This window comes from Magnolia sinica, chromosome 3 (genome assembly GCF_029962835.1).
Source record: "Magnolia sinica isolate HGM2019 chromosome 3, MsV1, whole genome shotgun sequence".
NCBI classification, from domain to species: Eukaryota; Viridiplantae; Streptophyta; class Magnoliopsida; order Magnoliales; family Magnoliaceae; genus Magnolia; species Magnolia sinica.
The window spans coordinates 90,861,757-91,001,592 of NC_080575.1; the positions used below are offsets into that span (position 1 = coordinate 90,861,757).

At 40.6% G+C, this 139,836-nt stretch overlaps 2 protein-coding genes across 2 annotated transcripts; one reads left to right on the plus strand and one right to left on the minus strand.

Annotated features, from left to right (window-relative positions):
- Nucleotides 1-33,156: 33,156 nt before the first annotated feature.
- Nucleotides 33,157-35,435, plus strand: LOC131240218 (small ribosomal subunit protein mS80 (rPPR6)). Its single transcript, XM_058238343.1, has one exon. The coding sequence runs from the start codon at nt 33,218-33,220 to the stop codon at nt 35,210-35,212; it is 1,995 nt and encodes a 664-aa protein (XP_058094326.1). The 5' UTR covers nt 33,157-33,217; the 3' UTR covers nt 35,213-35,435.
- Nucleotides 35,436-40,670: 5,235 nt separating this feature from the next.
- On the minus strand, nt 40,671-97,194 carry LOC131240219 (uncharacterized). Its single transcript, XM_058238344.1, has 5 exons — nt 96,778-97,194; nt 75,080-75,181; nt 73,831-73,975; nt 73,695-73,741; nt 40,671-41,630 (listed from the first exon to the last, which is right to left on the minus strand). Exons 1-5 carry the CDS (start codon nt 96,862-96,864, stop codon nt 41,409-41,411), a joined length of 603 nt encoding a protein of 200 aa, XP_058094327.1. The 5' UTR covers nt 96,865-97,194; the 3' UTR covers nt 40,671-41,408.
- Nucleotides 97,195-139,836: the final 42,642 nt, after the last annotated feature.

Sequence of the window (139,836 nt, forward strand, 5' to 3'; positions counted from 1 at the left end):
TTACAGTGAGCCTATGATTTTAATGGTGGACACAATCACTATTGTTTTCCTATGGTGTGGTCCACCTGAGATTTAGATATGCCTGATCTTCCTAAAATTATGGACGACGTGGATAAAACGTATGCATGTGGCTCACAAAACACTGACCACTAGCCAAACCGCCTCTCTCTGTTGCAGGAATGTGAAATTCTTCATTCGAACTGTTTGGGCCCACCGATGATTTTTATATAACATACACACCGTGAATCTGGTGAGCGTCCTCATATCCACCGCACATCTCAAGAAGAATTCCGAACCAAAGCTCTGTTAGGAAACACAGCAGGGAGAAATGTGCAATCGAACCTAAAACGCATGTATTCACTTGGTTTGGCCCCACGTGAGTTTTGAAATTGCCTGCGTCCCTTTATCCTGGCAGGGCGCACCTGATGACTTGGGTTTGTGGCGTATACAGCCACATGGTGGGCCCACATTTCATTAGAAATTTTCCACGGTGAGGTTTTCCTTACACGTGAAGTTCCTGCGCAAGGGTACTGGGTGGGGGCACTGAGATGTTTGTGAAAAATCCACTCTGTCCATCCATTTTGGATCAATATGATATTTATTACTCCTCTTCATCCAAGTATGTGCGAACTTGTGAACAGATTGGATGGGAAAAAAACATCACGGTAAACACTACAAATATTTTGACGATGAGAATCATTATCCCATTGCTATTTGTGGTGTGGTCTACTCAAGCTTTGGATATGACTCAATTTTGTGATCATGCTCTAAAATGAACTCACCAATTGGATGAATAGTGTGGATATAATAAATACATCATTGTGGGCCCATGTAACTTTGATTTCCTTTTGGGCCATTCATACAACTAGGACCTCGAGGACCATTAATGCTCGTCTTGGCATGACATGTACCCACACCAACCAGGCAAGTGGTGTGTGGTATACCAGCAAATCTGCTTCTCTAAATTTTGGAATCTTTGCTAAAATGCAAAGCCGCAACCAATAGAAGCAGATTGGCTATTGTACTTGTAAACACCCCGCCCTAAGCCAATAAATTGATTGAGTTTGAACTGATGGACGAACAACCAAACCCCAATCTTAAACTCTAACCCTAAAAGCCTAAACAATCTCTGGGAACCCCAATCATAAACTCCAGCCATAAACTCTAAACCCAGCTTATTCAACCCAATCAACCTAACTCCGAACCTTAGAAACTTAAAACCCTAGAGCCTCAAGCTAGCTCGGCGAGTCAACTCACCCGATCAGCCTACTAAATCCAACAACATAGTCAACACAGTTAACTCACCTAGTTAAACCAAAAACTAAGCCCGAACACAAGCCCAATAGGAGAAATGGGTGAAACCTTCACAGTAGAGCTTCCACACACTTGGACGATGCCGCCTGCCAAAGCAAGGAATCCAGGTGAGGACCGACGGCAGCCAGGTTGTCGCCGGTCATATGACACTCCCCCTCTTTTAGGCAACGTCCCTCAAGCATGTGGAACTCTCCTTTTTCAAACCCCAAGTGTGTGGTTTAAGTTTATTAACTATGATGTTAATCTCCTCACCCAAAAGTATACTTTTACCACATTCTTCAACCCATGAGATGATGCCATGCGACAATATCTAATCCTGACCCTTCAACCACCTTTTGCCCCTATGATCAATAGGAATTACAAAGAAATTGGGTTGGGAGACTATAAATAGCCCCCTCCCCTTCACATTTCAACAATCCATTCTCATCAGAAAACACTTGCTCCCATCCAATACACCCATAAGAGATCTCCTAGCCTTAGCCTTAACCATTTAGCCATCATTCCACCAAGGAGAGTGAAAGTGAGAGAGGCCAATCCTGGTTTAGCCTAGCATAACCAGAGTCCAAGCCTCCCGAGCCACCTAAGTTCAAATCTGAGCCAGTCAATCTAGCATTGCGACACTACCATTCATTTAGTCATTTAAGCTTCAATCAATTTCATTAACTCGGAGCATTAACATCGTGCAACATTTTTTCCCTTCTCAACCCCATTGCTCCTCACACACATCAGCATCACAGTGCATTTCATCATTTTGTCGTATATAACTGGTAGGAGTATGCTCTAAGGCCTATCAATATAATCGAAGTATGTCCATCAAAACCTTAGGCAGTTAGCCGTCGTTTTAGCATATACATTGCATTCCATCGTTTTATTGTATTTGACTAGCGGGCGTATGCATTGAGGCATACCAATATGATCGGAACAAGTCTATCAAAATCCTTATCCAGTTGGTCGTCGTTTTATCATAAGTATTCATACAACATCAAGCATCCTATACATACATACTTTGCACCCTGCACTTGATCGTTTCGAACGTATGTTATATGGCTTGCTGATATAGTTGGATCATGCCCATCAGAAATTTGAATCGGTCAATCATCACATTACATTTTCTGTATGTGAGAACCAACCTTATTCATCGAAATTTAGTCAAATATTACAAAATAAAGATCGTACATCCGTACTGGCAGAGTATGTGCATAACACCTTCCTTCTTTGTAATTGTGGTTCCTTACTTAGAATTTTTAGAATGTAAACTCATGGGTTATCTTAGGGTTAAGAATCTTTGGGTCACCAATCTTAACTATAGGGTCGAACCGACTATAGGATCGTAATAATTGGTTAGTGGCGACTCTGGCAAAAGCCCTCGAGCAAGACAACTAGTGGAAAAAGTGAGAATCGATCTCCCATCCCCTTGGGAAATCCACCCTCTAGCGTCCACAATACCACTCACCCCGACTTGGCTTGTGTGTGTGCGTATCGTATAAAGACTAGTGTTAAGGCTCCTCAAACTCCAAGTTATATGAACAATTCAAAGGAGATTAAAGTTACATGGGGTCCACAATGATGTGTTTATTATATCCACACTGTTCATCCATTTGGCCAGATTGTTTTGGAACACGAGCCCAAAAATGAGTCATGTCCAAAGCTCTAGTGGACCACACCACAAATAGATGTGGGACAATGATCCTCACCATTAAAACATTCATAGGGCCCACCATACCGTTTATTTTTCATCCAATCTGTTCATAAGGTCACACAGACCTGGATGAAGAGGAAAAACAAATATCACACCGATCCAAAACTTTTGTGACCCCGAAAGGGTTTTAACGGTAAACGTTCAATCGCCCACTGCTTGTTGCAATGTGATCCACTTGAATTGTGGATTTGTTTTTTTTTTTTTTTTATCAAACCTTAGAGGAGCTAGTCAAATGGTTGGACGGTTTGGATATAACACATACCTCATGGTGGGACCCACAAAACTTGGTGACGTCAACACACCACCCAGGTCGGTGGTGTGTGGTACACTAGCCAATCCGCTTCTGCAGCTAATGGATAGGTTGGATGCTACTCACACATCACTGAGGGCCCACACAATTTAACTATTGTACACTCGAGCTTACGTAATCATTCCATTGCTGCTCTAGCTTTTGGGGGATCTGGCTTGATTGGCGTCATAATTGGGAGCGGATTATGCATTGGTCAAGTAAGACATTGGTAGGTGTTACCCTAACCATGGGTCCACTTTGTTATATGTGTATATCCACCTTGTTCATCAATTTTTTGAGTCATGCTCTATTTTAGGGCACGGTCCAAATCTCAGGTAAACCCAACCATATGAGTCATTGGTGATTGAACGCCTTTGTTAAAAACTTCATAATGCTTGCAATAATATTTATTTGCCATATAACCTGTTGACAAGGGGAGCCCATTAGGTGATACCCCGGATGGAACCCTGACCGTGGGACCCACTGTGATGTATTCGACTACATCCGCACGGTCCATCTATATTGAAAGCTTGTTGTAAGGTATATGAAACAATGAAGTAGATTTAAATCTCGAGTGGATCATAATATAAGAAACAGTGGTGATTGACCAATAAAAACTTCTTATGTGCCACAAAAGCTTTGGATCTAGATGGTATTTGTGTGGTCTCTTCATCTAGGTGTTTTTGACCTTGTTAACAGGTTGGATGGAAAATAAACATTCTGGTGGAATCCATAAAGTTTTACATGGTGAGAATAATCACTGATTGTTCCCTTTGGTGTGGTCAACTTAAGATTCAAGTCAACTTCATTTTTGAGATCCTGTCCTAAAATGAGTTGTCAAAATGGTTGGTGGATCGAGGGTCTCACCTAGTGGGCTCTTTAATAAGTCACACGACCTGGATGAACGGAAAATATAAATACCAACTCAATCTAAAAAGCTTTTATGGCCTTAGGGAAGTTTTCAATCATAGAAATTCAATCCCCACCCTGTGGTCAATTGGAGATTTTAATGTGCTACACTTTCGTGATCATGCCCTAAAATGAAATGAGATGGAAAAACTAATGGACATTATGAATATACAACATATACATCAAGGTGTGAGCCTCACAATCAAGGTAACACCTAGCAAATGGTTACCTAACTAGTCACAAACGGGAGATGATTAGGTGGAGCTCTTACTACGTGGCCTACTTTAATTTATGTATTTTTGTATCCATACCATCCTTTTCGTCATATCATTTTAGGGCACTGGGTCCAAAAATGAAGTGAATCTAAATCTCAGATGGACCACACGATAGGAACGATGGTGATTAACCATTAAAAATATCATGTGAGCCATAAAAGTTTTGAATCAAGTTGATATTTGTTTTTCCACTTTATTCAAATTCGCATGACCTTATTAACAATTTGAATGGCAAATAAACATTACAGTAGGCCTTAGGAAATTTTTCATGGGGGAGCATACAATCAATCACCACCACTACTTATAATATGGTCCACCTAAGATTTGAATTTACTACATTTTAGGCTCATGCCCTAAAATGCTTTTGAAAATTGAATGATCAACATGGATATAGAATACATACATCAAGGTGGGATCCATTAAGCGACGATGTTGGTTTCTTAGAATTATAAGGCCCATCATGATGTTTGTGTTTTATTCAATTTATCCATTAGCTTTTCCTTCTCATTTTAAAGACCATAAATAAAGTAGATCAAAAATTCAAATGGACTGCACAAAAGGAGCCATTAAAAACTTCTTAGAGGTATAAAAGTTTTAGAGCAAGTTGATCTTGCATTTAAACAATATAGTCATAGTTTCCTGCAGTGTGATCCACTTGAGTTTATATTTACTCCATTTTTAGATCCATGCTCTATTATGAACTAGAGAATCGGAACCGATGAATGGCCTATATATAAAACACATACATCACAGTAAGCCCCACAATATGGGTTACCAGCCAATCTGCTTCTTGTTCCAAAGGTACGGATAGAAATATTATGCAAATGAAAACCTGTTGTGGGTAGTGGCCTGCCATTCTATGGCCCAGAATGGCAAGGAAATGATGATCCTGGTCACTCTACTGGATGAGGATTAAAATAAACGGCTGTCATTTTCTTCCTAGAAGTCCAACAATCAGTGGCCCATTATTATTTGGTGGGTCTACTGGACCAGCTATCTGGATCTTACGAGTCTGCTCACTTTAATCGGTTAGAATCACTTAAAACTTGTACACTCAACATAAATGTAACTTGAAATAAATCGTACAAACCGAAGAACCCACTTTAGATGGTTCAGGAGCTAAAACTTACACTGAGTTGATGTCAGGACATGCTGGTCGGTGGACCTTTGATGGACGGTTCAATTAAAAAAGATCACTTGTCCTAATTGAAAAAATTAATGTCTATTAATCTGATGTTATGATCATTTAATCAATTAATCTGAATCTGGTTATGATTACCGAAAGGGGTCCTACATTTTGGATGGTTTATACATGGCACGTATATATTTATAGCGGCGTCCTGTTGAATCCTTGCACTGCCACGTTATTAAAATGAACTCCCACGTGCGGAATTTGCATTCACCATCCCAATCATTCATCTCCTTGCGGGAGAGGATTAGGTGAGGCCCTGGACTCACCCAATACGGTGCGGTTGTTATTGTGGGGCCCACATTGATGTGTGTATTATATATCCACACTGTTCATCTGTTTTTACAAATCATGTTAGGGTATTATGCCAAAAATGAAGTGGATCCGATTATTAGGTGGACCATACCGTAGGAAACAATGGTGATTGACCTTTAATGTGGCACAAAAGTTTTGTACCAAACTAATATTTGTTTTTTTCCCTTCATCCAGGCTTATGGTACCTTATCAAGAGACATGATGGCAAATAAACACTACAAAAACATTAAGGTTAAGATGTCTTTAATGGTAGGGCATTCAATCACTGTTATTTCCTATGGTATGGTCCACATGATTGTTGGATCTACTTCATTTTTAGGTTTATGCATGCAATAAAATGATCCCGAAAAACGGATGGACTGCATGGATACAGGATACATACATCAAGATGGGCCCCACATCAAGGGTCACACAGTCTTGGGTGAGTCCTTGGTCTCGCCCAATCCACTCCCCTCATGAGGTAAAGCCACTGGAAGTTCATTTAAACTTTGAAGAATGCTGGTGCTCGGTGGGGCTCACCGTGATGTTGGTTAGAAAGTCATCCCCTGTACATTGTGCCAGATCATTTTAAGACATGACAAAAAATGAGGTGGATCGAAAACTCGAGTGGGCCACACAGAGGGAATATTAGGGATTCAGTAAGCATTGTTGAAACATTCTCATGGCATAAAAAGTTTTATATCATGCTTTTTATCTTATATTTTCACATTATCCCAATGGGAATGACATTATAAAGTATTTGGATGGCATATAAACATTGAGTCTAAAAAGGTTTCAACAGTAGGCATTTTTTCCCCAGTCTTTCCTCTCACGTGGCTCACTTGAGTTTTAGATCAACCTCATTTTTTATTGCATGTACTAAAATAAGCTTGCAAAATGGATGGATAGAGCGTATTTCTCATAAACATTGCAGTGGGCCTTACCTGCAAAATGGATGGACAGGGTGAATTTCCCATAAACATTGCAGTGGCCTTACCCATCGGACACAGATTTCCTACTAGAGCATTTATTATGAAGTTCCTCCACAAAGATGTTGGGTATTACAATGTTTGTGAGAAACCCAACCCCTCCATCATTTTACGAACTCATTTTAGGACACAACAAAAAATAAGGTAGATCCAAAACTCAGGTGGGCCACACAAGATGAAATAGTGGGGATTCAATGATCACCATTGAAACATTCTTACGGCCATTGAGAGTTTTATATCAGGCTAAATTTTTTCTGTTTTCACTTCATCCTAGTGGGAACGACCTTATGAAGAGTTTGGATGACATGTAAACATCAAGGTGGAGTCCAAGATGGTTTCAATGGTAGAGCTTTGTAGAACCTAACTTCGGCGATGACCCCTCTGTTACCAGCTAAGGCAGATCTAAATCTCAAGTGGACCATACCACAACAAATTGTGGTGATTGAACGCCCACCATTAAAAACTTCCTAGGGCCCACTAACTATTTATCTACCATCTAACTGTTGATTAGGCCACACATAAATGGATTAAGGGGAAACACGAATATGGCTCTCAGGAGGTTTTTAATGGTGGATGTTCGATCATCGTTGGTTCTTATTATGTGGTCTACATAAGATTTGGATCTGCCTTGTTTTTGGGCTCATTTTCTAAAATGATATAAAAAAATGAATAGCATTATGAATAAAACACATACAACGGTAGGCCCATATAGATTTTTTGAGCACCGAGTAGTACGTAGCTAAACTCGGACTCACCAAGTGACCCCTCCATAGTTGGTTATTGGTACAAATAACCACGTACTATGATGTGGTAGTGGTAGGAGCCCGTCCTTTCTAAACTTAACTTTTTCTTAGCCCAATAACCACTCTATTATTTTTTTTTAGAGACATGGGCCCCACTAAAAATAGGGATTCGACCCACCTTCTGGTTGATCTGATCTGTTCATTTTAATCAAGCAGTCATAAACCCACGTGAAGGTTTTTTCCATTTATTTGTTCATGTATTAATTCTGAATTGTTTCCTCCTTTGTTATTCATATATGATGAGTTTTGCCCACAAACTTGAGTTGATAATATGAAATTAAAACCCCTTACATATGGAATAGATGAATTTATTTAAAGACAACCCAGTGGGCTCCATATAAGATGCTGATGGGTTCAAAACGTGGGGCCCTTGTTGCATAATAGTCATTTTGTCATTTTCTTCTTCATTCCTTTGTTTTTTTCATGGAAAGGGGTGGGTGGTATTTTTTAGTTTAATTCTTTCTTTCTTCTTCATTCTTTGATTTCATTTATAGTTGTTTTTTAATTTTTTTAATGGGTATGAATGATGAAAGTTTGTTAAAGAGAGGAGGGTGTAGTGGTTCTACTTATAATTATTTTTTATTTTTTTTAGAGGAAGGGGGGAGGAGGTATGAATGGTGAGAGTTGTGAAAGGGAAGAATGTTATGATGGATTGATTTTGTAATGGAATAATGTTGTAATGGATGAATGTTGGAATGAATATTGTATTGGATGAAAGTTGTAATTGATGAATTTTTGTATTTGAATAATGTTGAGATGGAAATATGCAGTAGTGGATGAATGTTGTATGGTGGATTACCGATATTCAGCGCAGATCATTGATAATCAGCATGTATCGCCAATATTCACTACGGATTATTGATATTCAATATGGATAAATGATATTCATTGTGGATCGCTGATATTTTCAATATGGATCATTGATATCAATAGTAAACTGCCGATATTCAAGTGGACCGATGATATTTTTACGGTGAATCGTGGACATTCACTGTGGATTACCAATCCCACGAAAACGGTCATAGTTGGAAATGTAATCTGACGAACATTCAAATGGATTCGGAATCATTTCAGTTTGACACTATTTGATTGTCTAAAAGTAAACCCAAAAGTTCATTATTCATTTCGGGTCACGGATATTCATTATAGGTCACTAATCTCATGAAAATAGCCATAACTCCCTTGTTATATTTTCGATTTAGGTAATCTTATACTCGCCAGAAAGGTAATTTGATGAAATTTCAAATAAATTTAGAATTATCTCATTTGGATATAATATAATTACATCAAATGGGGCCCAAAGTTCATCAATCATTGTGTACCACAAATATTCACTATGGGTCACTGATCCAAAGAAAACGGCCATAACTCCCTCATTATATGTCAAAATTGGATAATATTGTACTTGTTAGAAAGATAATTTGATAAAATTTCAAATAAATTTAGAATTATCTCATTTACATACCATTTGATTACCCAAAAGTGAGTCCAAAATTCATCATTCACTGTGGATTATAAATAAACTTTGGGCCCACTCTTAGGCAATCAAATAGTATTGAAATTTGATGATAAAAAAGTCATTTGAATTTTATTAAATGAGTATAAGATCAGCAAATTTGGATATGTAATGAGAGAGTTATGACCATGTTTCTGAGATTTGTGACTCAAAGTGAATATTTATAGTATAAAGTGAATGATGAACTTTGGACCTACGTTTGAAAAATTAAATGGTGTCAAAATTATAATATTTTAAATCCATTTTAAAGTTCATGAAATTATCTTTCCAACAAGTATGAGATCTTCTAAATCGAACATGTAACGAGGGAGTTATGACTGTTTTCGTCCTATCAATAGCCCATGGTAAATATCAACAATCCACGGTAAAATAATGATGATCCACAATAAATATCGGTGATCTACGGTGAATATCGGTGATCCACGCTGAATATCAGCGATTCACAGTGAATATCGGTAATCTACACTGAATATCGGTGATAGATAGTGAAAATATTGGTGATCTACAATGAATATACGCGATCCACAATGAATATTGACGATCTGCACTGAATATCAGTTTTCTACTGTGAAAATATGTGTGATGCATAGTGCATATGGGCGATCCATAGTAAACATTGATGATCCACCATGCAACATTCATCCATTATAACGTACTTTTGTCTCAAAATTCTTCCATTACAATAATTAATCCATTAGAACATTCATTCATTCCAACATTCATCCACTACAACATTATTCAATTACAAAATTCGCTAATTACAACATCATTCCATTATAAAACTCGATCAATTACAACATTCCTCCATACATTCCTCCTTTTTCACAAACTCCCACGGTAGCATTAAGACCAAGAATCAGGAAATTATGAACATCATATATTAACATTCACTATGAGCACATTTTGATTTGACTACATTATCAAGAACACTTATTATCTTCTAGTCGTATTATATAATATTCATAATGAGCATATATTGAACCAACATTGTATACTCACCCATGAAAATTGTGATTGTGACACTCATGGATACTCCTAAATGTCTATGAGTTTTCATCCACCTGAGCTATGGTGCCATTCTTTCACGATAGATAAACTCATACCCAATAAAATTTAAAAAATAAAAAACGTATAAAGGAAATCAACCAAGGAAGATGAAGGGAGAAAGAAAAAGAGAGGAAGAAAGAAGAAGAAAATGAATAAAAGAATACCATCCTCCCCTCCATGAAAAAAACCATGGAAGAAAGAAAAGCCCAAATGGCCTTCGTGCAAAAGGGCCTCATATTTTAAACCCATAAACATTTTATATGGGACTCACTAAGTTGTCACAAAATAAATCCATTCATCCACCTGTAAGGGGTTTTAAGTTGATGCCATTGATCTAAGTTAGAGGGCAAAACTTATCATAGATGGACCACAACGAAGGAAACAATTTAGAATTAATACATAACGGCAGTGTAGTTGTGGTCATAGACATATTCAAACAAAAAATTAATTTTTTTTATGTGTTAACAATTTTTCAATTAAAATGAATGGATCAAATCAATTAAAGAATGTGGCCAAATCCTTCTTTTTAGTAGAGTGCATGCTACTTTTCAGAAAACTTTACATCTGGAGACTAGAGCCCACGTATATAAAGCACATGTGACATCATCATCTTAAAAAATTAAAGAAAAATTGTTGATGTTGTTTTCTGCTTACCCCTTTTTCGTTGCTCGGACACATGCACAGGGAGAGGACAAAGGAGACCCTGGCTTGTACAGGGGACGCTCCGATGCCTAAGTCAGACTTGGATTTTGGGTCTAATGATGTGATATAGATTTAAGAGTGAGAATGTGTGTGTACCTTTCTGAAAAGGCTGAGCTATTAAGTCCTTGAGGGGGGGTGAATAGGACTATGCCAAATTAAAAAATTAATAGCGGAATTTAAACAAATATAAATACTGATAGTAATAAACAATCCCACAATGCAGAAATGTAAAACAACCTCAGGAGTACAAGTATTAAGAGGTTAATACAAATGTTGTTCTAAGGACAACATTACACCAAAAACCAAAGGTTTATGGTAGGACAACTTGATTCCTAGAACGGTCTGTGTATCAAAAACTCAAACTAATACAGAGAAATAAAGAAATAAATAGTAAAGGAAATAACTAAGCTATTACAACATTTCCACACTTGCATAAAAGAACTTACAATATTATCCACAAATGCAAAAAAGGAAAATTACAAACATCCACAAAAAGAAATAATCAATCAACCACAAGACCATAAATTATAGTGGTTCGCTTATGTGTACACCAACTGTTTAGAAAAATAGCCACACAACTACTCCACTCCTAATATCCTCACACAGTGGATATTAGCGTTCACTATAAAAATAAGTTTTTCAAGGTTCACCTAAAACCCTCACAATTATGTCTTTCAAGTGAGCTTACACAATTCAAAAACCCCACACTCTGAGTTTTCTGGATCACCTCAAACAAACTAAAACAAAGAGATTCTTCTGGCACAATCTCAATGAAACCAAAATAATGAATTTACAAAACTATAAAATACTTATCTGGATATTATCCTTTTGATGCAGCCCGGAAGAACCAATTCGGATTAGAAGTTCAATGTTCACACTCTCTTATGAAATAGTTCAAGGTTCTAAATAGATTTTAAATTAAAACACCTTGGGCTAGCTTGGTTTGATTTTAATTCAAAAAAATGGGAATACTTCAATCCCTCTTTCAAATAAAATTGGAATGCAGAACACAAAATCAAATGCAAAAAGCTAATTAAAAAGAATATAAAATGAGCACTAAATACCTTAAGAATATCACTAACTTATCTCTCAGAGTGGTGTATTGATTTAGCTTGAATTGAATATCAAACTCTGAAATTCGTGCTCTATTTATAATTGTAGAAATCGTACTCTCGACTGGTCCTGAGGTCGGCACGACTGGTCGTAGGACCGACAAACTTTTGAAAGTTTAGGAGCGATAAGATAAAGTCATTCCACGACTGGTCGTAGGGTCTGCTTGACTGGTCGAGTGGCCTCTACGACCGGTCGAGTCTTGTCCACGACTGGTGGTGTGAGATCCAATTTAGTTGCTGGACTTTGAGTCGAGCTTGCAGGACTGGTCGAGCACAGATCTAGCACTGTTCATACGACCGGTCGAGTGGTCTTTAGGATTGGTTGAGGCTTTAACAAAAATTCCTGAAAATCAGTAACAAACTTAGGACTGGTCGAGGAATTCTTGGATTGATCGAGTCAGTGCTAGGACTAGTCGAACTTAGTCCAAGACTAGTTGAGAAACAGTCAATGCACTTATAAAGTGACTCAATTTAAATTATGTATTCAAAATGACTTATCCTATGGTCAATCTAGGGTCATTCATACCTTGTAAGTAATGTATGAACATTGAATTTTCATTTGCTTCAGCTGATATTTGTTCTTTAAAGTTCACGAAGCTTGGTATCTTGTCATATAATGAATCTTGAGCTTGAGACTTTTAAAGCTTGAATATGACTAACATTGAAGCTTGAGCTCGGAGTTTAAAGTAAAGAAAGATTGTCTTAACTTGGACGGAGCTTTGAAAACTTGAACTTTGAAGCTTGAAAGATTGAAATCACACTTGGTGTTGTACTTGAACTTGAACATGTAATCTTGCATTTGAAGTTCTTGAAGTAAAGACCTTTCTCCTTGTACATGAGATACACTGTTTTCTAGATGTAGATGTGCTACACAAGACACAGATTTCAAGAGGTTTTGGCATTACAAAATTTGACAATAATAAGAGCTAGAAACCATAGCACTTACAATCTCCCCCTTTGTCAAATTTGTGACAAAACACACTTCATAACATAAGCATCATACGCACAATAAAGAATCATGCACCAGTTATTAATGGGTCACAACAATTCGTATCTACTCTCCCAACAAAACTCCCCCTTACTTACTCCCCCTGACATAAAAAAAAATGTATACCTATCTATAATCCACATGCCACATATCACAAGCATGATAAAATTCTACCCTTTTTTGTCACAATATGACAAAGGAAGGAACCAACAAAAGGAATAGGAAGTAGATAAATAAGGAAGAATAAGAAGAGTAATGAGGAATAAATGATTAAGATATTAAAACAAGTATTGTTCAAGCATGATCAACCGTGTTCAACCAAGTTCAATCAAGTTCAACCCCATAAAACAAAAGAAAGCCAAGTATTAAACCATATGAGAAAATACTAATCGGAACTCGAAGAAGGAGCAGGTATGGTAAGATCAGGTTGATAAAGTCCTTTATTAAGGTGTCTAAGATATTTGCACATATATTTGAACTACAAATCATGAGACACATTCATATTCTCTACTTTCTCCTCAAGTGAACGCAATCACGCATTAAAGTCAAATTGCTGATAATCAGGATCATCTGCTGCATCAAATTCGATCTCATCAAAAATATCATCCATATTGATGTCATTGGGTGGTAAACCACCTTATTCTTCATTTGTGGCATTAGCTCCACCAACACCCACATTAACTTGGCCTGTGGCCAACCTCAGATTCGTTTTGTTTATATTGGAATTGTTGAAGATTAGGTGTTGAATCGGAGCTTTTCCAACATGCATAACCACTAAAATATGGGAGGCCAACATAGTCATAAAATACGCGAAGGGAATGTCACTTTATCCTAGATGGAGACGAAATTGAATGTTGCAATGACAAATCAAAGAAGGAAGACATACAGAGGTGCCAGAGATGATGGAATGAAGAATCCAAACCATGAGCGTAATGAATTCGGTTTTATTACCAGAACGAGGATAAACATTGAAAATGAATATCTTATGAAGGACTCTGTATCTGGGTAATAAATACTTTGAGGCAAACACATTTCCATTAGTACTCTATTCCGCATCTATATTGCATAAAGCTCTAGTAAGCATACGCTTCTCAGATTCAGATGATTTTGCCACTAGAGTGCTAATGAGAATACCTTCATTATTGACAGGTATGTCCATTAGACTAGAAATAAGATGTCGGTTTATTTCAACAAGACCTTCTCTAGTTACAATAAATAACGTCAGATTTTCAGTAGAAAAATCATATATACATGCATACATAGCTTGCGCAATAAACCGGTATGCTGGCCCACCCTAATGTAGAATGTTATCCCATCCTATAAATTGAAGGAGAAGAAAGATATCAAACGGAGCTAGATGATCAACATGAACAAGTTGTTCAACTATAACATTACGCAACCTAATATCCTGTACATAAGAGGGATCATCTTCGGGTGATCGAAGGTGGCGCATTGTGATAGGAGTCGACTTAGAAGTTGAAGGACCACGAGAACTTTTCTTTTTTGTTCCATCTTCCATTTGCAACAAGGAATACAAGAAAAATGGAGATTATAAAAGAGGAAGTGTGAGTTTTCACTAGATCAGATTTTTGAGAAGAAAACCCCAAAAACCACTATGAATCAAGAAATAAATCACAACAATGATAAAAAGGAAGTGTTAAGAACTTGAATCTACAAAGAAAACGAAAACAAAGCACTAACCTTGAAGAAATAGGAGATGGGTTTGACCGGTCGACCTATGACCCGTTGGAGAAGAAACCCAAAATGAAGAAAAATGGATTTTTCCCCCAAATAAAGCACCAACCCGTGCTACACGGTTGGTCGAGTACATGCTCGACTGGTCGTGCCACGACTGGTCGATTATGCACTCGACTGGTCGTGCACAGCCCAAAAAAATGCAATATTCATAAAGTTTTGAAATTTAAACATTTAAACTAACAAATATATACAATATGATACAGAAATACATGAATTTTCAATTCAAATTGCACATACCGAGATCAAATTTCAATTTAGCAAACTGCTTTTGTCGATCGGTTTTGTGAATATGTCTGCAAGTTGAGTCTCGGTCGATATGTATTCCAAAGAAATTGTCTTTTCTTCTACTAATTCATGAATATAGTGATATCTAATGTCAATGTGCTTGGTTCGTAAATGCTAGATTGGATTTTTTAGATATATTAATTGCACTGGAATTATCACAATATAAAACCATAGAATCTTGTGCAATTCCATAATCACTTAGCATCCTTTTTATCTATACAAGCTGAGTACATGCATTACCTTCTGCAATGTATTCAGCTTCAGCATTTGAAAGCGATACGAAACTTTGTTTCTTACTTAACCAGCAACCTAAACAGTTGCTAATATAGAAACCACCACCACTAGTTGATTTCCTATCATCAAAATCACCAGCCCAATTAACATATGTGTAACCAGATAATTGAACACTAGTATCATGTGGATACCAGAGACCCAGATTTGCTGAACTTGCGACATATCGCATAATCTGCTTAACAATAATTAAATGTGACTCTTTAAGGTCAGATTGATATCTAGCGCAAATTCCTATGCTAAATGCAAAATCGGGTCTATTTGTAGTTAAATAAAGCAAACTTCCAATCATACTGCGATATAGTTTAGGATCCACACTTTTACCTGTAGAGTCATTTGAGAGTTTCAAAGTAGTACTCATATGAGTATCAAAATTTTTCTCATTCTCAAATCTGAACTTTTTAACTAAGTTCAGAGCATATTTGGTTTGATAAATAAAAAACTATTAGGTTGCTGTTTAACTTGCAACCCAAGCAAATAATTTAATTCTCCAACTAAGCTCATTTCGAACTTAGATTTCATAAGGTCTACAAACTCAACAGTCATGTTAGCACAGGTAGATCCATAAATTATATCATCAACATAAATTTGCATTATTAAAACATGATCATTATGTTTCTTAACAAACAAAGTCTTATCAACACTTCCTATTGGAAAATTATGACTTAGTAGAAACTTAGTCAACTTTTCGTACCATGCCCTGGGAGCTTGTTTTAAACTGTAGAGAGCCTTTTTAGGCGATAGACATGATCAACATTCTTAGGGTCTTCAAAACCCATTGGTCATTCAACATACACTTCTTCATGCAATTTGTCATTCAAGAAAGCACTCTTTACATTCATTTGGTATATTTTGAACTTTCTAAAGTGTGCAATGGATATAAATAGTCTGATTGATTCAAGACGAGCTGCTGGGGTAAAGGTCTCTTCATAATCGATGCCTTCAATTTGAGTGTACCCTTGTACAACCAGCCTAGCCTTGTTTCTAATGATATTACCAAGTTCATCAGACTTATTTTTAAAAATTCATTTTGTTCCAATAATGTGTTTATCTCTAGGTCTTGGAACTAAGTACCAAACAACATTTCTAATAAATTGATTGAGCTCTTCTTGCATCGCAACTAGCCAGTTTTTGTCGGTAAGAGCTTCTTTTACATTAACATGTTCTATCTGAGATGTAAAGCATATGTAATTACACATATCTTCTAGTTGTCTACGAGTGCGCACACCAGTGAGAGGGTTTCCAAGAATCTGATTAGTTGGATGATCTTTAACAGTCTTCAGTTCAGAGTTATTTTGACTTGATGAAGTATCTGCTTTATCAATTAGAAGTACTTAATCATTTTTTGAACTTGAGACAGGTGTATTTAAGTGATCGTCAATAACCACATTAATAGACTCTTGAATTATACCAGTCCTCTTATTAAGAACCCGATATGCTCGACTATTTAGAGCATACCATAAAAATATTTCTTCATCACTTTTGGTGTCGAACTTACTTAGATTTTCTCGGTCACGTAAAATGTAGCACTTGCTGCCAAAAACTCGAAAGTATTTGACAGTAGGCTTCTTATCAAACCATATTTCATAAGCTGTTTTACTATTTGATTTTCTAGTATAAATGTGGTTAATTATATAACACGTAGTATTTACGGATTCGGCCCAAAGAGTTTTAGGGAGCTTCATACTATTTAACATTACATTTGCCATTTTCTTTCTACTATACCATTTTGTTGTGGTGTTTTGGGCACATAGAATTCATGTGATATTCCCTGATCACTGCAAAACTTCTCAAAATCGCTATTCTCAAATTCTGATCCATGATCGCTATGGATCTTACAAACTTGAGACTCTTTTTCAGTTTGGATATGTCTAAGTACCCTTTTTTACTTCATCAAGAGTTTCTAATTTGTCTCTTAAGAAGATTACCCATATATATCTGGTAAAGTCATCAACGATTACCAGAATGTACTTCTTGCCACCTCGACTCTCCGTTCTGGTTGGTCCGATAAGATCCATGTGGAGAAGTTCGAGCGGTTTAGATGTGATTTTAGAGTTCACTTTTTTGTGAGTACTCCTGGTTTGTTTGCCAATCTGGCATTCACCACATATTTTGTCTACTTTCTATAGTTTAGGTAGACCTCTTATCAACTCTCTTTTGCTCAATCTATACAAGTTACGGTAGTGTACATGTCCGAGGCGTTTATGCCATAATTCGGTCTCATCGGTATGGACCATGTAACACGATAGATTAGATGAGCTAGAATCACTAACATTGTAGCAGTTTTCAGAAGTTCTATGACCAATTAATATTACAGAACCATTTTTATTTAAAATTTCACACCCTAGGTTAGTAAATTTTACGCTATGATTATTATCGCATATTTGAGAGATGCTTAATAAGTTGTGTTTTAACCCTTCTACATATAAAACATTCTCAAATAAAGGAAGGTTAAAAAGTTGGACCGTACCTTGGCTAACAATCCTGCAGTTGCTATCATTACCGAATGTGACTGAATTATCAGTCATGTCTTTAAGATTAGTGAACAGAACTTTGTCGCCTGTCATATGTCTGGAGCAACCACTGTCTAGGTACCACTTTGATGACTTAAAGTTTTGAAAGCAGTATGGGCAACCAAGCAAGTAACCTTAGGAATCCATTTCATTACAGTCTTGGGTTTAGGAGTATAGTTGGTCTTCTTATGTTTGTAGTTGTTATAAGACCGACCCACTGAGTTAGATTTTAACAGCTCATTAAGTAAATCAACAATTTTCTTAGCTAAAATATTACGATTATGATTTTTATAGTTGATATGGTTGCTTTTAGGTTTTAAGGATTGAAAAGTTTTAGCATTTTTAGGATAATTTTGATTTAGACTTTTTCCTTTTGAGTTTGAAGACTCTCCTTTCACAAACTTAGGAGGAGTATTCTTATGTTTGGGAGGAATACTTTTGTCGTAGCCTAATCTAGATCGGTCGCTACATTTTCTGGATCTGGATAATAGTTTTTCTAACTAAGGATCGCTTTGGGCATACTTCCATATGTCCTTTAAACTCAAAAGTGAAGAGACTTCAAGTTTTAGCTTTTCGTTTTCAGATTTTAAGTTTTCAACTTGGGAGTTTTTGAAATCTAAGTCGCACTTAGTTTTTTCAAAACAATCTAAAATGTGAGATTTTTCTAAAACAAGATTATCAAAATTTTCTTTAAGTTTTGAAAACTTTTCTTTCTGAAGTTTTAGTTTTACAGCAATTTTACAACTTTCCTTGTATAGGGCATTATAAGCATCTTGAAGATCTTCTTCATTTTCATGATCACTATTCAGATTTTCTTCACTAGTTGAATCATCATGATCTGAAAAAGTGAACTTGGCTAGAGTCATAAGGGCTTTAACTTCATTACCCGACTCGGTTTCAGAATCTTCTGATTCAAAAGAGGCTTCAGAGTCAGAAATTCATCCCAATTAGCCAACATACCTTTCTTTTTAGGTTTGTCATTTTTAGGACACTTGTTTGCTAGATGCCCATATTCATGGCAGTTGTAACATTACTGTCTTTTAAAGATTTTCAGGTTTTAGATTTAGATCTTTTCTTTTCATTAGGTTTTGTAAATCAACCCTCTTTTTTCTTTTGAAAATCTTATAAAACTTTTTAGCTAAAAGGGCAATATCATCTTCAAAATTTTCTAAATTAGAATTACTACTATTTTCATGAGAAATACATTTAGAATATTTAAGAGTGATGGATTTACCTTTAGGAGTTTTAAAGTTTAAGTCATAGGTCTGTAAGGAACCAACTAATTCTTCTACCCTCATATTATCCGTATCACGAAGTTCCTAGATCGCCGTCACCTTTGAATTGAATCGTTCAGGTAGTGGGCATAGTATCTTTGCACAGACTTTGCTTTCTGGGATTCTATCACTGAGACCCTACATAGAGTTAATAATGTCATTTAATCTTGTATAGAAGTCCATGAAAGTTTCACTTTCTTTCATACGTATTTCCTCAAATTTGGTTGTGAGGATTTGGATTTTAAATTTCTTGACAATTGTTGTTCCCTTGTGTGTCATTTCTAAAATATCACAAGCTTGCTTTGCAGCATCATAGGATATAATTCTCTTGAATTCATCTGGTGATAGTGCGCAAGTGATTGTATTTAGAGCCTTTACATTGACACTACTCTCACTTTTCTGAAGAGTTGTCCAAGAAAAATAAGGTGTGACTTTCATAGTTTTGGATCCGTCGGTATCAGTTACCTCAGTGGAGGAGGGGTCCAATTAGTCACTGTAGCTTGCCACATGCTCTCATCCATGGATTTTAAGAAAATGCTCATTCTGGCTTTCCAATAGGCATAGTTGGAGCCATCAAATGGTGGAGGCCTAGTGACTGAAAGGCTATCAAAATTTGACATCTTACAAAGCTCAGATCGATTAGTTCAGGAAATTAATAAAAAACAATTAAAATGAGCTATTAGGCTCTGATACCACTTGAAAAGGACGAGCTATTAAGTCCTAGAGGAGGGAGGGGGGGGTGAATAGTACTATGCCAAATTAAAAAATTAAGAGCGGAATTTAAACAAATATAAATACTGATAGTAATAAACAATTCCATAATGCAGAAATGTAAAACAACCTCAGGAGTACAAGTATTAAGAGGTTGATACAGATGTTGTTCTAAGGACAACCTTACACCAAAAACCAAAGGTTTATGGTAGGACAACCTGATTCCTAGAACGGTCTGTGTATCAAAAACTCAAACTAATACAGAGGAATAAAGAAATAAATATCAAAGAAAATAACAAAGCTATTACAATATTCCCACACTTGCATAAAAGAAATTACAACATTCTCCACAAATGTAAAAATGAAAATTACAAACATCCACAAAAAGAAATAATCAATCAACCACAAGACCAGAAATTATAGTAGTTCACTTGTGTGTACACCAATTGTTTAGAAAATTAACCACACAACTACTCCACTCATAATATCCTCACACAGTGGATATTAGCGTTCACTATGAAAATAGGTTTTTCAAGGTTCACCTAAAAACCTCACAATTGTGTCTTTCAAGTGGGCTTACACAATTCAAAAACCCCACACTCTGAGTTTTCTGGATCACCTCAGACAAACCAAAACAAAGATATTTTTCTGGCACAATCTTAATGAAACCAAAATAATGAATTTACAAAACTGTAAAATACTTATCTGGATATTATCCTTTTGATGCAGTCCGGAAGAACCAATTCAAAGTAGAAGTTCAACGTAGAAGTTCAATGTTCACACTCTCTTATAAAATGGTTCAAGGTTCTAAATAGATTTTAATTTAAAACACCTTGGGTTAGCTTGGTTTGATTTTGATTCCAAGAAATGGAAATACTTCAATCCCTCTTTCAAATAAAATTGGAATGCAGAATACAAAATCAAATGCAAAAAACTAATTAAAGAGAATATAAAATGAGCACTAAATAGCTTAAGAATATCACTAACTTATCTCTCAGAGTGACGTATTAATTTAGCTTGAATTGAATATCAAACTCTAAAATTCGTGCTCTATTTATATTTGTAGAAATTACACTCTCGACTGGTCCTGAGGTCGGCACGACTGGTCGTAGGACCAACAAACTTTTGAAAGTTTGGGCACGATAAGATAAAGCCGTTCCACGACTGGTCATAGGGTTTGCTCGACCGGTCGAGTCTTGTCCACGACTGGTTGTGTGGGACCCAATTTAGTTGCTGGACTTTGAGTCGAGCCTGCAGGACTGGTCGAGCACAGGTCGAGCACTGTTTATACGACCGATCAAGCAATCTCTAAGACTGGTCGAGGTTTTAACAAAAAATTTTGAAAATCAGTAACAAACTTAGGACTGGTCGAGGAATTCTTGGATTGGTCAAGCCAGTGCTAGGCCTATTCGAACTTAGTCTAAGACTAGTCGAGAAACAGTCAATGCACTCATAAAGTGACTCAATTTAAATTATGTATTCAAAATGACATACTCTATAGTCAATCTAGGGTCATTCATACCTTGTAAGTAATGTATGAACATTGAATCTTCATTTGCTTCAGCTGATAGTTGTTCTTTGAAGTTCACGAAGCTTGGTATCTTGTCATATGATGAATCTTGAGCTTGAGACTTTTGAGGCTTGAATATGACTAACATTGAAGCTTGAGCTTGGAGTTCAAAGTAAAGAAACATTGTCTTAACTTGGACGAAGCTTTGAAAACTTGAACTTTGAAGCTTGAAAGATTGAAATCACACTTGGTGTTGTACTTGAACTTGAACATGTAATCTTGCATTTGAAGTTCTTGAAGTAAAGACCTTTGTCCTTGTACATGAGATGCATTGTCTTGTAGATATAGATGCGCTACACAAGACACAGATTCCAAGAGGTTTTGGCACTACAAAATTTAACAATAATAGGAGCTAGAAACCATAGCACTTGCACTTTCACCATTAGGCGTTCCTTATTTATAATGGAGAAGCAATCTCATGTAACTTCGGGACCTTCCCTAAATGGGATAGATCATTACCTTGGACAATCTCGAGATCCTCGATTCCCTGGATTCCCCGGATTGGAGATTATCTTCCAAAGATCTTAGAGGAAGATTTTCTAATACGGGTGGACTCTTAGTCGATTATTGGCTCGGCTCAGGGCGAGATCCGTTGATAAGCCTCTAGCTGAGAATAAGTGGCTCGGCAAGCCATTGGCCGACCCTGGAGCCTTGATGTTCTCGGGCACCGGTCGACTCTTTTCCTCGGCTATTCATCTGGCCCTTAATCAGAAGCGGTTGATTCATAATCGACTTATTATTGATCGATGGCCACCCTATTGGCCGACTAAAAAGGTAAGTCGAACTGAGGTTAGGCCAAAGCTAGGTCAGCTTATGCCTGAATGATGGCCGACCCATGAAATGAGTCGGCATGGATTGGCCCCTGGGAATCCCGAGGGATCCTTAAGGTGCTTCGGCCTCCTTAGAGGTCTCGCCTTATGGCACTGGACATGTAGGCCTCGGTCAGGCTTGGTGCCTAGTGAGTCCGAGACATGTCATTCTTATATAAGCTGACTTATCAGACTTGTCATATTTTTCCCCAATAGTGAGACCCCCTACTCCTTGTGTCGACCTGTGGAGGCCGAAGAGCAGATAGGAATTGGGTCGGAAAGTGCTTGGGCCAAGCTTATGATAGAGCATTTATTACTTGTATGGCGGCCAACATAAATATCGGGGCACGTTACCTCGTTCTAACACGCGTTGGTTCGCTTTCTGAGGTTGCACGGGTTGTAGGGCCGTCGTTTCGATGGTGGGACGAATAAGAGGGAGACGCGTTGCAGGGCGCTTGATGGCGGACCCAAGCGGCACATGATGCGGTGCCATGTGTCGGGCCAGGGCGTCCGAGGAGATGCCGATTCGGATTCCCAGTTAATGCTGAAGTCACGTGGCACGACTATAAAAGGGACGTCTTAGCGTCCTCATTTTTGTATTTTCGCGCCCATCTCCATCTTCTCCTCTACTCTCTACTCCTTCCCATTCTCCGCTCCCTGCCTTATGTTTTTCTACATTTTCTGGCATCTCTATAATCTCTGGCGAGGTTTCTCTCCCTCCCTTTATTTTAATTTCGCAAATGTCAGGATCCGTAACCCTCAGGAGGGAGTCTATGGTGACGAAGGTGAAGCGAGCGGCTTCTGGGCCGCCTCAGAATCACCCTCGTTACTGGCTGAGATGGTAGTAAATACGGATATCGCATTTCGGCATTCACAGAGCAAACTGGAATCTCTGACGCAAAGGCCGGTGGCGTCCGCCAGAATGTCAAATTTACCTCCCAGGCGGGATGCAGTAGTGGAAGATCTTCTTAGTCGGTCTGACCCTCTGGCTGAGGATAAGGCTGAAGAGGCCGAGGTAGAGGAGGGATCCAAGGGGCCATTACCTTCAGTTCTGACCAAGGATGACTTGGTTCGGATTCAAACTGGGTATCATATTCCTGAATCAGTCGTCTTGGGTCTTCCTCGGCCTGATGAACTAACCGACCGACCCCCCCTGGGGCGGTTGTAATATTCCAGGTTGCACTGCAGTGCGGCCTTCGACTTCCTCTTCAGGAGATCGCTTAGCGTCTTTTGAGCTGCCTTTGGCATGGCTCCGGAGCAAGTTACCCCGAATGGCTGGAGGGACCTGTTCAGCTGCACGGTTCTGTGGGCCAAGATGAAGTAGCCCGAGCTAAGCTTGAATGAATTCATTCACCTGTACCAAGTACGGCTAAACCCTCAGCAGCCCAGCTGGTACTACTTTTGATCCTGGCGGAATACTGGCGGGGCTCTGATAACCGACCCTCCATCCTTCAATAAAAATTGGAGGGATCGGTGGTTCTGGGCCTTTGGTTGCTGGGAGACGGCCGAGCCAGAGCCCTTTAGTCCCTTTGTTCCTCGAGCCCTATCCGGGGTAGGTACTTGAACAGTCATTTGCCTTTATCATTTTGGTTGGAGGAGTCTTTCTATTTTGCCTTCTAACTGCTTCTTCGTGCTTTGTTAGTCATCCCCAAGCAACCGCCGAGGCTTGATCCTGGTTCCCTAGCTTGGAGCCAGGACTTGCGAGCCTTAAGTCCAGAGAGGAGATCTTGTAGGAGGATTCTCCAACCAGAGCGCCTCCTTCAGTCGTGTCTTGACACGGTCGTGATCGGTTAGAGTTGATTCCAACAATTTTTCTTTAGTAATGATAATTCTGCTAACGTAGTTCTTGTTATGATGCAGAGATGTCTAAAGCTCGGCTTACTCTCCGTCCTCCTTCCAAGGTTAGGACCCCGCCTCGAGGAGAGCCTTGGGTCTCGAAGAGACAGAAGAGATCCTCTAAGGGTCAGGGAAAGGTCGCCCCTCTTCACTCAATCATTATAGAGGTCTCGGAGGAGGGTACGAAGGTGGCGGAAGTGGTTCCTCCTGAGCCTCAGGAGGTTTTTGAGCCAGGACCTGTTATAGAACAGGTCCCCTCGAGGAGGGAGGAGGCCACTGAGGAAGAGAGGGGGAGCTTCCTTCGGCACGTCGAGAGCATACTCCCCTGGGCGAGTGAGCAGGGGATCGAGGAGGAGTTCGTCGGCTCTTCGAGTCACCTTTTATGGAGTCGACGCTTGCCAAGATGATGATGGTGCTCCTAGAGGTAAGGGCATAACTATTGTTGCTTGCCTGTCCAGTTTTCTCGATACTGAGCTTCTTTCTTTTCTTCTTATAGTTTGCACCATGCGCGTTGAAGGCTCGAGCCGAGCTATCCAGGGCCAATAGACGAGCCAAAGAGGCGGAGGCTTGGCTATCGTCTGCCGTGGCTCGGGTCGTCTCTGCAGAGGGCCAGCTAGAGGTGATGAGGGTGGCTCTCGGAGAGTCTTTGGCGGAAAGGGCCCATCTGGCCTCGCGATTGGAAGAGGCCAAGAAGGCCTTTGATAAAGGAGTGCATTAAGGCTTGCACTACGACCAATCGGGTTCGGGCGGAGACCAAGGCTACTCTTGCCATTTCTTGGAGAGAGGCTGTGAAAGAGTATCTGTTGTCCTAGACCTTTGAGAATGAGAGTAACACTCTCTTTCGCCAGGGTTACGCCGAGTGCGTGAAGGGGATGAAAGAGAGTTTTCTCGAGCTCGACCTCTCTAGCTTCGACGAGAGCGAGTCAGAATCCGACGGTTCGGGCAAGGGAGTCACAATTCATCCCGAGGCAAAGGGTGAGGCGACTCCCGATGCTGCTCCCGAGGTGGGTCCTTCGGTGGCCCCTGAGTTAGCTCCTGATGAGGCAGCCGAGGCTAGAAGTTAGCTTTGCAGAGTAAAATTCCTTTCTGCTCCCCACATCTGCTTTAGGCACTTCAAGCACGCCGAGCGCCGAGCTCAAGAGCACCTGCAGAAGCGAGCATCGTCCACCCTCGACATTATGTACTTTTGCTGTTTTTTATTTTTTACCAATGTAATACTGATGTAACTGTTGAATCAATATCAATGCGACATTTCTAATTTGATCAATGAATACATTTTTTCTCATAATCCATTGTCCGATTTACATTATTTGTCGTGGATCCTGGCATGTTTGCCGATGAAGGTTGAGCGATGATTGTACGTCGGCCGACTTAGGGATAGTAGATCTTGAGATGCTCGGCATTCCAAGGATGAGATAATAGCTGGTCGGTCAGATCTTCCAATCGGTATGTACCTAGTCGAATGGTGCTTGCGATTACATAGGGTCCTTCCAATTGGGCCACAACGTAACTGCACCGACCTCCTTTGTGTTTTGGAATGTCTTCCGGAGGACTAAGTCTCCCACTCGGAATCGTCTAATTTTGACTCGGGCATTGTAGAATCGAGATACTGGCTGCTGACGGACAATCGTCCGAAGCTGAGCTTGTTCTCTTCGTTCTTCCAGAAGGTCGAGGTTGAGCGCCAGTAGTTCTTCGTTGTCTTGTTCATCGAATGAGCTCACTCAGGTAGTCAGCAGTCTGATTTCTACGGGGTTAATTGCCTTCGACCCATATGCTAGGGAAAACGGGGTCTCACCTGTCGGAGTCCGAGCCGTGGTTCGATAGGCCCATAAAACTTTAAGAAGTTCCTCGGCCCACGCTCCTTTGGCCCGGTCGAGCTTGGTTCGGAGATACTGCTTGATTATCTTGTTGACAGCTTCAACTTGTCCATTTGCCAGGGGATGACGTGGAGACGAGTAAATGTTCCTGATCCCGAGGTTTTGACACATCTCTTACTACTGCCTGTTGTCGAACTGCTTCCCATTGTCAGAGATGATAGTCTAATGTATCCCAAATAGATAGATGATGTTTTTCCAAACAAAATCTATAATTTTCTGCTCGGTTATCTTAACTAAGGGTTCAGCTTCCGCCCACTTGGTGAAGTAGTCTACAACGATGACAACGAACTTGGTCTGTCCCTTCCCTGTTGGGAAAAGTCCGATGATGTCGATCCCCCATTAAGCAAAGGGCCAAGGGCCAACCATTGGGGTGACCTCCTCCGATGGCTTCCGAGGAACCGTTGTGAATCTTTGACATTTATCACAGCTTTGGACGAGCTTCTGGGCGTCTTGCTAGATGGTTGGCCAGTAGTAGCTTTGCCAAACAACTTTGTGAGCCAAGGATCGTCGTCTAGAGTGATTGCCATAGATACCTTCATGAATTTCTCGTATGACGTAGTCAACCTTGCTAAGTCATAAACATCGCTGGAGCGGTGCGAAGACTCATTTCTTGTATAGGATCCCGTTGAGCATAGTGTAGCGGGTAGCTCAGATTTTTAATCGTTGGGCCTTGGTTCGATCTTCGGGCAATTCACCGGCCTCGATATATCGAATGATGGGATCGACTCAAGTAGGTCCCGAGTTAATGGGGAGCACGGCTGCAGGGTCGGTTATGTTGAAGCTCGGCTCGGCAACATACTCAATCGGGACGGACCTGGGGATTTCATATTCATCAGCCAAGGCGAGCTTTGCCAAAAGGTCGGCTTTGGCATTCTCGACTCACGGAATCCGGACGATGGTACAATGTTGAAACCCACCGATCAACTCTCTTACTTTTTGTAGGTAGGCTTTTAGTCTCTCTTTTCTAGTTTGGTAGACATCGACTATCTGGTTGATGACTAATTGAGAATCGCTGTACATGTCAAGATGAGTGACTCCCAAACTGGTTGCCAAGCAAAGCCCCGGGAGCAAAGTTTCATAGTCTGCTGTGTTGTTGGAGGCTTGAAATCCAAGTCTTAAAGCATACTGCATGTGTGTATGATCAGGAGTTTCTAAGACAACCCCTGCCCTGCTTGCCTTAGAGTTGGAAGAGCCATCAATGTAAAGCTTCCAAATGGGATGGGCGGGAGCAGTCTGTTCTTGATCTTGCTAGCTAGTCGGCCTCTCAGCTGAAGTTGGCTCGGATTGCTGCACTACTTCAACGATGAAGTCGGCCACTGCCTGACCCTTGATCGCGACTCTAGGCTTATAATGGATGTAAAACTCGCTCAGCTCGATTGCCCATTTTGTGAGCCGTCCTGAAGCTTCCAATTTTTGCAGTATTTGATGCAGTGGTTGGTCGGTCAGAACGATTATCGAATGAGCCTGGAAGTAGGGCCGCAGGTGTCGGGATGAAACAACCAATGCTAAAGCTACCTTTTTCCAAGGTCGGATACCTCGTTTTTGCCGGGACAAGAGCTTTACTGATGTAATAAACCCGAAACTGCTTCCCTTCGTGCTCGTGAATTAAGGCCGAACTTACGACAACATCAGAAACTGCTAAGTATATCAGCAGTGTTTCGCCTGGGTCGGGTTTGGAGAGTAAAGGTGGTGACCCCAAGTATTCTTTAAGCTGCTGGAAGGCTATTTCGCATTCTTCTGTCCAATTGACTATTTGTCGACCCTTTAACTGTTTAAAGAAGGGAAAGCATCTATTTGTGGCTCGAGACATGAAGCGGTTGAGTGTTATAACCCTTCCTGTTAACCTTTGGATGTCTTCGATCGTCTTAGGTGATTTCATGTGTAGCAAAGCTTTGATCTTCTCAGGATTTGCCTCGATCCCTCTCTGGTTGACTAAGAAACTGAGGAACTTGCCCGAGCTTACACCAAAGGTGCATTTGCTCAGATTTAGTTTCATCTGATATTGCCGATGGACGAGAAACATTTCCTCAAGATCGACTACATGATCTATTGCTCGAATGCTCTTGACGAGCATATCGTCGATATACACTTCCATTGTCCACTCTATTTGGCGGGCAAACATCTTGTTGACCAACCATTGGTAGGTCGCTCCGACATTCTTCAACTCAAACGGCATCGCTCAGTAACAATAAAGGCATTTGTCAGTGACAAAGGTAGTTTTTGATTTATCACTCGAATGCATTACAATTTGGTTATAGCCTGAATAAGCGTCCATACAACTAAGTAACTCATGCCCCGTGGTACTATTGACCAACTGGTCAATCTGAGGAAGAGGGAAACTGTCTTTTGGGCAAGCCTTGTTTAGGTCGGTGTAGTCCACGCAGACCCGCCACTTCCCGTTGGCTTTTTTGACCAGGACGATATTGGCTATCCAATCGGGATAGTACAGCTCCTCGGCAAATTTAGCCTTTAAAAGTTTGCTCACTTCTTCCTCTATTATGACATATCTTTCAGGGCCGATAACACGCATCTTTTGTCGAACTGGCTTGTAGGTCGGATCGGTATTGAGGCGATGAGTGATTACTGATGAGTCGATGCTGGACATGTCTTCGTGAGACCACACAAAAACGTCAGAGTATCGTTGCAACAGAGCGACAAGTTTGTCTTTCAGTGGAGATATCAAAGACGACCTTACTTGTACTGTCTTGAATGGGTTGGATTCATCAAGCGGGACTTGGATGAGCTCTTCGATCAGCTGACCACGCTCGGGAGATTCGTTGCGAGGGTCCAGGGACTTGATTGTCGCCACTTTGGATGGAGCTTTCAATGCTGTGGCATAACATCATCGAGCATCGTGCTGATCCCCTTTGACGATCCTAACTCTTGATTCGGTCGGGAATTTCATGGAGAGGTGGTACGTGGAGACTATGGGTTGGAGAAGGCATAGCGAGGGTCGGCCGAGAATTGCGTTGCAGACTGAAGATTGTTCGACTATGAGGAAGTCGATCATGATCATTGCTTGATGTGGCGCGTCCTCGGCTGTGAGGGGGAGCTAAATGGTTCCCTCAGGGAGAACTTGTCCACCTGAGAAGCCAATTAAAAGAGTTCTCATAGGCCATAGTGTCGACCGTTCGATGCCCATCTTATTGAAAGCTTGGGTGAACAACACATCTGTAGACAAGCTTGTGTCGACGAGGACCCTGAGGACCTTGCGATTTGCTATAATGTTAGTAATGACCAAAGCGTCGTCGTGCGGGTGGTGGATGCCTCGAGCGTCCTCTTCGGTGAACGTCACATTATATTTTTCCAGCTTCTTCTCTTTCGAGGGCCGAGCTAGAATCATGATCTCGGACTCAGGCCGACTAATGCTTCTCGCATGGGTTTTCCAAGTATTGTTCGAGTCGCCTCCGCCTTTATGACCACCGACAATGGTTCGAATTTCCTCCGTTGGTCAGTTATCATTCGGGCGTTCTTCCACAATCACAGTTCTATCGGCCCCTTAATGCACGTGCTTACCAAGATAACCTTCTCGGATGAGTCTTTCAATTTTCTGCTTCAGGTTATAGCAGTCGCTCGTATTGTGTCCATGATCGCGATGAAAATGAAAATACTTGTTCCTGTTTCGCCGATCGGGATTGCCTCGCAGTTTGTTCGGCCGGTTGACGAAGTTCTCACCCTTTATTTCCATCAGGACTTGCTCCTGGGGTTTATTGAGCGATGTGTATGTTGTGAACTTATTGTTGGGTCGCTTGCCTAACCTGTGTTCGTCCCGAGGCTGATCATCTTTTGGTTCTCTTGCTGGCTGAGTCGGTCTCCTTCTTCGTCGATTCTTTTGACGAGGCATTTCTATTTTGGGCTGCCTCTCGGAGGATCCTAGATTCCTCTGCGTTAGCGCATTTCTGTGATTGGTTCATGAACTCGGCCAATGTAGACGGAGGGTTCTTGTCCAAGGAGAAGAGAAAGGGCTTATCTCTTAGCCCTTGCATGATGGCGTTTAAGACCGTTACATCCGAGTGCTTTCAGACCTACAAGGCTTCGAGATTAAAGTATCTGATATAGTCCTTGAGGAGTTCCCTTTCTTTCTGAACTACGTTGTTTAGATGTGCCGTTGCTTGAAGTTTCTTCTTCCCCTTGATGAAGTTCGTGACGAACGCATTGTTGAGTTCGACAAACGAACTGATGGACTTCGGTTTCAATTGCTTGAACAAGAGGCTAGCAGCGTCGGATAGCATAAGTGAAAAAGCTCGGCACATGACTGCGTCCAAGGCATCGTGCAACTCCATGTAGGTCTGGAAGGATTCTACATGCTCAGTTGGGTCGTCCTTTTCGGTGTAGAGTACGATCTGCGGTAGGCGGAACCTTTCTGGTAACCGAGCATGCAACACGTCAGCCACGAATGGGGATTCTGCTTCCTCTTTTCCGGAAGGGTTGACTGCTTGATTTTGCTTCATATCCTCAATCTGTTTCTGCAGGTTTTGAATCTCAATCTTCTAAGGTTCCTTGTTCTCCGCAGTTTCCTCGGCTGGGGGTCGGTTACGCCTTCTCCGATCTATCTCATGGCGAAAGTCGGAAGAGGGCAAGGGGATAGTCCCCGAAACATGAGTCGGGGCCGGCTCAGTCAGGTCCTGACATTGGCTCAACTGAGGAAATGCTTGTGCGACAGAAGGCTGTAGGTCGGATTGGCGGATGCCAGTCGACTATCCTTCCCTTCGATCGGGTGCTTGTGCTTGCTGAGATTGCATCTGTTCCAACATCTGCCTCATGTGATCCAAGTCAGATCTGATGTCTCTCTCACAAGCATCACACTGGTCATTCCCCCGGTTCCGCTAAGTACACTTAGTCGAACCAGAGCTTGCTTGGCGGCTTGGAGAGCCCTGGCAAGTCTTCAGTCGTGCTGGCTAGTCCGCGGGTCGTGAGGCTTGACCGGCTGCTGGTAAGGTTGCAATCGGAGTCACCTTAGTAGGGGTTGGAACTTTCTTTTTCCCTCTCACCATAACAGGTTTGTGCAGTGTCCTCTGTAGAGCAAAAATGACTTACAATGTCGAGTTCCCACAGATGGCGCCAAACTGTTGATGCTGTTTTCTGCTCACCCCCTTTTCCACTGCTCGGACACTTGCACAGGGAGAGGACAAAGGAGACCCTGACTTGTATAGGGGACCCTCCGATGCCTAAGTCAGACTTGGATTCTGGGTCTAATGATTTGATAGGGATTTAGGGGTGAGAATGTGTGTGTACCTTTCACCATTAGGCGTTCCTTATTTATAAAGGAGAAGCGATCCCGTGTAACTTTGGGACCTTCCCCAAATGGGATAGATCATTATCTTGGACGATTCCGAGATCCTGGATTCCCTGTATTTCTGGGATTGGAGATTATCTTTCGAAGATCTCGGATGAAGATTTTCTAATACGGGCCGACTCTTAGTCAATTCTTGGTTTGGCTTAGGGCGAGATCCGTTGATAAGCCTCTAGCTGAGAATGAGTGGGCTCGGCAAGCCATCGGCTGACCCTGGAGCTTCGATGTTCTCGGGCACCAGTCGAATCTTTTCCTTGGCTATTCATCTGACCCTTAATCAGAAGCGATCGATTCATAATCGACTTATTGTTGATTGATGACCGCCCTATTAGCCGACTAAAAAGGTAAGTTGAACCAAAGTTGGGCCAAAGACCCCAAGCTAGGTTGGCTTATGCCTGAATGATGGGCGACCCATGAAATGAGTCGGTATGGATTAGCCCTTGGGACTCCGGAGGGATCCTTAAGGTGCTTCGGCCTCCTTAGAGGTCTCGCCTTATAGCACTAGACATGTAGGCCTCGATGAGGATTGGTGACCAGTAAGTTTGAGCCATGTCATTCTTATATAAGCTGATTTACCGGGCTTATCATATTTTTCCCCCAGCAAAACTAATTTAGCACGCAAAACTAATTTAGCACTAAAAACTAAGGGAGTGGACTCCTACCATCTTGGTAGGGGTGCGATTGGATCAATACCCCCACCAATGCCGAGCGCTGCTGTTTGCTTTCTTTCATTAAATCGGGCATCTAATCCGCCGTAAAGAAATGCGTACAACAATCTGCACCGTCTAAATTGCAGACCCTGCCATGAATGGACCATTGCCTCAAAATCAAGCCGATTAGAGGATCCTAACCATCGAATAGGTCGCTAAAAGAAAAGTCTGGTGGTCCAAATACAACAAGCAAAATCAGATGGTATGGGACCTTAGGCAATCCAAACCTTAGGTGGACCACCCGGTAGGAATTGAATTCTCACCGTTAAAAATTTCTTAGGGTTTACGAATGTTTTGGATGAAGCTTCTATTTGTGTTTTTCCTTCATCCGGTTTGTATGACCTTATCAAGAGGTTGGATGGCAAATAAACATTACAGTGGGCCCTATGAAGTTTTTAATGGCGTGCGTTCAATCACCACTGTTTTCCTGTGTTGTGGTCCACCTGAGATTTTGATCTGCCTTGTTTTTGGGACCAAGTCCTAAAATGAGCTGACATAACGGATGAACGGAATGGATATAAAACGAGTACATCTAGGTGGGCCCAATGGTCAGGGCCTCATCAAATCCACGCTCATACTAGGGTTTCTCTGGAACCACGCCAGCCCGACTACCCGTGGCCCAGCAAGGGCGTTCCTACTACTAATTGAGCTGGCCTGTGATGGGCCACATACATGAGATCCACCCCGTTCATCAGGTTTTATGGCTCATATATATCGACGGACCCAAAAATCAGGTTAATCCAAAACTCAGGTAGGCCACACCGTAGGGAAGAGTTCCGATGGGACGCCCACATTACCCAACTGTTGGGCCCACCGTGGTTTATAAATACCATCCAATCCGTTAATATGACGCAAATAACCAGGATAAAAGGATGTTCCAAAAATCATATTGTTCTGAAATTAGGGTGGGCCACACCATGATTTAGGCATGAATTTACACTATTTCCTACGGAGAGGCCCAAATGAGTAATGGATCGGTGTGATATTCAGAATATCAGGCTAGAAATTACGTGGCCCACCGGATGGACGGTATGGATCACATGCATATGAAGTCGTTAGCCCAACAGAAGCAATAGCCACACCTCTATATGCTGTCTTTGAACTCTCTCGCTAACTGCAGCTACGAAGAGAGAGAGAGAGAGAGAGAGAGAGAGAGGAGTAGAGATGTGGAGATCAAAGGGCAGACATTTCTTCTTCAGATTTTCAATCACAAAGCCTCCCTCAACTAAAACCCAGGTACCATCTAAAACCCTAACCCTAATTTCATCTCAATCTCCAAAAACTTCATCACGGGTCTTCCAGACCACCACCCATTCTCAAAACCCTAGATTCTTTTCTCACCAACCAGACCCCATTGATCATGCCGCCGATAAGGAATCCGATACTATCGGTGATGATAGTACAAACCCAAGTTCCATTTCTCGAGAACCAGACGGTCCGTCGGCGGTTTTCGGCCATCGGTTTGAGGAAGATGATGCTCTTGAGAAAGACCCATTTCCTGTTTCACAAGAATCAGATGATTCTCCGGCAGTCTTTGATGGCGGTATTGAGAATGATGCTGGTTTTGTAGCGCAAGAATTGGATGATTCTTCAATGAATTTCGGAGGCGGTATTGAGAAAAATGATGATTTTGTTTCGGTAGAATCGACTACCTCTTCGGTGGTTTTCCATGACGGTACTGAGAGAATTGGCAATGAAGATGAAAACCCGAGTTTTTTTGTGCAAGAAAATGTCGATAGCAGTGATCAGATAGGTGGTTTTATCTCAGAAGAACAAGCTGAAGTAACCGTAGCTGAAGTTCCTGAGATCAATATTGAGCAAGTTGAGAATATCTTGTCTGTTCTTCAGAGTAGTTTAGACAGGCCTCTTGATTCGAAGCTAGATGAGATGGGTTTGACTCTAAGTGAGGAATTTGCAGTAAGAGTAATTCAAACCCCACATGTTTTAGGTGAGAATTTGATTGGGTTCTTCAGCTGGGTATGGAAGAACCCTGATTTTTCAATGACCTCCCTTGTCATAGATTGCCTTGTCCAAGCCATCAGCGTCGGTTGTAGGAAGAAAGACGTGTATGCCTTGTGGGATTTGGTCAAGGAGGTAGGCGAGAAGGAAAAAGGATTGCTTAGTACTGAGATTCTCAATGGTTTGATTTTGATGTTTTGGAAGTTGGGTAAGGGCAAGGCTGGTCTAGAGGTTTTCAATAAGTTTGATGAGTTTGGGTGTAAGCATGATGCAGATTCTTACTATTTGACGATTGAAGCTCTCTGCAGGCGGTTGATGTTTGACGATGCCTGGTTTGTTTGTGAGAAGATGCTCAGTTCAGGAAACTTGCCTGAGAGTGAGAAGATTGGTAAAATCATCGCTGGTTTATGCAAGGGAAGTAAGGCAAAAGATGCCCATTTAATTTATTTGATGGCGAAGGATTGTAAGAAATTCCCACCAAAGTCTTCTGTGAATTTTCTGATAGGTAAGCTATGTAGCGATGATGGAACTGTCCGTTTAGCTGCAGAATTGCTGGAAGATTTCTCTGGTGAGGTGCGCAAATATGCAATCAAGCCTTTCACTTGGGTTATTCATGGTCTTTGCAGGATTCAAGAAGTGAGAGAGGCAAAGAAATTGCTATTTAAAATGATCGATTCCGGTCCGCCTCCTGGGAACGCAGTGTTCAATCGGGTCATCAGCGGCCTCTCTAAGGCTGGAGAAATGGAGGAGGCAATATCATTGATGAAAGTAATGGAAGGGAGAGGACTGAGACCCGACGTGTATACTTACAGCGTAATCATGAGTGGTTATGCAAATGGTGGTCAGATGGACGATGCATGTAGAATCTTCTCAGAAGCCAAGAAGATGCATTCCAAGCTGTGTCCGGTCACTTACCATATACTCATTCGTGGGTATTGCAAGATGGAGGAATTTGACAAGGCTTTGAAGTACCTGGGTGAGATGAAGGAAGGCGGGGTTAATCCAAACAGTGATGAGTATAACAAGCTGATTCAGTCCCTTTGCCTCAAGGCTCTGGACTGGCGTACAGCCAACAAGCTACTAGACGAAATGAAAGAGAATGGGCTGTATCTTAATGGAGTCACTCGCGGTCTTATAAAGGCAGTCAAGGATTTGGAAGAGGAGGAATTGCAGGTGGGAGGAAGTAGCATCGAAGCATAGAGCTGTGGTGACTCTTTTGCATTACACACAAGGTGAGGTTGTTGAAGTTGTATTTTTGTAGCTAATGAGAAAAGCAGTTGCGTGGGTAATCTCTCTAAGCAAATGTATTTTATTTCCTTCTAGCATATTTGAGCTTGTTGAAGCTATTGTCATTTGTTTTGTTTGCTTTCCATTATTTTAAACTTAGGATGCTGATCTTGGTGCAGAATTGCACAATTCGTAATTGTGCTGGATCTTACAATAGTTAGTTTGTGTGTGTGTGTGTGCGCGCGCGCGCGCTGGAAATGATCAATAGTGTCAACACTACCATGACTTGCAGTAGTGTTAAGCTATGAGGACCCCACTGTGACGTGTGTATGACATCCACTATCCATCATTTCTGTCCCCTCGTGCTCACTCTAGAGCCAAAAAATTCAGGCCATCCACAACTCGGGTGGCAGGCTGTGGGGAAAAAACATAAAGGCATGCCTAAAACATCTAAATTCATGAGGTGTGGCCCACTTGAGTTTTGAAAGGGTCTGATTTTTGGGACGTCCCTTCATCCTGGTGGGGAATGCTTGATGAATGAATTGGATTTCATGTATGCACCATGTTGGGCTCCACACAATCTGAAAGGTTTTAATGGGTGGGTTTCTTCTCTCTCTCTCTCTCTCTCTCTCTCTCTCTCTCTCTCTCTCTCCTGTTTTTTATTCTGAGGCCTTGCGTGGCGAAGGGCTAGGCAAACAACAACAACATGGGGGCAGTAGACCTACCCCTACATGCTAAAACTGAAACATGAACACCCTCCCCAACCCACACCCACAAACACACACAAAGAAGAAGAAGAAGAAGCAGATGGATTCAAGAGGCAACACAAACACAAAGGAAGCTTATATCAGGTCTTCTACAAGAAAAGCCCCATCTGCATTTTAGTGTAAATCGGAGGTAGCCTCTGCGTGTATTAGCAAAGAGTTGATGCCCCACCATAATTTACAAGTTAATCTTCATTGGAAGTAGCCTCTTAATGGAGTATGCTGGGGTTTGTTTCCTAGCAAAGAGTTGATATGGTGGTGCAACATCTGGCAGAAACTGGTGAACATCCGCCATGGTTCTTGCTGGTTGTACATATGTTCTAATATGTTCTGGGCTGTCTCTCCCTCCTTACTTAGCACATTGTGTTGGCAATAAATAAATGGCACTCTTGCCTTGGAGAGGAATTAGTCATTGAAGGGGACTCTTCAAATGGTACCGGGTGGTCTTAGCATCTCTACCTTTGGAAATTATCCATAGTTTCCAACGAAATCCATGACATTATATCCATGACAACCAATTTCTTTGTCCAAATCATAATTCAAAAACTCCAAAACTCAGCTTGACTTGATGTTCAGTCGTCAAGATACTCGACCCGGCTTGACTCAATATTTCTTCATCATCATCATCATCATCTAAGCCTTATCCTGAGTAGTTAGGGTTGGCTGCATGAATCCTGTTCTGCCATTCCACTCTATCGAGGGCCAGTCCTTCAGTTATAGTACAGTTCATCATATCTGATGCCCTATCATGAATTCGGATGTCATATTGTTCAGATTCATGATGAAAGCTATGGCATAAGTTTGATGCCGGCTGCCAACCTACGGAACCCTCCTTTTTCTGGGCTAGGGACCAGCAATGAGAGCACTAAACTCTCACATGCACATTGTAATGGACTATTACAATCAATGAGTTTGAAATAACCTAGTCAGTAATGCCCTAGTTTGAGCTTGGTTTGTTTTTTTAAACAATCTAGACTCCGAGGGCTTGGTTTGGTTTGAACTTCTATTTGAACCAATCCAAACTGAGCTTTTTCAAACCAATCTGAGTCGAGCTAGCTTAGTTTGTGTCCAACTCTATCTGAGAATATGATTGGTGTTACTTTTGCTCATGAAAAATTGATTGTTGCACAATTCTTTGGATTTTCTTTTTCTTTCTTTTAGTGATGCAGATCGGATGGGAAATGTGGTCCAGTTGCCATGTTTGCAGCCTACATGCCATTCATATTGTAGTCAACCAGCAACACTCTCTGATGGCATGTTTGGATGGTTGGGACAGCTTTTTCTGGATCTCTCTCTCTCTCTCTCTCTCTCTCTCTCTCTCTCTCTCTCTCTCTAATAATAGTGATGATAATCTCAACCTCTCCTGCTTCACTACTCCAAGATCTCCCAAAAGGACATCCTCGAAAGTCAATTCTAGCAAGCCCCCAGCCTATTAACGTAGACAAAATACCCTTCTTGGTTGGGTCGACCCCTTTTGATTTGTTTTAAAAAATTCTTTAAGGATGCGTATGGTTGCACCAAATATCATGAAATTTTTTGATTAATCGGTCTAATTTGATGCAAAATTACATGATATTTCATGATATTTGGGGCAACCAAACAAACCCTTATATATCTCCGGCCCCAAACTTCACATAATGCCATTCGAAAGCATCTTCCACCAAATACTTCCTTGAATGGAACCCCCATTCCATCCATTGATCACATGGATGATAGTCACTAAGGGCATGTTTTGATATGCAATCCAAGGGAAATAAAGGAATAATAATAATAATTATTCAATGATGATTCCCATGAGAACAATTCAAACACGGAATCCAATTTTTGATTTTTTGTTTCCATTGCAAGTGGAAATCTCATACACCTCTCCCAATACTCACCAAGTTTCTTGTCCCAAAAATCCAAAATATACAAAAGTGTAATGATCATTTGGTGGAATCCACCCTTTTCTTTTCTATCCACACAACACAAATAATCACATCAAAGGAAACCCCTTTTCCATCTTTTGGTATGGAAATCTATGGTTCCGAAACATGGCCTGATAGTCCAGGGCTCCAAGCAAAATGAACTCTACTTGTCCCTCACAGCATCACTATGGAGAAACGGATGATCAATACTCTCTTCCTGATTACAGCACATAAAACACATATTAGGCAAAACCCACTGTGAGAATGTTGTTAGCCATTGCTAACCCAGGGAATGCTTATGCTGTCAGTGTTATGGGGTCACCGCCTTCCAAATTGATGTGAACATGAGCAAGGTTCGACTGTCCACATTCAAGGAAATGAAGTCTGGTAATCTGATGGTTAGAATTTTTGAGTTTTTTGCTTTCTACATGGTGGGCCATCCATTGTAGGGCTTTTGAGCTGGACAACAAAACCAAAGATCATACAGCCATGCATACCTCGGAGAGAAGTTGCAACATACCAGGAGGCGGTTAACATGGTCCTCGTAGTCTTGGGTCATTGTAATTCATCTAGCTTTAATAGGATCTTATTTTTAATATCTTTAATAAAGGTTTTAAGCATGACAACTGCATTGTTATTGATGTACATGTTCTGCTATGGTTTGCCCGAAAACTCAAAAATCACGGGATCATTTTGTCTTTTGCCTTTCATTTTTAAGGAGGAAGCTAGTGTGCATGAACCATTATATATAACATTGGATCCATGCAAGGTCCGAGCCGTTCAGCAGGTGACCTCATGGTGGTCTATAACTTGGCCCAAAATCAAGATGGTCCAACATCATATGCTATTATGGAAGTATTTGTGAATGTTATATAGTCATCACGGTGGGCCTTTGTTGCAGTCCCCTCGTACCATGCTTACATTCCAGCTACACACAATGAGGAAGATAAATGGGAGCAAGTTACTCTCATTAATGAATTAAAAAGACAAAAATACCCCTCAGTTAGTGGGCCAGCCACATCCAAAATGTACTTATCAACGCCCCTTCCAATGACTAATTGCAATTAAAGGTGGCAATGGGTCAAACTACCCAAGTTGGCCCAAGAGACCTGGGCCCTGAAGGGCCAGTGCTTAGGCCATTAAACTCGGTCTGATGGTTGGGCTCGGGTGAGACCAAGGCCAATGGAGACTAGCCCAGCCCGCCCCATTACCCTACTGTATATAGAGTTTGTATACTAGTGTACATGGTAATGTAAAGAATTTTGACGCTAATAGACGGACGGATGATATGCGGGGACTTATAAACTGTCCAAGGACCCCACTTTATATAGTTGAATAATATATTGATATACTCATTTAAGTCCATGCAGGCAGTGAATAATTGGATAGGATAATTAATGAACAAATCTCATTTGACATGTGTATCACTGAAAAACATTGATACTCTGGAAGAGCTTGATGATTCATAAACTCACACTCACTAAATTTACATATAGCAAATTTCTCTAACTTCTAGGGCCAGCACTGCCCCGGCCCTAATCCAACCTGGCCCTAGCCTTGACCCAGTCCTAGCTTGGTACGACCTTCTTTAGCCCATGAGGGCTTGGGCCAGGCCATGGCCAACCTCAGCCTTACCCTAGTCTGGCTCATTGCCAGCCCTAATTGCAAGGCTACAATTAGTGACAGCTACTTGCATTATATACAGCATAGATGAGTACAATAAAAAAAAAAAAAGAAGAGGAAAAGAAAAGAAGAAGATAAAAAAGAGAAAAGAAATGGTTGCCCATTGGGAGGAATCGAGTGGTATGCTCCTTCGGGTAATCTCCCCATGCTCATTGCACATCCATTCAAAACCCCAATCCCGACCATTCTTCCATTGGGCCATACCCAAAAAACTCAAAATGGTTAGATGCTCCTAGCTGTTGGCTTGAGGACCTCCATTGAATGTTGATTGCTGGTTGGAATTTCCCTAAAAATGCACTGATGAATTAAGCAAAAAAGACCAAGTTAGTAACCATATGGAGGGAACTAAGCTCCACAAGGCAACTTCATAACTTTCAAGTTGGACTGGGAAGGAATGTAACTGCAAATTGAGAGATACTTCCCATTTTGAGTATCAGAAAAATAATTACCAATGATCTCCTCCCATCTATTGAATTGTTGCAATTCTCAAATGCAGCCTAAGCGAGCATTTCTAATCATGAAGAATATCTAAAATCATCTGACCATTGTGATTTTCTGATTGCAGCCCATCCATGACAAGGGTCTTGAAGATAAACCATCCTCGTCCTGATGTCTAAGTTATTGAATTCCATGTGTACTGTTGGTTAGGGGCAGCAATAGGCTGAGTTTGGTCAGGTAGAGGCTAGCCCCGGGCCCGGCCTGACATCCCACTTGAATGCTTTATCCATCCATTGATCAAGTGGGCCACATGCACAAAATGTCCATTTCTCATTTAGATGTATGGCTTTGCATAACCTACAATTGGAATGGCATATTTGTAGGCATAGCAGGTACATATGAAGTCGGGGTAAAATGCCCTGAAGCAAAGCCCAACCCAAAACTGATTGGGCGTGGCGTGCAACACCCAAGCCTGGCCAATGAATAGGCTGGGCTCATCTGGTCACATGCCTCTACCCAGCCCATTGCAACCATTACCGTGGATGCATCACAGTCACCTTATAATCAATGGCAAAAGCATATCACAAACCACAGTCTCTTCTGCTCATGCATTTACAGATTGTTAAATACACATTTAAATGAAGACAGCCAAGTTTGACAATATTTAACTGGAAAATCTAGAAAAATACATTCAATAGATTTTGGGTTTTCCACATCACAAAAATATTGTTTGCTAGTAATGATAGTTAAAGAAAATCAATGACAGGTTCATCCATTTGCAGATGGACAAATAACAGAATTCATCCATCTTCGTCAAAATCCGACACATCCAACACTGAATTACACAACAGTTCATCGACGTAATTCTGACCACAGGGATCGGATTTCTACTTACTAAACGACTCTCCTTTTATGGCTAGTACAGACCTCATTTGACAAACAAAGAAAACCAGCACTTTTTGCTGACAACAATCTATTTGTGCACTCGAAAGAAGAATGCCAAGACGATTCTGCCACGAAAATGCTCAGTTGCGGTAACTCATCCACATCTCTACATGCAAACCAGACCTACGCATCTAGATTGTGGGTCCCGCCGTGGATGGAATGAACCACAGCCCAAAAGCCACACTCATCAGAAATTCTAACCGATCTCAGATTTTGCCCAGCGAATTTTGGACCACTGACCATTCTCCTTTGAATTGTCATTAGACGACCACCAACTAGATGGTTAGGATACTCCAACCCGTGTCATTCTATGGTCCACCCACAGTGGGCCTACAGTTTGGATGGTCTGGATTGGCATGAGTTGCCACTGCCTCATGGTCTGTGACAACATATACTGTAGTCTTAAAAAAAAAAACATAAAGAGGGCAATCATCAGCTCTTTACACTCCCAAAGAATCTAGAAAGAGGCAAAGGCCCACCACCCTCTTCGCTATCGCTACTAGAATGCTTCGGCCTTGACTTGTGTTTCTTTTCTTTCTTTGTTCTTTTTGACCTTGACTTTGATCTCCTTGATTCCCTCTCTTCGTCGTCGCTGCTAGAAGATTCTGATGATGAGCTGGAGGAACTTGAATCCGAAGACCTCCTCCTAGAATGCTGCAAAAAAGGATACAAATGAAACAATAGAATGTGAAACAAATTTGAACATTGCACGTGTAATATGCATGCAACACTACAATAATCTTTTTATTATTTTCCTACATTGTCCCAAATTCGAGGGTACTGTGCATTGGAAATGTATAGTTTGACGAAGCACAAGATTCTATTGATCTTAAGGGATCCACACAGCAATTCAGAATGCTCCTCCCTTCCCATGGGTGTCAGGTATGAGTTGCGCTCAGGGAGGCTTTGCCCCAGTCGACTCGAAACTTGTTTGAGTGCTCAACTGATTCCTTCAAGCTGATCTTTTGGTAGACAAGCTAGGGTCAAGCTCGAAACCTCAACGTTGAAATGCAGGATGTCTACCATTCAGGTACAGGCTCTATAGCCTAATTTTGACTAAGTGTGTTTCGAAATATATCGTTCTTAATTATATCCTTCCTACTCTTCCCACACATCCATCCAAACATCATCATCCTTTGCTCATGTTGCCTCTTAAGTTTCCCACATTGTCCAATATAGCATATCCAGTTTAATAACTATCTTATAAAATCCTCAAAGATTCACTGGAATATGCTCTTATCATGCAACACTCTTAGAGGCATGTCTCCACTATACCATCAAGCTCTAATTCTATTGAAAAAAAATCCTCATTCTCTTCATTGTTTTGAATGATAAAAGCCAAGATAACAGAACATATTGAGGAATCTCTTGGAGAATTCTAACTAAACCTCGCATCTATGACTATTCCTAATAAAGTCGCATTCTAGATACTCTTATCTTGGTTCTACTGATTTTTGAAAGCCTAGTTCTAAAGCCTTCCTCTAAACCTCCAATTTAGTGTTAGGTTTATAATTTTAATTTTTAATACAAAATATTAAGTTGAGACATCTTAAAAGGGATTTTTACAGCAAGATTCCTCATGAATTCCAATTTAAAGAAATAATGCCATGAATGGAACCACCCAGGTGGTGCTTTTCAAGGTGTGGAATTACCAAAATGCCCTGGCTTTTTTTCTCTTTTTCTTTGAGTAATAAAGTCGAGAATTGTGGGGCCCATCTGTATTTGTATGAGATCCAACACATCCAACCTACACACCTGAACATGATGATCACTCGAACCAAAACCATGCCAATCAAATCATTGGATTGGTTACGCATGAATTTGCATATTTTTGGCTGGTGTATATAGTTATTATGGTGTGGCCCACCTAATGGTTGGATCCGCCAGATTTTTGTTCATTTGATCATCATGGTGGGGTCCATCCATTGGACGGGTTGGATGTCATAAACATGCCAATTGACCCCACGATTCTTGAGTTCACCGCTTTTTGAAGATAGAAACAAATGAGGCATTTTGGTAATTTCATTTTCAACCCTCCAAAGTTAAAAGGCACCGCTCAGGAATTTGAATTGTGGAGGCATTGTTTGGTAAAGTAGGAAGACAAGAATTTTGCAGCAAAAATCCCCATCTTAAATGGATCCCTTACATATGTTATGTCATATCCAATACGGTAACTCCAAGGGATTCAAAGATCTGCATATTATAAGGGTACTGAATATTCATAAAACTGTTTGTAGGCTGTTTTCTAAATCGTACTGCATTTTATTAGGTTGATATTTTCTCCTAAGAACTTCATATATTTTCTTCATGGGAGAAATGGACAATAGGAACATTGTAGAATGTCTGACCATAAATGCTATTCAATACCAATATTTCCTTCAATTTCAGAATGCTAGAAAGCTAAAAACAGTAGTTAGTTCATAACTCTCAAGTAAAAAATCACAAACATATAAATAACATGTTACAAATGGGATGCATGTCTTCCAAATCTCTTGTATCAGTATCATGTCTTCCAAATTGCTCATATCAGTATCGGTGTCAATATTTGTACCATTCTATGTATCGCAAGTATTGGCCGATACTTCAGTACTCTTGGTCAGTGATAGGAAACTTAAGGGGAATGCAAAAAAACACCTGGTATTGACAATAACATCGTAGACATCACCCAATTTATCACGATATATTGGTGAAAATGTAGTGTTATGAATAGAGCTGTACACGAGTTGAACTGAATCGAGCTTGGCACAGCTCGACTCGGCTCAGCCCTTGAGCCTGACTGGCCAGCTTGACTCGGTTCGGTCAGCAGCTCGGGCCAGTTCGAGCCGAGTTTGAGCCTGTGCGACATTTTCTCAAACACATGGAGTGCACCTTCAATTTCTCACAGTATGCAAAACAGCAGCAGTGGTTTTACAGGTATTTCATCAAACACTTGATCGGCAACATCAAAATCAAAATATGAGGGTAGACTTATCATGTAAAGTTTTTTTTTTTTTTTTTTTTTTTGTAGTGATTTGTTTCGTATCCATACCTTCCCCGCCACCAGCCGATCCCACGGAGAATGTATGCACTCGAAACCACACTTTGTTGAGTCATTTCGTCAAACACTTGGTGAGCAACGTTAATATCAAAATAATAGAGTCACCGAAATGATTCGATCTGAGTCGATTCGAGCTAGAACTCGGCTCGAAATTTTTTCGAGCTCCAAAAATCAGCTCAACTCGGCTCGAACTCAGTTTCGCACTGAGTCAAATCGAGCTTTTTCGAGTCAGGTCGAGCAAGTTAACCGAGCTAACTCGGTTCATGTACAGCTCTAGTTATGAATACCAAATACTGATTGATACTTGAGATATTTTTGAAGTACCAATTAACACAACAATGACTGGCTATTCAAAGGAGAATCAGAAAAATCCATATAAAAAATTTAAAATAAAAGTATTTTGCCCAATTTAACGGGATTCTATTTCTTGGTGTGTTTTAACAACTCCACTGGAGTTGTTTCACATCAAAACACAAATTCAGTAGAGAAACCCTGATCCGAGGGCAGATTCAAGCTGGAACCCCAAATGTCAGAAAAAGTTTGTTTAAATTCTTTCTTTTTTCAACGGATTGGCCAGAAAATGCATAGAAATCCATATCTCTGCATGGATTTCAAGCAAGAAATTTGGATTTTGGTGGTGGCAAACTAAAGAAATTGGGGAAATATGAATTTCTTCCATTTTCACCCTTTAAAATCATAATGTAAGTGGGGGAAAAAAGTACATGAAGACTGTAGGCTGAGCTACAAATTGGCCATACTCTATCATTTTTCTTTGGATTTTCTTTTTAATAATTAAAAATACATCTAAAAAATTTATTAGAGATGCACTAGTTAAACCCTTGCATATTTCTATTAAATAACATAATAATAATCATTTCCAAAAGAAATTAGTTCATTAAAAATATTTTATCAAAATTTTGAAAAAAGAAAATTTCTGAATGATTACTACATAATACATAGGGCTTTTTCCCTAACTAGACCTCCGGTTGCTGGGCCCCCCAAAATAACCCCCCTTTTAAAAACATTATTTTTTCAGACTTCAAACACTTTTTGGTTTTTGGTTTTTTTTTTTTTTTTTGATGCCCCTGGAACCTGGCATCGAGCCTCACGCCTTTAAGTGCTATTGCGTGCAGAAGTCAATTTGTTGGGACCCACGTCATACATCATGTGGGCCATTGAAACCTTCATGTGGTCCATGTTTGGAGCCATCCAAACCGTTCATAAGGTCCCATGGACCTAAATGGTACGTAAACACAATTTTCAGCCTGATCAGACCCCCCCTGGCCATCAAGAAGCAATGCATATGGGTTCGTGTGGCGTGGTCAACCTATTAGTTGGATTTGACCCATTTTTGGCCCATGCTCGAACTTAAAAAAACAAAATGGATGGACGGTGTGGATAGGATACATAACTCACAGTACTCAGTGGCTCCCACAATTGAACAACGAAAGAGGTCTAGTAGGTCCCACGAACAGCGACCGACCTTACGAATGCCATTTTCGACTTTTGGGAGGGGAAAGGAAAACCGTTTCATCTTCGAAGCTTATGCGATGGGCCCTGACATTTTTCCGACAAAATCAAGCTATCTCCTCTTCTCTAACGTGCTTACTAGTACTCACTCAAGCATTCCTTTTATCAGCATCATCTTTTCTGGGAAAAAAAGACCGGTTGAACTACTCTTCGGAAAAACCCATTTACTCACCGGCGTTTTGACTACTCTCTCGGCATAAAAGGTAAGAAGATAGGTAGTCGTAGCTTGTAGGCATGTTTTAGTGGAGGGATATTGAAAAAATTGGAAAAAATGAGAGGTTAATAAAGTGATCGTTGTTTTATCAAGTTTGTATAGGGGAGTGATCGCTGTTTGATCGAGTAACCCCTCCTTGTTTGGAGCGATCGTTGTTTTATCGAGTGACCGCTCTTTGTTTGGAGTGATTACTATTCGACGGGGTAGCGATTGCGGTTTCAACGTTAGGGATTGCAATTCCATCATTAGGGCAATCGCTGAAACCGTGATAGCACTGCAGTTGAAAAAGTGATCGCCCTAACATTGAAACCATGATTGTCCTCTTGTTGAAACAATGGTCAACCTAGCGTTCAAACTGCGATCGCCCTATTGTTAAAACATCGCCCTCTTGTTGAAACCATGACCACTCGTGAATACCACGATCTGTTACCTTTTACTTCCTTTTATTTTTGTTATGTATATCCTTTTTTATTTTAAGAATTCCTTTGCATATATTATAGTAACGAAAATGACTACTCTTGCTCTGGATTACGTGGAAGCATAGCTATCAGCCTAGTGCTCGGTACAGTTTCTGAGGGATATGAAGGACGATTTTCAGATTTGCGATATTCAGAGAGAAATGTTTATGCAGTCCTATTTCAGATTTTTCTTAGATTTTGATCAAGAGAATATTAAGTTCCTAGTTCAAATTGTGCATAGTCTTCTCCAGAGGCACATTGACGACCTCAGATTTGACATGCAGGGGACGATACTGAAGTTCACCGAGTTGGACTTCGCCTTGATTTTGAGGCTTAGGTCGGGATCTTATATCCACAGTAGTGATAGTAAAAGAAAAGGAAAGGAGATTAAGGCAAAATATTTATCCCCAAGAAAGGTTGAAACAAAAGATTTGTTAGCCACTTTTCTACGTCTTGAAGGGCCAGATAGACACAAGGATGTAATGAAGCTGGTTCTACTAATGTGCATCATAGGACACGAGGGGAAGACGGGTTGTAATGAAGAATACATGGAGTTAGTAAATTTGTTAGAAAACTTTAGTACGGACCCCTGGGGGATGATGGGGTACAATCATTTGAAAGAAGAGATTAAACATGTGATAAAAGAGGACCATCACATATAATTATGGATGCTCCTTCGCCTTATACATATATATTGTGTTATTATGGTCATTGTGTTTTTTTTATAATTTACCTTAATTGAGATATTATATATTTGCAACATATATGGGCACTTGACTTTCTGAAGGACTTCAAAATTGTGCGATATGAAAAGTTGAGGATCTTCAATAAAGTGCTTGTAAGTTGGAATTTGTATAATCATTTTTTTAATGTGCATTGCACTATACAATGCGTACTAACATAACGAACGCAATATTTTAAGTATAGACAATATTGGCCGATATATCCCACGATATATCTTGTATCCCACCTGTGCGTAGAGCTGTACATGAGCAGAGTTAGCTCGGCAACTCGCTCGACTCGGCTCGAAAAAGCTCGACTCGGCTCGGCTTGAAGTGAGTTCGAGCTGAGCACGAGCTGATTTTTGGTGCACGAAATGAGTTCGAACCGAGCACGAGCTCGACTCGAATACTGCTCGAACTCGGCTTGACTCAGTACAGGGTATATATATACCCTTCCAAACACAAAAAACCCTACCCCTTTTCAAATCTACCCCGCCCGGCGCCCAACCCTAACCCTCTCTCCCTATTTCCTCCCTCTCTTTCGTTCCGCCCTCTCTGTCAGTCCGGCGGTCAGCGCAGCTCATCCGTCCTCCCTCTCTCTCTCTCTCTCTCTCTCTCTCTCTCTCTCTCTCTCTACTCTCTCCCTCAACCTTCCTTACCTGCACGGCCGCCCCTGTCGCCCGCCCCTGCGGCCCTGCGAGCCCTTGATCGGTCGCCCCTGCCGGCTGCCAGTCCGGTCGCCCCAATCCAGTGCAGTAAGTGTTCACTGTTCATATTAATGCCCTTTTTTTCTTTTTTGTTTGGATTTTAATTTATGCAATAGTTCTGATTTTTCACTTTCATTTGATTGAATATGAAATAGTTCTGATTTATCCAGTTTGGTCTCCCCTGAAACTCTGCTTGAACTCGGCTCGGACTTGGATGAGCCGAGCACGAGTTGCTGTTTCGAGCTCGAAGGCCGAGCCGAGCTGAGCACGAGCTGGGCAATACTCGGCTCGGCTCGACTCGTGTACACCTCTACTTGTGCGATACAAAATGCACAAGTAATGAGATATCTCACAAGTTCGATCCGGCGAGGATTTTTTATTTTCTATCCTTTTTTTTTTTCTTCTGTAAATCATGTTAAATCAGTGTCAAATTGTTACAAATCCATGATTTTTCATGTTTGAGCTCAATTTTGAGATTTGGAGGAGATGGCCTAGTTGCAGAAAATTGAAAAAAAAAAAATAAAAAAAAATTCTAATTTCTCACAAATCGGTTGCAATCTTTGTATCCAAACATAAAATCAAACATGTGTGTAACCTGATCTAGTGATTCGTCTCTTGCTTTTGAATGTATTGCTTGTGTTTCCACATGTCTTCTTACATTTATAAATTATATGAATAGACTTTGAATATACTTGCAGCAAAATCAATTAGAAAACGCATAGATTAGGACCCCATACAAAGAAAACCTATTACGTGCACTTGTTCTTTGTAATGTTTTGATTTGTAAGTGTGTTTTGATATTTTTTTTAACAATCACTGAAGTTTCATTGAAAAATTCGACCAATTTCCCAACGTTTCCCCATGTTTCCAACAACAATGATACATTACGTGATACAACCAATACATCCCACGTAACCTATATGTATCCGTATACCAAGGGTGCGATACGTAACGCAATACTGATATTTCAAACACTGACCGTACGCACTTTTGCAGATCAAGATTGGCCCAAAGCTCATCCCCACTAATGCACAGAACAGACAGATGCCATTAAAGTAGTCAGAAAATTTGAAGTAAGTTGAATTTCTCTTTGAAATAATTCCTAATCTCAATATGCATCTCAATATGCATACAATATTCTTACCTTGGCAGCTCTTTTTTTTTTTGGTAAGGCATCGATAGTGGTAGTAATCCCTGCCATGCGCCTTCGTTAAAACCAAAATCCATGGGGATGGAGAAGAAGGGCAAAGGGAAGAAGGGCGAGGGGAGATGAGGAAGAAACGTATAGTAGAAAGAGAGGCATAGTAAGTTGGTGGAGATAGAGACCATCCTATTAAAAGATAAAGGACCTCCAACAATGTTAGATAGTTGTTAGAGGACATGATGGTGGCAGTGACTAATAAGGTCTTCCCTCACCATTAGAAGACGAATCACGTGGTGAAGAAGTCAAACAATAGGTTGAAGAAGGCGTGTAAAGAAGTGAAGGAGTTGAGGCAGTTGAAGGAATAATATGACAAGTTGTGCGAAGAACTTAAGGAGTTAAAAATAGAGTTGAGGGCTATGAAATTAAATAAGATATTAAATTCTTGGATTCCTCCGTTGTATCTTTACTTTAGCATAGAACTTATTCATATTGCAACTCTAACACGAATATTTTTGTCTATAAGGAAGGAGGCTAACATGGATGAGGCTGGGGGCCCACCCCACCGAAAAGGATGAGGCGGGGGTATAACCCCCCCCCCCCCCCCCACTGACATGGATGAGACACCGACATGGGTGAGTCGAGGAAAATTTTACGTTAAGTTGAATTTCTCTTTGAAATAATTCCTTATCTCAATATGCACACAATATTCTTACCTTAGCAACTCGTTTTTTTTTTTTTTTTAAATTTTATTTTAAGGCGTTGATAGTGGCAACAATCCCTACCATGCACCCATATTGAAACCAAAATCAGTGGGGATGGAGAAGAAGGGCAAGGGAAAGAAGGATGAGGGGAGATGAGGAAGAAGCGTAAAGTAGAAAGAGAGGCCGAGGCGGTTGATGGAGATAGAGACCATCCTATTAAGAGACAAAGGACCTCCAACAATGTTAGATAGTTGTTAGAGGACATGATGGTGATAGTAACCAATAAGGTCTTTCCTCACCCGCTGAAGACGAATCACGTGGTGAAGAAGTTAAGACCATAAGTTGAAGAAGATGTGTAAAGAAGTGAAGGAGTTGAGGCAATTGAGGAACAATATGACAAGGTACGTGAAGAACTAAAGGAGTTAAAAATAGGGTTGAGGGGTTACGAAATTAAATTCTTGGATTGTATCTTTACTTTAGTATAAAACTCATTCATATTGCAACTCTAACATGAATATTTTTGTCTACAGGGAAGGAGGCTAACATGTATGACGTTGGGCCCACCCCTCCGAAAAGGATGAGGCACGGGCCCACCCCTGCTAACACGGACTTTAGTATAGAACTCATTCATATTGCAACTCTAACATAAATATTTTTGCATGTGTTTGTGAGAGGATTTTGTATGTGAATGATGGGTTGGTGGGTTTGTGACTTGATAGTTGTCGAGTTTGGTTATGGCCTCATATTTGAAGGGAAGATTCAACAAATGAAGTTCAAGCTACATTCTATAGATAGCCAACAATCGAAGATCTTGTATCCTGCCATGTCGTATTTGAGAGGGAGGAGCAACTGTCAATGTTGATCATCATCATCTTCTTCGTATGTATTCCAAGCTGGGCATGATCGATATCCATGCTTCAGCTTGACGAGGAGTGTGGAAATACATGTAATTTTGTTTGTGTGTGTATATGTATATTTTGTACTCCTGTGGAGCATTGTATCTTTTTTTGTACTCCTTGCTCTTTTATACCTATAACTTTAACCAACTCACTCCTAACCAATGCAATTCTTCATAGTAAAACCATTTAAGTAGAATCTTCATCTTATTACATATAGGAGCTACTCCTAGTTCCCTCAAATGTGTTCATTTCTTGTTCTATCTTTGTCATTCATCCATCTCAATATTCTCATTTTAGTCACACTCATTCGATGAACAATTTGTTCGTTAACTACCCAACACTCAACCCCATAAAGTATGGTTGGTCTTAAAGTAGTCCTATTCAAATCCCCCCTTCGGTTTGATTGTTATACAGTGATCACATAAAACTCCAAAGGCACATCTCCACTTCATCCATAGCTTGAGTTCAATGAGCGGCATCCTTCACAATCTCTCCGTTCTCATGGACCCGATGTATTGGAATTGGTAATTCTGGACATCATCATTCCACCACCAGGTTTCCTTATAAGAGTGGCTTTTCCCCTTAGATACTCCTAAAACTTCTTTTGCCACCTTCTTAAAGTACTCAACCATCACATTCAGCAACATATATTGCGGATACACGCAATCACCCACAACCTGTGTATCGGGTAATGCCTAGGAGGGGAGTCAAACCCACACCTGTAGGGAACAAACCCAATTGATGGCCACTCGCCCAAACCTCGCTGGTTACATTCTACAACATATTTTCATCCTCAATATTCCACTTTCCTTCTTTTATCAAGTTATTCCTAAATGACACATTTCTCTCCATTAAATTTCCATCGCTTTGTTCTTTGACACCTATGAATTTCGCTCTCTTTCATCTCTTGGTGTAAACATCCATAACCTAATGGTACGTTGCGTGGTCAATCTCTCCTAGTATAACCTTGCAATCTTTACGTATTTGATCATTTTATCTTCTTAAATAGAAAGAAGTCTATTTGGCTAGTATATTAATCCACTTTTCAAAGTAATTAAACGTTCATCTCTTTTTTTATAAGTGTTTGCTACTACAATATTGTATGCCATAGCAAAATCAAGGATAACATTCCCTGTCTCGTTGTTATTTCCAAAACCATATACTCCATGTACCCATTCATATCCTCTACTATCTTTTACTACATGACCATTTAAGTCCCCTCTAAATATTATCTCCTCCTTAGGAATTCCTTGTATCCATCCATACTCCCAAAATTGCCTCTTAAATCTCTCATCTACTCCTACTTGTGGTGCATATGCACTAATGAAAATTTGATTATCTCCTTTTCCAACACTTGTTGTAATAATAAAAGCTTATGCTTACTCTCTTAACATCCACAATTTTATCCTTTACATATTTGTCTACCAAATCCCTACCCACATATTTTTATCCTTTTCATATATACCAAAAGTTTATATTCATAATTTCCCATGGCTTTTGCCCCTTTGAACTTAATCTCTTTTTCGCAAGCCATGTTAACCCTCCTCTTCATTGATCCGCTAACTCCACATTCTTACCCATCAAAGTTCCTACAATTCATGTGACAAAGATAAATCCTATTCTCTTGAAGCAACTTATTTCCTACACTAGTCCAAAATGGAGCAGGAACCCTCGCCTACTTTTCACCATGACTAGGTGCGTCATTTCTAAGGGATGCCCTAGCCAACCCTTGTTAGTTTCTCCTTGTGCCCGGGTGCCGGTGCAACACACCATTTGCAGGGAATGCCCCGCAACCCTTGCTCATTTCTCATTACACCAGGGAGTCGAAGCAACGTGTTGCTTGCAGGGAACACCCAACATAAGCTTGAAACATCATGTTAGGATTCATGAGAAGGATATGGCAAAAGTTTTATGCAGGCTTCCATCCTGACACAATCCTCCTTTGTCTGGGCTTGGGAACAACAATGACAGCGCAAAAATTCACACTGACGGAGTTATTATTTAAAAATATTTAATTAATTAGAATAATTTAAATACAGATTAAAAAATATATTAATTTCTTGTATTGCATGATATTTGAATGATATGGATGTTTTTTGAGTTCCTAGTGTGCATATCGTGTTTTTTTTAACATCTTTGAAGTTTCATTGAAAAAAATAATCCACCATTTTCCTAAAGCTTTTCCGAATGTTTCCCTCTTTAAAAAATAAAAAATAAAAAATAAAAAATTCACAAACCACATGGGCACTTGATCCCTGGTCTCAATGTTGAAATAGAGTCTTGTCTACCATTAAGTTGTGGAGCCAGACCCCGAATGTTTGCCTCATACTATGATATATTATGTGATATTTCCTGATGTTTCCCATGAAATTTATGTATCCAAGGGTGCCATAATAGTGTGAGTACTGAGTGCTGATACTTTGGACAATGGGTATCTGCATATGGATGTCACAACATACATATGCTGCGCACCGCGCCCCCCCCCCAAGGATGATCTTCGAAAGCAAGGTTTTACCTTTCCCCTAAAGTTTCCAAGGAGATGAAGAATCTGAATCCATTCCTAGGGGTGCACACGGGTCGGTTCTGTTCGGTTCGGTTCTGGGGTGAAACCGGAACCGAATAGTTCCTAACGGTTCTAGGATGTTTGGAACCGAAACCGGACCATTAGCACTCTAGAACCGAACCGGAACCAGATCGTGAAAACCGGTTCGGTTCCACGGTTCTGGGCTTTTTAAAATCCAGCCAATTGCTTTGAGATGCATTTAAAATCCAACAAAGTCATTTTTTTAAAGGGATGTATTGGTACTTAGTTCACGGTGTCAGTCCGAAGCTACATTCAAATTCAATTGCCTTTTGTATCACACCCAAATAGTAATTACCAGTTTGCTTCCACTTTAGGGAACTATTGGTTAAAGACATACAACTCTTTCTCTAATGAAATGCAATCCGTAGACCTTATGTATTGCTGATTCACCTAGCTTTCCAAAGCTCAATAGATAGCTTACAACATGGATTCATACAGCTTGGACCCTGTTTGCGATAGGTTTTTTTTTTTGTTTTTGTTTTTGTTTTAATCTTTAAGTTCGGATTAACGGTTCAGATCCACGGATCGGGTCCACAGTTCGGTTCACGGTTCGGTTCTACATGCCCCTAAACCGGAACCGAACCGTATCCAACGGTTCTTAGAATTTTGGAACCGGAACCAGAATTGGTGTTGTCTAGAACCGGACCAAACCGGACTAATCCAACAGTTTTGGTCTGGTTCCACGGTTCTATCGGTCGATGTGCACCCCTAATCCATTCCTACACGGTGTTTTCAATATTGTGCAATACAATTGATATATCGTGCGATATATCGGTTATCGCAGCTGGGCGATACGAAACCCAGCTGGAGTATTCATAATTCCTTGTATCTCGCAATATATCACATGATATCGTGAGATACTTTAACCCTCCCTTCATATATTCATGTATCAATCGAGTTATCGATACTACGTGCAATCAGTGTTTGAAATATCGATACTATCGGCCGATATTTTCATTATCACACCACTGCGAGACGATACACTCACGATAACCCTCGGAAGATACCAAAAAAACCCAAATCCAGATATCGCACGATATATCGATGATATTGCGCGATTTCCTCAACATTATTGTCGGACATTGACAAACGCACGGACAGTCACGGGATTGTAAGGGACTCACGAGTCCCACTGCAGCTATCCGCCCACAAACACCATAAAAATCGGATCTGGGTTGTGGAGAATAAAAAAAATTGAATTAGAAAAAAAGGAAGAAAGAAATCGGAGAGTACCTGGCTGTAGCAGTGATCGGAGGTGGGACATTCGACAGGTAAGTACGTATTTCTTGTCATTTTCTTCAACTTTCCTCTTTCTCGAAGATTCTGGCGAAGAATCAGGCCGGATTGACGAACCGTTCCTTCCGAAACGAGATTTGTGTGAAAGACGGATCGGACTGCGTGGATGGGGGTGAAAAGGGAGAGGGAAAGTGAAAGAGGGGCGCAGATGGGGAAATCGGATTGCGTACTGAGTTACTCAGTACGCTCTTATCGTACTGAGTAAACTCTGTAGGGCCATTGTGAAGTCATATAGTTCATCCACGCCGTTCATCCGATTTTCCAGATCGTTTTAGGGGTTGAGCCCAAAAATAAAGTATATCAAAATCTCAAGTAGACCATACCAAAGGAAACAGTGGAAGTATTGATTTCCACCGTTGAAATATTTATAAGGCCCCCAATGATGTTTATTTGTCATCCAAATTGTTCATAATATCACAAAGACATGGATGAATGGAAAAAACAAATATCATCTTGATCTAAAACTTCTGTGGGCCCCCAAGAACTTTTCAACGGTAGACTTCAATTCAAACTGTTTCAGGTCGTGGGGTCCACTTGAGCTTTGGATACGATTAATTTTTCGTTTAAAGCCCTGAAATTATATGATAAAATGGATGGACGGATTTGATAAAATGCATGAATGACAGTGGGCCCCACAGAGTTTACTCAGTACACAATGCGCAATCCGCTTCCACGGATGGAAATAGGATTGTGTACTGAGTAAACTCAGTTGGGTCCACCTTGAATGTATGCGGTTTATCCAATTCGTCCATAAGTTGTTTCAGCTAATTTTATACGTTGAGCCTAAATTTGAAGCATATAAAAAGCTCAAGTGAACCATACCACTGGAAACAGTGGGAATAGTGATTTTGACTGTTGAAATCTTTCTAGTGCCCAAAGTGATATTTATTTGTCATCCAACATGTTCATAAGATAAAAAAGACTTGGATGAAGTGAAAGAAAAAATATCAGCTTGATCCAAAACTTCGGTGGCCCCTAGAAATTTTCAATGGTAGACACTCATTTCACACTATTTCATGTGGTGTGGTCTATTTGATCTTTGGATATACTTTATTTTTGGTATATGGAACTGAAATTAACTTTTAAAATGGATGGACGGTGTGGATCAAATAGATAAATCACGGTGGATCCCACAGAGTTTACTCAGTACACTAAGCATATTGAGTTACTCAGTACGCAATCCGCTTCCCCGCGGATGGGGTAAAAAGCCGTAAATGCTTGTCGTGATGTGTTACTCGGTACGCTCTTATCGTACTCAGTAAACTCACTTGGGCCCACCTTTAATGTATGTGGTCCATCCACACCGTCCATCCGTTTTCCCATCTAATTTAAGGGTTGATCCCAAATTTTATAAAAATCTAAGACCATACCACAAGAAACAGTGGTGATACTGATTTCCACCGTTGAAACCTTTCTCCACTGTTTTCTATGGTGGGTCCACTTGAGCTCTGGATTTGACCCATTTTTTGGCTCATGCTATAAAATGATCTCTTCAAATGTATGGATGGTGTAGATAGAAAAAATACATCATGGTGGGACCCACGTAAATTGGTGACATCTCGTGCCCTGTCAGTGACAGGCGTTCATATGAGATTGCATACCGAGTACGCTCTTATCTTACTGAGTAAACTCTGTTGGGCCCACCGTGATTACACGTGGTTTATCCACGCCGTCCATCCGTTTTTACTGATCATTTTATGTGTTGAGCCCAAAATTGAACCATATCCACAACTCAAGTAGACCACATTACAGGAAACAATGCTGAATGAACGTTGACCATTAAAAACGTTGTGGGAGCCATAAAAGCTTTGGATCAACCTGATATTTATTTTTTCCCTTCATCTGGGTCTTTAGGACCCAATTAACAGATTGGATGTCAAATAAACAGTACAGTGGGCCTTAAGAGGATTTTAATGGTGCATATCCAATCATTATTGTTTTCCTTTGGTGTGGTCCACCTGCGATTTATATACCTATTATTTTTTGTATTAATCCCTAAAATGATTCATAGAAATGGATGAACGGAATGGATGAAACAAATACATTATGGTGGGGCCCACAGAGCACCGACCAGCAGCCATGAGGCCGGTGTCAGGGGGAGTAGCCAATCCGTCTCCCCACGCAGAATATACTGACAGGTTGCGTTGCCAGACTGGCTACTGAAGTGACGCACCAAGTTCTGTGGGGCCCACCATGATGTATGTGTTGTATGTACACCGTCCATCCATTTAGAGATATCATTTAAAGGCATGAGACAAAGAATGAGTCAGACCCAAATATGGAGTGGACCCCACCACAGAAAACAGTGGGGAGAGGGATGCATACATCACGTTGTGAGGCCCACTTGAGTTTCTTTTATCAGGATGAATTTTGTACATTCTCTTTATTTTAATGAGTTACACCTGATTAACGGCTTTGATTGAAGGTCCAAATCATGGTGGCCCCTAATTACTAACCTACTGTTGGCATCAAATCTCATTATTCCATGTGGTGTGGCCCATCTAAGTGGTGGATCTATCTGATTTTGGCTTTATCCAATCTCAATGGATAGATAAAATATTATTTTACAGATAAAATATGTCGGGAGGAAGAGGAGGGAGACAACCTGATATAGGGTGGACGTACGGTCGGCCCATTTCCGATAATTAATTCGGGAGTATTTGTGATTTATGTGGCCATGTATCGAGAAGTGGTGGGGTAACCCGCCTAAAGGAGTATTTAGCAGGAGGGTATCGCAATGTTGTGGATTGCCCTAAGTGCCCACACGATGTGCGAGAACAGATGAAGACCATATTGAAAAAAATATGAAGTCAAAAGATGAACGACATGCGCGGGAGAGGGAGATTAGGGAGGAGTTGGGGCAGCCACCATATGCAGGTAAGGATGATGTAGTGGATCTCGATAATGATGATGATCCCGAATACAGACGTGCAATTCAAGAGTCCATACGGGATCAGTGGGAGAGGGATCGGAATAGGTGGGACACAAGTAGGCCTAGATTTGAGGGGTCTATCCATGAGCGCGGTTGGGGGAGTGGAGCAGGGGAGAGTGTTAGGGGTGGATCAGGGGAGGGTAGTAGGCGGGGAGGAATATGGGGCACGGGTAGTAGTAACATGCGGGTGTCAGATCTACCTTCAGATCCGAGGATGTATAAAGAGGCAGCAGGGACATAAAAGAAAATAAAGGAGATGTTTAGTGGAGGGGATGTGAGGAAAAAAGTGAAAAAATTTATAGCAAATTTTTTATATACGATCAAATCCCCGCAACTGCCGCAGTAAGCCCGCACTTCAAAAATATAACAAGTGCAGCGTGGGGGTGAGGGTGCAGCCGCCCACACCCGCACAGATCATGGGAAAATAATTGGATGATGAACATACAGAAATGAAGACATATGTTGATTCGTATCGGTAGTCATGGGAGATATACGGCCGCACCGTCATGTGTGACGGTTGGACCGGACCGACGAAGATGTCAATTATAAATTTTATGGTCTATTCCAGGGGACGGGCGTTCCTAAAGAGTATAGATGCGAGTAGTAAGATCAAGGATTCTAATTACATTTACAACTAATGCACAATGTCATGCAAGATGTTAGGAGGAAAAATATTGTGCAGTTTGTTACGGATAATGGGAGTGCATTTGTTAAGGTGGGGAAGGATATTTAGAGCAAGTATCATATGTATTGGACCCCCTGCGCAGCCCATTGCATCGATCTCATGCTGAGGGGATCGGGAATAGGCCGTCGGTGAAGACTGTAATTACTGATGCACGACTCATCACAAACTTTGTATATAACCATGCATGGTTATTAGCCGCAATGCGCGAGAGATGTGGTGGGGATATAGTGCGCCCCGGAGCGACGCGGTTCGCTACAAATTATAGTCTAAAGTAGCCTTCTCAAACACAAACAGGGGTTACGAGATCTTTTCGCCTCTCATGATTACGTAGAATGGAAAAAGAGGTTGACGAAAGTAACTTATAGAATCGAGGAGCTGGTGCTGGGAAATTCATTTTGGGATAAAGTGCGTGGTGTTGTGGGTATTCTAGAGCCCATTTATGTGGTGTTGAGGATGGTGGACAATGAGACAAATCCGTCGATGGGGTCGCTGTATCCGTCTATATAGCTGATGAAAGAGGCCATCATGGTTAAAGCTCTCAATGCATATAAGTAAGCGCATACAATAATAGACGACCGTTGGAAAATGACGCTTTCTCACCCACAACATCAGGCTGGTAAGTACCTATATGGATTTATTTTTTTTCCATATGCAATAATAAACGAGGGTTGTACTGATGTGTATATGTTGGTTTTCAGCGTATTTCCTGAATCCCAAATACCACTACAGTGAACCTCTACGAAGATAATTCATTAAAGAGGGCTGTGCACGAGGTGTACGATCACTTATTCCCCGACTGTCTAGGGAAAGGCACCTTTGGTAGTGAGGTAAATATGTTCCGCACTTACATTCTCCTTATCTTCATCTCAATCATTAAATACTTATTCTGGTTGCTATACGCCATCAACAGATTGTTAAATTCCGCGATGTGGTTGGAATGTTTGGGTGTCACCCTGCGGTGAAGTCAAGGAACGCCATGATGGCATGTGAGTCATTGTAGTAAACTTTAACTTTTATATTATTTTGGAAATTCTAGGATAACGAAAGAATCTTATGATATGTAGGCGAATGGTGGTCCATGTATGTGACTGCCTGTGAGGTTTTACAACGACTGGCTGTCCGTGTGCTTGCACAGACAGTGTCCTTGTCACCCTGTGAAAGAAATTGGAGTACATTCTCCCTCATACATACAAATAAACATAATAGAATAGGGTATGAGAGGCTTCAGAAGCTAGTATATTGTCACTAAAATATGAAGTTACGAGAGAGGCTGCTCTGCTCGGAAGGAAGAAAAAAAGCGCAGGAAGACCCACTGGACCTGATGACGGTCGGACAGCATGCATATGCTGAGGATGCGGAGGATGACCCAGTTTACTAGTGGGTTAGGTTGGATGACTTAGATACCTCGGATGGGCGACCAGAGCCACATATTGCGGTAGAAGCAAAGACACAAGGGATTGATGTTGACGCACAGTGGAGCAGCAGAGGTCTCCTGATGAGGCATTCAACCCATTGACGAGGAGTCCGGAGGGCAGCTCGCGACAGTCACTATCACGCGGGACACGTGGCGGGGAAACATTATCTGACACCGAGACTGAGTCAGAAAGTGATGCGGGAAATGAGTCCGGTGAAGATGATGGCGGCGATAAGGGTGACGATAACTCTGATGATAGTAAGGATGATAATGATGATGATGATGATGATGGTAGCGATGGGGATGGTGGCGACGTGGGTGGGAGTTAGGATAAGAGGCCTCTTAGCCCTTTTACCGAGGAGGAGAATTTCGATCATTCCACACAGGACCCTGACCATGGTTCTCATCCAGGAGAACCACGACCCCGTCTTGTTTATAATAAGACATACACGCGTCAAAAGCTACTGCAGAAAAAGCAGACTCATAAACTTTCAGATTTTGAGGAGCTGCTGAGAAAATGCATAAGGGACACAAGCGTTCGTGGCAGGCAAGGTGGTTCTAGATTTGGATCACGGACGAGGGAGGAGAGCTCGAGTTACAGGCCACAACATAAATCTGGATCACAAACACAGGAGAGTAGCTCGAGTTCTGTGCCGCAGTATGGACATGGATATAGACCTAGTGGATATGTGACGAGTGACTCCAGCAGTTACGGCACATCATTTTTCAACCACGGTCAGGAGTTCACTTCTGCATATGGGCAGGGATATGAGTAGCAGTATGGATATGGCCAACAATATGGATACGAAGGAGCTTCATATGTGCCATTCCCAGATCCATATCAGTTACAGACTGTGACGATTACGCAGTACCCACGGATGGGTGTATTGATTCAGTTCGGAGAGGATGATACCAGCATTATGTCAGGGAGTATCTTAACTAGTACCACTCTACTATGACCTGGGCACAATATTGTCGATTTGTGGAGCAGCAGTAGTATGCCCAGCCTCGTCGAGATGGAGATGATGATTACGAGCCACCGCGCAACTCTATGTGGGTCTAGACCACTAGTCCCCATCTTTGATATGTATATTTCTCAAATTTTACTTATTCAGTTCTTCTTTTCCTTTTCAATGAACTGGTTGTGTTTTCATACATGACTATGATATATTTATAAATATCATGCATTCAATTTAATTATAGTTGCGTTAGTTCAGTTAAACATCGCATATACAAAGGAAATTTATTATGTGCATCTTTTTTTTTTGAGATGTTATGATTTAAAAGTGTGTATTAAGGGCCTTTTTAACAATCTCCAAAGTTTCATTAAAAAATTCAACCAATTTCCCAATGTTTCCCCATGTTTCCCAAAAAGTGCGATAAACTATGCGATACAAACGAAATATCCTGTGCGATAACCGATACATATCTGTATCCCAAGGGTGCGATACATTGTGAGATACCGATATTTCGAACACTGCGTGCAATATCGACAACAATATGAGGAACCCGACATTGTTTGTCTGAAAAATCCTCAAAAACTATATTAAAAAGATTTTTTATTTTTTATTTTTTTTGCAGAAAATTGTCTTCCTACATTGCGAAAAAACTTCGTTGTATTATATTGAAAGGTGATGTCAACCAGTCCACTCTAGTTTGTTGGAAGAAAATCTTCGAAATTTCTCTGAAATCGCAATTCAAAGCTTCTTGGGGCCAGATTCTAACAAGTGTGTATTTTTTTAGTTTTGATTCGTTTATTTTCATTTCTATATGTTGCAATTGGTGTTAAATAGTAAAAAATTAATGATTCTTCATGTTTTGCATGAAAAATAATGGATTTGGAGATTCAATTTTGAGATTTGGGGAAAGATGGGCCAAGTTACGGAAAATTCGAAATTTCTCCAAACTTTCCAAAATTAGTCGCGATCTTAGTGTCCAAACATGAAATCAAACATTTATTTAACCAAATCTACACATTCTTGGCAATTTGGGGATTTTTCAGAAATAAAAATTAATTCTTAAATTAAAAATGTTAATTTTTTTCCAAAATTATACTCTGATTAGCGGTTAATTCGGCCTAATTTTATAGTGTTTAGGAGTGTTTGATGAAATAATGAATCACATACACTCTTATTTATGGATTTGGGGGAAGATGGGATTATTTGCGGAAAATTGGAGCTTGAAAATTTTCCCAAATCGGTTGCAAATTGCAATCTTAGGACTTGTTTGGATTAGCGAATACAGTTGTAATGTGTTGTAAATGGGTGATGATTATCATTACCATTGGAAGTAAAACAGGATATTCGTAGTACGCAATGCACTCTTGTAGCTCCACTTTCGACCATGGATATGCATGGAAAGTATGTACCATGGTTAGATACACATGGATGGAAATTGTTCAAAATGTGTTATATCCCCACCATCCATCCATTTTGCAACATCAATTTAGGGCATGACCCAAAAAATGAGGCAGATCCAAAGGATAAAGCAATGGGGACAATGACGCCCACCGTTGAAACCTTCTTAAGGCCCACCATGATATTTATTTGCCATCCAACCTGTTCATAAGGTTACACAAAACTGGATGAAGGGAAAACACAAATATCAGCTTGATCCAACACTTCGGTGGACCCCAAGAAGTTTTCAATGGCAGGCGTTCAATCCCCACTACTTTATGTGGTGTTGGTCCATTTCCGCTTTGGATCTGCCTCATTTTTTATCTCATTCCATAAGATGATCATGCAAGATGGATGGTGTGAATATAACACATACATCATGGTGGGGCCCATGGAACTATGCCAAATCAACACACCTACACCAATCCAAGTCTCTCCAATGATTCCGAAGGATTACTATGATTTGACAGTTGGTTCTATCCAATCAATGGTATAAGTGTAATGACGTGAGTTTTCCACCACATTACTGTGGTAGTCAACGATCCAAACAAGCCCTTAGTGTCCAAATATGAAATTAAACATGTATACAACCTGATCCACACATTACTGGTAATTTCGATAATTTTTTTTAAAAGAAAATCTTAATTAAAAATAATTAAGAAATGCTAAAAAACATTTGTTTTCATAAATTCCAGTTGGCAGTTAATTATGGATGTGCAAATATTATGGTTTAATTAATGTTTTTTTGCAGGTAGAACATGTCGGGAAGGAAAGGGAGACAACTTGACATCGAATAGAAGTACAAGTCCCCACTTTCTGATAATTGATTCGGGTCTTAGTGCACATTTTGTAGCCACATAATAAAGAGTGGAGGGGTGACCTGCTTGAAGGAACACTTAGCGGGAGGGCGTCAGAATGTTATAGATTACCCAAATTGTCTGTCGACTATCAGAAAGGAGATAAGGGAAGCGTTGAAAAAAGGTGGGAAGATTAGAGACGATCGTGTTGCACGAGAGAGGGAGATTAGGGACGAATTAGGGCAATCAGCACACGATCAAGAGAATGTAGCAGATTTGGATGAGGAGAGGGATATGGGGGCTAGGATGCACCAATAACATGCAGGTATCGAATAATCGAATAGACCTTCAAATCTGAGGATGTACAAAAAGGCGAGGGAACACAAAAAAAAAAAATTGAAGGAAATGTTTAGTAAAGTGGATGTGAGGAAGGTGGGGATGTTCATTGCAAAAATTTTCATTCGTGATCAAATCCCCATGAATGCAGTGGCGAGCCCGCACTATAAGAATATGATCACTGAAGTGCAGCGTCGGGGTGAGGGTATGGTGCCACCACACAATGTGAGATAATTAACAAATATTTAGAGGAAGAGTGCGCTAACATGCAACGTTATGTGGAGGAGTTTCATCCATAGTGGGAGATGCATGGCTGCAATGTGATTTGTGATGAGTGGACCCAATGGATGAGGATGTCAGTCATAAATTTGTGGTCTATTATAGGGGACGAACGGTGTTCTTAAAGTCTATAATGCCAACAATAATATTACAAAATAAAAATAAAAATACTCAGATTACATCTACAGGACGATAAATGATGTTTTGCGAGGTGTTGGGAGGAAGAATATACAGTTCGTTACAAACAATAGAAGCAAATCTAGCAAGGAAGGAGTTAATGAAGAAATACCATTTGTATTGGACCCCGTGCATAGCCCATTGCATAGATATAATGTTGAAGGTGATAGGGGATAGGTCTTCAGTGAAGGTTGTGATTACTGATGCACAATTGATCACAAATTTTATCTACAACCACACATGAATATTATCCGAGATACGCAAGAGGTGTGGTGGGGGTATAGTGCAGCCTGGGGCGACATAGTTCGCCACAAATTACATCACCCTAAATAGCCTCCTAAAACACAGGCAGAGGCTGCGAAAGCTTTTCAGCTCTAGGAAGTATGTAGATTCGAATAAGAGGTATGAGAGTAGCTTCGAGGATTGAGGAGCTTGTATTGAGCAATGCCTTCTGGGATCGCGTGCACAATGTGGTGAGAATTTTGGAACACATGCATGTAGTGCTAAGAACAATGGATAATGATACATCCGTTGATGGGATCCTTGTTTGCATCCATGCAGTTAATAAAAGAAGCTATCAAGGCTAAAACCCTCAATGCATATAAATGGGTGCATGCAATGATCAATGACCATTGGGAAAGGACCCTTTTGCACCCACTTCATTAGGTTGGTAAGTACTTACATGATTTATATTTAATTTTATATATGCTTCAATATTTTAGTACTTTGCATAGCATGTTATAGAATGCTATGTATTGTGTATGTGGTTTGGTGGTTAGTGTAAGTGCATGTGCACACTTCCCTTTTCTCCTGCGGTGTACTATATGCTTTATTATAATAAAATATTATGTGTTAGGGCAAGCAAGCCTAACACAACATCTCTCCCAAACTCTCCTTCTTCTCTCTCAATATTTTCCTCTCTTCTTCACATTATCATCATCAAATCTCTCTACTTGGTATCAAAGCATAGATCCAGGCATTCCGCATCCAATAGATTGAGAGGCGACACGTCACCTTGCTGACGTCAGCAGCCGTACGGCTGACGTCAGCGTTGTACGGACACATGGACTCCGTTTAAGCTAACAGTTTTAGGGTTTGATAAATTTTGATTTTAGAAGATTTGTCATAATTTTTTCAGAATTTATTGGATCTCCTTTCATGGTATTTTGGGCGAAATAGAGAAATTCGAAAATCGGCCCTATATTCCGTTTTTCTTTGATCTACCTCAAATTAGTAAGCTTTTCTTTGGTTTCTTTGCTCAAGATGGACTGAAATCTTCCTCCCAAGCTACCCATGGTGGATTTTTTTACTTAAGATCACTACTTGAGAGGTTTTTAACCTCAAACGGACGTGCGGCTAGGCCGTTTTCACACGGTTAGGGCTTTTTTGACTGCGTTTCATGGTATTTTTGGATGATTGATATTTGTTTGAGGTTTCTCTTATTATCTTGAAGGATTGAGTGAGATAGAGTTGTTTGAATCAATCTTACTTGGCGTAGGGGCTCTCTTGGCATAGATTTATCTCTCTTGGACTCTCCTATGGCTCACAAAAGGCCCTCATCTCTTGGCATAGGGTCTCTTGAATCCAACCCCTTGCAGATTACCTCCACTAAGTTGAATGGTGACAACTATCTTTAATGGGCACAATTTGTAAAAGTATTTTTAGGAGCCCGTGACAAGTTGTCGCATATTTTGGATGATCCCCCAAGCTCTACAGATGTTACTTACAAGTCTTGGACAAAAGAGAATTATCAAGTTATCGCATGGTTGTTGAATAGTATGGATTCCTCGATTAGCCACTCCGTGATGTTTTTATCCTCGGCTAAAGGCATTTGGGATACGCTTCATGATATGTACTCGGAATCTCAGAATTTTTCACGGGTATTCCAGCTTATTCAAGAAATTGGTCGGTTCCAACAAAACTCAAGATCCTTAAAAGATTACTATTCGACGCTTCGGGGTATGTGGGATGAGTTGGATATGTATCAACCTCTTCCTTCCAAATGTAAAGAGGATCATGAACATGCTCATAAGCAGCAGGATGATACTCGTATCATGGAGTTCCTAGCTGGGTTGAGTTCTGATTATCTTCATGTTCGAGATCAAGTTGTTATGTAGGATCCTCTTCCCCCATTGATGACAGTCTATGCCATGTGTCAGCATGCTACTGTCTCTACTCTTCCTTCTCATTCATTTGTGCCACCCGAGCGTTCGGCACATCTTGCGGGCGATCAGTCCTCTCTTGGTCTTTGGGTACCATCCTTGAGTTCAGGGTGCATTTCTGGTTTTGGTGGTCATGGTAAAGGCCGCGAGGGAGATCGCAGTCGTGGTGGCCGTAGTCTTCATGGTCGTGGTGGACGTGGCCAAGGACGTGATGATTCTCGCTTTTGTTCACATTGCGGTGGAACTAATCACACTGTTGATTATTGTTGGCAGATACATGGTCGTCCTACATATGCCGCTGCTTCTGTTGCATCCATTGTTGCTTCTGAGACAGTCTTCCACCCCGACAGCTGAGCAGTCTACTTCAGGGGAGTCTTATCATTTCTCGGGCTGCATATGATGCCCTTATGTGGCTTCACATTCGTGATATTCCTGAGCCTTCTCACGCAGCTTCGACCTAGTCAGGTACTGCCCTTCTTGTGTCATCCTCTCCTACCTCCTGGGTCATCGACTTTGGAGCTTCCTCCCATATGACTGGTAAGTTTCAATTCTTTTCTTCTTATTCTCCTTCTCCCCCCACTCAGTATGTCACAGTCGCAGATGGAACCCAATCTCCCATCTCTGGAATTGGTTCCATTCCTCTCTTCTTCCTTGTCTTTGTTCTCAGTCTTGCATGTGCCTCGTTTTCCATTAAACTTATTGTCTGTTAGCTCTCTTACTAAATCACTCAATTGTTCCATTACCTTCTTCACTTTTTATTGTTTGTTTCAGGACCCACAAACGAAGAGAGTGATTGGTGGGGGGCATGAGCGAGGAGGCGTTTATTTTCTCGATGATACACCCGTTGCCGCTTCTAGTTCTCTTTCTCTAGATCGAGAGTCCATGACTCGGTGGCATTGCCGCTTAGGCCACCCATCCATAGCTAGATTGAGACTTTTGTTTCCCTCTTTATCTGTCACTAAACCATTATGCTGTGATATTTGTGAATTGTCTAAACATCATCGCGCTACGTTTCCTCCTAGCTCTTCTGGGAGGAAATCTCAACCTTTTCTTCTGGTTCACTCGAATGTCTGGGGACCAGCTCCTGTTACCTCGACTTTTGGATTTAAATATTTTGTTACCTTTATTGATGATTATTCACGCATGACTTGGATTTATCTTTTGAAATCTAAACGTGAAGTGTTTGATGCGTTTAAAATGTTTTATCATGAGTGTGCACTCAATTTCATTGTTCCATCAAATCCCTCCATTTTGATAATGGGGGGGAATACATGTCTACTGCCTTTCTATCCTTCTTGCAGGAACGTGGTATTTTGTCTCGGACGTTATGTGCTCTCACACCTCAACAAAATAGTATTGCTGAACGAAAGAATTGTCATCTTCTTAACGTTGCTCGCACCCTTCTGCTTGGAATGCATCTACCTAAACATTTTTGGGGTGATGCTCTCCTAACTGCTACTTTTCTTATTAATTGTATACCCTCACGTATCTTGTCTTACAAATCTTCATTTACTATATTGTATCCTCATGATAATCCATTTCCTCTACCACCTAAAGTTTTTGGTTGTACATGCTTTGTTCAAATTTTGGATGGGAGTAATGATAAACTTAGACCCAGGGCAATTAAATGTGTCTTTCTAGGGTATCCTCGAAGTCAGAAAGGGTATAAATGCTTTGACCCATTGACTCGCAAGAAATATGTCTCTGCCGATGTAACTTTCTTTAAGGATATTTCTTTTTTTTCCGCTCCCGGCCGATCCCTCTGTGATCCTCTTGCGAGTCAGGGGGAGTATGACTCTTATCCTCTTTCTATTAGTGATCATGGGAAAACTCCTCTCCCCTCTATTCAGCATCCTGTTGGTGATATGGGTGAGCCTAAGCCTCTGCAGGTGTATCATCGTCGAGATAAATTTTCACACGTTCAGCCGTCCACCCTTCCGCTCACTTTGGATGTTGGCTTAGGTGACTCTCCTACCTCGAGTTTAGATCTTCCCATTGCCTTGCGCAAAGGGTCACGATCTTGTACTCAACACCCCATTAGTAATTTCGTTTCATATGATCATCTTTCACCGTCTTTTCAGTCGTTTGCAGCTTCCCTTTCATCACAGACTATTCCTAGATCTCTCTCACATGCTCTTCAGAGTCCTGATTGGACGAAGGCGATGATAGAAGAAATGTCTGCTCTTGAGAAGAATCATACTTGGGACCTTGTGCCACTTCCTTTAGGCCATAAACCTATTGGTTGTCGATGGGTTTATACGATCAAGTTTCTTCCAGACGGCTCAATTGATCGCTTTAAAGCCCATCTTGTTGCTAAGGGTTACACACAGACTCATGGTGTGGATTACTTCGAGACATTCTCTCCAGTGGCTAAGCTTAATTCAATTCGCGTTGTGCTCTCCTTGGCCGTTAATTTATCATGGCCCTTGTTTCAGCTTGATGTTAAGAATGCATTTCTCCATGGGGATCTTGCAGAAGAAATTTACATGCATCAACCTTCTGGCTTTGTTGCTTCTCACAACCCTGCACTTGTCTGCCGGTTGAAGAAGGCTCTTTATGGACTCAAACAATCCTCACGTGCATGGTTCGAAAAATTTAGTCAAGCTCTCTTGGAGTTTGGCTTTGTTCGTAGTCATGCCAATCATTCTCTCTTTACATGTCGACGATCGACGGACATCATGGTTCTCATTGTCTATGTGGATGATATTGTTCTATCCGGTAGTGATTCTGTTGGAATGAGGGAGGTCAAAGATTTTTTGAAGACCAAGTTTGAGATCAAGGATCTTGGTCCTCTTCGCTACTTCCTCGGAATTGAAGTTACTCACTCATCATCCAGATTGGTCTTGTCACAACGAAAATATGTGCTCGATCTTCTCATGCAGACCGGCATGTTAGGGTGCAAGCCTGCTACCACTCCCATGGATACTTCATAGAAGCTTCAACCAGATGATGGTGCTCTCCTTACCGATCCCGAGATGTATCGACTTGTGGGTTGGCTTATTTACCTGACTATTACTCGCCTAGATCTCTCATTTGCAGTGGGGGGGTTGTTAGCCAATTCATGCAAGCTCCCCGTACTTCCCATCTCACGGCTGTCTACCGCATACTTCGGTATTTAAAATCAGCCCCGTGTCTTGGCCTCTACTTTCAGTTCCATGGTCATCTTCATCTTTCTGGATATTCCGATGCTGATTGTGCAGGTAGTACTTTTGATCGCCGCTCTACATCCGGTTTCTGTACCTTCCTAGGTGGCAATCTTATAACCTGGAAGAGCAAAAAGCAGCTAGTTGTTGCCCGGTTCTCGACTGAAGTAGAATATCGTGCTATGGCTCATGCGACATGTGAACTCGTGTGGCTTCACAACCTTCTTGAAGAACTTGGCTATCCTCCTTCGGATCCTATTCCTCTTCACTGTGACAACCAAGCGGCCATCCATATTACTCGTAACCAAGTTTTCCATGAGCAAACCAAACATATTGAGGTCGACTGTCACTTTATTCGGGAGAAAGTCACTTCTAAGGAAATCGTCACTCCTTTTGTTCGATCTGGGGATTTACTTGTTGATTTTCTTACAAAGTCCTTGAGTCAAGATGCTCTTCATCGTGTTCGTGACAAGTTGGGCATGATCAACATCTATGCTCCAACTTGAAGGGGAGTATAGAATGCTATGTATTGTGTATGTGGTTTGGTGGTTAGTGTAAGTGCATGTGCACGCTTCCCTTTTCTCCTGCGGTGTACTATATGCTTTATTATAATAAAATATTATGTGTTAGGGCAAGCAAGCCTAACACAACATCTCTCCCAAACTCTCCTTCTTCTTTTCTCTCAATATTTTCCTCTCTTCTTCACATTATCATCATCAAATCTTTCTCTACTCATGTATAGCTCTTTTCTTGCACTGATATGTGAATATCTGCATCGTATTGGGTTCAACATACTTCTTGAATCCCTAGTACCACTATAGTCATAGACTCTTTGAAGATAATACCTTGAAGAAGGTTTTGCATGAGGTATGTAACAAGCTATTCCCCAACTGTCTGGGGAAAGGCAACTTTAGCAATGAGGTAAACATATTCAACATTTACCTCTTCTCTAAGTTCATAAAAACATTTGTACTCATACTTAGTGCTAAATGTCATCAACAAATTGTTTAATTCCACGATGGAGCTGGTATGATTGGGTGAGATGCCGTGCGATCGGCAAGGATGAAGATGGTGGCAAATGAGTTGTTGCATTAGTTACCTCTTACAACTTATAGTTTTCATATTTTAATAGTACGTGTAACTAAGGGAAAAATGATCTATTTTGCAAGCGAATGGTAAGCTATGTATGGGAGCGATCGTAAGACTTTGTAGTGACTAGTTGCCCATGGGCTCGTACAGATAGTGTCCCTCACCTTGCGAAAGAAATTGTACCTTCTCTCTCATTCACATAAACAAAAGCAACAGATTAGGTTATGAGAGGCTCCAGAAGCTGGTGTATTGTCACCACAACATGAAACTACGAGAGGTTGTTATGTTTGGAAGGATGAAAAAAAAAAAAAAACAGGATCTGCTAGACTTGATGATGATTGGTTAACATGTATATGCTAATGATGATGTAGAAAACCCACTTTATGAGTGGGTTAAGTCAGATGACTTGAATATTTTAGATGGGTGACTAGAGTCGCATAGAGTGGGGGAGGCAGCGTCATAGGGGATTAATGTTGGCGCTCATATACGAAAGGCTAGATTTCCTCCTGAAGCTTTTGACCCATTGACGAGGAGTTCGGAGGGCAGATCATGTCAATCATTATCACGAGGGACGTGTGGTGGCCAGACCTTATCCGATACAGAGAGCAATACGGGTGACAGGTCTTGGGAGAGGGATTTGATCATGCCACTCAAGACATTGACCATGGTTCTCGTCCAAGAAAACAATGGCTCCACCTCATCATTAATAAGGCATACGAGCGTCAGAAGCCACTGAAGAAGTAGACCAAGAAGTTAACAGCTTTTGAAGGGAAATATTGGCACGGTACATGAGGGACACAGGTGTTCATGAGAAGCGGGGTGACTCTAGTTCTAAAACACAAACACAGGAGGGTAGCTCGTGTTTTGTGCCACAGTATGGATATGGATCGTAGATACAGGAGGGTAGCTCGAGTTTTGTGCCACAGTATGGATATGGATCGCAGATACAGGAGGGTAGCTCGAGTTTTGTGCCACAGTATGGATATATATCGCAGATACAGGAGGATAGCTCGACTTTTGTGCCATGGCATGGATGTGAATACGGACCTAGTGGATATGTGGTGAGCGACTCCAACAGTTACAACACATTGTTTTTTTTACTACAGTCAAGAGTTCACTTCCCCAGACGGACAAGGATATCCACAATATGGATGTTTAGGAGCTACATATGTACCCACCCCAGATCCATTTTAGCCACAGACAGAGGCAGTTACACAGTGCCCACAGACAAGTATATCGATTTATGGAGTAGCAATACTGTGCCCAACCCCGTCAAGATGGAGATGATGATTTTGAGCCACCGCGCAGCTCTATATGGGTCTGAGCCACAACCACACACATCATCCACAAGTATATTTTTAAATTTCTACTTCTTTTGCTTGTAATGTATTGTTTGTGTTTCCATACATGTCTTCTCACATTTTTGAATTATATGAATTGACTTTGAATATACTTGCATCAATTGAGTCAGACAACACATAAATTAGGACCCTATACAAAGGAAAACTATTATGTGCACTTGTTTCTTGTGATGTTATGATTTGTAAGTGTGCATTAATGTCTTTTTTAACAATCCTTAAAGTTTCATTGAAAAATTCGACCACTTTCTCAATGTTTCCCTATGTTTCTAAAAAATAGTAGTACACTACACAATACAACCCATGAGATAGTTGTCATGCATCCATATCCTAAAGTGCGATCCATTGGGCAATAACGATACGAAAAACATTGTTCCTACGTACCAAAAAACAAAACAAAAAAAAATGGTCACAATCCCACTCCCTCAAACCTACTAGCCTTAAAGGAAATCCATGGTATGTCAAGGTCAAAGCACTTCATCTAGATCCCATCATTTCCCAAAGACTGTCAATGTTGATCTCATAAAAAAGCCTTTTCAGTAACGTTGATTCTTTGAACATATATGACTAGAATTAATGATGAGGGATGGCCAACAATTTTCATAGTCATTAGTTATCTTTTCCCTCTTGATAGATCACGAAACCTAGATCCCCATTCCCTTATCCTAGTTTACCTTGTTGGAAATCATTGTTTCATCGACAAATAAAGGTGCATGAGATTAAGCCTTCCTAACCATTTCAATGTCTTTTGGATGTTCATATACCAATTCCCTCCTGAATACTATGCCAATAATTTTTGCAACAATAAAAAAAATTACAAAAAAATTAAAAAAAATCATCATCACCATCATTATCAAATCCCTAGCCCAACTAATTGGGGTCACTACTTGAACCCAGTTATGTTATTCCACTGTATAATGGACCATATTCTCAGTTAATCCTCGAGTCTTTTCGTACTCCACCTGCATCCTATTGGGCCTTCCTCTTGTCATTTTAGATCCTTCAACTTAAATCAACTCGCTCCTGACAATTGTAGTTCTTGGGTCTCCATTGCAGATTGTCAAACCATCTAAAGTCTACTTTCCCTTGTCTTGTTACCTATTGCCCATTGGTGCTACTCCTAAGTACTCTCGAATGCATTCATTCCAACTTCTATCCTTCCTTGTCTTGTCATTCATACATCTCAACATCCCTATTTCTGCTACAGTCATCGTATGAACATGTTCATTGAATGCCCAACAGTCTGTCCATAAAATTTCTGCTTCGGATTCATTCATACGAGGTGATCACATAAAACTTCAAAGGCACATCTCCACTTCAGCCACCCAGCTCTAATTCTATGAGAAACATTTTAAAAAAGAAGAAGAAGAAAGAATTAAGATTAATAATTTCATTTTGGCCTCACTCCACCATACAAATTTCTAGTTAATCCAAAAACCATCTCTGAAGTGCCTAGATGAGTAACATCAAGATCAACCCCATCACATGCTTCTCAAGATAGATCTTTACACCCATCCGTTTCATTTCACCTTTATGGTATGACTTCACTAGCCACAACCCTGTCAAGGAATTCTCGTTGCTCATAAAACAAAAGGCTCAATAAAATGCCTATCACATCCTCGATTTGGATGAAAAAAAGTGAAAAGCCAAATTGTTTTACGCACCTCCCATGAGGTTAACAAGGTGAAAGTCTTGTAAATCACAAGCCATCCAAAATTTAGGGATGAGGGCAACTACAAACTAGAATAAGCATATAACGGAGAACCAACCAATCTGGCACTGTTATATGGGATACCATGAAAAATCATACCATATATGGGATACCTTGAAATATTATGGCATATACTTTTTTTTAAAGATGGATCTTTACAGCCATCCGTTTCATTTCACCTTTATGGTATGACTTCACTAGCCACAACCCTGTCAAGGAATTCTCGTTCCTCATAAAACAAAAGGCTCAATAAAATGCCTATCACATCCTCGATTTGGATGAAAAAAAGTGAAAAGCCAAATTGTTTTACACACTTCCCATGAGGTTAATAAGGTGAAAGTCTTGTAAATCACAAGCCATCCAAAATTTAGGGATGAGGGTAACTACAAACTACAATAAGCATATGACGGAGAGCCAACCAATCTGGCACTGTTATATGGGATACCATGAAAAATCATACCATATGTGGGATACCTTGAAATATTATGGCATATACTTTTTTTAAAGATTGAAAAATTAATTGAAAAGCGCTGAAGGCGACAGAGAAACAAGTATATACTTCCTCTTGAGAAATAATAAACTCTCAAATCATGATCAATGATCATGACTCTCACAACAAATCAAGCCGTAGTTTGCATTTGGGTTCGAGTCGTTCTTTTATTTTATTGTGAATGTTATTCTTTCTCATTTCTGAGTGTGCGTGTGTTGGTAAACCTCATCGAAGTGTATTTGCTCATGTGCGTTTTCGCTTTTCATACTCTTTATTCCAGAATCATGAATGCATATTCCGATAGTCTTTTAATCCATCTCCTCCTCCCCCCCCCCCCCCTAAAAAAGAAGAAGAAGAAAAGAAACACACACACACACATCCAAACAAGGATACATGTTCAGAAAAATTACAATGAGACTAATGTATGAAACATTTCACTGCTAAGGGTAGAACATACCTTTCTCTTTTTGCTGCTCCTTTTCTTGAAATCCTTTTCCCTTCTTTCTGCAGTCAAATGTCCAATAGTTAGAAAAGAAGCTGATCGAATTATTAGACACATGAACAAGAAGAGAAGAAAACACAACATTCTTCACCTTTCTTGTGACTGGATGATTTTCTGCTCGAGTGGTTTCTCCCAAGGGCAAGCTTGCTTGCCCTCTCAGCATCTAATTGAGCCCTATACTCTCTCATCATTTTATCCTTGTCTGCTTCCATCTCGCCCTTTTTCAGTTCATCTTCCTAAACATATAAATATGATATAGAATGCCAAAACCCATTAGACACCAAGGCAATCTGTCATGAAAGTAATATTCAGAATAAGCAAGCAATGAAGCAAACATGGAAGAATCTGACCCACAATAAAATAGTCGAATTTATAGATTTCAAACGATCATTGCATCAACATAAGAAAAAAGATATGTGACTTCATCAAACTATGACCACATTCTTGGGATGTGGGCCCTCCCTCCCTTGTTTGCTAGTTGCTTAGGGCTTTACAAATTCATGATTTTGGAAAGCCAGATTTTTTAAACAATCTGATTTCCCTGAAATCTCGTATTTAATAATCTCAGCTACATAAGCTCCAGTTTTTGCAGTGCTTGGATGTTTTGACATCCGAACACTTTTACCTCATGTTTAAAATGCCTATTTAGATGGGATTCAAGAATCAAGATTTCGCTTATTTTGGACAATAACAATGGATAGAATGTGGCTAGAAAGAGGTTCAATACAATGCCTGTCTCGAGAGTTTCTACAGCATACTTGCATTTTGAGCTTCTAGCTACAAATGGTGATCCAAACCCCTGATATTCTTGACATTTTAGATTCCATCACTGATGCCCCATGCATTGAAAATGTGCTGGTTTGGAAGATCATACCATTTAATATTTGGCATTCAAGAGTTTCTATAGCATGCTTGGATTTTGAGCTTCTACAAATGGTGATCCAAACCCTTGATATTCTTGACATTTTGGATTCCATTCTGATGCCCCATGCATTGAAAATGTGCTAGTCAGGAAGATCATACCATTTAATATTTGGCCCCTTTACTAAGGCACATGTACTGCCAACGAAAGTGACATTGAGAAAGAGAGAGAGAGAGACATAAAAAAAGCACCAAATCACATAATTCGGAAGTCATTAAAATGGATAGTGGAAACATGAGCTGAAGAAATCAATTGTCAGAAAGAACTTGCATATAACCTTGAGAGTCTGAAGAATTAACAGTTTTCCAAGACATATGGAGAGGCTAGGGAATGAATTATTATGTATGCAGTCATCAATGCTCGGAAAGAAACGGGGAAAATTTTCCAGTGCGCTTGCTCAATCTAATGCATGCATTACCTTCTGTTTCTTTTTGTACTCTTCCCATGTTATTGTGTGAGAAGTTTTCAGGCTGGCCAAACGAGCTGCATGCCACTCTGGTGAATGAAAAGAACCATCCATCTGTGACTGTCCTCGTCAGTAAAAGTCCATGAAAAGAAATCATCTAATATACAATTTTGCTGCTAGATCAAAATCAAAATCATCCAACTAAACTTCATGTACTCAAGAAAAGCTTGTAACAAACAATGCACGTTTGAGGAAACTCACTAAAACTGTGGGGATATTAGTAAACAAATAGAGCATTTGTATAGAACATGCTACCAGAGAGAAAATCCAACCCCTTTTGTACAGAGTGGAATGCATAATTTTACAACATGAAAAGGAAACAGACTCTCATCTGCAAACTAGGCCTATCAATGGGCTTGGCCGGGCTTTGTTTTGGGCCTGGATGTTGAACTCGCTACATAGGTCTTGTCAGGGCAAGCCTTATTAAAAGTCTTTATTGTGCTCATCATGGTCCTGACCAATTGACAACCCTAAGCACAAAGCAAGTCAAATTTACATATTAAGCATACAGTTTGCCAAGTTATTGAGAACTCCAAAAGTTTCCTAACTTCGTTTGGTAAAGCATTCAGTTTTTGTTGCGTAAAAAATAGACATGAAAGCAATAGAGTAGAGAGAAGAGGATTTTTTTTTTTTAATAACAATTTTATGGTAAAAGATACAAAACAGTACCCAAGGGTTCTATTTTTCCAGTACAAAGAGATTCCAGACCTCCCCCTTTAGCAATACCATAAGCTACAGTTTTCGGATATGACACAACATGGATATGATCATGGACCTATGACGGATATGGCTCCGCCTTACACGAACTTTATAATAAAAATGGTTGTAAAAAGTATTATTATTTGAAAAAATTAGTTTAGAACGTTTTAATGGTAAATAAATTTTAAATATATACCCATGTCCTGCCATAAGTTTTAGGTGCAACTGATCCTGCTGCCTAGATCCATATTGGTACTTGACACATGTACCCGATTAAAATAGATTAGATACAAGCAACGAACTTTGAAATGGCAGTTATCTCATTTATGACTAGCCTCCATGTTTGAGTGATTGAGCTTGCAATCTATGGCTAATTTCTGCTGCAAATGAGATATCTAAGCATTACTAGGGTGTCTACTACAGTGACCGAAGCAATCAGCACATATTCAGGCTATTACTACTCTCTCTCTCTCTCTCTCCTTGTTCTTCCTCAAATCTTAGCAACGCTACTTAGTATCAAAGCCCAGCGATGCTTAAGTTGATTGAAAATGTAGGAGCCTGCTGATGTCAGCAACCTTATGACTGACGTCGGCAAGTGGACATATGGTACAGATAGTTTTGCATCAAGAAGAACATAATCTGATGCGAATGATTTTAGAAGAGTTATGGTTGTTTTTGCAGGATCATGGGGGCTGATTTGAGGCGTGCTTGGGCCGTTTTTCGAGTTCGGCAGAAAAACCCCAAATCATCGTTTTTCTGCGATTTCTTCCAAATCGGTAAGGATTTTTTGGGGATTTCTTCCTAGCGAGGATTGGTTTTACCATATGAGGGCATCCATTGCAGTTTTTTTTACCAGAGGGAGTGTTTTTTGGTGCTTTCCGGGCCTTATATTGGTGCGGCTCCACTGTTTTTTGACCCCCGGGGACCCTGGACATACACCACAAGATTTGGTGTATGCTTGAGGTGCTCCCTTATCATTTTATGGTAGGGTGTTATGTATTTGCAAGCTTCTCCGTGATGTTTCCTACGGGATCTTGAGTTTTCTCTCCTTCTTCGACCCGTAGCCCTTTGTTGTGTGGAACTCTGTCCCGTTTAGTCAGGTGACTATCCTTCTCCCTTGAGCACCTTCTCAAGTGTCGTGTTGCTCCAGTTTAGTGTCTATGGAGCATATGGATGACAAATATCTTCCAAATCTGGTGCGGGGGCTTTGGAATCGCATCCCTTATTGATTACAACAGTTAAGTTGGATGGTAATAATTATTTGCGATGGGCTCAGTTTGTGAAATTATTTTTGGGAGGAAGTGATCGATTTAGCTGCATATTAGATGACGCCCCAGAACCTACAGATGGGCATTACAAAACTTGGACCAAGGAGAATTACCAAGTCAATGCTTGGTTACTTAACAGTATGGATCCATCTATCAATAACTCCGTTATGTTTCTATCCTTTGCAAAAAAGATATGGGATACCCTACATGACATGTATTCATAAGCAAGGAATTTATTAAGAGTTTTCAAGTTGATTTAAGATATCAGCAGGTTCCAATAGGATTCCTGATCTCTAAAGGAGTACTTTTCGGCCCTTCGAGGTATGTGGGATGAGTTGGATCTCTATCATTTACTTCTGTCCGAGTGCAAGAAAGATTATGATCTTGTTTGTAAACAACGTGAAGAAACCCGCAACATACAATTTCTTTCCGGCCTTAAACTCTGAATATAAAGGTGTACAAGAGCAGATTATTGTGACGGATCCTCTTCCTCCTTTGATTGCAATTTATGTTATGATCCAGCGTGTTGCAACCTCAACCACATCAACCTTTGTATCATTTGATAACTCTGTATAAGCCGTTGGTCACCAATCTTCTTTCAACCTTGCATTTAGAGCATCCGGGCGTGGGGGTGATGTTCGTTTTAGCAATCAAGGCAGCGGTCGTGCTATCGATCATGGTGGCTACCATGGCCGAAGTGGACGTGGACATAGTCGTGATGCATCTCGCAGTTGTACACATTGTGGGGGCACAAACCATTCTGTTGATTGGTGCTGGAAACTAATTGGTCGTCCATCTTGGGCGAGTGAACTTTGGCTAGTAGTGCACCTTTTGATGCTGATCCAGCTTTGGTATGTGTCCTCCTCTCCTTTGTCCTAAGTCATTAACTCTAAAGCCACCTCTCACATGACTAGTAAGCCTCACCTATTCAATTCTTACCTTCCCTCTAATCAGTCACATTTTGTTACTGTTGCGATGGGAACCAAACCCCTGTATCTGGAACTGGTACCATCAAGCTTTCCTCCTCCCTGCATTTGTCATATGTTCTACATGTTCCTAGTTTTCCCCTCATCCTATTATCTGTTAGTTTTTTTAAGAATTTCTTAAATTGCTCAGTAATATTCTTTTCCTCCCACTGTGTTTCGGGACCTCCAGACGAAGTGGATGATTGGTGGGGGCCATGAACATGACGACATTTACTTCCTAGACGATGCTCCTGTGTTAGGAACCAGTGCCTTATCCTTATATAGGGAGTCAGTGTCTAAGTGGCATTGTCAGTTAGGACACCCATCCTTGTCTAGATTAAAGCTCTTATTTCCTTCAATTTCTATATCTAAACTGTTATGTTGTGAAACTTGTGAGTTCTCCAAACATCATCGGACTGTTTTTCCTCCTAGTTCATCTGAAAAGAAGCCTAGACCGTTTGAGCTAGTCCACTTTGATGTTTGGGGTCCTACCCCTATTAGTGTTATCTCTCTTTTTATATGTAAATATTTTGTTACCTTTATTAATGATTGTACCCGAATGATGTGGATGTATCTTCTAAAGTCTAAAAATGAAGTTTTTGATATGCTTAAAATATTTTACAATGAGGTGGTTACCCAATTTCGATGCCCTATCAAAGTTCTACAATCTGACAATAGGGGCGAGTACCTATCACATGACTTTCTATCTTTCTTACGGGACCATAGTATTTTGTCTCGTACTTCGTGTCCACGAACCCTTCAATAAAACGGTGTGGCTGAGCGAAAGAACCATCATCTTCTTGAAGTCAACCATGCCCTATTACTTTGTATGAGTCTTACTAAACGTTTATGGGATGATGCCTTGCTTATTTCTGTATTTTTAATTAATTGCATTCCATCTCGAAAATTGGCTCATAAATCTTCATTTGAAAATTTCCATCCTCACAATAAATCATTTCCTTTACCCCCTGAAGTCTTTGGATGTACACGTTTTGTTCAAATTCTCGATGGTACCAATAACAAGTTGAGTTTGCATGCCACAAAATGGGTCTTCTTAGGTTACTCTAAATCACAAAATAGGTACAAATGTTATGACCCTCGGACTGATAAGAGATGTATTTGCTGATGTGACATTCTTTGAAAACATACTGATAGGGACATCCGAGCACCATATCGGAGGACGGTTGAGCCAGTCTCCTTATGGCTAGACGACCATTACATGGGGCAAACTTGGCCCAATTCATATTCCTAGCCACGATGAAGACCCTAAGTGCATGTTCGTGTATCTTTAAAGACCCCACACTAGAAAGATGCACGTGGATTGCATATAGGAGCTTGATGGACACATCAGACCGTTAGATCGGGTGGGCACGATGATCGAACCGTTGGATCATCATTATCAGACATATTGATCGTGGACCTCCTTGGGCCACGAAATAGTTTAGTTGCTTAAATTATTTACATGCTTCGTTATTTTTGGCATAGCTTATATTTGTGTTGAGATTAAGGAGTTACGAACAACTTTTAATTTATTAAGGGTCTGTTTGTTAAATCTGAAATCCGAAGTTTGAATTTGAAGTCGGAAAACTAATAGTGAATCTAGAATAACTTGTTTGTTAACTAACGTCTGAAATGTTTGAAATATATTAATTTGACACATTTACCCATAACAATTGTGATTGAATCCCTACCTTTAAAAACTCCATGAAATTCACTGAAATGTTTATTTGTCATTCAACCTATTGAAAAGGTCACAAACAGCTAGATGAAGAGATGACACAAATATCAACATGATCCAAAGCTTTTGTGGCCCAAAAGAATTTTTAAATGGTCAATCACCACTGTTTCCTATACAATGGTCCATCTAAGATTTGAAGCTAATTTATTTTTTGGATCATGCCTAAAATAAGCTTTCAATATAGATGGATGGTATCGATGTAGTCACATATATCGTAGTAGGCCCCACAGTCAGGGTCCCACCCACCTTGGTGGATGCAGGTCGCATCAAATCCGCTCCCCCAGATTGGGGAGGCAGATTGGCTAGTTACCCTGCCACTAGCCAATGGCTATTGGTCAATGTTCTGTGGGCTCCACCATGATGTATTCATTTCATCCGCTCTGCCCATCCATGTTTACAGGTCATTTTACGGCATGATCCCAAAAATGAGGTATATCCAAATCTCAAGTGGATCACGTCATAGGAAACAGTGTTGATTGATTGCATTTGACAGTGATGTTTACATGCCATCAATATCGTTCATACTGTCATTCCTAGTGAGATGAACTCAAACCACAAATATTAGCATGATCGAAAACTTCTATGGCCCCACAAATATTTTAATTATGGGCATCCAATCCTCAAATTTACGGCCCATTTGAGTATTGGATACTGCTCATTTTTAGCACTATATCCTAAAATGATCTCACAAAATGGATGGACGGGGTGGATTTCACACAAACATCACGGTGGGCCCCACCTAGATTTCCAGTGTTGGATTTCCTGGGAAAGGCTTTCCCATGAAATCTGGCTCACAAATGCTGACGTGGTTTGGCCAGTGACGGTGCCACTAGCCGGGTGGCTAGTGGTCGGAGCTTTGTGGGCCCACCAGGATGTACGTGTTTCATCTACGTCATTCATCCATTTTTCCAGATCATTTAATAGATCATTGATATAAATGAGGCATATATAAATCTCAGGTGGACCTCAATAAAGGAAAACAATAGTGATTAAGCGCCCACCATAAAAAAATCTCTTAGTGACCACTGTAATGTTTATTTGACCTCAAACCTATTGATTAGGTCATACAGACCTGGATTGAAGGGAAAAACAAGTATCATGTTGATATTTGTGTCATCTCTTCATCAAGTTGTTTGTGACCTTTTCAATAGGTTGGATGACAAATAAACATTTCAGTGAAATTCATGGAGTTTTTAAAGGTAGGGATTCAATCACAATTGTTTCATATGGGTAAATGTGTCGAACTAATATATTTCAAACATTTCAGACGTTAGTTAACAAACAAGTTATTCTAGATTCACTATTAGTTTTCCGATTTCAGATTCAAACTTCGGATTTCAGATTTAACAAACAGGCCCTAAGTGTCTTCATGTTGAGAATCTTATCTGAGAGCGCCTTTTTGTAAAATGTCTTTTCTAAGAATATAAAAGAAAAAGAGGGGTGTGTGAAGCCCTAATGCCATTATTTTAAAATAGGAAAGCTTTGTGTTTTCTCTTCTTCATGTGATTTGAAGAATACTCCATATGATTTAGAGCTTGGGTGTGGTGTGATTCCATTCCCCATTCAACGGAGGTGCGAGGATTTAATCTATCATCTTCCTTCTTTCTTCCTTTCTATCTAAAAGAGGTATTTTTCTAAAAACTTCATCTCTCTTCTTCCCTTCCTATCCAAAATCATCCAAATCATCTTTTTCTTCAACTTTTCATCATCCAACTTCAACTGCAACTGAAATTAACCATTGAGGACTCCAAAATCCCTAACTTCCCTTCATCCAAAACCTGAATTCCCCTCTACCAATACCTAAATCCATCAATCCCCTTAACCAATTCACCCAATTTATTCCTAATTTCATCTTTTCCCCAAATTCTAAAAAAACCCTATTCCAAAATTCCCAATTCCCATGAACCCTAATTTTTCAATTTTCATATTTTCCCTTTCTAACCCTAATCATAGAACCTACAAGTCAGTCCCTTGAGTGTGGAACGTGCCCATGGTAAATAGGAAGTTCTATCCTTCCTTCCATCAAGCCTTGATTTATGTGATTTATTAGCATGTGGGCATGTGATTTAGGTTAAATCATATTACATTTCTTATTATTTACTCTTAATTACGTGGTGGGTTGGCATCTTTTGTAAATTAAATTACTTTATGGACTCTTTCATAATTTCCATGTTGCATGCTATGATTAAATCATGTGTCCTGCATCAAATTGGTATCAGAGACATAGGTTTAGTATAGGATTTTTGTGTTGCACTTAGGATAGAGTCTAATTAAGGGTAGAATTTACAAATAGGGTTGTTAGAACATATATTACATATAGAATCTATGTCTATCTTGCTGAATTTTGTTCTTAGTGTGGAATGTCCAATTGATGAATCTTCAGCTTGTGTTCTCCACATTACCATTGCAGAATTTTCAGCGTAGTAATCTTAGGTTGTCGCCTTGCTGAATTTTCAGTTTGTAGTTTTCATATTACACTTTTGCTGAATTTTCAACTTGATACTCTCATATTGCTATTATGCTGAATTTTTTGGGTAGTATTTCAAGTTAACTTGCTGAATTTTCAAATTAGTGTCTCTAGTGTGTCCAATTTGATAACTAGGTTAGTTTTGTCTTTGTCATAACATTATCCTAGGATCTAGGTTTTCTCCTAAGAGTTACCTTGTGTATGCCCACTTGTTCTATACATGGTTTTGGCCTACATCCCACTATAAATCTAGAACAGATTGCCGAGTCCCTTAATGCCATCAACAACCGTCTGAAGGCCATTGAAGCGCATGATAGGACCACCGTGACCAATGCACATGTCAATCAGCTTGAAGCATCCCTTCAGGCGAACCCCTACACTGGGGAAGATGTCCAATCACAAGTCGGGTATCAAATTGAATGAGTTGATACTGTGCCACTTGCAATTGTTAGCCGAGCCTTAACCCAGATTGTAGAAAGTGATGATTGGCACAAGAATTCAATTTTTCCACACGTATACCAAGTGTGGTGGCAAAAACTGCAAGGTGATCATTGATAGTGGCAGTTGCATCAATGTGGTCTCTGCCAGCTCCGTGAACCACTTAGGTATGCTAGTCGTTCCTCGCCCTCAGCCCTATCGAGTCTTATGGGTTGATGCATCTTCGATTCTCTTTTCTCAACGTTGTCCCATACCCATCTAGTTTGGTTCATATATAGACATGTTGTGGTGTAATGTTTTGCCTATGGATATAGGCCACATCATTTTGGGCAGGCCTTGGTTGTATGGGACTTAACACTATTCGATCGCTCGAATACGTGTTCGTTTCTGTATGAAGGCAAAAGGATTATCTTGAAGCCTCTCCTGCCCAAAAGCACCCCGAAAAAGGAAGAGGACATCAAGAAGCGTGGTATTGAAGATGTGACGAAACTCCAACTTGAGTCCCTTTCAATAGGTAATGCTAAGAAGTCTAAAAGATAGACTAAAACTAATTTGAAAGTATATGCCCACGTGGCAAATGAGATCACGCCTAGGGTTATTATGGAGATGCCACCTGAGGTTACACCCGAGGGTAGTGTAGAGTTACCACCTAAGGTGAGTCTGGTATTGGAGGAGTCTACTGTTGTTATTCCAGAGGACATACAGGATGAGCTTACACCTGTGTGGGACATTCACGTGTTGACTCTACCAAACCTTCGTCACAATCAAATGAGTCCTGGGGAGGAAGTGGATCTGGAAAGACAAGTAGATGAGCATAAGACCCTTATAGATTGCATCCATGTCAGTGTTCCATAGGCCTTTAGAGTCTGCACATGCATCTACACGACATATGCATGACTTGCATGTGGAGATTAGAAAAGGAATCGATATAAGTAATGAAACATACAATATGATTGCTGACTCAAATCATAGGTTAAAAGAGTTTGTTGTGGGTGATGAAGTCAAGATTAGAATATGTACAGAAAGGTTTCCAAAGGGAACCATAAAAAAATTACAAGCTCGTAGCATTGGACCATATAAAATCTTGAAAAGATTGGGTCTGAATACTTGATAGATCTTTCACCTAACATGGGTATCAGTTCCACATTTAACGTGGAAGATCTTGTACGGTTTCATGGACCTTCCCTTAACCCTCACATGAACTTTGATGATGATGCCCATGACATGTCCCATAACCCATGGCCATTGCCTGACCTCTCTTCTCCACCTTTACCACTTGTACCACCTATACCTACGAGAAGAGAGGAGATAGAGGATATCTTAGATGAAGAAGCGGTTTTCGCACGATATGGAGGTTACTAGGAGTACCTCGTCAAGTGAAGGGCGGGCCAAAGTCAGGTAGAAAGTGAATCACAGAGGCAAAGCTTTAGCGGTGAGATCCAGATTTCTTCGAGCATCATCGCAGCTTTATTTTGCAAAAGGCGAAATCTTCTCAGCCAAGGGGAATTGATGAGGACATTTGAGCACCATACCGGAGGAGGGTTGAGTCAGTCTCCCTATGGCCAGACGACCATTTCATGGGGCGGACTTGGCTCAATTCACATTCCTAGCCACGTTGAAAACCCCACCTGCATGTCCGTGCATGTTTGAAGACCCTACACTGGAAAGATGCACGTGGGTTGCATATAGGAGCTTGATTGACACATCAGACCGTTGGATCGGGTGGGCACGATGATCAGACCATTGGATCATCATTATCAAACATCTTGAACGTATACCCTCATGGGCCACAAATTAGTCTAGTCGTTTAGATTGTTTACATGCTTCATTATTTTTGGTATAGCTTATATTTGTATTGAGATTAGGGAGTTAGGAACAACTTTTAATTTATTTTCTTTATATTGAGAATCTTATTTGAGAGCGCCTTTTGTAAAAGATCTTTTCTGAAACTATAAAAGAGAAAGAGGGGTGTGTGGAGCCATAATGGCATTATTTTTTTTTAAAAAAAAGTAGTGTTTTCTCTTCTTCATGTAATTTGAGGAATACTCCATGTGATTTGGAGCTTGGGTGTGGTGTGATTCCATTCCCCATTCAACGGAGGTGCAAGGCTTCCATCTATCATCTTCCATCTCTCTTCCTTTCTATCTAAAAGAGGTATTTCCCAAAAACTTCATCTCTCTTCTTCCTTTCTATCCAAAACCATCCAAATCATCCAGCTTCAACCCCAATAGAAATTAACCATTGAGGACCCCAAAATCCCTAACTTCCCTTCATCCAAAACCTTAATCCCCCTCTACTAACACCTAAATCCATCAATCCCCTTAACCAATTCATCCAATTTATTCCCAATTTCATCTTTTCCCCAAATTCTTTAAAATCCTAATTCTAAAATTCCCAATCCCTATAAATCCTAAAATTTCAATTTTCATATTTTCTCCTTTATAACCCTAATCATAGAACCTACAAGTCAGTCCCTTGAGTGTGGAACGTGCATATGCTAAATTGAAAGTTCTATCCTTCCATCGAGAAGGTGTTCCGTTGCAGTATTGGTGGGCGTAATGGTGCCCACTGTTAACGATATGGTACGCCCCATATCGGCCGATATAGGTCTTGTAACGGTGCGAATTTTTTTCCGTCAAAAAATTATGAAAAAATATCCATTAAATCCAGAATATTCTAAATATTCCAAATATGCATTCGTTTATAATTTGGAACATGTTTATGGTGGTGTAATGGTCCACTCTTTGGTGAGAAGTTGTATCGGACTATCTGATCAATTTATGAACTAGACAACTTGGTTTGACTGCAAAACTCATATATTTAATTTTCTAACTATCTAATATCAATGATAAATATAATAGAATGAATGTAATATCAAATTATCTTACATGTGTAGGTGTTTGCAATTATTTTTCATAATTTATTCTATATTTAGTTATTAACATACCTGAGGAGGAGTGAGGTTTTTCATAATTTATTCTATATTTAGTTATTAACATACCTGAGGAGGAGTGAGGTCTCTACTCCAGAGTCTAGACTAGAGTACATGTCAGAGACTTCTCATCCTATCCTGTGGCTGTGATACCTGTCTTGTCATCCTCAAGTCAAGAATATATAATAAAAAAAATAGTAGTGTTTAATATACTCTCCTGCAACTTGATTAAGGATTACTTGATTGGTTGTCAGGGGAATTATTTTAAATACAAGTTCGGCAGTGTCAAGTGTGTGCTTGTTTGGTGAATATGTGGGTAATGGACTAATTGGTATATAGCTATAGTATTGCTGCAATACTTACCTTAATACAAATATATACTTGCAGTTACCTTGATAAAATTCACAAGTCACCACCAAAATGAAAATATACTTTTTTGTGGTTGCTTGACCTCTACATCATAGTCATCGTCATCATCGAGCTGCGGCTGTCCAATAGGTGGAGGTGCTACATATCTATAATATCCAGTGCCAGAAGGAAATACTAAGTCAACGAAACCAGAGGATGACTGATCCTGACTAGGCAACGACTCCAACCTCCACCAGTGCCGGTAGAATAGCCATACTGGTGCCCGTACTCAGACTGTTGAGAATCTTGAGATTGAGAGTGTCTGTGATGAGTAACTTGGATTTGGATCTGTATATTTATAATCATATGGATATGGATCGGGAGGACTACTCTAACACGAATGTGATGGAACAGGCTTAGTATAAGTATAACCGTTATAATCCAATTGGCCATAAGAATATCCATCATAATGCCCAAGACCATGTGCCTGTTGATGTTCCGGACCTCCTGGACCCAGTGCACCACTAGACCTACCCTCCTGCTGGATGTATCGTGACTCAGTACACTCATAAGTCCGACCTCGTGTACTACCTTGTCGATGTTCATTGACTTCGCGATCTATAGATGGTTGTATGGTGTGCTGAGTAACACCAGAAGTGCTAGCACCAGGGGCAGGGGCGTCATCACCATCATCCGACTCGGTCCGGCTGCTACTACTGCTTGTACTCTTCCATTGATCTTGAGCCGTACTTTGCATGAAAGCTACCCCTTTCTGGGTCCAACACAGCTGCACGACTCTCTTGTTGCATTGTGCATATTAGTGGGTCATCAATTTCCAATTCTTCACTATCCTCTAAAATTTGTTTTTCCCTTGCTTCCAACTAAGGTAGAAGTGGGTCCTCCTCATCATAAATATTGTCCAAGTTTATTGGACAATAGTCTGTGTCATCGGCGCCTGTAATGCTCCTATGATGCATCGCATTCTTAGCCTCATGTTGTAGTGTATGAAGGCAAGTCTATCTAACGTCCTCATCTGTGATCTATTCCTATTCTTTGAATGAATATGTGAAAAACAACTCCAATTCCTTTCGCAGTTAGAAGATGTTATCTGGCTCAAAACTTTTATTGCAATTTTTTGAAGAGCCTTCGTACTCTCTCCGAAATTCATCCACCATTCGGCCGATTGCAACCTAGATATTGCATGTTTTGCAAGAGTCTCCAAAGCTACCCAGGCGATTTCCAAATGTATCTAATTCATTCAACGCCTTTATTTGCATATCTAAGTCAGGCTCCAATCTCTTTATCACATTCTTTAGCCCGACACGAACTTCATTATCCACAGGAAATGATTGGGCATATCTGCAACTAGAATTTAGGTAGTAACCTGCTACATGAAGATCGTGATGGAGTTGTCTTGTCCATCTCTTGTCGATCATCTTCGAATAAGACTCCCAGCTTCTACAATCACATTGAATTGCCAACTTCGCCTTATCCATGGCATCGTATAAGAAGCCCATGATAGGTGCTTCGTCAGTTTCAACAAGATAGAGTACTCTAATTAGTGGCTCCATCACCTTTACGATCGACTTGACCCTCTTCCAATATTTGTTATCCTGTATGGTGTTCACAACTTCAACCAGTGTCCCTAATGTCTTCTACGCCCATGTTTTATGTTGAGCCAATCTCGAGAAGCGAACATCTCACTCAACTCTCCCCTATGCTGGTGTAAACTCTCTAATGCTATAAAGTTTGTTGCGAATCTAGTCACTATAGGCCTTAGCAACTCTCGTCCCTTCATGAACTTCCTCATTATTGCGACTACTTGATTATGGTTGTAAATAAACGTCATCACTTCTCTTGCCCTTTCGAGCATTTCCTTGACACTCCTTTTCTTCCCAATATCTTCCAATATGAGATTAATACAGTGGGCAGCACATGGTGACCAAAAAATATGTAGTCTCTTGTTCATCAACTTATGTCCTACAAGCTTATATAATGCTGCATTATCTGTCATAATCTGCACCACATTCTCCTCTCCAATCTCATCCATAACTTTATCCATTAGTCCAAAAATATAATCGGAATTTTTTGTAACGGCTGAGGCATCAATTGACTTGTGGTATACAGTTCCCAAGTGGCAGTACACCTTAAAGTTGATCATGCTGCGTCTGGTTGGGCCAGTCCAACCATCGCATATGATCGTGCATCATTCGACATGCCATACAGGTTTAAAGGTAGCCACGTATGCTTTCACATCCGCATACTCTGCATCTATCAATTTCCCCCTAATCTCCCTAGCCGTGGGAGCTTTAATTCCTTCACATGCTTCTACTGCTGCATCAATTACCACCTGCCAATATGGAGAATTGGCTGCGTTAGGAGATATATTGGCATGTATAAATAACTTTGTTGCTGCCCTACCTAGCATCTCAACGAAAGTTCTGCTCCATATTTGTTTTATCTTCTTTTGTTTAGTTGATTCTTTCCTAAATAGGATTGGATCAATAGAGGGTCTCCTGGGCTTATTTACTTCTTCCTTCAAATGTATAGGGGCATCACGTGAAGATGCCTCTCGTCGGCTCCCAAACATACGTCATAACCCACCAAACCTACCCCCACCCCTACTTGCAGAAGTAATCCTACTCCCACTGCACCCCCTGTATCATGTATCGACCCACTTGCGCCAAACATGCGTCAACGTTTTTCCTCTACACGAGTAAGACACAAGTTCTCTCTATTAGCTATAGTTAATTCCCGATTTGAATCTTCGTCAAAATCAATAATATCTTCATCATGAACGCCCAAATATTCAGGACCAAACACCTACTGTCGGGGCCACATCCAAAATCTCATATTTCTTCTTCTATCCAGCAGCACGTTTAGCCTTCGACTCATCCAAACTGGCTTGCATTAAAATCATTCTTTTTTGGTACTCTACTACATCCCGCAACTTGACCCTTTCGATGTGCCAAATGTTGTTTGAGACGCGTAATTCCACTAGTTATTAGTCTCTCACAATAGTTGCACTTCATTTGGTGCCTAGTACCACCAACCCTCTGACATGTTGCCATCAAATATCCTAACTTACTTATTGGCCAGACCCAGACATTTCCTTGGGTAGATATGACCTATGTCTATGTGAGATTGTGAGTCTACTCGATTCTCTAAATTTATATACAGTTTTTACTTTTTATACGAGAATGAATTAATTAATTTAAATCTTAAAACCTAATGTAAATAGATTAATAACAGAAAGTTCGAACTTCTGAATCTAATCAATATAGATGATTTTATGTTCTAAACCCTAAGAAGTTCCAAAACCTGTCCAAAATAAGAAAATATAAACAAAAAGAAGAAAAAAGAAGAAGTAAAAAAATAATATATATATATATATATATATATATATATATATATATATATATATATATATATATATATATATATATATATAACACATAATATTCTACCATTAAAACAGCAATACATTGAATAAAAATGATTTTTTGTAATTTTTAAAAATTGGCCGAAAATAGAAAAAAATTTAAAAATATATAAAATCACCACCATAATCTGCTAAATGAACATTAATATGTTATACTATGATTAACACATCATATTCTACCATTAAACAACAATACATTGAATAAAAAATGATTTTTCGTAATTTTTAAAAATTGGCCGAAAATGGTCCAAAAATAGAAAAAAATTAAAAAATATATAAAATTACTACCATAATCTGTTAAATGAACATTAATATGTTCTACTATGATTAACACATAATATTCTACCATTAAAATAACAATACATTGAATAAAAAGCATAAATACCTATTTTTGAAGAATTTTTGGAAAATGGCCCACGAAGCTTTGAATAAAGAAAATTCTTAATATAACTTGTTTTTATCCTTAATTTTAAGCTAAGGGTGGTCGGAATTTGCTATAGAATGGTTTAAGAATAATTTGGAAGAGAAACGTATCAACAAATGTGAAAAATCAGAGCTTAAAAAGCAAAAAAAAAGGGGGCGGTAACGGTTGTTGCGGGGTCATAACGGCCGTTACGGTTACAAAAATTGGGGGGTTTACAACCTTGTAACACGTAACGGTCATGGCCATTACTGTTACGTATTGGCTGATATGTAACCGATTCCGTACACCCTTCGAGCCTAATTTAAATTGATTCATATGATTTCTTAGCATGCAGACATGTGATTTAGGTTAAATCAGATTTTATTTCTTATTGTTTACTCTTAATTACGTGGTGGGTTAGCATCTTTTGTTAATTGAATTACTTTATGGACTCTTTCATAATCTCCATGTTGCATTCTATGATTAAATCATGTGTCCTGCATCACATTCCGTACTTCTCTAATGAAGGGAGATCTTTACATAGCCCTCCTCTTCTGAGTCCCCTCTTCCAAGTTAGGGGGAGCATATGCAATCTACCTATATACCCCTTCCCGTCTCGTCTTGATGATGCTCCCACTCCTTTTATGTCAAAGCCCATTCTTGTGTATCATCGACGGTCTAAATCCACCACTGCTTAGTCGCCCCTCTTCTAATCTGCTTTTGCTGGTGGCTCAGGTATAAACTCTCTACCTCCGGATGATCTTCACTAAGTATCCCATTAGAAATTTTGTTTCATATTACCATCTTTCACCTTCATTCTAGTCTTTTACAGCTTCCATATCCTCCATGGTTACCCCGTGTAACTTGAAGGAAGCTATGGGTAGTCTTGACTGGACTATGGCTATAATGGTTGAAATGCAGGTATTGGAAAAGAACAATAATTGGGAACTAGTTCCCTTACCTGAAGGCAAATAGCTTGGCAACTCTACTGGAACTTGATAGCAGAATCTAGATTCTACACACTCAGCAGCATCCTTTCAAAAAGGATAGAGCCTTGTGTGCGACTGGATAGGGCGTTCTGATAACAGCAGTTCCACATAAAGAAGACAAGGCCTTTAAACCATTGTTGCCAAGTTCTAGAATTGGTAGGGAATGGAGATGGCAATAGAGAGAGAGAGAGAGATGAACATGTTTTTTTTTTTTTATAGAAGACACATGAGTATATAATTTAAATATGAAGTATCACGAGAATTTGAATAAAAAAAATGTCTTCAGTTATCAGAGATATTTCTTTTTGTGAACCCCATGCATTTTTTTGAAAGGTAACAAAAAATTTATTCACAAAAGGTCGAGAAGGCACAAGCAGTGTTCGAATATCGATACTATCGGCCGATATATTGTCCGATATTATCGTTATCGCACCCCTGCGAGACGATACACTCGCGATAACCCCTGGAAGATACCAAAAAACCCAAAATCTAGATATCGGCCGATATATCGTCGATATTTCAACGATATCGCGCGATTTTCTCTCCATTATTGTCGGACATCGACTTCGTCATCCGAAAAAATTGAGGAAAAAAAATTAGAGGGTGGATTTCGGTACCTGTAGAAGAGATCTCCATGATCGGAAGCTTCCATTTGGTGGGCCATTTGAATTGAAGCGTTGTTCCTAGGTTATCGCAAATAAAATCTCCGATTTGGGAGAAATCCAAAGATATCCTCTCTGCTTAAAAACTAAAGGTCGTTTGAGCCTTTTTTATCCAAAACGAGTGCCGCACACCACCGAGCTAACTGTGTTGACGTCACTAAGTTCTGGGGGTCCCATCATGAGGTATGTGTTATATCTAAACCGTTCGTCCAATTGGCGAACTCTTCATAAGGCTTTAGTCGAAAAATAAGACAGATCCAAAGATCAACTGGACCACACTGCAAACAGCAGTGGTAGATTGAACGTCTACCATTGAAACCCTTTGGGTGGTCATGGAAGTTTTGGATCAATATGATATTTATTTTTCCTCTTCATCCAGGTCCGTGTGACCTAATTAACAGATTGGATGGAAAATAAACATTATGGTGGGCCGTACGAATGTATTAATGGTGAGAATCAGTCCCCCACTGCTATTTGTGGTGTGGTCCACTTGAGCTTTGGATATGACTCATTTTTGGGTTCATGATCTAAAATGATCTCTCCAAATGCATGAACGGTGTAGATATAATAAATACATTATTGTGGGGCCATGTAACTTTGAAAATTTTGTATAACTTGAGCTCGTGGAGCGTCAGCGCCGTCACGAATTTCCTGCCAAAGCCTTCCGCCGAAAGTTCCTGCTCTTGAAACCTTAGTGGGGCCTACTATGATGTTTGTGAGGAATCCACTCCGTCCATCCGTTTGGTGAGATCATTTTAGGACATTGAGTAAAAAATGAGTAGGATCTAATACTCAAGTGTGCCAAAAATGTGATGATTGAACATCCACACTTGAAATATTCGTGGGGCCACATAAATTTTAAATCAGACTAGAATTTGTATTTTCAATTCATCCGTGTAGGAATAACGTTATGAACGGTATGGATGGCATGTTAACATCACTGTCGACCCAGGGAGGTTTCAACGGTAGGAATTTTCCTACCCACCTTTTCCTTTAGTGCGGCCCACTTTAGTCTTGCATCCTGCTCATTTTTGCTCTCAAGTACTAAAATGATCTCAAAAAACGAATGGATGGGGTGGATTTCTTACAAACATCACAATGGGCCCCACCTAGGTTTCGAGCGAAGGAACTTGGCAGGAAATCTGCGTACGATTAGCGCCCCACCCCCAGTGTGGTGGGAAGTGGATCCCCTAGTTAGCAGTGTACTTTGTAAACTTTGTGGGCCCACTATAATTCATGTATTTTATCCACTCCATCCATCCATTTTACCAGATAATTTTATGGTTTGAATGAAGAGAAAAAACTATTATTAGCTTGATCCAAAACTTTTGTGGCCCACTAATGGTCAATCACCATTGTTTCCTATGGTATGGTCTCCCTAATTATTGGATCTGTTTTATTTTTTGGATAATGTCCTGAAATGATATGGAAAAACAGATGGACGGGGTTGATACTGAATATAGTTATCTTAGTTCAATTGGACAACGCATAGCTTAGGACCCTATACAAAGGAAATCTATTATGTACACTTCTTTTATGAAACTTTATGATTTAAAAGTGTGTATTAAGGGCCTTTTTAACAATCCCCAAAGTTTCATTAAAAAATTCAACCATTTTCCCAAGGTTTCCCCATGTTTCCCAAAAAGTGCAATAAACTATGCGATACAAACGATATATCCCGTGCGATAACCGATACGTATCTGTATCCCACGGGTGCGATACATTGTGCAATACCGATATTTTGAACACTGGGTGCAAAAACTATATAGAGAACAGGGCAAGAGGCCATTCAATAACCAAACCCCTTGTTCTCAAAACAATCCACCTCGGAAAGTGACTTAAGTTTCAAAAGCATGTGACGTTCCTTTCTTCCCAAACCACTCAAAGGCCCGCTAAAAGACACAGACGCCATATACCTTTTGGATCCTTTCTAACCTCCACCCCACGTGATGCGGGACAATTAACTACTTGCACTAAAAGCCCGAACTGATAGAGCATGGCGAATTAATCCATTTATCTCATAACCCAGGCCCCACATCTCATGAGTTAAGACCTCGGTCGAACCCTCCTCATGGGCCCCACATCACATGGGTACCGCCTCACACGATCCACCCGCCTCATACAAGCCGCCCACCCCAAGTGTGCCCCTGCATCCCATAGGCCACCCCACTCGAGCCCGGTGTGAAAATGGCCCTACATTACCATGCCAACTCATAATGAATATATCAATAGAACTCGATGAAGCCCAAGAGATTTTAAACTTGGGTAAGATGTTATTCCACAGATTACTAACAGTCGAGCAATGGAGGAAAAGATGATCCATCGACTCCAACTTGGCCATACACATCAAACAAATATTTGGATGAGTCATTCCCCATTTCTGGAGGTTATCCAAAGTTAGCACCCTTCCCCCTTTCAACCAGCCAAGCGAACGCTGCTATCTTAGGAGGAGCACCATAGGAACAAAAATATTTTGTAGCTTTAAAATCCATCCCCGAGAATGAAGAATCTTAGGAATAGACAGTGAAACATCCAAATTTATCCGTTTACCAACTCATATTGTCTTTTTCTCCATTGACTAGGTGGCATATATTGATATGGTTAAGCAAAGAAGCCCTTTCCACCACCTCCTCATCCATAAGGAATAGCTGGCAAGGGGGAGACCATATCACGGAGTCACCACACACCAAAAAGCAGCGCACCACATTTACTACAAATGAATAATTCTTCTCAATTTTCAAATTTCAACTTCATCATCATCATCTAAGCCTTATCACAACTAATTGGGGTCAACTACATGAATCCTATTCCGCAATTCCACTCCTTCAAGGATTATATCCTTAGTTAAATAATAGGTCCTTAAGTCTTTTCTTACCACCACCACCCACGTCCTTTTGGGCCTTTCCCTTGCCCTTTTAGAACCTTCAACTTGAACCAACTCACTCCTAACCAGTGTTCGGAGATCGATGTTATGGAAACATTGGGAAGAATGTGGAATTTTTAAGTGAAACTTCAATAAATGTTAAAAGACACATGTTTACACATGTAGGAATCAAAATATTACAAAAAACAACTATACATAATAAGTTTTCATTTTACAAGGGCCTAACCATGTGTTGTAAAAAAAAAAAATTCCATATAAAATAAAAATATAAGACTTGTAATCAACTGCAAAAATCCTAGCCACTAGATTCATATCTATGCTGGGCCACCTCATATCTAGAGAGCAAGGGGCATTTGTGGAAGGGAGACAGATCTTGGATAGCTTGTTGATCGCAAACAAACTCATCAATTCATGACATAAAGCAGGGACTCCTGAAGTAGTATGCAAACTAGATTTAGAAAAATCTTATGAGCATGTAAACTGGGCTTTCTTAGACTACTTGTTGCGTCGCATGGGTTGCGGAATGAAGTGGAGAAGTTGGATCAGAGAATGTGTAAGTTCACCAAATTCTCTATTATCATCAATGGATCTCCCCATGGCTTTTTCAAGCCCTCTAGAGGATCGAAGCAAGGAGTCCCAATCTCTCCCTTCCTTTTTGTTGTTGTGATAGAAGCACTTCACAGGATGTTGCCAAACGGTGTGAGAAAAGGTTTGTTCTCCAGCTTTAGCATGGATAGAGGTGACTTCCAAGTGTTGCACCTCTAGTTCGCGGACAATAGAATCTTATTTTGTGAGACCAATGTATCCTAGATCAACAACCTTTGGAAAGCCATCTTTTGCTTCGAAATAGTATCCTGTTTGTCAGTGAACCTCTAGTCCTCTACAAATCCAAGGTGTTGGGGATTGGTTTGGTAAAGGAAGAGGTGGAGTCCTTGGCATGTGTGTTTGGGTGCAAAGCAAGTTCGCTCCCTTCTACCTATTTGGGCCTTCCTCATGTATAGGGAAGATCAAAAAACTGTTGTGGGATCTGGTGCTTGAACAGTTCAAGAGGAAGCTATCGGTGTGGAAAAGAAGGTACTTATCCTTGGGCAGAAAAATTACACTCATCAAAGCAACCCCTTCTAACCTTCCATTATATTTCATATCCCTATTTAAGTGCCTGAAAAGTGCTCTCTAGACTGGAAAAGCTTTGAAGGGATTTTCTATGGCAGGAGAGGAAGGAGAGGGAAAGGAAGAGGAAGAAAGGATTAGGGGAAGGACTGAAGGAGAAGAGGATGTAGAGCTAACCAAAACCTTGCTCTGATACAATGTTTAAATCCATGTAAAAGTATAAAGAAGAAAAGAAAAATGGAGAAGTCAGAAGAGAGAGAAAAAAAAAAAAAAAAGAGGATGTGAGAGAGATCCTCCCACACAACTAAAGCTCTTAGTTGTATTAATTTAAACCTAAAAAATTTACGGCACATCGAATGAGTAGAGAAGATAAATGGTGTACACGCCCATGTTCTTTCCAACTACCTTGGCAACTATCCCATAAATCAAGTAGCAGAACTACCACATTTTTCCATCTCATAACCAAAAAAAATAAAATGTAATAGGCAGAATTTAACCAGAACCATGGTAACGATTTTTGTAGTGCCATGTTGTGAGAAAGAGAACAATAATCGTGTTGGACACATGTATAGGAGCACATAGCAACATGGCTAATGGAAAATACCCTTAATTTGTCCTTTCTTTTTTGTTTTTATCTTTTGCCATTCTTTACCATTTATCTAATTCCTCGAGTGGGCTTTCCTATATAATGCGCAGTTTTACAGACTAAAATATATTATATATCATTATATGGTATGACGTCTTTGCACGAGTTGCCTCTACATGTTGTCAGCAAATGGTCTCTGATCCCAACTTCTTAGCACCATCATACCATGCCCAGCTAACACTAAATAAATTAAGTAATATTCGAGTTTAACAAATCATTCTTCATATTCAAGACTTCACATTCGGTATCTTTTCCAATTGGCGTTCAAATTTGTATCCAGAATAATTTCTTTTGGCATCTGAATCAAACCGTAAATCATGTGATTAAAACAACAATTACAAATTAATAAAATTTTAAAAAAAAATAGTAAATAAAGTCAAAATCAGATAAAATCTCCATTGTTGAAAAAATGCAAATCTAGACAAACCCAACAACGAATTTTCGCAGATAGTCAAAATCACATAAAATCTCTGCAGTGTTGAAAAAAATGCAAATCTAGAAAACCCAATCACGAGTTTCTGTAAATAATCAACCAACGCAATCCCATCGGTTCTCTAAACAGATATAAACAACGACAGAACTATTCTGTATAAATCCAACAAACAAGTAAAAATTCAGAGAGAAACTCAAGAAGAGTAGTGGTATGAAAGGGTACGAACCATTCCATCTTCCACCTCGTCGGGCCCACCAGAACCCGAACCCAACCTCGCCCGCTGCATAGCTTTGTATGCCTGATTTTTCCCCATTCTGGAAGAAATTCAGCTGAAAATGAAGAGAATCGAAAGAGGAGGAACAGGAAAAGATCGATAGATGCAGAGAGAGAGGATATATGAATCAAGGTCCTTTTGAGTCTGTTTTCTACTTTTGTTCGATGGATTTCGAAAAACCCATCAGATGGCCGAGAGCATTAACGGTCGGGATTGCATCAAAGGGTCGAGAAAGGGCGGGAAATCCGTTGGATTTTGAATGGAATGGGGTTCGATGGAAAGAGGAAGAGAAAAAGGGGGGGCTTGCAGGTATTTGGGAGAACGAGGGAGTTGTGCGCCACGAAGAAAATGCGTTGAGCACAGGAGATGATCCGGCGATTCGCGCGAGGAAAGGTTGAGTAGGTTTTTAGCGGGCCACGTGCGAAACGTGACAAAAGTGTTCAGAACTAGGGCCGTCGAAATAGATTAGCAGAAACCACATGATGGTTGCTGATCTGGACGTCTTACTGCAATTGTCTATATTCCTCGTAGACGTGTGGCCCACCTGATGATCGGAATAGTTCCATATGGGAGCGGATTAGGTGTTACCCTTACCGTGGGGTCCAACTTGATGATGTGCTGTACATCCACTCCGTCCATCCGTTTTTTCAACCCATTTCAGGATGTTATCCCAAAAATTAAGTAAATCCAAATACCAGATGGACCACACCACAGGAAACAGTGGTGAATGAACGCCTTACCATTTCCGTGATGTTTATTTGCCATCCAACCTTTTGATAAAAGGAAGATACAAGTATCACCTTGATCCAAAAATTTTGTGGCCACAGAAAGTTTTGAACGGTCATTCACCATTATTTCAGTTTTGTGATCCACCTGAGATTTGGATCTGCTTAAGTTTCCGAGCCACATCCTAAAATAGTCCGCAAAAGGAAACGGATTGGCTACTCCCTGCCATGAGCCCTGTGGCTGGTGGTCGGTGCTCTATGAGCCCCACCATGATGTATGTATTTCATCCATGCCATTCATCCATTTTTACGGATCATTTTAAGGCTTGATTAAAAAAATGAGAGGGATATAAAAGTCAGGTGGACCCCACCACAGGAAAACAATAGTGATAGGATATCCATCATTAAAATGCCCCTAAAGTCCACTGTACTGTTTATTTGACATCCAATCTGTTGATTAGGTCCCAGATGGAGTGAAAAAGCAAAAATCAGCTTGATCCAAAACTTTTATGGCCTCAAAAAGTTTTTAATGGTCAACTTTCATTCAACAATATTTCCTATTACGTGGTCCGATTGAGGTTGGGATATACCTCATTTTTTATCTCATATCATAAAATGATCTATAACAATATATGAACAGAATGGATGAAACATATACATCATGGTGGGTCCCATAGAGCACCGACCACCACCCATTGGCTGGTGGCAGGAGTAGCAGCCAATCCGATTCCTCTGCAAAAACAGATGGACAGCGTGGATATACAACACATTCATTACGGTGGGCTCCAAACGGTCAGGGTAGGATAACACCTTATGAACGTCCGTGATTTCGTTACATGCGTTCCAAGCATGCACTTGTACCGCGAATCACTTCAATAATTTCTCTCATGCGCGAGGCTTTTTTTTTTTAGGTTTGATATCTACTGTTTCTTATCGCACGTGTGGGACTCGGATTGCGTGGTGGATAACGAAGCACCGACGTCGGTATTGTCTGTGCGTGGGCCGTGGCAAAGTGGGCCTCACCATGATGTATGTATTCTATCAACGCCGTCCATTCACTTTTCCAGATCATTTTAGGGCAAGATCCCAAAATTGAGTAGATCGAAGCTCAAGTGGACCACACAACAGGAAGCATTGGGGATAATAATCCTCACCGTTTAAACCTTCCTAGGACCTACCGTAATGTTTACTTTCATCCAACCGGTTCATAAGGTGACAGACATGGAAGAAGAGAAAACACAAATTTCAGCTTGATCCAAAACTTCAATGGTAGGCTTTCAATCCATACGGTTTTCGTGGTGTCGTCCACTTGAGATTTAGATCTGCCTGAGATCATGCCATAAAATGATCAGAGAAAAGTGAAAGGAGGACGTGATAAAACAAATATAAATCATGGTGAGACCCGCAGAGTTTTGCCACGTGTACATGGTACCGAGGCGGGTGCTGTGTTGTAGACCACGCAATCCGAGTCGGTCCGTGCGGGGGGCGATGATCCGCTAGATTGAACGGTCCACGTTCAACCAAGAAAAAGCAACATTTTCTAAGATATCCCAAGATAGGGTTTGTTGTTGATTGGACATCCAAGCTGCGGCCCATCATATTGGATGTTTGGATCGCTGGATCCCTGCCGTACAAATTGAACATGCGAACGGGGAACGGATGGGGTACTCCCCCTGCCACCAGGCCCATGGCGGGTGGTCGGTGGTCTGTGATAGGGCTGAAAGTCAGGTGGGTGGTCGGTGCTATGTAGTAAGCCTGAGAGTCGGGTGGGTTCAGTCGGGTTGTTGTTCAACCCTAGCCCAATCCAAGGTTCCTATACCAACCCTTATCGAGCAGAACTCAACATTGGGTTGAGAATTCTCAACCCAAGCCCAACCCACGTAGTCTTAGTTGGGTTGGTCGGGCGGATATATGCTAACATTTTTGCTATTATATTAGTTTATTATATTTCTATACATGTCTTATTTTTTGTACCTTTGATTTTATTAATTATATATGTAATTGTTTATCATAAAAAATTTCAAATTTTTTTTCTAAATAAACAAGCTAAGATATAGGACAACAACTCATTTAAAAAGTCATGTTGTGTAGCACGCAATTTATTTGGGAGAGAGAAATTCGATGTATCTTGTTAGCTTGGGTCATTGGAAATAATGTGGACTAATGAGACCCGACGGCATTGAAATTTCTCGTGCCTTCAACAGAGACAATCCACACTCAATTATATATCGATTGGGTTCGGGTTGGGTCGGGCAACCCGAGACCTCAACCCAAGCCCAACCCAAGTTTTATCGGGTTGGTGTTTGTATAACCCAAGCTTGAGACCAAACCCAATACATCCTGCCCGAGCCCAACCCAATGTCGGGTCGGTCACGGGTCGGTGGGGTTGAACCCGCCCAACTTTTAGCCCTACTTGTGGGCCCCGCCATGATGTATGTGCTTCAACCATTCCATTCATCTATTTTTACATATCATTTTAGGGCTTGATGCCAACAATTATAGGAATATAAATCTCAGGTGGACCATACCACATGAAAATAATAGTGATTGGATATCCATCATTAAATTCCTCCTAAGGCCCATTGTATTGTTTATTTGACATTCAATTTGTTTATTACGTCGTACAAACCCAAATGAAGGGAATAGGAAAAAGATCAGCTTGATCCAAAACTTTTATAGCCCCTAAAAAGTTTTTAATGGTCAATGTTCATTCAACACTGTTTCCTATAATGTGGTTCACTTGAGATTGGGATATAACTCATTTTTAATATCATACCATAAAATGATCTAGAAAAATAGATGGACAGCATGGATGAAATACATACATCATGATGGGGCCCACAGAGCGCTGACCACCAGCCCCGTGGCTGGTGATTGGTGCTCTATGGGCCCCGCCATGATGTATGTGCTTCATCCATTTCGTTCATCCATTTTTAAAGATTATTTTAGGGCTTAATACCAAAAATGATAAGAATATAAATCTCAGGTGGACCACACCACAGGAAAACAATAGTGATTGGATATCCAATACTCCTAAGGCCCACTGTACCGTTTATTTGACATCCAATCTGTTGATTAGGCCATACAGGCTCAGATGAAGGGAAAAGCAAAGATCAACTTGATCCAAAACTTTTTATGGCCCCAAAAAGTTTTTAGTCGTGGAAGTTCATTCAACATTGTTTTCTTTAATGATCCAAACCGCTTCTGTAATGGTCCAAGTTTTTAACGCGTTACTTTGAGGCAAGTCCAGAACTCAAGTGGGGAAGCGGTTTAGGTGCAGCCCTAACCTTACCTAAGACAGTGCGGCCTTAGTGTGGGGCCCACCTTGATGTATGTATTCTACATCCATGCCGTCCATCCATTTTTCCAGATATTTAAGTGCACAGTCCCAAAACTGAAGCATATCCAAATCTAACGTAGACCATGCCACAGTGGTGATTGACCACTATGAACTTTTTATGGTCCACAAAAGTTTTGGATCAGGCTGATGTTTTTTTAACATTATCAAAGGTTGGGGGCAAATAAACATTACGGAAATATTAAGGGGATCAAGAAATTCTGTTATGGGAAGACATTAAATCACACTTTTTTCCTTATAATATGGTCCACCTTAGATTTTGATTTGATCCATTTTTATTTTTTTTTGGTGATGTTTTAAAATAATCTTTTAAAATGGATGGATGGGTTGATATAAAATACATACATCCAAGATAGCCCCACAGCCATACAGTCTTGAGTGAGGCAGGGCGGCACCTCATGGCTCCCCTACCCTACGAGGGAAAACAAGGATGTCAGCATGGCAATAGGCCCCAATAAGTTCGATTGTGACCGAATAATCCCTCTTCTTCCTTGTGATTTGATCTACCTCTCTCAGTTTTGGGCTGAAATCATGACATGAGCTAGCAAAATGGATGGACTGGATGATGTTATACAGATATTGTTGTGGGCCCAACTAGCTTTTAGTGTTGGGGCTCCCTCCAATGAGTGTTTTAGAAACTAGGGGTTCTTGGGCTCTACCTATACTATGTAAAAAAATGCATCAGACCTACGTTCCACGTAACATTAAGACAGTGTTTGGATATTTACTTGCCTTAAACTACTTATGCCACAAATAACTTATCTTGGTTCCTATTTATGTGGTTCCTATTTACCCTTTGATAAATATATTTATTAATCAAAATGTAAAAAATGTGTTTGGTTCCCAACATCACAAATATTTATCCTTTGACTTTGTTTGGTCCCCCTTACATCCATGTGGAGCTGACTGTTGATATGGATTGTTTGTGTGGGGCCAACCATAATATGTCGACACATTTCTGAATTGTCCTTGCAATAATACCATTTGTAGTGTGCATTTCTGCGGCACACTAAGAATAGATGTTCATTATTCTATCTTGCCATTTAGCGGGGGGAATATTAGCTAGGGTAAGCACCTTTTTGCAATTGATGATCGACTTAAATAATAGTGGAATAGTTTGGGAGACTATTGGAGCGCTCCAATACCAACCTAGCTCTACATATGATGAATTTGTTGGAACATTTGATTCATATCAAGAGATCATTAATGACCAGTTTCTCTGCATGAATGTTTGCTCCTCTGAGGGGAAAAAAAAAGACCTTCAAAAGCATCATGGGAATATGTCAAAATGATTTTACATCATTAATGGACTAGATTATGTAAACCTCAAGCAAACATATCTCAACTTTCTCCATGAACCTTCAGGAGATGAAATCCAGAAGCTTATCTCCCTCAAAGATCTCCAACTCTCACAAGTCTCTTTAGGCTTAATTCATCAAATGAGTCCCTCAACTGTTAAAAAACTCTATAACTAGCATAAATCCATTATGCACGTTGAACAACTATTAAAGACTCTTGGTACAATCGGCACAAGCCATATATTAACATTGACTGCAAAGATGGCAAAAATTGTACTTGTTCTCTCAAGAAAAAGGAGTGATTTCGGTCCCCTTGCCCAGAACCAATCCAGAAATCAATCCTCAACGAAATAAAATAAATGAATATTTTGTAGGAATAAAGAATTCATGAACAATGCCACAAACAGTTTCCATCTGCATGGGAAAAAAAAACCAAAGGTCACATTGCCAAGCAATGTCCAAAATTAAACCACAAGAAGAATATCTCTCTGCTCTAGCAAGCATTGGCCTTGCCTCGAACAAACTTCGACAACATTAAGTATGCATTTTCACTTGATGATGATTATCATCCTAATTTTGTCCTCGCTATCCATTATATAGATAGGGAAGTTAGCTCTGATGAAAATTCAAATGAGCTGTCTGAAACGTTTGAAATTAATGGCATTTTTAACATATCTTAGAAACTATAAATAATGTTCTCTTTATCTCAGCCAATACCTATAGCTCAAGTCTAAATTCGCCTCCAACCTAAAGCTGATCCAATGCTTGTAACTGGCCTATTTGATACAAGAGCATCTACTACCATCCATCATCAATTCAAAAAACATTTCCTAGGAACATTGGAAATCCTTTTCTCGGTCCTTCAGAACAATAGATTGATAGATATTCCACATCGATAACTATAAGATTAGTAAAAGGAACTATATCAGCATTTTTCCATACCTCACCACATAATAACAAAAAATATCACGCACAAGTAAATACACAAGTGCACTTTACACTTGTAATCTTGCAAATAATTTTTTTTGCACGCATGTATAAGCTTGCACTCATTTACATATATTAATGAACTTCGGGCCCTCGTATACCATAATATTCCAAATGATTATCGAGTCAACCATTGTAGTGACTCATCATCACTAGGTGAAGGTATCTAATTGTCCACTTCGAGTTTGGACCAACCAATTATAGTAAACTGACTAATAAATCTACATATCCTCTCGCACTTAATCAAGTGTGGAAATCACGATCTAAGGTCCTTATTTTAGTGAACATAGATATGTATACACATCTTGGCATTCTGAGCTTGTATGTCGTTAAGCACCCCATAAACGACAATCCAACCGTAGAATTTGAAAATCACCCATGCGCTCACATCTATACAACTCAAAAACCTCTAATAGACCCTTGGATGGTAATTCAAGGCTGATCCAACCGTTAAATATCGTAAGAAACAATCAACGTAAAGTAATGGATAGAAACCATCATCGATCAATCCAAACCCTGTGATGGACTGGGCCGTTAAGGGCGATGAAGTGAGATCATCGTAACCCAATTGCTAGTGTTCTCACGTGGGAATCAAAACTGGATGTATAGTACACTTGTGTGCATTCAAATTCAAACACCTTGAACGGGTGAGTACGCGCGAAAACTCGGTTTGAAAACGATTCATGTTGCGACCTCCCCCACACGATTCATGTGAGAGGCTCCCTAACAATCTAACCCAAAATAAAAATAAAAAATAAAAAATAAAAATGTGAGAGGCTTCCTGAGCGATCTAAGCCGTTCATTACATAAACCTAGTTGACTATTACCCGAATTTAAACCACTACAACCCAACTCCAATAAACAGTGAAGTCTTACTGTGCAAACCAAGCCGCAGCCATGTTTAACTCGGATTCCCACTAAAGATTTCTGAATCTTACCAATATCTTTCCACCGAGCAAGATTCGATCTTAGCCATCCACTTGAGTGTCTTATAGCACAAGGAAACGTAGGAAACCACAATGACCAGTTTGCTATCGAAAAAAACTTATGGGCCCCACATGCTATGTGCTGCCCATTCAGACCGTCCAATGCTTTTGTTTCGAAGAAATAGCCATAGATAAAAATTATAAAATAAAAAAATAAAAAAAAATCAGCTTTAAATGAGGTGTTGTCTTCCTTATTTAAAAGGTAATTATGTGATTTTGCTGGAGCACGGATCCAAGATCGAAGACGTCCATTAAGTGGGCCATTAGGGTTTCATCATATAAATCATATCAATAAAGCACATAAAGTGTTTTGTTAGAAACTCAGCGTATATCAAGTAGAAACTGGGTTCTGGTCAAGCAAGGTTCGGCAACGCTAGAAGTTGTTGCTGGAAAGGCGGTAAATCCCAAGGATTAAGATAAGGTCGGCATGAAATGAGTCAAGGCCGAGTCGACTTAATGAGTCGATCTGAACTGGATCAGTTCAAGACGTTTTAAGTCAGGTTTGGGTAGACTATAACAAGAGGTGAGTGTCTTCTCATTGGTTTGGTTTTACCCTCTTTCAATTTCCTTTCCGTACATGCATTTTCTTGTTATTAAAATTTCTTCCTTTATTATATAAATAATGATCCTGGGTAGGGCATTTCCTTCAAACTTTAAAAGCATTCATCAAGTCTTGTTTTAGACCTTTATTGGTTCAGGTTTAGCCCTTTTGGCCTCGAGTCTAGCTATATTCGCTTTGAAGTATACATTTTTAGATTGGGAATAGCCATTTTCTTCTCTTTTTTATTTGAAGGCTTTTCCCTCGGCTTCGTATCCTTCAAACTCTAAGGTTTAATGTTTTTTTTTTTTTGGTAGTTCGTTAATGAATCTATTTTTGTTATATTCTTTGAATCTTGATGTGTGATGTTATATTTTCTTGTATTTATCTTGTACCTGCACCTGGTGTAGTTTTTTAATTCATGAATGTATTTCCTTCATGTGCACCTTGCATTGCATTGTTGATTTTTGTGTTTGTGTGCATCATGATTGTGAATGCTTTAACTTGTATGTTTGAGAATGCTTGAATTGTGTTTAAATCATAGTGTGCTTTATTATTGAATTGATTGCCTCATCATATAATACATTGAATTTAAACAGATTATTTGGTAGGATTATCGAGGGGGGTTCCCTTAGCATTTATGACAAAGATGGTTGTTTGGTGGATTATCGAAAGGGCCGGTTCCATTGGCCTTTATAGCAATCATGATTGTTTGATGAGATTATTGAGAGAGTGTTCCTTGGAGGATCATTTTCAGAATGACTTGCATTGCATGCATTAGATGAGTCATGCATCATGACACCATGCTTATTATATGAAACTACATTCTAGTATTGCATCTTGTTATATGTGCCTCCATTGTGTATGTTTCAAACCTATGACATCTTGAAAATTTACCTTGTTATATGTTCAATAATGCTCTATTTACCATTCTCGAGTTTGTATCAAACTTAGGGTGGATATGATCTCATTGGCCTTCTAGTTCACCCAATTAATAAATTTTATAGGTATTCAGGGTGAAGAAGTAAAGGAGGAAGAATATTTGGACGGTTATTTCTAATAAGAACTTAGGTAGTTATTTCCTTTACATTTCATTAAAGCTTTTAATAAACTTTTATTGGAGAGTTGGAATAATAAATAAAAGTAGCGATTAGTAGGATTTTAGATTCGTAAAGTTTACTTTAAAGTTTTAAAAATTTATAGTTGGATAATTTAATTTATAATTTGGTTTGAATGTATGATAACTTGAATGAGAATCTGATGTGTGAATGCATGGATATTAGTTCACACCGTAGAACTCAAGATCAGGGTCATCATACTTAGGTTCTGAATTTTTAGGCGTGACACACGATTACCTACAAAGTCCTTGGATCTCCTCTCTGGAAAAGACCTTATTATTGGTTTTGATATCTTACACCAAATTAATCATCCCAAATGAACACGCAAACGTCTTATTCACAAATAATGTTCCCTTCGCTGGTCACGCATTCTTAATCTCTATGTCATATAAACTATTGACTAGACACATGAGCTTCTCATCAATGAATGTTGTGTAGATTTTCATAATTCCTAATTTCTCCTTAAGAATCCAAGTCCTTTATGGAAAAATCCATACTTCTATATCCAATTGTCCTTCAAGATGAATTTGGAAGTTAATCCCACAAGGGTCAGCCACCAGTGCATGAATCTTGAACACCTCAAGCAAACTAAATAAGAACTTGATGCCTTGCTTGAAGAAGGTTTAATAGAACCATTCACCTTCCAAGTGGCACGTGAAGCATTTTATATAAACAATCACTCTAAACAAGTTTGTGGAAAACTCAGACCGGTTATTAATTACCAGCCACTGAATAGTTTTCTTTTAGATGACAAATTTCCTCTCCCACGATGATCATCCTTGTTCCAACATATTTTTAATACTCATATATTTCTCTAAGTTTGATTTGAAATTAGGGTTCTAGTAGCTCGGTATTCATCCTAATGATAGACACATGATAATGTTCACGGTCCCAAATACACATTATCAATGGACAATCCTTATATTTGACATGAAGAATACACCATTCGTCTTCCAAAAGGTTATGATTCGTATCTTCAGCCATCCTGTCAAATGCGTTGGTCTATATACATGGCATTCTTCTCTTCTCACGAGTAGAAGAACAGTACCATTCCCAATTATTGCACCAGTTCTACATCATTGTTAAAGAATGTGAAATTATGCTCTCAGATAGAAAGATGATAACTGGTAAAAGAGAGATTTACTTTTTAGGAATGTCTTTCCAATGGCTCTTATCGCCCACAACCATACATTTTTGTCCACTTTCATCAATTTCTTGATGTTCTTCGGAGTCATAACTGTATACAAAATTTTCTTGGTATTGTCAATTACATCTTTGCCGTCGTCCCCTATATCTCTGAATACAGGAGCCTCCTCTCAGCTCAGTTGAAAAGAAGCTCCCCCCTCCATGGTGTGAACTCCATACCAGTGCAATCAATAAACTCAAGTAGTTGGCTACCTCATTGCCTCCTCAACAGATTTCAAATCAAACAGATAAGAGAATTTTGTAAACTGATGTAAGTAATCATTATTGAGAGCAAATCTCCTTTTTGAAGACAACTCTATAAAAATAAAAATATATGGATTCAATAGTGGAACCTTCAAACCTTCAAAACAACACTATCACTCTACTTCCAAAGAGATACTAGCTGTCAAAAATGAAATTTCAAAATTCCAATTCCACCTTATTGGCCACAAATTCCATATTGAAATGATATTTCTTCCTTCCCAAGGATATTATAATTTAAGTAAAAAAACCCTACCCAGTGCTCATCTCCTTTGATGGGCAGAATGGTTCTCTTAATGGGACTTCAGTATTGTAAAAATCAAAGGTAAAAAAAATACCTCTGCAGACTTCTTGTCCAAACAACCTCATACCATTTATCTAGAAGTTCGGCTCCTTTTATCCTTGACATTAACCTAATAGAATCCATAATTGCCTTACCTTCAGAAATTATTGAATCCATAGCCAACCTGATGGGGACATCACGCGCACACGCACGCCTCCCCTACGCACGTACATAAGGAGGAGGAGGGTCCCACCATCGATCTGGATCGATGACAACGTTTAGGGAGGGCCTCCTAGTTAGAGGACTGCGTTTTGGTTCCTTAGAGTGGATCTAATCGTCATATGAATCTTACCATGGGTTCTCATGATCGTGGCCCACTATTCTAAAACGATCTAGTACTTTGAGTTTTGGTTATTATTATTATTAGGAATATCATGGATGGTTTAGATTATTTTGATTAGTTGTTATTTGTGGTTACTTCGTCTCTAAGTAATAGGTTACGCACATGACGCGAGTTTTGAAGTATAAGATTTTATTATAAATAGGCACCCCTTGTAGTTTTTTTTTTCTCATTGATGATTGGAATAAAAAATTTACATTTTCCTACTCCTTTCTGAGTTGTGAAAACCTAATTGGGTGCGAAGCCCTCCCTTCTTCGAAGGGCTTCTACCATGGTGCGAAGTCACACCCATCCCAATTCACCCCCATCTCCTATCATCCATATTCACCTTTTCCTATAGTTATCTAACCTTCAAATCCATTTGTCTTTTGTAGCAAATCCTTTCTCATATCAGATTTCCAGAATCTGGCCCTACGAGAGGGCTGAAACTTCGGCGGAGCACCACGCGCGGACCGGAACTCGGATCGAGTTGAAACTTGGTGGTTGTGTGGCCCAACCTCGGCCGACCAGACCCGAGTTGGGGTTTTTTGGGTTCGTGGGCTCCACACACGTGCGGAGAGCCATCAGTGCACATGCATTAGGCCTTGCCTGCTGTCCACACGTGCGTGCTGGCTTCAGGTTCATTCTCTCCTCTTTTTCACTCCTCTCTTACTTGATTTCCCTAACCCTAACCTTAGATTGTCTTAAATCCCAATTTTTATGCCCTTTTCTTCGACCCTAGGGTTCCCCGAATTGAAACCTGTGAATCCCTTGGGTTGGGGAAATATTTTTGTGCATGTGTGGATGAATTTACTCTCATTTGAGTATTGTTTGGTCTATAACTTTAATTGATCCAAACGTAGTATGTGTAGGCTTGGACCAGCATAGATTCCCCTTGATCGAGTGCTTGACTTTATGTGGGATGTGAAATTTTGTGTGATTGTTTTAAACTAGTATGATCTAAAGCCTGGAATCTTACAGATCATGTTTAAAATTTCATGTCTTGCATCAAATTTGGTATCAAAGCTTAGGGTTCTTATAGGGGAATGCATTGCATGTTTAGGGTTTAGTCTATTCACATTTAGTTTGCATTAACTCTCATCATAGAGTCTTGTAGGATCATTTAGTCTCATTTAGACGCATATAGTTGTATTAGAGGGTTTTTGAGTTGGGGAGTAGTTGTATGCCCACACGTACTAGTCACAGTTTTGGTTTGCACCCTACGCTAAACATGAAGCAATTGCAAGAATCAATGGACTGTTCAGGTAAGCGCTTAGAACGACGTATTGACCCTCGCCTTGAACAAATTAATGTGCGTGTTACCCAATTAGAGACCCCTGCCTGGGCAAACCACACCATTGGGGAAGATGTCCAATCCCAGGCAGGCGGTCAGGAGGATAGACCAAGGAATGGAGGTGTCCAAGAATCGGTTATGGGCGCGCACCCGTGCACCTACCCCGTGAGGGACATCAAGACCACTATGACCCCGATGCGTAACTCCTCAAGGGAGTTAGAGTAGATGCTCCCACGTTTGATAGTCACTTGGACCCTAAAGCTTTTCTAGATTGGTTGGCGGATATGCACCACTATTTTGAGTGGTATGACATGTCGGATGCTCATCGAGTTCGATTCGCCAAGATAAAGCTTATGGGCCAAGTAAAGAGGTTTTGGGCTATGGTAGTGCGAAAGAAAGAAAGGGCGAGGGAGCTCCCAATAGTCCATTGAGGAGAAATCAAAAAAACTCTTAAGGAAAAATACCTCCATTTTTCTTACCACTTGAGGTTAGTTGAGGAATGGCAGTCTCTTTGATAAGGTTCCATGAGCGTTGCTAAATATATTGAGAAGTTCGAAGAGTAATTGGCCCGTTGTGAAGTTGATGAAGACCTCGTACTTACCCTTGCTCGATTTAAGACAGGCCTCCGTTCTGACATTATGAGAGAACTGTTCGCCAAGGACATAAACACTCTTAAACAGATTTATCAAGTAGTGTTGGAGGTTGAGCAATACCTCAAAGCATCTGTGGGAAGGCGATTTGAGGCTCGTGATTCTGACGTTAAGGCCAACCCTTATGGGGATAAACCTGGCACTGGATATCAGTATAAACATTCCAGTAGCTCCCAGTCTAGGCCCAAGGATGATAAGGGTAAAGAAATTGTCAAATCTGGCTCGCGCAGAAGCAATGTGACTAGGTGTTTTAGGTGTCAAGGGTTTAGTCACTATGCCCACCAGTGTGGTATGAAAGAGGGCACCAAGGTGTTCCTTATTGAGAGGCAAGTAGAAGTAGTGTCCCCATAAAGTAATGGTGAGGAGGAAGAATATGAGCCAGCAGAAGCCCCTAGTGATGAGGAAGAGGGAGCGCAAGAGTCCGCGACCCTTGTGGTTATGCGTTGCACCTTTGCATAAGCAAAGAATACTGACAATTGGCGCCGCAACACGATCTCCGATACTAACACAAAATGTGGTGATAAGAGCGGTGAGATGATCGTGGATAGCGATGGTTGTGCCAACGTGGCATCAACTGACACTATGAGCCGTCTGGGCTTGAAAGTTGAAGCCCATACTCAACCCTATAGAGTATCTTGGGTTGATGAAACTTTCATTCCAATCTCACACTATTGTCCTGTTCTTATGCAGTTTAGATCATATAAAGACACATTTTGGTGTAATGTTGTTCCTATTCAGTTTGGAACGTATAAACCTAGGAAGCTCATTGATCTTGCCCTATGTCCCTGTCCCATAGGCCATCAGAGTCTGCAGAGTCCTTCGCACATCACATTGATTCATTGCATTAAGAAATCAGGTAAAAGATCGATACTAGTAATCAACGTTATAAAATTTCTGCAGACCAATGTAAACATTTCAAGGAATTCAATGTAGAAGACTCTGTGATGGTCCGCATCAGACCCGAGCGGTACCCTTAGGGAGCCGTTCATAAATTACCGCGCGTAACGTTGGACCATTTAAAATTATAAAATAAAACGATCTCAATGTGTATGTGATAGATCTTCCACCTTCCATGCGAATTAGTTTCACATTCAATGTGGAGGATTTAGTTGCTTTCTATGGGACCATTGATATATTGTTCGGCCTTTCGTCCAACCATCCTTACTCCTCAGACATGTCTCTTAATCCATGGCCTCTTCCCGACCCTTCTTCCCAGCCTCTACCTCCCATACCTACCATTCTCATACCTAGAGAGGAGATAGAGGATATCCTGGACCATCAGATAGTAACGACGTCATACGACGGATTTCAAAAGTTTTTGATCAAGTGGATGTCACGCCCAGCTTCAGACAGTACGTGGCTCACTGATGATGAGCTTTAGAGACTTGATCATGACATCTTGGAGCGGTTCAAGAGCTTTATTACGCTAGTGGCGAAATCTTCACAGCCGGAGAAAGTTGATGGGGACATCACGCGCACATGCACGCCCCCTATGCCCGTACGCAAGGACGATGAGGGTCCTACCATCGATCTGAATCGATGACGACGTCCAAGGAGGCCCTCCTAATTAGAGGACTACGTTTTGGTTCATTGAAGTGGACTCGATCGTCATGTGAATCCCATCATGGGTTCTTATGATCGTGACCCACTATTTTAAAATGATCTAATACTTTGAGTTTTAGTTGTTATTGTTATTTGGAACATCATGAACGATTTAAATTGCTTTGATTAGTTGTTATTTGTGGTTACTTCGTCTCTGAGTAATAGGTTGTGCACATGACGCGAGTTTTAGGATATAAGATTTTATTATAAATAGGCACTCCTTTTAGTCTTTTTTCTCATTGATGATTGGAAAAAAATTTATGTGTTTTCCTGCTCCTTTCTGAGTTGTGAAAACCTAATTGCGTACGAAGTCATCCCTTCTTCGACGGGCTACTACCGTGGTGCGAAGCCACACCCATCCTAATTCGCCCTCATCTCCTACCATCCATATTCACCCTTTTCTACAGCCATCCAACCTTCAAATCCATTGGTATTTTGCAGCTAATCCTTCCCTACAACAGATTTCCAGAATTTGGCCCTGCAAGAGGGCTGAACTTCGGCGGAGCACCATGCGCGGACCAGAACTTAGATCAAGCTGAAACCTGGTGGTTGTGTGGCCCAGCCCTGGCCGACCAGACCCAAGTTAGGGTTTTTTGGGTTCATGGCCCCACACAGGTGCGGATAGCCCTCAGCGTACGTGCATCAAGCCTAACCTGTTGTCCACACATGCGAGCTGGTTTCAGGTTCATTCTCTCCTCTCTTTTACTCCTCTTATACTTGATTTTCCTAACCCTATATTGTCTTATATCCCAATTTTTATGCTCTTTTCTTCGACCCTAGGGTTCCCCGAATTGAAACCTGTGAATCCCTTGGGTTGGAAAAATATTTTTATGCATGTGTGGATGAATTTACTCTCATTTGAGCATTGTTTGGTCTATAACTTTAATTGATCCAGGCCTAGCATGTGTAGGCCTGGACCCGCATAAATTCCCCTTGATTGAGTGCTTGATTTTATGTGGGATGTAAAATTTTGTGTGATTGTTTTGAACTAGTATGATCGAAAGCTTGGAATCTCGCATATCATGTTTAAAATTTCATGTCCCGCATTACAACCTCCTCTTTATAAAAAAGAAGCTCTCATATTTTAAACAATTTCTTGAAATTCATCTTTTAAAAAACTACTCAATATTTGAACAAATTCCCCATTAAGATTATCAGTTTCTTACCCAAATTTCCATTAAAAACTTTTATAATTTTCTAAAAGAAACCCTCTGTCTACTTTAGTACTTATTTGAGGCATACACCGTTGCCTTTGTTTTTTATGCACCACGTCTTGCTACCTATTTTCTACAAATCAAGTTGAATTATCCCATGCTTGATTATCAAAAGAACGTGTTCAAATGCCTATGATAGTTTCATACCCTTGAATAGTGAAAAAATATCTTGGATTATCATTTCTCCATATACGTGCTCATCACGTTCCATATAGCCAACGATTTCATCCAGACTAATAATGGGAACTGTCCCCCAATAATTATCCAGTAAAAAATACAAGCTTGACAGCCTTATAATCTTGCTCGGCATTACAGAAGCAATCCACAACCATGACAAATTTTCAAGCAAGAAGTGTGCTCTCTTTATGGTTACTCAATGGCATTCATTCTCTCTGAAATCATAGCTAACCCATTTGCAAGCCCTCCGCATCCATTGAATGAAGGATTTGTTGATCGCCTTCCTGATTTCCTCGAAGGACATGATTAATTAGTTGAAGTTGATGAATCATCAAGGTCGCCCTATGTCGAAATTGGTAGCCCAATGAGTTAAGACGATTCAAGAAATGAGTCAAATTAAGACTCACTCAAACATGATGAAAGTGGTGGTGTCACCTCCTCCCACATCAGTCATGAAGTCACTCTCCACCGGGCATTTGCTTTTCGAAAAGGCAACAATGCGTGACAACATAGTGTTTATTATTGTGTTGGTTGAATAAATGTAAGCCTTACTGGCAATATTCTTATGTATCTTTAATTTTATTTTGTTTCAAATTCGAATTTCAAATCCGTCCATGAGGTTTATAAATTGTGAGCTCCTCCTCATTCAAAGGCAAAGTAAGTTATGAGAGAGGAATGGAGAGTTAGTAATGATGTCTATATTAAAGCTTTTAAGAGCTTCTCTTACAGTGTGTGGTATCTTATTGTACATTGTTATAGTTTCTTGTTTAATCTTGTTATAGTCCCCCGTTATCTTGTGTTATTTTTTTAGTCTTGAGTAATTATTTTTTTGGTATCACACTCTCCACCAAGCATTTTTTTCCCAAAAGGCAACCTCGCTGACAGCATAATGTTTACTGTTGTGTCAGTTGAATAATTGTAAGTCTTGTTGGCAGCCTTATCTTTTATTTCATTTCGTTCCAAGTCCGGATTCCAGGTTATTAACTTTTTTTTTTTTTTTTTTGCACTTAAGTTAGTTTTATAAACATGATTGCCAAAGTAACTTAAGTTCTTTTTTTTTTTAGCTCTCTCACTTCACCGTCCATATCAAAGGAGGCCACACATGATGAATTGTCCACATTGAAGGTGAGGCCCACTCTATGGATGGTCCACATTAGAGGTCGGCCCCACATGATGGATCATCCATATTAATGTGGGCCCACATAATGGATGCTCAACATCAAACGTCAAATATCCCACATCTAAAATGGGCGGGTATGATGGACGCCTCACTTCAAAGGTAGGGCCCACACGATGGATGGTCCACATCAAAGGTGAACTTCACATGATGGGCAATGGATATTGAAGTTAGGCCCCACATGATGGATGACCCACATCGAGGTGGCCCCACATGATGGACGGTTCACATCAAAGCAGGTTGGCACCTAATGATGAATAACCCACATCCAAGGCGAGCACCGCATGATTGGCAATCCACATTGAAGGTGGGGCCCACATGATGGATAGTCCACATCAAAGGTGGGCTCCACATGATGGGCAATTAATAATGGTGGACCCCACATTCACATCAAGGTGGGCTCCGCATGATGGACGATCCACATCAAAGGTTGGTCCTAATGATGAGTGGCTCATATCCAAGGCGGGCCCTGCATGATGGACGACCCACATTGGAGGTGGGATTTGCATGATGGACGGACTACATCAAAGCTCCAAATGATGGGTGGTGAATATTGAAGGTGGGCCCCACATGATGGACAATAACATTGATGGTGGGCCCCACATGATGGATGACTACATCAAAGGTAGGCCTTACATAATAGAAGGTGCACATTAAAGGACGACCCCTAATTAATGATGAATGGCCCACATCCAAGGTAGGCCCCACATGATGGATGACCCACATCAATGGTTGGGCCCACACAATGAACGGTCCACATCAAAGGTTGGCCCTACATGATGGACGTCGATGGATGTGAGGGGGACCAAACAAACTCGAGGGATAAATACTTCTAATGTTAGAAACCAAGCACGTTTTTCTACTTTTTGGTTGATAAATATGTTGTTTATCAAACATACTTATCTACTAAATAAGATGAGCCACGTATGACAAAAGTAGCTTATCTAAAGTAACTTACGATAGGAATGCTCCCTAGGGGCTTGTTTGGCGTTTGCATCTATACCACCAAATAAATTATTTTTAACTTATGTTAAGTCATTAAGTTACTTTTTTTATAAAAAAAAAACTTAAGTTAGCTTGGTAAACATAATTGTAAAACTAACTTATGTGCTTAAATCTACTCATCCCCATAAGGTTTTTTTTTTTTTTTTTTTTTTGCTTTTTAACTTTTAACTTTTCTACTTCTCTCTCTCATGGTCCATATATTAAGGGAGGCCCTACATGATGGATTGTCCACATGTTCACATTGAAGGTGGAGCCTACACGATGGATGATCCACATCAAAGGTGAGCTCCACATGATGGATCACACTTATTAACATGGGCCCATATAATGGATGGTCCACATTAAAGGTTGGCCCCAAATGATAAATAACCCATATCCAAAATGGGTAGGTATGATGGACAACCCACTTCAAAGGTAGGGCCCACATGATGGACAATCGACATCAAAGGTGAGCTCCACATGATGGATGGTCCACATCAAAGGTCGGCCCCTAATGATGAATGGCCTACATCCAAGGTGAGCCCCGCATGATGGGCAACCCAATTGAAGGTGGGGCCCACATGATGGATAGTCCACATCAAAGGTGGGCTCCACGTGATGGAAAATTACATGATAGATGATGCAAATTAAGGCGCATGGGCCCCACATGATGGACAATCCACAACAAAGATTGGTCCTAATGATGAGTGGCCCATATCCAAGGCGTGCCTGCATGATGGACGGTCCACATTGGAGGTGGACCCACATGATGGATGGTCCCCATCAAAGGTGGGCCCCACATGATGGACAATAAAATTGATGGTGGGCCTCACATGATGGATGACCAACATCAAAGGTGGCCTTACATAATGAATGATGCACCTTAAAGGTCAACCCCTGATGATGAATGGCCCGCATCCAATGTGGGGCCTGCACAATGAACGGTCCACATCAAATGTTGGTTCCACATGATGGATTGTGGATGTGAGGGGGACCAAACAGACTTGAGGGATAAATCCTTAAGACGTTGAAAACCAAATATGCTTTTCTATCTTTTGGATAAGTATGTTGTTTACCAAATAACTTATCGACTGAATAAGTAAAAACCAAGATAGTAGAAACCAAGATAAGCTACTTGTGTCATATGTATCTTATCTATGGTTACTTGTGATCCAAAATTTCCCTTAAGTGTGATCGGTGTTGAATTTGTGGCATGTGCATTATCACTACATATCAATAGGATTGTTAGATGTGATTAGGTTAGTTTACTCCTTGTTAGATGGGTGTGAAATTTGTGGCATATTATATTTCGAGTGTTGTTATTATAAATTGACTAAATTGAGGAGGCAAAACATGAAACTTCATGGATCACTTAAATCAAATACACATGGGAAGATAAGCCGATTAACCTCCCCTAATCTGATGGCAGAGATACTATGCCGATAACATAGTCCCAGTTAAATACAAGTGAATGAACTGATTCTATTTGTCTTGTCTCTTCTTCCTCTTACCTCTTTTTTCTTCAACTGATATTGGAGGTGTAGATGATACAACCCAATATAGGAGAAACACACAATACACTGTCTAAGAAGGAGCACGAGTGCATTGTCCACAAGAAAGGAGCATGAGTATGCAGTCCACTAGAAGTGAGCATGCATATGCAATTCAAAGGGGAACTTACATTGCGGTTTAAAGTGGAGCGTTCATTACATGGTCCAAGATGGGGGACGTGTGGTGTAACTTGAAGCGGGGCATACGTTGCACAGTCTAGGGGGTGAGGTTGCACAATCTAGAAGGAGGGGCATGTAGCGTGACTCTAAGTGGAACACGTTTAGCATGGTCTGGTTCACTATAAGCTCTAAGGAGAGGAGGGAGAATGAGTGGGGAGAGTGAGAGTAAGAAAGAGATGGACAAGAGAGATTTGGGTATACATAGAGAGAGATCACTGCCTCTCTCCCTCTACCTCTCTTCCCTTCTCTACATATGTAGGGGTAAGTAGCCGCCACTAGGGATTACCATGTGTTCCTATCTCTCCCACTTAACTCCATAGCAGGGTAACACGACTTTTTCAGTCCGCTTTAATAATGTTGACTGAAACCGCATGTGTGGAGCAAATTTTTTTTGGGGAGGGGGGACCAACCGAAATTCCACCATCTCTACACACAAGTGTTTGTACGCTAAATAACCACCACGCTAGTGCACGAGCTCTTAAGCTCATCAAGGTTTGCCTCGGAAATGTATGACTACATCAGATGAGGTAATCTTCGATCTAGGATCACTCTGCTAGCATGCGTACTTAATCAGTTTATCAAGTTTGGATCACAAATTCTTCTGTAAACATTCTTCAAAATGTTTTCAAATTTAACTATATATATATATATATATATATATATAATAAAAACACACACACACACATATAATTTTAAGAAATGGTATATAAACCACGATGGATGTCTCAAAGTACGTAGTCATCATTTTGGATCCCAATGTCACTGTTAAGGGGTCTTCCCCATGCAACAAGGCAATTCAGAATTGCGATGCCATTTTCCTAGCAAAAAATCTCCAACTGAATCAATAATGACCTTCATACTATATAAAGTAACAACATTCAATTGCATCATTTTGTACACAAAGGTAGGTAAATGAAGGCACAAGGTCACCTAAAAGACTAACCTACTCACACAATGCACCAATCAGATCGAATCAAGCACCAAAAAGTAAATCAGACCTTTCAAGGAGTCCAACTCAACACTCCAAACACATGGTCACTAACCCACACTACAAAGTAGACATACCATGCATGCATTGGGCCTACAATGCTTGGGTACTGCCTGAAGCATTCAAGTACCCATTTAGTTCAATAGCTCTTAAACTACCTTCATAGAAGCCATGTCATCATCAGGAGATAGAGGTCTTGCCTAAAACACTTGAGTACTGACAACAAGTCCTAACCTTGTCAAATGGAGGTCTTGCCTAAAGCGCATGAGTGTGGACTCAACGCAATAACTCTTAACCCCGCTACCATTGTGAATGTCATTCGGTAAATAGAGCCAAGTGTCCAATCACTTAAAGCTATTCATGTGTAGTGGTACAAGGCTAAAAGCACTAACCTATATAAATTTTTATCTAAACATGCCCAACATGACAGGAATTGATAATCCATAAACATAGTTATCACCGGAGACGATCATGCCTTAACTCACACTTCCTCTTCTTCCGTATTAGTAAAGAAGGTGGTTGCACTACAACATTTTTTCTCATCTTGAATATGCCTTCCACATGCGTGTCAAGAGTGGCCAATTCTTGTGAAAGTGCGGAAGATCAGCCTACTGATAAAAATGGAATAATGACCAACACACATAACATGGTCCACCATTGATGGTCTTAAGGCCTGGTAAAGATGATTACACATTAATATTATATTAATGTGAAAGCATTTAAAATATTCATTTCATAAAAGTAAGTCTTCCATATAAAACATCAATCATTTAGATCACCCACTCTCGAGAGTACATGGATTCTATCCCATCTCACATGTGCAAGCCTCAAATACTACACCATGGGTTTTTTGCCATCATAACTAGTGTAAAGTATAACTAAAAACTTTTTAAGAAGTTACCACACTCTATTCTAAAAAAAGAAATTAATCTTTTCTTCATCCCACTTGCCTAACATGTTACTTCAAATATATCTTTAATAATTGATTCCATCATGGGGTCAGTCAACATCTCCCTAGTAGTAATGTGATTGAGTACAACTCGCCATCTCTTACCCAATCTTTAATATAATGATATTTAATTAATTTCGATGTGCTTGAACTTCTTATGGTGCTTCGGATCATTCACTAGATCCATAGCCAATTTTTTTGAATGTCCTTATTATAAGAGGACATTTTGCTAGAGGAACAATACTCAAAGTTTATAAGAATCTCATGATTAATACACCCTCTTGATCTATCGTACAACATAAAATGTATTATACTTCTTTAGTGAGATGTAGTCAGTCAAGGACGACACCTCCATTTAGAGCCTATTTGTTTCATGAATTACTACAGTAATGTAGAGGAAATGTGTAATGATTACAAATTATTTTACTGGTCTCTTAACAACATATGCATTTGATTGTCAATTCTCATGTTTGGTTTATTAATAGTAAGATTATGATGATGGAATTTTTACATTAGTTTAATGTCAAATCATCACCAAAATACATTAATGTGACTGTTTAAATACAAGATTTTCAAAGTAATATTAAGAAAAAGTGCAATGGTTGTAAATTCCTTTACCTTCCTAAATAAATCTGCATTTGGCCGATTATTTTTTAGTTTTGTTTGGTCGTGATAAAATTGTAATGATGATACATTTCCTTTAAATTATTATGATAATTGGTGAAATAAACATGTCCTTAATGTAAACACAACACAAATGAGACTTGGTTTCATCCCGATAATCCCCCTATGAGGCATCAAAATAAGCTCATAGGTCATACCATTAACTCGGTGCATTGATAACATAACATATAGTCATTTACACCACAAAGACAATAAAAAGTCCTCTTAACCACCTACTAACGTGCCTAACTTGGGTTGCTTTAATATTGACTTATGTGGGATCCCGATATTTTGTAACATCGCTTATGCGCACGTGTCCCGATTCGCACCATTGATAAACCATACATTGCACCCCAGTGCACCCAACAACCCCACTCAAGTGATTTATTCTGGATGACCTTGAGACCTCTATCATGTAGATCGCATCGTCATTGCAGTCGCAATGGTAAAAACAGTATGTCAATCTGATGCTCCGTTAATGGGATATGACCTGTCGAATCCATGGCCCAAATTGTGTATCCTGTAACACTAATAGCCTTTATTGTGTTAGGCCCATTGGACTTGAGCCCATGTGGGCCTAAAGCCCACTTTTAGAACATGAAAATTACCACAAGATAAGACAATCACTACATGACAAAGAAAGTGCTAGCATATATAATGCAACACTACAGGACAAAATTGGATTCTTCCCCAAAATTCGTCATTAACCCTCTCCCCATGCCTTAGAAACTAATCATGGCCCATGCCCACCACATCCTACACATGCATCCAATGCATATTTTGATTTGTGTCACATCGACTCAATCAGCCAATTGCAACACTCCACTTCATCTGTAACGCCCCGGTTTTCGGGACCCGAGTATACGACTCGTTTCTTGAAAACTCGGGTGTTAACTGATAATCAAAAGATAATCAAATCAAATCAAAGTGTGATTAATGGAAACTAAGCGTAGTATAAATGTAACCCAACTAAAATCAATATTCTGGACCACTCAGCTGGGGCCCATATACAAAACCTCAAAATCTAAAATGTACTGAAATGATTGTAAACAACTAATCTATTGATTTGATCCAAAGTAAACAGTCGCCTCCTGTTGCAGCTCCTCATCATAAAGCTCTTTCTTGACTGCAGCCGCCTCTGGGTCCGCTGTGTATCCATCTACCCCTGTACCTACATCCTCTATATGGTTGAACATTGATGAATGAGTGGCCAGTTCGGTGTGGTTTTTCCTCAAGATTACACACTACTGCCCTAGACAAGAAATAACATAAAACATCCAGACAACCAAAACATAGCAAATGCAGTCTTATTATGTTTGTGGATGTGTGAATGTAATCATCGCCCTGGGGATGCTCATCTGTGCAGACAGTGGGCTCGTTACCCATGCAATCATCGACCTGGGAATACTCATCCAGTCGGACAGAGGCTGGCCGTTAGCGAAGCACATCACATGCGTACATCACGTACCGCATAACGAGTGCCTATCATACATCACGTACGTTAGTGATAGATGCTGGTCTGTACCACGTATGCATGATTAGCCAAATCCTTATTAAACCAGTTACAATCAGACAGTTTAAATAAACTAAAGGTCACTACAGGGGCTCGTCATCAGCGTAGGCCGACGGCTCGGGTATAGTGTCCCATGAACACTATCCCCGACCCATGAGTTTACTGTCTTAGGGTGTGTATAGAACCCATCAACACGTGGCCAATCAACTCTCTCTATATGGGGACTACCATCCTATGCCGACTAGGAATGAAATTTTGAAGATATAGAATGCAGCGCCTAAAATGAATTTGTATGTATGATACAAACGCGATTAAGCATTGGCGACAAAATGTAGAAGAGTTCATTCCCTAGTCAGGTGGGCGAAATCACTCCATAGATGGTAAAACCCCATGAATCAAATGCCAATAATCATAACCTTCATGTTGAGGGTCTAATCTTATCACGATCGGTCCCGTTACAGCCTAAGTACGGACTCTCTTTAAATAGGAGTTTCCAGAGAGAGGTTTCAAATAATGTATGTCTTACAATCAATACAATCTTATAGAGATTCAGGTATGCTTTAATATTTGAAGTAAAAACTCATGTATGCAAACAGCTTAAAGAATCATGTAAACCTAACTTATCAAATTCTAAAGCGTGTGTCTCAAGTAAACAATCGAGTGTTTAAGTTAAACAAATTAGTGGTTTAACGAGTTCCAAGAACATGTGATAGATCGGTCCTAAGACATGATGGAATAGATTATGGATTTGATCAATTCTAAAATACGCATACAATGACTAATCAGAAGTAAATAAAGCTATGAGGCGTGAATCTAGTCAAACAAGTTGAATGTTCATCCACTCCTAGGATATCATTGCAACTGTTGTAAAATACTATCTCTAATCCAGTTTAGAGATAGAAAGCTCAAGGGAAAGAAAATCATCACCAGAAAAGTCGTAGTACGACCCTTGATCCGATTCTCACACGTAGATAGTGGGCCCAAGTTACGCAAGCAATTTCCTAGAGAGACCAGTTTGCATTAGACAAGAGTTCCTAAGGTTAGGTTATTTGGGCTTGTTTTAAAGTGACTGGGCCCACTAGACTTTTGCCATAACAGGTGGCCCAACTTTCAGACCCAAGCTTATTGTCAACTATGGGCTGAGCTAGGCCTGTTTTGGCCCAGTTATTGGGTCCAACCTAAGCCCAAGTGGGGCTGGCCCACTGCACCTTATGGTGAGGCCCACTACATTTTATGGTGAGGCCCACTGCATTGTAAATGTGGTGCGGCCCACTGTGATTTGTAGTAAGGCCCCTCCTCATGGCCCAGCATGGCTGAAGACAGTGCGGCCCATTGAGTTTGAATCTCAGGGGCGACCCACTGAGATTTGAATCTCAGGTGCGGCCCACCTGGTGATATCATGCGGCCCACCTGTTTACACAGGGTACGACCCACAGATTTGTACATGGAGTGGCCCACTGAGATTCAATCTTAGGTGTGGCCCACCAGAATGTGGGGCGTGGCCCACTTGGAACTCTCTTAAGCCCACTGGGGCTTGTAGTGAGGCCCACCTCCTCTGATACCTAATACTGGGCCTGCTTTGGCCCAGCTAGGCCACTCCGAGGCTACTGGGGCCCACAGTACTGGGCTATTTTCAATACCCCACACGGCCCAGTTGCAGGCCGTTCTTTGGGCCTGATTGAGAGCCCTATGGAGGGCCTTTCTCAACCCAAAACATGGCCAATCTTAGCCTCTGATTGAAGGCCCATTTAGGGACTATCTGCAGTCCCGCAACCGGTCCAATTGGTCAGTGATTTCAGCACCCAACATGGTCCAGTTGGGGTTGGTTTTCACCACGGTTCCGGACCTGACTGTTGCTGGAACCAAGGCCCTAATGCGATTCCAACTGAGGTCAGTTTTTAGGCCTGCTTCAAGGCTCAACTGAGAGCTCAAACTAGGTCCATCTAAGCCTTGAAATCCTATTCGAATTAGGGCCTATTGAGGCATGATTCCTGCTCCAAATGTGGCCCATTTTTGGGCAGTTTTTCGGTCCTTCTTAGAACCCACCTAGGAGCTAGTTCTTGCCACAGTTCTCACCCATCTAAGGCTCCTTTCTACACATGATCTATGGCTAGACTTTTGGCCTAAAACTGAGCTACTGTTAGGCGTTGTTTTCAGCTCGACATATGGTCATCGTTTGACCTACTTTCATCCTGAATATACAGCCATTGCTTGGCCTGTTTTCAGCCTGAATATACAACCATTGGTTGGCCTGTTTTCAGCTCATATCCTACCTACCATGCTGTGTGTCAATAGGCGAAAGAAAACGAGAAAAGACAGTTTGTTACCTGGTCTGGAACTCGGTGGGGCAGCCACCAAACTCGACCGAGTCGAGCTGAGAACGGGGTGAGTCGAGCCGAGCGACTGCAAGCTCACTCGTTGGTCTCTCTCTCCCCTCTCTCTCTCTCTCTTTCTTTTCTCTCTCTCCTTTCTCCTCTCTCTCTCACTGGTGCGGATCCCAAGGCAATAGTGCCCCTTTATAGGAGAGAGGGAAAGATCATCAATGGTAGGGAGAAAACAACCCTAGCAACGGTCATGATTTAAATGTGGTCATTCATGGGGCCAATCCGATCCTTGAGATGTGTTGTTGGCGCTCCAATCCATCAGGAAAGCAACTTTTTAAGCCTTGTGGGGTCCATCTTGTGATCACGTTTAGGTGGGTTTTTGGGGAAGATGATCTGGCCATTAATGACAGATCACTATCTCATGTATTTCGCTATGATCTGGTCCGTTTGAACAGATGTGACTTTTGATCCGTGTGGGGCCAACTTTTTGGACCCCAAACGTGAGTTTTAGCTTATCTCACGAGAATGTTCGATTCTCGCCCTTATCTCGTGAGATGGAGTATTTCCTTTCCAATAACTCGTACCACCTCAAGGGAATGCTGAGATCACTCCACGTGGCCCAAGGAACGGCCAGGAGCGTGCCAGCAACAATACCCAAAGTGGAAAGACTCCTTTCCTCTTTTTCTTGGTGTAGCTTTGTTCAGCCATTTCTGGCAGTGGGAGAAAATGGCCTTTCAAGGCTGATGGATGGCTGGGATGGCCTGATCCATATGATCATGGGCTGCCCAAATGGTCGCAGATGGGTCTATCATCTTGGATCCTAGTTGCACGGAGGCTTCCGGACAGCCCCATCCGATCTTCCTTGTCTTTATGCCCGGGCTTGAAAGCCTATACGGTTTTGGTCCACCGAGCCCTATGAACAAGATGGACGGTTTGGATTGTTCGAAAAATGGCAGGGGTGGCTCACTTTGGAGCTTGAAGTCCATCAGTTTAAATCCTAAAATGGGCTGGAAAATTTTTATTTCTTCCATTCGTTTTGGGTCGGTCAAGGCTGCTGTAACGCCCCAATTTCTAAAACCCGAGTATGAGACTCGTTTTCAAAAATCCGGGAGTTAATGAATCAGATAAACAGCGGAATGTAAACTCAGAGTGCGATAGCCAAAAGAAGCATGCATATTCATGAGAGCTCAAAATTTGACCCACTCAGCTGGGGTCTTAGTTACAAAAATCCATAAGTCCAAAATACCAAACCACTAAAATATAAAGTATCAACTACTGATTAACACGAAAATATGCCGCTGCATCCTGATGCGGCTCGTCCTCGTAATACTCCTCCTCTGGCTCCATGGTGGCATCATCAAGGCTGGCATCGATACCTTCTACGTTTGTCCCTGCATGTTTTGTACGGTTGGATAGTTGATGAATGAGTGGCCAGCTCAGTGTGAATTCCCCTCAAGATTACACATCTCCGCCTTAGTAAACATAGTTAAAAGGAAAAATAAGCAGTAATTCAAAACAGGCAATATGCAGTCTTATTACATGCATGGATGCATGAATGCACATCGACCTGGGGATGCACATCCAGCCAGACTTGGGCTCGTCACCCATGCAAATCATCGACCTGGGAAAATCATCCAGTCGGACAAGGGTCGATAGTCGATGGTCTGGGAGCTAGCAAAACGATACCCCAACAGCTCTGGGGCAGTGCTACAGCATCCAGAATTAGCCATCCGTCATCGCCAATATGCTATGAATGCATGATTAGCCAGCCGTTATTAATCCAATTACAATCAGCCAACTTAAGCAACTCAATAGTCACTACGGGGGCTCAACACCCATCGTAGGCCGACAGCTCGAGCATAGTGTCCCATTACCACCATCCCCGGCTTATGAGGTCCTCCACCTTGGGATGTTCTAATAGGGTACCTTGATCAAATGACACCGGTTCAAGGTCCCTATTTCCACACATTTGTCTAATTACATCCCAAGTGTGGCTTGCATACAATCATGGAATCCTCCATGTGTCGCAACAAGAGGTTATGTACAGAGGCAAATCATATTATCATGTGACAACACATGACATGTAAAGAAGCATCAAGAGTTTAACAACTTATGGAGATAAATTACCAAGTCATGTGAATAGTGATCAAGGGTTAACTAGCATGTGAGTCTTTCATATAGTGGAAACAAGTATCACAATAATGATAATCTAGTGCAAACTAAGTTTAGCTAATTAAGAAATGGAAAGCTCAAGGGGAAAGTCATCACCCGTATGGTAGTGTTCTCAAACTTGGCCCGAGCCTTCTTGTGGTTCAGGGTTACTCGAAGAATTTCCTAAAAATAACAATTTACGTATGTCAGGTGTTTCTACGACTTTGTACAAGGTTCGAAGGAATTCATCATCAAGGCCTTATAGGCTTTGCATTAGCCCCAGCTTATTCACCTAAGTAGGGTAGCCCAACTGGTCTCACCACTGTAGGCTGAACTGAGCCCGATTTGGCCCTAGGTGCTGGGTCCAAATTTGACCCAAGTGGGACTGGCCTATACATCATGGTCGGTGAGTGGTGTACATATTCTACAGGCCAGTGGGCTCATCATGATATTTTAATTTCCATTCAAGCCCCTCATAAGGTCTCAGGGACCTGGATGAGGGAAAATTTAATTACCATATTGCTCCCAAGACTTTTGTGACATGGTTGGTTTCAATACTGGGCGTCTTTGATTTCCACTAATTACTACACTGTGGCCCTCCTGATAGATCTGTCTTATTTTGTCTCAAGCCTTCACCAGATGGGATGGACGGTTTGGATTACTGCACACATACTAGCGTGTGGTCAATTGTTCGGCTACTCAGGCGGTGTGGATCACAACATAGACGTCATGGCGAGGCCCACGGAACTAGCTGAGGTCATTAGCTGGCGGAGTGGCTGGCCCATCGTCCACGTAGACGGTCTGGATTCCATGTAAGTGTCAGGTGGGTCCCACATGGGGCCACCACACGCACCTAATATGCATGCATCTAAGATATATATATATATATATATATATATATATATATATATATATATATATATATATATATATATATTAAAATATTATATCATGCATCTGATATTTAAATAATATATCTATATATAGAGAAGCATGCCATCAGCGTGGGTCCCACATGGGCTCACCTCGTATATCAAGTATATATAATATTATATCATCCTCACATGTGCCCTATATGTATATTTACATATTACAGTTCACATGCATCTTATATATATTTAAATAGGGCGCATCTCATGCATCCTACATGTATTCAAATATTATTTCAACATGGGTCCCACATGGGTCCTACTTCATATGTATGGCACTTTACATGCACACTACCTCAACCCATCTCTTGCCAATAACAATTTTTGTTAACGTGTAGTCACTCGTCCTGCACTGGACGATTTAGGAACGTCCATTGGTGGACGAACTAGGTGTAAGATGTCTAGGTGGCCTACTGTGATCATCTGATGGTGCGGCCCACCCAGGTGAAGTTTGACATGGATGGACGGTCCTGGATGCATTCCACATATATCATGCTATTCATATGTCAGAGGTGGGTTCACATGTGTAGGACCCATCAGTTAAAAGCATTCACAGAGACATTTATATACTATAATATAATATTACTTAAAGTTTTACATGTACGTGTTATGCGTACATGCATATATGTAATATATATATATTTTTTTCAAAACGTCCAGTGGCCTGGTGTCCCTTACTGGACGGCCTGGATGAGCCACGCGCACAAGGTGGGGTGGCCCACCAACTCTTGTTATGTGGGGCCTACTTGCTGATGCAGGGTGCGACCACCTGCACGTGAGCAAGGCCCTAGAATCAATGTAGCCCCTTAGTCTTTGGTGAGGCCCACCTGCATTTGGCAAGGCCCACATGCAGTTTGGTGAGGCCCAGAACCTATTTTTTTTTTACTTCTTCTTCCAACGTGCTCAGGCTGTTTTTAGCTCTCCCTTTGGCTGAGTTTTCAGATGGTTCCATGCTGCATGATCAGCGGTTTCAAATTCCTATTAGGCCTGGTTTACGAGCCATCCTAAGGCCTGTTTTTCGGCCGTCTTTTAGCCGTTGCATGGCCTGATTATGGGCTGGTTCTCGGCTCATCCCACGACCCAAAGTATGGCCGATTCTGGCCCTGTTTTAGCCTGATGAACGGCCCTGATGGAGGTTTGATCTTAGTCCAGTTGTTGCCCGTCCCAGGGCCATTTTCAGGTCGTCTTTAGGGTCCATCAGAGGCTTTTTCTCAGCCTATCTTCATAACGGGAAATAACTGTTTTCAACCACAAGCAGAGCCTATTTTAGGAGGCTGAACGCGGTGTGGGCAAGGTGGGGTGGAGCTTCGTTTTGGGCTCATTTTAGAGTTTCCAAAAGGGTAGAGGAAAGGTTTTTACCTGGCTTCTTCGGGCCTGACCCAGCTCGATCAGTCACGCACCCAACCACCACTCACACTCTCACCCTCTCTTGTTTCTTCTTCCTCTCTTTTTCTTGCTTAAGTGGTGCTGCTATGGCCTCACACTGACTCAGCTCGGTCCGGCTTATATGGACTGAGTGGGGACAGTGCAAGCCAAGCTCACCTATCGCTCACCTCCCTTCTCTTTCAGTTTTCTCTCAACTCTTTCTTTCATCCTTTCTTGGATGTGGATTCTGAGGGCACTAACGTCTCCTTTTATAGGCAAGGAGATGGAGATCCAAAGGCTGAGATTGATTCTGCCCATCCCCAAGCGACAGCCGCCGGTGCCAGACGTAGCTTTCTAGAAATGGAAAGTTCTGTTTCCACTTTCTATCCATGTCAGGGAGTTTATGGCTCGAGAGAGAGAATTCTCTTTGGTTGGCGGTGTAGGTCGGTGATTCCTTGGGTAAAACGACACCGCCTTGCCCTTCACACCAACAATCCGTCCGTCCTTTAAAGACTCAGCTGTGTGTGCTAAAAATGGACGGCTCAAAGCTATTCCCTTCGTTCCTCTGCAGGGGCCCTTATCCTATTATAGTTTTGTTGGGGTGGATCCCACCAACAAAATGAACGGTTCGGATTACTCGAAAAGTGGCCATGGTGGCCCACTTTGAAGTTTGAAGATAATTATTTTTTAAAACAATACGTTGGCGGGAGATGTGTTTTAAGAAATTGTATTTGAGTTCGGTCCAACATTGTTTGACCGCAGTGAGTTGTTCAATGCACATCGTGCATTAGAGCTTGGGGTGTACGTGCACCTGGCTTTGGGGCACATCACGGCATTCGGTGCCTAATCTGCTCCGATCAATTGTCTTGGGGTCCAATCTTAAAGGTCCTAGCCAGGTTTGGGGCGGAGCCGAGGCCCAGGCGGGATGTATTATTACATTCGGGGCCTTCCTTTGTCCTTATGGCGCGTTCCACTGGTCAGATGGGCATGAGGTCTCGCCTCAACGGTGAAATAGATATTTGAGGAGTTCTGAGTGCCTAGTTGGCCATAATTTATCGTGTCAAGGTGTATGGTGTCATTGTGTCTTAGAAATTTTGTTCATAACCTTGCTTTAATCTAAGGATTTTCTAAGTTTTACCTTTCGGGTTGGTGTTGTGTTCGACTTGATTCATTTGGATCATGGTGGCCAACTTTTATCGTCGAATGGGAGCTCCAACCTACATGTGTAGAGTTCAAGTTTTAATAATCTTTAATCCCTATAATCGGGTTCATCAGGGGTAACACCCGAGTACCAAAGGTACGGGGTGTTACAGCTGCTTTGACTGATTTGGTTAGTGCGGTGCACGTCGTGTACGGGCGTACATGGTGCACATGCATTGCGCGTGGGGGCCACCGTGATGTTTGTGGTAAGTCTACCCCATCCATTCATCTTGGGGGCCTTATATAGGGGCCCTGGCCCGATTTGGGGCAGATGTGAGGACCAGGTGGGCCATATCACACGTCCAAATCCTTCATTGGTCAATACGCCTTGTTCTAAGGGTTGGATTAGTTTGAAATCTGATTTCAACAGCTAATTGGGGTTTTAGGTCATGTTGAGGGTTTGGTTGGCCACTAACTAACCCTCTAGAGTGGATTGTAAGTGTGTTGTGCCAATATTCTTTGATTTATAATGGTTATAACCTGAAGTGTTCAATTAAGCTTACCTTCCTTACTGATGTAGGGTTCACTTCGACTCCTATAGATCTTGATGGATGGCCTTAATGTTAACCGGAAGTCCCATCCTGCACATGTTGAGTTCAAGTCGTTTAATTAATCGATCTTGTTTTTCATAGACGTAGTTTTGAGAGGCAACACCCATGTACCGTAGGTATGGGGTGTTACAGTCTAACTCTGGGCTAAATTTCGTATCCATCCAACAGTCCAATCATCCGTAGCATCAAGTTTACTTGGCTGTTTCCAACAGCACATGCATGATTCTTATTTACCAACAATGGACTTATTTTTAATTCTTTTAGTAAATGTATTTAAAATATATGTTCCATTGGATTCGTAGAAAATCGAATTAACTTTCCAACGGTATATAATAAGCTTCAATCGGAGTTCGGACGGCTGAGATCTTGGCCTCATACGAAAGATGTATTTGGGAGTTTGTTATGACCATTCTTGTGTGGGCCATATCTGTGATTCCAATGGTCAGATGTATTTGATATTTATTCTTAACTTAAGATAGTTATTAATCACATGTATGGTCCCTATGGTCAGATGCTTTCATGATAGAATTTAAGAAATTCTGGACCGATAGATACTTCTGTAAGGATAAACCTTGAATTGTTTTATATGGTCTAGATGAATCCAAGGCTCTGTATAGTTGAAGATCTATATATAGTATATATGACTTATTCCAAAACCATCTATTGGATCGGATTTTTCAAAAGAGAATCTGATCAATACATTTCATGTGCTACTTGATGTGTATGTTGGATATATGTTGTACATAGCATTCTTCCTCTTATTAACCCACTTGAGTGTGGGATCACTTGTGATTTATACATTTTATTAGTTCATCCAATCTGAAAACCCATGTACATTGTTGTGTATCTCTTATCTATGGTTTGCTAGCATGTGGGCCCCACTTGTCATTGGATATATTTCATTTCCTTTGCACTTTCTGTTTGCTGAAATTTTCTAAGTACTTAACTGTATTGCATGTACACCTTTTACCTTGTAGTGGGCCCCACGCTCTGTAGTTAAGGGTACCACTATGGGGGATGTTTAATTCTTATATCACAGAGTTGGGATGTCTCCTCTTTATGTCAGGAATGATCCCCAAGTGTTTGGAAATTGAGCTCTAAGTTGTGACAAACTCCATTGTTGAAAAATGTCTGATTTTTTTTTTATATTTTGTACCAACCTTGAGCCTCTCTAATGGATCCCACGCACAAGATATGAGTAGGCCACCACTTGGAACCTTTAAGCTATACCAATAAATAGAAAAATTATATTTTATTTGGGCCAAATTAGACCTCACATGATCAAGGAGTGGATCCCAAAATGGGGCAAGGCACAGTTGTGCAGAAAATTCTGTGCAGAAAACTAAAATACCTATGTTTGGCCTTATACCAAATATTATGTGTGCACAACCAGTTGGTCCCAGATTATAATTTTTTGAATTACACATATAGTACTACCAAGGGCACCTTACAGCACACTCAAAGGTGATCCCTTTTGATCATGGAACATACTCAAAATCGGGCTAAAACTAATTCTGCACTGTGTTTCCTACACATTTCCTCAAAGTACCCATGTTTGGGACATCACCGTAAATTGTATACACCCAACCAATGAAGCTCGCCATATACCTTTTAAAGCCTATATATAGATCTACCAGAAGGATCCTTCGTTACATAAGATGTGAGTCTCACATGATCATAAATCTGAATTGAAAATGGCCAGAAACTAACATTGCACCAAAATCTGTTTGACGTAAAATTTATGTGGAACCACGTCAGTAGGGTCCACCACCTTCCCAAAGCATTTAATGTAGCATCTGAACTCTAAAAAATAACTCCCAGGTATTATTGGGCTAAAAACCTTAAGTGAGCAATCTTGTATGGGCCTTACATTTCATGTAATGAGGACCACCTAGCGTGTTTTGTGAATAGGTGTTATATAATTTGTAAAATATTTAGTGGAGAGATCTTCCTGTCCAAATGTTTTCTTAAGATATAGGTGGCCTTGGGCCCATCTAAATGATGTAACCCTAAGGCCCAAGCAGGCCCAATACTAAGAGAAATCATTGGGGAGTGAGAAGCCCACAATGGTAATCTTCCTTGAGCCCGTTGGGTAGGCCCATTGCCTACTGGGCAACGTGTCTTGCACAATACCTCTAGTCAAGTGGACCATGCTTAGCGAGGCCTATTTTTGAATGCATAAACTGGATAATTGGGCTTTTTCTTGGTTTGCTTGTATATGTGGCTAGTGGGCTCAATATGATGTATAACATGAAAGATGTTAGCATGTTGTCCTTGTGTTTGAGATTATGCATTGTTTCTAGTTAATGGTGGAATGTGTGGGGCCCACTTAGTTGTGGAATTAGATCCACACCATTGAAAGCGTTGCGGTTGGTCATTTATGCTTTTGAGTTGACATATTGATTCACCAAGTGGGACTCGCACTTGACCTATACAACCCCATACCTTGCGTGTAGTCCAAGGTGAATGTGGAAATCACACTAGGTGGGACGCACCTAGTGATGGTTGAGATGATGATATATATATGGTAACATGATAATGATGATGGTGAGTTGTTGGTTGAGATGATAGATATGATTTATTGGATAGTAAATTATGACATATGCATTGATGAGGGACGAGTAGTTATTTGTTGTACTTATGACATTTCTTATGTTAATCATGAAGTGGAAATGATCTTAATGGTAATGATGATGATATTATATATATGCATGATGACTAAACATGCTAGTTGACCACCATGCTTGATATCCAAGTGATAATAATGCACGTATTGATTGTCGTGATGATAACGTGGATAGAGAACCATGTTTTACTTGATGCATGGATGATGATAAATGAATGATGTTGGTGAACGTAAGGATAACATCATGCATGACAGACAACTAATGTCAGGCATGCATGATAGTGATGGATGATGGCCATGATATTGATGATGCATGTGAATCCATGTATGGTATTTACTCCATGCACATGCTTGCATGATACATGTTATGAGGATAAATTCAATGTTGAATGATGTCTGTGGCAATGATGATGCACGCGAGAACTTGTGTACCACCATAACCTATGCACCTCATGTATGTGCATACTATATGAGCCCTGGTGGCCATTTGTTAAGTATTCACAATAGGTATAGGGCCTCAATGTGTTATTGTGGGACGTTACACTACACCTGATGTTCAAGTGATCGGGCGGATTCATTGGCTTCCTACGGCTGATTAATTGGACTGGTGCAGTTCTTTACTGGTACCACCCCTATATACACTAACATTGAGTGTTAATGGTTATTAAGTAATATTTAGGTTAATTAAATTTAAAAAAAATGATGGATTTTTGAAAATCCAAAACAGTGGAAATCCAGGATGTTATAATCTACCCCCCTTAAAAACAATTTCGTCTCCGAAATTGCCTAAGGGTAGTAAGTAAAGGTTTCATTATTTCATTTGCCTATGTTTGTTGATTTCAAGTTTATATGCATGGTAGGGTGTATACTATCTATGCTAGGCTGGCTCATTTTAGTCTACCCCCCTTAAAACTTTTTCATCCTGATGGTTTACTAAAATTTATTTATAAAGATTTAGATTCATGGCGACGGTTTTCCTCTATCTAGAGTAAAAATATTTATTTTCAATGGTAGACCAATACGGAGAGACAGTTGTAGTGGGCTTTAACCCGATACGTCGATCATCTACCTGACCAGGGTAGAAGACTCATCGTATCCCTTCTTCGTCCTGGTGGATCCTGGTCTTCTGCTCGGTCAGAGGAGTGAGTCCATTGGTAGTCGCCCAGGATTGAGAATTGAGTCAAGCCGCGAATGCTTCGCAGGTATATACTTCCATAATTCCGTAGTCCGATCAATATAAATGTTTAGGGAACGACTATTATTGAAAAGTTTAAATCTCCTATTTATAAGGTTGTCCTTTGGGTCTTGGTCCGAGAGAGTTCTCATTTTAATTCTTGTCTAACTTAGTGATTTAAATCTCCCACGGTGCTTATGGTCAAATGATTATCCTAAAAAGGTTTCTAATAATATAAAATCTTATATGTATATCACCATTTCGATCTCATGTCTAGTGGGTTAAGAGCAGACTGCACTTCAGTTTCCTAAACTTCGAGAGGGAAGGAAGAATCGAAAGTTTTAAGGTATTTCAGAGGTTTAAAGTGCTAATAACACAAAGAAGGATGCAGAAAAGGAAAGACGAAGAATGTCATCTTCTCAATGTGGTACGAACCCTAATTCTTTAACAAAATAGAAAAACTTGACATATTTTACCATAGTTTGCCTTTAATACGAACTTTTGGAGCCTTAAACTGTGAAACCCAATCCTACTCAAGGTTCCTAATTCGATTGCGTTGAAAACTACTTAAAATAGAAAAACATATATAAAAATTAGTCTAATCATAGGATGATTCCTAGTATTATTAGAAATAAACATTCTTATCTTTCACTGTATATTTGGTTTCTACTGCAGACCTGTTTAAATTCAATCCATTATAACCTATTTTACGTTTACAACAAAACTCATTAATAGATTCAGCTTGTTGTTTAGTTTCTGCTTCTAGAACTATTTCCAACACCCATAGCCTGTCCTGGAACTTGCTTATCAGCTCCCATTTTAAAAGAGTCTTCACCAGTCAACCATCTGTCTTCATGATTGATCTGTTTCCTAGCCACTTCCACACCTAACATTGGTACCAAAATCTAGCATTGAATGTCCATGGCTACAAAGTATCTTTAATTGTGGACAACACAATATTCAGATGGGGATGTGTATATGGAATCACAGTTTATTTATTTTTATTTAGAGTAACCTCACCTATCTGTGATGAAGCACATTAGATGAATGGATTGGGTGGCAGATAAAGACCATGGTAGGCCCCGTATATAACTAATAGTGGATGTTCCTTCTCAACTATTCCATGAGATGGCCCATTTGAGTTTCAGATGATCAAATTCTAGTTCAATGGTTGTCTTTGGAAGAAAGAAAAGAAGAAGAAAGGATTGAAGTAATGGGTTTTTGATGATGGATTTGGAGAAAAAGAAAAGAAGAAGAAGGAGGAGGAGATGGGTTTGAGGATGGGAGAGTGAGGTGAATTTGGAGATGAGTTTAAGAAAATGGATTTGATGGATGGAAGTTGAGAAGTGATCAGGAATGAGTTGAAGAAATGAGATTGAGATAAGTTTGGAAAGGGTTTGAGAGAATGAGGATTGAGATGGGTTAGAGTGAAGAAGAAAATGGTGGGTTTGGGGATTGGGTTTTGAGATTGGGAGAGGGTTAGTTTTCTCTAGGGTTTAGAAGGGATGATGGAGGGTAATGGGAGTAGTAGAGATAGGTTTTATGGACTCTAGATAGTATTAAATAACAAGGGAAATGGGCCCTACTCGTGCATACATTGAAAGGGAGGAGGGGACCCATCTTGTGACGTTTCTTATACTTTTAGTAACTGGATTATTTTTAAAAAAAATTTTATGATGATTTAACATCAAGTTTTAATTTATCCCACCAAATTTCATATCATTTAGAGTTGTAAATAAATTATAAAAATTCTAGAAGTAACTACCGTCTAAAACTAATAATTTTTGGATAGTTATCAATTCATTCCAAATATAACTATATTATAATTTTTATTTTATTTTTATTTTATTTTTAGATGAAAATATACTTGTTAAGCTTCAATCTGGCTTTTGAATCACCTAAATCGGAGTTATATCGAGGGAGATATGAATTTTTAAAGTTGGCGTAAAATACCAGAAAATTCTGGCGTACATGGCCACACCGGGCGCTGGGGTGTGGCGTGGGCACGCCTGGTGGGCTGGGGTTGGGCACGGGCACGCCTAGTGGGCGTGAGCATGTCGACACGCTGGAGGTTTGGGCGTGGCCACGCCGAGCCCCTGGAGCATGCACTTTGCGACGGTCATATCTCGCAAACCGGGGTGAGTTATTCGACATGCCATATATGAATTTAGGGTAGGAGAAGCCGATCTACGCAATGAACCTATCTATTTCATGAAATTCCTCCCAGTTAGAGGCCAAAAATCTAATTTTCCCACATTTCCACTAATTCTGGTAAATTTGTGTTTACCCCTAATTCTCTATCCCCGAATGGGTTGGAACTACTAAGTTCAGTCCGGTATTAGCTCATTTGGTCCAGGACGATGGTTCCGACCGTCAAATCTTTTGATTTTCGACTCGTTCCTACAAATGTACTGGGGAAGTTCTAGGATAGAATGATGTTAGGGGATTATTTGAGGAGATACGTTGGAAAGAGGGATTTCGACTTAGGCTTGTCTGGCTATGGGCATTTAGTTGTACTAAATGGGATTACAATGCTACTCCCAACTCAGATTGGGAATGGCATGTCTGGAATGAGTGTGGGATGGGATTTAAAATTAATTTCATAGGCTTTGCAAAATGAGCCTTGCGTTGGAAGGTGTAATGTGGGATTTTCAAATCACAAGATGATGAATTTCTAAGCATAATTGGGAAGGAAGACCCGGGATTTACCATTAATTGAAAACATTCCAATGGGCATTATAGAACATGGGATGTACTCATCCCAGGGACAATACCTTACCTGCATTTATCGTTACTATAAAATTCAATCTACCCTGATCCCACCTATTTCAGTTGGCCCAACGAGCCCTAGGAACTTGGTGGACTAAACTAGCTAAATTTTCTAGTTAATTGAATCGAATCTTGCCGTCAAGTTCCCAATTTCTTGCCCGGGAATGGGCCGTGGCACTGTAAGACTTTCGGATCTCATTCTCTAGCATCACTATTCCCTCTCTCGCTACCCATTCCTAACTCCTTGGAAGTCCTAGCCTTCGTCTACAATTGTTGGTTCAGGGTCTGGGATGGTTCCTAGCGTTCTAAGTCCCTGTTGCATTTTCTATTGCGTATCCTCTCAAGTCAGCGGACGCGTTAGTGAGTTCATGACCCATGGCCCAATGGATTCCAAACTATTGCTCTGATACCATCGTGTAACGCCTCAAAAATTGGGGGTCGGGCAAACACTCGACTCCCAAGTTCACGGGTGTCACCTATACCTAATTTTTTATAGTTTTATGATAAATCAAATTTAAATGCGCGACTGGGAATTACTAGAAACATGAATCACAATTCACAATTAGTCTACTGAAATGAATGAGTCTAAATATATATACAAGTCCAAATTAATATAAATGGGTCGCACAAGGCATTGCCCAACAAAATCATAAAAATATATCCAAAAGGAATGATGAGCTGAGTCCAACCCTCAGCGGTCCAAGTCCACTTACGAACTCTGCGGCGAACCGCCCATCAACTGGAAATAGGACAGCTCGTCCTCCTTATCCCAAGCTTGCGCCGCAAGGCTCCCGTACTCAGCGTCACTTGCAACTACTGAAGGGGCTGGTTGGTGTTTTAAAACACCATCCCAGAGTGGGAGTGAGTGATCAACTTAGTGGGTGCTATTAGACTCAAGTTATAACAGACATCAATTATATTAAGAATTTAATGAAAAATAATCATTCACAAATACTTAACTAATCTTATTAATGCACATGCATGGTGGATGTCATGATGTATGCCCTCGCCACAACTCTCCTTCGAGCGACTCCGTCTAACGATCGCATATGTCAACACTCCCTCAGAGTGACCTCGACTGCCGAGTCGCCAACCTAACTAATGTCATGCAATGATGATGTTAACGGGGTTCTTAGTTAATTCCATTCATCCAGCAGATTTGGGAATCTGATACACCCCACGTATCAAATGCCCTGAACGAGTTGCGAGGCCAAGACCCCCTAATGTGTGAGGCCAAGATCCCGCGATCCTTGATCCCATCGGGTTCTCTGTCCCCGACTTCAAGCACAGGGGAGTACTGAGAGAAAGGGATCGCTCGCGGTCACTATGGGGAGGCGCGTCACCCCAGCGTAGGCCGACAGCTTAGACACAGTGTCCCATTCCACCATGCCCGGCTCACGAGACTATGGATCAATATTCCATCCGTTATCGATGGGCTACAACGGTGGTAGGGTGTTCCAGATTCTATACATAAGTGAGCAAACATGGTTAACGAACAAGGTTGGACAGTAAATAGGCTAAACCGCATGAGTCAGGCAAGCACGTGACGGACGACGTCGAGCACAAGAGGCCCATGTAGTCGAACTACTTCCGCCCACGCGCACCCGCCCAAATCCATGGGTTTAGCCTTGGGTAGCCCTACCAATGGGGCTACCGTCTCTCCTCAAGTTTCCTAACCAATCTAAGGATTTGAGGATGACTCATAACATGCCAACCATCAATGATATCATCTAATATACAGTATCATGTTCACATACATCTCAACATATGATTTAAACACTCCTAGCAAGCAACTATAACATCATGAATAAGGTGCATGTGAGTGGTGTGGATTTGGGAGGAAGTCAAGCACTCCCTACACCTCAAGGGATCAATTACACAAGAACAATGAATCATACACACTAGGAAGCAACACATATGAGAGAAATCAACCCAACATGAGCATGTAATCATCTGTCACGCCCCAAACTCGGAAACCGGGCTCACAAAATTCCTGATCGCCGAATCTGGCGCCAACAGCCTCCGTAGAACCCCATTCTCGGCTCCCAGCGCCCATTCGCCAGGTTCCGATCCTGGGATGCTACAAGGAGGATTTTCAACATCAGTTTGATTCGTAATAAGCATAACCAAAGGCATAACCCACAAACAACAACCAAAAACTCCATCACATTTCCACTATAATCAAAAACTTTACAAGTATAATGAGCATAAGGGAAATACAATGAAGATAGACCAAAACTCCAAAAGAAGATCAGCCACGCGTCCAAGCCTCAGCGCTGCTGCGATCCAACGTCACCTGCACGCAACGGTCGTGCATAAGCTTATAGAAAGCTTAGAGGGTGGTGAAAGTGTATGCTCAAGGTGATAATGTAGTCATGCAGTATCAGAGTAATGCGGAACATGCTGATGAATGCTAAGAATCCCATTAGCCGTACCAAGGCCATGCGGTGCAAAGAATGATGTCGGCCATACCAAGGCCATGCAATGCAAAATGCAAGTCAAGCATACAAATCCTCATCTAAGTCCACATGTCAATACGGCTCAAATCTGGAATATCACCGGGGTCTAGTACACTCCAAGCCAGATTGCCGCCCCATCGCGCGCAATAAGGTGAGCGAAAAAGACCTCACTATCCGCCTGCCAATATCGGGCTCGGCTCGTCAATAGCGGACCCATTCCTCGAGCTGGTCAGACTCAGCCTAGCATTGCCCCCTACTCTCGGGCGGGTAAGGCCGCACCCCCTTCCAACCGACCACGACACAGTGGAAAGCGCAACCGTCTGGTAATCGGCACCCAGCGCTCATGCACCCACTCGGTCTAGACGTTGGAGCAACCTCCTGGTACCATAAGGGTTTAGGGACTTTCACCCAGGGATATCTATCGCACCCCATGTAAAACAGTATTTCCGGTATCCAATCCTGCTGCGCTTCCTGACACAGCAGCAACGCTGCTGTGTTGCAGTTTTTTTTTTTTTTTTTTTTTTTTTTTTGATTTTTTCAAGGAATTTGCAGGTGGGGTCCATATCCAGGGAATTCACGCCATCCAGTGCTCTTCCATGGCTCACCACGAGCAGTTCAAGTCCAATATCGGACATGTTTTGGCGTATAGGAAGTTAGGGAAGGTTTCAATGGTGAAAACCGCCATTTGGTATGGTATGGCCCGCCCGAAGGTCTGATTAACCCCATCTTTTGGCTCAACGCCTAAAACAGGTTTGGGAAAAGAATGGACGGCATGGATTTAATACATACATCAAGGTGGAGCCTACACAAGTGGGCCATCCCCAAACCAAGCTAACATTTACATTTCCCCTGAAACGTCCAGCGTCCCTGGACGCTGGACTCTATAAATACACTAGAGGTGGGCCTTGCTTATGTGGGCCACCTCATGGAGGATGGCGTGGATACTACACACAAAGTGGGCCCACTTGTAGATGGCTTGGAAAGGATGCATGTTTCAGGGTGGGATCCATCCAAGTGGGCCATATAACCCTGTTATGATCACATATATAAAAAGAAAAGGAAATAGAGGGGGAGAGAGAGAGATAGAGAGTGAGACCCGCGTGATGGAGGGACCCCGGCACTATGGGCCCTCCCTTGCACTAAATCATACATCAAGTGGGTCCCATTACATGTGGGGTCCATGGAATTGAAATCCAACGGTGGAGATCCTTTCTCCACTAAAATAGATGGTCTAGATGACCCTAAGCATACAAGAAAATAAACATCATGATGGGGTCCATGGAGAATGGCCCCATCATGGAATGATCATGATGATCCAAGTGGGCCATCGGCCACATCTTAGGGTCCAAAGTGAGATCCAAACCATTGATCAGTTGGCCTCACTTGGCCCATCTTAAAAATATG

Excerpts from the sequence above, each read along its gene's own strand:
- LOC131240218 (XM_058238343.1), top strand. The coding sequence starts at position 33,218 with ATGTGGAGATCAAAGGGCAGACATTTCTTCTTCAGATTTTCAATCACA.
- LOC131240219 (XM_058238344.1), bottom strand. The coding sequence starts at position 96,864 with ATGGGGAAAAATCAGGCATACAAAGCTATGCAGCGGGCGAGGTTGGGT. Across the intron at positions 73,976-75,079 it reads AGTACAAAAAGAAACAGAAG|GAAGATGAACTGAAAAAGGG; the intron begins GTAATGCATGCA and ends TTATATGTTTAG. Across the intron at positions 41,631-73,694 it reads GGAGCAGCAAAAAGAGAAAG|CATTCTAGGAGGAGGTCTTC; the intron begins GTATGTTCTACC and ends CCTTTTTTGCAG.